This window comes from Denticeps clupeoides, chromosome 14 (genome assembly GCF_900700375.1).
Source record: "Denticeps clupeoides chromosome 14, fDenClu1.1, whole genome shotgun sequence".
Classification (NCBI taxonomy): Eukaryota; Metazoa; Chordata; class Actinopteri; order Clupeiformes; family Denticipitidae; genus Denticeps; species Denticeps clupeoides.
Window position 1 is genome coordinate 17110790 of NC_041720.1, and position 144179 is coordinate 17254968.

Consider the following 144179-nt stretch of genomic DNA (forward strand, 5'->3'; position numbering starts at 1 on the left):
TCTGATAAATGCCGTAAATGTAAATGTAACATTGGTATGACATTGTGAATCTTTCAGAATAAACAACTCAATATGGTGCAAACACAATGGAGATAAAGCTGAAAGTAAACAGCAGAGATATAGATTAAAGGGTTCTGTACACAAAACAAGCAACAATGGAGGATTAAATGATATAGTACGTTAGAATAATTAGGTACACATGGGGACGATAAAAAGGGCCAACAAAACACAAGCACATATGGCGCCACCGATTGGGCCAGGGGCATCAGTATGTTACAGTTGACAAGTCTGATTGGTGATTAATTGAAAATGCAGAGTGAGCAAAATTACTTTTTCTAAATGGAATTATTATTATCTTCTCACACTGCTATGTGAGTATTTGTATATGGTTTTGCTAAATGAACAGGAGGAAGTTGTCCGTTAACAGTCTATAACAGGAGTTTGTGTGCTATACCTCTCAAGTATTCTTATAAAATAGCTGGTCAGCCACACTAGCTGTAAATGTATCTGCAGGGTATCAGTTCTGTGGGTGTTTTTCTAAGCTGCGCTCTAACCCGAGAGCCAGAGCTGTAATTTTCATGAACCAGTCACTGGGGATGTTATGCAGGAAACATTTACTGCTCGCTGTCTCCTGTGATCGTATGTCAGAGTAAAAAAAGAGTTTAGCCACCAAAATAATGCACTCCACATTCCATGGTTCAGCATGATTAAATCCACAAATAGTTACAAAATAATAGCATTATTTCATTTACATTAACCATAATAATACAAACCATTTTCCCACAAGCTAATGTGGCTGATTACAGACATGAATGTACAAATGTTCACCACAAAACGTGCTTCACTATGGCACAAATACAGAGGATAACTTATTACACGGAATATAATCTTTCAAATCTCATAATTAAACTAATCAACAGGTTTAGTAATAAACAGGCAGCCTTTTAAAACCTTTCAAGTACCTCTTAATAAACAAGCCAGTGTGCAGTTCTCTCTCTCTTCTCTTCTTGTAGTGAGGAGTGCTGGTGCGTGCGTTGTCTATGCTCCTTTGTTCTTCCCGTGTCCCTTTCAATCCCGGGTCCCTTAATGTCATCGCTCTCTAAGAGTTAGGGGAGAGAGATCGAGAGAGAGAGAGAGAGAGAGAGAGAGAGAGTGGTGGGTAGAAATGCACAAATTATCAGGTCAGGCAGCTGGTGTGTTGTGCTGGATGCCACAACCCTCCCCGTTTACCAAACCAGAACGGTTATTCCGCTGAGGCGACCCATAAGACATCTGCTGTTAGTACATTGCATGCGGTCAAAGTGTGTGCTTGTCTGTATTAATTAAATGTAATGAAATTTAATGTAATGGCTATAAGTTTGTCACTTACATCTTATCTTGCACAATTTTTTTTTCTCCTTCACAAATAAAGCGGCTGTTGAATATTTGCTAATTCCCTGGGGATCTGGGTGCTACAGATTCAAAACTGTGATAATAGCAGTGGTGGGGGCAGAAGTAGCCTAGCCGGTAAGGAAGGCTCCGTAATCAGAAGGTTGCCGGTTCGAATCCCGATTTGCCGAGGTGCCACTGAGCAACGTTCCGTCCCCACACACTGCTCCCCGGGCGCATGTCATGGCTGGTCCACTGAGGTTGATGGGTTAAATGCAGAGGACACATTTCGTTGTGTGTTTCACATTGATAATCACTTCACTTTCAGTGATGCAACAATGATGCGAAAAACTGAACAATGATAGAGGATGACGCAGAGATCTACTCAATGGTTATTATGTTTTCAGGCTGTTTTTTGGCTGGACTTGTACCAGGCGAACAATATTGCTGCCACACAATGAATGTGAACACTGGCTTGTCGTGCATAATGCCAAGCCTATCTGGCCACATTAGCAAACAATGCTTCAAAAAGTGCTTTCAAATGCACAAAGTGAGTGTTACAAGAGCAACTGAAATACAATCTCAGATCTGACAGCAACAAAACTTGTAGCCAGCCGGGTGCCAGAAGCATCATTATTTCTAGTTTGCCACTGACAGGAACGTGGTTGTTAGCACGCGGCTGACATTAAAGGCTGAGAAGATAATGATTACATTGCAGCCATATTCCATATTCTTTGTGTTGGCAGTAATGTGATTAGGAGAGCGGTGAGACCAAAATAGTCTCCCATTTTAATGGGCGCACAGAGCAAGGACGGGGATGGCTGAATGGGTTCTTTGTCTCAGCGAGAGGCTGATGCAGCACACACACATGCCCACGCACACACACACACACACCATAACTCTCATACTAGCATTTAAACACTGTCACCCTTTTTTTTCTTACACATTCCAAATTCCTTCGGTAAAAAAAAAGTCGAGAAATATTAAATGTTTTAGATTTTTCCAGTGTAATAGCAGGAAAAGGAGAAAAATGTTTGAGATAATCATTAGTTATGTAGAAGTTATGTAGTATTTTCTTCCTCTTTCATTTTGACAAGCATGTGAATGACCCCTGGGCTTACGCTCACTTAGGTCTATCTGTTTTGTGACTGTTAGCTGTCAAGGGTAAATGCCTGAGCCCCTGCCATTGCAGCCAGAATCGACTTCCCATGCTGTCAGATGTTATCAGGTTCAACGTCCCACTTAGGTTTAATGTACACATCTGCTTCACTGCAGCAGAACAACTGCAGCAGAAAAAATATTTCAATTCAATTCCAAAATAGGGTGTGATCCAGAGAGCTGTAAGTGGTGTATCTATATATATGATGATGGTTTTATATATATATATATATATATATATATATACACACACATACACACACACACACACACACACACAGTACAGGCCAAAGGTTTGGACACACATTCTCATTCAATGTGTTTTTTTTATTTTCATGACCATTTACATTGGTAGATTCTCACTGAAGTCATCAAAACTATGTGGAGTTATGTACTTAACAAAAAATGGTGAAATAACTGAAAACATTCTATATTAATTAACATTAATATTCTAGTTTCTTTGCACTGATTTCTGCTTTGCACACTCTTGCCATTCTCTCGATGAGCTTCAAGAGGTCGTCACATGAAATGATTCTTACTTTACAGGGTTAATTAGTGGAATTTCTTGCTGTATTAATGGGGTTTGAACCATCAGTTGTGTTGTGCAGTTAAATGTTAAAATTCATATATGGCAAGAACCGTTCAGCTAACTAAAGAAAAACAAGTGGCCATCATTACTTTAAGAAATGAAGGTCAGTCAGTCCGGAAACTTGCAAAAACTGTAATTGTGTCCGTAAGTCGAGTAAAAAAATAACCAACAAGCACTACAATGAAACTGGCACACGTGAGGACTGACCCAGGAAAGGAAGACCAAGAGTAACCTCTGCGTCTGAAGACAAGTTCATCCGAGTCACCAGCCTCAGAAATCACAAGTTATCAGCAGCTCAGATCATAGACCAGATAAATGCCACACAGTTCTAGCAGCAGGCCCATCTCTAGAACAACTGTTAAGAGGAGACTGAACCAGCATGGCTACCACAGCATCCTGCAGAGACATGCCATCCCATCCAGTTTGTGTTTAGTTGGACAATCATTTATTTTTCAACAGGACAATGACCCCTCCAGGCTGTGTAAGGGCTATTTGACCAAGAAGGAGAGTGATTGAGTGCTGCGGTAGATGACCTGGCCTCCACAGTCAGCAGACCTGAACCCAATCGAGATGGTTTGGGGTGAGCTGGAGCTAAACACCTCTGGGAACTCCTTCAAGACTGTTGGAAAAGTATTTCAGGTTGAAGCCTCTTGAAGCTCATCGAGAGAATGCCAAGAGTGCACAAAGCAGTAACCAGAGCAAAGGGCGGCTTTTTTGAAGAAACTAGAATATAAAACATGTTCTCAGTTATTTCACCTTTTTTTGTTAAATACATAACTCTACATAGTTTTGATGCCTTCAGTGAGAATGTACCAATGTAAATGGTCATGAAAATAAAGAAAACACATTGAATGAGAAGGTGTACAAACTTTTGGCCTCTACTGTATATATATTTTTCTCACCCAACACACCACTTACAGCCCCTCTGGCTCACTCCCTATTTTGGAATTTACTTGAAATTGTACCATTCGTGCCACCTCTGCCACGCCCCCAGCGGTCGACCTCTCCCGTGTATTAGTGTGTGTTCTTCCGGGGCGCACTAGCACCCTGATTATTCCCACCTGTTCTTCATCACAGGTAAGTGGTGGTAATCACGGGTGCTTAGCGGGATAATGACTTCTGATCGGTGATTGGTTAGTTTAGTGGTAATGGGTCTGTCCACTCCTCTTTATAACCAGCCGGTCCCGCTAGTCCTGCGTTTGGTCTCCCTCACACAACCTGAGTTCATTGCTGCACCACATGCTGTCCTTAATGGCAATGACTGTGAACCCCCACAGAAGGACTGGAACTCAACTCTCCCCTCTAGTCTCACTACAGCTCCGCCATGCCGGTTCGAGGCCTGTGAAAGACAACGGCGACCTTTCGGCTCTCGCTGAAGATCCTGCAACACGACCTCTAGAGGAGAGGCGTGGCACTTCAAGCAAGGACATTTCTGTTATTTCAGTTTTTCCCTGAGTTAAAATAAAATACGCGTTTCTCATTTTTCAACCTGCGTCCTCCATTTATCACCTGAGCTAGAGGGGAACGTGACTGTTTTGTGTAAGGTTTTTTTTTTTTTTTTTTTTGTTTTTTTTGTTTTTTGTGTGTGTATATAGAATAACATTTATCCTGTGAATGTAAAATATATCAGTTTTAATTTAGAAGGATGAAAACCTGAGGGGGTATTTTAAATGCCATTTTGGGTCAAGTATTATTGAATTGAAAAGCATACACATTCTACAGTATATATAAAATATTATGTATGCTAATTAAAATATAATCTGATTTCATATTATACTTTCAGTCATGTGCTGAATTTTCCCTTCTGCTTGCCATCCTTTGATTTGCACTCTTTAATATTTGTTCAGGAATAATAAGGAAATAGCACACCCACATCAACATAAGCATACTTATTTTGAGATTGTTAACCTTCCTTTGTGGAATATCCTCAAAATATGCTAAACCTTTCCCAAAGTCAGATACATTTACTTTGTAAGGTGGCATTCAGGGGTATTTAAAAAGAGTCATGACTTGTAAATAAATCAGTGTATTTCTGATGAGGCTCTAAGCTTCTTTTGTGATTTTTTTTTTTTTCCTCGCTGTGTGTGGGCTCCCTCGATGACTCACGACAGCAATGAAAAGCTCAGCTACCAGGTCTAGGCACCTTTCAGAAGCAAGCTGCCATTTTCAATTAGCAGTGTGTCAACAATACCCAATGGGGAAAGCAAAATGAAACTGATATCAGGAGCCGGGTCCTTCAGCTTGTCTCAGCATTTGTCCTCATTAAGCTAATCACAAGAATTAGAGCCACAATTACATGGCCCAATGTCTCCATTTATCAATTAGAATCCTATTGGCTCATCTCTCATCTCAGCTGCTGCAGGGTAATTGTGTTTCTCCATTCTGGCCCCATTTGCTTTGCTAAAAAGTAGTGTACTGTCATCGCCAGCATTTCCTCTGATTAAACCTGTTTTTCTGCTTGAAAATCTCTTTTACCTTGCAATATGTTGCAAACATAATTAGACTGACTTTGTAATAGGGAGAAAAGTGGCTGTTTTGGACTGCCGCTATATACTTAGATTGACCGACATTTCATTTTTAGTTTGCAGTACACTGTTTGCAGATATGTTGGCATTCTCTTTCAGAACATTTGCATTTGATTGAGCAGTACCAGCAGTCACAAGTCAAATAAAAATAAAACAGACACTTTAAGGTTCCGGATTTGACCTAAATCAGGTTATCAGGTACAAATTTAAGGAGCAGGCTATACAGCTTGTCAGTTTCAGACTTATGAAAATGACTGTGTTCTCTGTCTGAAGGATGATTACACAGCATGGAAAAATTCCTACGTTGTCAATGGTCGCTAAGGTTCACTCTTCTTGATCAGTTGTGCTCTCACATCTCAGGATGGCGTTGTGGCTGACCGAAGTCTTCTGAAGTCTGAAAGATGTTCAACCAAGTGAAATTAGTCCAGCTGTTTAAGGATGTTTTGGTCTGACCTCTGCCCCAGTCCCCTGGTTAAAGAGGTGTCTTGGATTTCATAGCTCGATTGTCCTCGTCTTATATCAACAGAAAGGGCGCACTAAGTTTTGATTAGTCTCCGTTTTTTGGTCATTTGCCCTAGTCTAATGTGACATTATCTTTGGAGGGTTGTTAATGGACCGTGGAATATGGAATCTCCATCTGTTTCCCTACAGTCAATATTAAACATAAAATGGACATGAAGAAAGATTGACATTATCTTTTGAGTAGTGAAGGTGTTCTGTGTCACACACCTTCTTATGAACCAGTCAATTACCTAATTAAACCCCACTTATTACCATTGTGACCCTGAGCAAGACAATTAACCCTGAGGTGTTCCAGGGGGGCTGTCCCTGTAACTACTGATTGTAAGTTGCTCTGGATAATTGCTATATATGTAAATGAGTTTATTATACTCACTGGACAATTTCTAAATCACTTTAATTTTACGAAAATATCAAACAGCTACACTCATTAAAAGTCAACCCCTTTGGTCAGCCATGACAATAACATTCATTTACCCACAAAAATGACTACTGAAGACACTACTGCTTCATTTTCACTGGAACATGCCACATTTGATTTTTAATGAACAAATCCAAAATAAACCCCCAGAAAGCTTGTGAAATCCTGAGGATCTGATTAGCATGACGTTAGCTACCATCTTGGAGAACAACATAAAATACTAAATTTGGCATCATGAAACCACAAGGTGTGGTTGGCGTTTCTTAGGATTTTTCCTTTATCAGATAAGAGAACATTAAACTGCACTTTGTAAATTATTTATTGTCGTAGAACAATTAATGTCCATGCCATTCCTGCCGCTTTCGACTACATGAGGACTGTCATTTGACAGGGACATGATGACATAAACACAGTCCCTGCATTTAACACTATGTAGAGGACTATGTAGAGCTACATGAATCTACACAGGAATAAACTGGGACATTAGTGCTATATGTTTTTTGAAAGCGATGCACCCATATGCCACTGTTTATCACTTTTTTTTAGGCCAAAAAATAAATTCTTTCTTGCTATCAACACTGTGGAACTCTATGGAACCAATTATCTCCAATTTCTTCCCTTGGTAGAAGTTTCACATGTTTAAAGGCCTCTGAACGACGCGGCGTAGCAGAGCACGGCAGACAGCAGGCTGTCTAACTCTGGGGTGCTGAGAAGCCATTAGAAGCACAGGCTGATGACACACTAGCAGCCCCCAGCTTCACTTCGATTTCAGATTAACATTAGCTAAGACGCTTACGAAGTTCCTATACCATGTCAGTAAATCAGCTCATTAAGTCCTCGACGAGGCAGCACCAGAGCAAAATAAACACGATTAGCCTGCCTTATTAAGATTGTTCAGCAAACTCCCACTGTGTGATGAGTGAACTTGATGTCTTGTAGTCACGTAATTGGGGATTAACTGGATATAGCAACCTAGGTATGGCTTTGCTGAAACTATTTAATTATGCAATCACACATTAAGTTTTCTTGCTGAGGCCTGATATGTTGATATGCTAATATTAAATGATAATTGAAATGCTAATACTAAACCCCATTTTATATATATATATATATATATATATATATATATATATATATATATATATATATATATGTGTGTGTGTGTGTGTGTGTGTGTGTGTGTGTGTGTGTGTGTGTATATATATATACACAGTATCTACACAATGAAATGTGGCCAGTGTCCATCGCAATTATGGTTTGTGGGTGTGTGTGTGTTACATATACAACCTTTATTTCTGGTATTCATTGCTTATACAAAATGGGTTAGGGTTAGTCCAGCATTCGCTGTATTACACATGTTCATGTAAAGGTATAAAACTGTGTGTGTGTGTGTGTGTGTGTGTGTGTGTGTATGTGTGTAGCGCATTAAGTACTCTAGTCATTATCGCTGGTCTGACACTAGTGATGAAAGACTGTGTGAGAGCAACTGTGTCGGTGGGCAATATTAAGTGTTTTCTTGGACATTCACTGTTTCTTGTAATTGGGTTACTCAACGGCCTGGCAACCTTTTCTGCACTCTCACTTTCCACTGCTGAGGCAGAAAAGGCTGAGAGAAATTGAGAAACGGCAAGGGAGGGAGGGGGGAGAAACATGAACCTACGCCCTGTTATGTAGTGATTATTACCTCGGAAATGAGATTCTGACTGCACTTTTTTACATTTTCTGACAGCCTTCAGTGCAGAAGCTCATGAAGTCTTTTTCTCCCAATTTCTCCCCAGAGAATATGAAAGAGCTTCTCCTCCACACAAAGCTGGATCTCACACACAGATGGCCTCTTCCTCAGGAAAAAAGGTAAGTTCTAGGTGGTTCAATCCGATCAAAACTCGCTCGTAATCAGCTCAAAAAAAAAGGAAGCTTGCTGGGGCCATGGATGTGCGAGTGGAACCTACTGGGATTAGGTGTCCAGGGAGACGGAGATGCTTTTACCACCACTGCCAAAAACGAAGCCGGGCTGTGGGCGTCCTCGTCTTGCTACTCAGGCAAGACTGAAAGGTCAGCGCTGAGGAGTTGTGTAAATCTGTCTTCACTCTGCCTCCAGGCTGAGCACAGAGGAGCAAGCGCTCACCTCTAGCACTCTCCTCCATCTCTCTTGCTTTTTCTCTGTCTCTTCCTGACAGGCACGTGCTGCTATCGCACCACACAGATGAATGCATTTACTAGCCAAACAGGATAACAACAAATGTCAAGTATATTCCCTTTTATTTTATACAAAATAGTTATAGTTTAAGAACCAACTGGGGATGCACATAACAGTGTATTTCTTGGTGCCAGTTACAAACCCAGGTTGTATCAGGAAGGGTATCTCCTCATTTAAGTGGAGTACCAGACCAGTTGATGCGCTCTTGTGACCCCTTAAGGGAGCAGTCGAAGAAAGAAGGATTATAGATAGGAAATGATGTCTTTGAGATTATACAGGTTTCGGTCATGTTCTTCCAGTAGTCAGGGTTGCATTTGTAAAATGTTCCTCTACTTTGACAAAGAACAGGCAGCTGAAAATGATTATTTTTATGCTTGAGCTGGTTAAACTGAATATGTTATTGACTTCTTAGTCAGGATCAAAAACAGAGGCGTGCCAGTGCAGTGAACGTAAAACCCCAGCTACCCATCACATTTAGGGTTGACTACAAAATCCTACTCATGACCTATAAAGCGCATAATGGTCTCGCCCCGCAGTACCTCAGTGAACTTTTAGTTATTTACTATCCGCCACGCCCCCTGCGTTCGAAGGGAATGGGCTCCCTGCTTGTACCCAATGTACAGAAGGTCACAGCTGGAAGCAGATCCTTCTCACATAGAGCTCCTCAGTTGTGGGACGGCTTGCCACTCAGTGTTTCGAGATTCAGACACAGCCTCAGTGTTTAAATCAAAACTGAAAACACATCTGTTCTAGGGTTGTTGAAATTAATCATATAACCAATGCAGTGCAGTACATTATATCATCCATTATATCGTAAGGATGTTGCTTGGATATTTTCTCCTGGCGGAATAAAAATCCATGTTAAAAAGTAGTGCCGGTAGTGACTGTGGCTGCCTGATCTAAATGAGATGTATTTTTCTGCCACTTTGAAACACACACATGATGTGGGAATTGAGGAAAAGATGATCTTAACAGTCTGTCCAGAGATCTACAACACAACATTATCGTCTTACCGCAAGTTTAGAAATCCATGCACATCTTTTGCGCTACTGCGTTCAGTCTGACAGCGGCTGACAGGATTTTCTCCAGTGAGCAGAGAAACAGTCTGTGTTCAGTCCGGGTTCACCTGAGGCCACAGACATTTGAACCAGGCACACCTGGTTGGTATTTGTGGCTTCAGGTTGTAGCAGGTTTGGGTTGGTGTGTAGTGGAGGAAACTCTGGAGGAAGCATGTAGAGAAAGGAGGCCTGCCGGGAAGAAAGAGAATCTCGCGCCGCTGCTGGGGTTTCCATTACGCTTACAGCACGGACTTAACGCAGACAGTTTTTCCACACAAACGTCCACACAGGCTCTTAACTCTTGGATTTGAAAACATCATTTTACCATGTAGAAGATTTATATGCATCAGGATGCATTTATAATAATAATCGAATAGAATTGTGAGACGTGTGAAGGTTCACACCTCTAATCTGTTCACCCTGGCCTTCTGTTAAAATCCCAGACACGGTGTCAATTATTAAGTCCACTTTAATACAGTCATCACAGTCATAAAGCGTGGACAGTTTTCAATTCATCTTAGTCAGGCTGTCCTAGTTAGGGTTCCGGACCACTATTACACTAGTGTGTCATCGTAACCACGTATTTCTGTACCAGTTTTCTTTTCTGTACAATGCTACTGTCTGCAGCTGTTTCTGTTTGTTTTCTCTGAGGCACTAAATCAGGTCCAATGATATGACCACCAGAGGGATCCTGGTTCGTGGCAATGAGCTTCTGACAAGACGGCCCAGCATGAAATGTACCAGAGGGTCACCAGAGCCACCACCACCGTAACAACTAAAGCTTCAGGGATCTTCAAATAGACCAGTAGCATTTTAATGGGCATGCAGTGTAGACCATGACACTGGACTAAAACCTACTCTGCACTGTCCAGTACCTCCAAAACATGGACAGATGCTCTATACTACACTTTGGACTTTTCCAACATTACACCTGTTTGTCACATCCATGCGGGCATGACGCGACGGGTGCACAGAGAGGAGGACGAAGAGTGACGAGGAATGAAGGACGCTTTCACCTGACATCACGGAACAGGGGTTTTAATGGTGAATCACAGGACAGGGGAGACATCCGAGACGTAGACACTGGTGAACATGGAACATAACTTTAAAGACCTGACAGCGAACAGAAACGAACAGGGCAGCTTTATACAATTAACACAGGTGAAAACGATTAGGGAACATTACACAGGACAACAATGAAACTCCGGTCCGGTAATGAATGAATGAATGAATGAATGAATGAATGGTCCGGTATTCACGATGGACGAGCGGCGGTTCTCCAGCGCAGACGGCTTCGGGCCAGTTTGGTACCAGCACCTCGTCCGCCGTCCGCATGCGTCCGCCGCTCCCTGTCAGTCTCCGGCTCGCCCCGCTGAATGGCCGCTCCTCACCTTCAACGCCGCCAGACACGGGACTGAGAGGCAGGGGTCGGGACCCTGCTGAACATGAAGCCATGGAAGGGCTGACCGCGAACAGAAATTAACAGGGCAGCTTTATACAATTAACACAGGTGAAAACGATTAGGGAACATTACACAGGACAACAATTAAAACCCCTTTTCGGACCGGATCCTGACACTGTTGGCCTATTATTTTTCTTGGACAAATCATCACCAACCCTGCAATTACACCAATTGCAAGCTCAATCGACCCTGGAATTGCATCCCTCTCTGTATCACACTTTACTAGGATTTCTTCAATTCTTTTTTTCTGCAGTTTGAGTTTCGAGTCCTTTCAAGTCTTTTCAACCGCACAATAATAATAAATTTTCACCGATCGTGTATGCTTTTAAAATCTATTGTTTTATTAAAACAAGTGCAATTGAAACTGCAGAAATAAATAGTGCTGACATTGCACTATTAACTTCATTTTTAACATTTAACTCATATTTTTTAAGAATATTCTTCATTTTAAACCACTGCTTTACAGAATAAACGCATTTGAAAAAACAAGTGCAACTGTAATTATTTGAACAAAAAGTGCTAACATTGTATTTCCATGACATATTGCATTTCAATTAGTTCCACAGCAGTTTGTCCTGTACTGTAATAAATACATGAACATAACAGAGTTAACCGTGGGAAGTGGAAAATAAGATGTACTTGTGTTTACCAACTGTTTATTCAGTTAAATAGCTGCATCCATGTTACACGTCACGTTTGATGTGGTAATTTCACAGTTCGAAGACTCGCTCTCGCCCCCTACAGTGCAATTCGGCTAGGTATACATCCACGCTAAAATATCAAGGTGAAAGTCATCATAGTGTAGCGGTTCTTCTTCTGCGTTGTGTAACGTTTCGATTTCGTTTCTTGAACCACAAATGATGAGCTGACACCCAAGAGATGTGCAAAGTGTATTCTGTACAAAAAGCAAGGTTGCGTCAGAACATCGCGTCACATCGCGTCTTTCTGCACTTCTCTCTCTCACAACTAACGCTATGTGTCCAAGAGAACTGAACATTAACATAAAGCATTCACAATTTACAATACTGCATTCCTGTACAAAAAGCAAGGTTGCGTCAGAACATCGCGTCTTTCTGCACCTCTCTCTACAATATACAGTATTAAAAGAACATAAAAAAAAATTCACAAAATAACACACATGCAAAATATTCCTAATATGTACATAAGTTAAAATGAAAGAAATAACTTTTTGCACACAAACCCGATAAGAGTCTCACGTTAACGCAGCACGTTTTTATCGCCTGATAAAGAGTCTCACGTTAACGCAGCACGTTTTTATCTCACACAGCATGTTAACGCCGATAACGGCCCACCACTAATATGTATATATTGTATGTCTTTGTAGGTGGCTAAAATACACGTTGCTGCTGACCGCCGTCTACTGTGTGCGATACTGTACATTGACTAATGTTATGTATAAGTACCTCATCCTACCAGGTTTAAAAAAATCACATTAATAAGTGTACGAATTAAGGGAGTGAATTCGCAGTGGACAGATTACCAGTTTGCGACGTTAACAGCGAGTTTACAGCCTCACTGATTTAACTACACAGCAAAGAAAAGTTAACAAATAAGCGTTAGCATTCACTCAGAACTTACCGTTCTTTGTGCAACTTCAAATGTCGAACGTAGTTAGAAGTTGTTGCATCTCCATCTGTAATCTTCGACCCGCATGTTTTGCATACTGCTATTCATTTTTTGTTGACCACCTCGTAGTTTTTATATCCGAACTAAACTATCTTTGGTATCATTTTGTCTAACTGGCGCGTTATTTGAGAGTTCCACTGCATTGGTTGTCCTGTAATTTGATTGGACGGATGCTGTTGGCTCAAAACAACGTGGATCTAATTTGATTGGATGTCTTGCCGACAGCAAGAGACGCACATATACACAGACATTGAAAGATACAGAGCGTTCGGTAATAACGTTTTAATATTTGGGTTTTCTGGGAAACAGCAAGTCTTGTCAAGTCAAAAGGCTCAAGTCCAAGTGAAGTCACGAGTCAATGATGTTAAAGTCCAAGTCGAGTTGCAAGTCTCTTTACATTTTGTCAAGTTGAGTCTAAAGTCATCAAATTAATGACTCGAGTCTGACTCGAGTCCAAGTCATGTAACTCCTCTGGTGTCAACTGTAGGTCAAAGCCCATTGAAACATATTGTATGTGAGCAGAGGAATAACTGCCAAAAGACGCATACTTACTATATTTATTACATTTAAATTGAAATAGTGTTTGATATTTATGCTGATATTAGTGAAATATTTGCTGTGATCACTCAAAGAACAACTGATGGTAATTTATGCAGTCAATACTTGGTGGGGGCTTAAGAAGCAGCAGTCAACATACTAGCTGCAAACTCTTCACATTAAACAGTCTGCAGGGTCTTTAACTCAGAAAAATGACCAGATCAACTCCCACCAACTCTGTTGTAGCTTTGATGCTCAATAAATTAAGCCCACAAGCAAATCCTAGCTAAAAGAAAAAAAAAATTCCGGAGAGCAACCAGAGCTGATAACTGATTCAGTGTTATGCACAAAGAGTGTGAAAATATATACAGATACATAGAAAATTCTGAGAAAAATATGCTAGTGGAAAAAAAGGCTCTGCTCAAAGGAAGCATCTGAATTCATTTCACACACATTCAATTAAACCGAAGCAATTTACAGTGCAGTGAATGAAGTTCACTGCAACGGATGTCAGGTACAGGTCTTGAGGAACATCTTTGTATGATTCTGACATCCGCCTACACTGTACTCAGGAGTGTTCAGGCGTTCATGATGCACTTAGTTGCATAAAGGCGAGTTGAGTCAAACTACCTAAATGAAAGAGTTGGTATTAAAAGGAACTCAAGAAGAAGAAAAAAATGAATAAAGAGAAAGTAAAAGGTTGGGGGGCATCAGTTGTGATAATGAGGGAGGATAGTGCGCTGCAAATTCTGCTGTCAGGTCACTACAGAAAGCACAGAGCGTGATGTTCTGGAACCTTCTCAGCCTACACAGCCCTGAGTCATCCCTCTGGCCATGCCAGCCTGACCTGACCTCAGCACATATGGGCCACGGTCATCTGCAGCTCCAGGAGATAAACAGGTGCATGGCCAGTTCGGCTGCACTCAGGTTCAGAGGAGACGCACAGGAGGGCTCACTTGTATTCTTCTTCAGGATAAATCAGTTCACGCAGGATCTCTTGATATCACGATTGCAACAATTTACTGAATTCCAGCGAGCCCCGTGAATGCTGCGAGGCCTTGCAGTTTTATCCAATCAACACATCTTTTCTGCAAATTGAGTTTCACCAGTCACATCCACACAAAATACCTGCTTCATATCAAATGGCCACGGTTTCTGAAATCGCTGACCAAGTGAGTTCAACTGATTAAAAAACATCTGATGGTTTGTTGCACTGTGAAATGGATAAGTGTTAACATGTGTTGGACGGAACCTCAGATCGATTTTTTTTATTGACTCTGTGTGACACCCAGGGGCTGGCCTCACGCGGCTGCCGCTCATACGGTGGAGGCTCACTGGCAGGGCGATTAGGACCTGTTAAATACATAGAGCAGCCGCATGACGACGTGGCTGCATTGACGTGCTCACCTTGTGTTCATTTCTTTCCTGACAGTTGTCACACGCATTTTCTGTTCCCTTTTTCTGGCCTTCGTGCCTGGTTTGTTAATCTATTAATCTTTTTTTCCCATGATGTCCGGATCCTGCACTCATTTCCCCATTCAGTCCGTTGACGTGACATGCGACACAAGTTGGATTTCCTTTGAAATAATTATTTAAAAAATACATTCCAACCTCCTCTTTTCCAATTTCTTGAAATTCTGCAGAGTTTTATGCCCCTGTAAGAATGGACATCACGGGAGCCTGCTTTTGCCTTGCATAACAGATGTCTGCAGGGGGAGGTGTGACATTCCTGTGTCGACGGTTGTGGGTGAAGATTCGGCACCCCTGTTTTACATGCCTTTTGTCGTCGACGGTTGTGGGTGAAGATTCGGCACCCCTGTTTTACATGCCTTTTGTCTGACGGCAATGTGTGAAGTGTCAGCCGTCAGGACCGCCCACCCTCTTTGTCTTCCCCAAATGGGAGGCACCGGGGGCGTGACATCAGAAACATCAGGTTCTAATTGGTCAGTGACAACTTCCTGTAGGCCAGTGACAACTTCCTGTAATCCAGGGGTATAAAGGTCTGCTCACATGTGGAAAAGGGACTCTGAGCTTTCTTGTTCAGGGGTTTTTCCATCGGAAGCCAGAAGGCTTCTGAGTCTTTCTCTCCCCCTGTTTTTCTCTTCTCCCTCTTTACTCTTTCTTCTCATTTTTATTTTCTCTGTAACCTTGGTACCTTTTTACATTCAATATTCACATGTAACTACAATAGTGATTTACCGGTGTTCATTTTTAACCTCTATTGTGCCATGCCTCTTTCTGCCAGGTAACATCAAATTGGTGTGGTTGAATACAGTGCTTTGTGTGGAGGGAGAAAGAGTTTTTCTACACACTCTGTTCTTTCTCACACCACATGGTCTGTTTTACACCCCAAATTCCTCGGTAGACTGATCTTGTTCATTATCTTCTACAAGATGGTATGGTGCAGAAATGACAGCCTTTGGTTTCCAGGGGACCTGAATGTTGGGTAACATTGGCATAACTGCACTCTCCCTTTGATACAAATGCTATCAGAATGTTGAGGGACCCCAAAGATGTTTTAAAGACTGGTGAATTGAAGAGCTAGGTCTTGTGAGAAGTATTGGAGTGGGATATGTGAGTGTCAGGAACATGAAGCGGCTCACAAACATGTGGTTTTACTGTGAATTGAACAACTCACTAAGACAAAAAATGGATAAAAGACAAATGACAGAACAAGGACAGGACATGGCAAGGACACATTTATCCTAATGATAACAGCTGAAAACAATCAAGGTTCTCAGCCAATCGCGAGATAAGGCCAACATGAAATCCCAGTTCAGAGTACCATGAAAGGTCCAGATCGTGACACGGGAACCCAATAGTCCCTTGGCCCCTTATTGGAATAGACATACCCAAAATTAAACCGAGAATATTTCTGCAACTCCAATTTTGGAATAATGTCTCCACAACTGCATGGTAAGTTTAGTATAATTTTGGAACTCCTGAAATTACTCCATAGTGTAGTAATATGTCAACTGGGTCAGAGAAGGGCCAAGGGTCCACTGAGGTGCCACCGAGCAAAGAACCGTCCCCACACACTGCTCCCCGGGCGCTTGTCATGGCTGCTCACAGCATAGCACATGGTGACAGAACACATTTCGTTGTGTCACCATGTGCATTGCTGTGTATCACAATGAAAATTACTTCACTTTCACTGTGATGGGATAAATACTAATACACATTTCACTGTGTGCACTGCGTGCTGGGCTGTTGTGTCGTGTCATGTGTGACAACTAATCACTTCCACTTCACTTTCACAAGTGACTTGCAACAACCCTTTTTCAGTCATGAAGGAATACATTTAAAAGGCAGAGGAATTATATGGTCCAAGCTGACCATATAACCCAACAGGTAGAAGGGCAGTTAAGAATGTCACAGGCTATTGAGCTTGGGTCACAGGAGGCCTGGATGAAGTAGGATTTGCCAAAAGGGTGGTAGTAGCCTAGTGGGTAGCACACTCGCCTGTGAACCGGAAGACCCGTGTTCGAATCCCGCTAACTACCATTGTGTCCCTGAGCAAGACACTTAACCCTGAGTTGCTCCAGGGGGACTGTCCCTGTAACTTCTGATTGTAAGTCGCTCTGGATAAGGGCGGCTGATAAATGCTGTAAATGTAAATGTAAAAGGTAAGATCACCAGAACTGGCCAGAACTTGAGCACTTCCATATCTCGTTCCTGCTCCATTCAGTGTATGACACCCTTCCAACACTAATAAACCAAACACAAGTGAGGGTTAAGGGAGGACCAACTGTGCAAGATATGTGAAGAATGAGGAACAACAGTGCACATATTGGCCAGGTGTAAGACTGTTCTTAGCCAAGGAAAATACAGATGCCACCATGACATTGGCTGACATTGTGGTGCAGGAGAGGTGGAAGAAGTACCAAACCATCACGAGACGAGTACCATCTATTCAAGTGCAGGGGAGAGACCACAATCCTCCAAAAAATGGAATAGATGAACTATATCTACATTATTGTATCATGCTATTGCTAGAATCATTTTTTTTTTTTGAAGTACAGCACAGTGACACCTGGCACTTTCTGCAGTGTATGGATGTTTTTCACCCTATGGATGCCAGCATCCTGCAGTTCAAGATCATGAGCTATAGCTTTAAATGTAATCATAACTTCCGTACTAACATCCATACTAACTTTCGTACTAACTACTAGTAAAATCCCATAGACCAGGTTTTGAGGCCGGGATGGCTTTGCAATGTTTCTTTCTAATCAGCCTCACTACTAAAGCTGGTAGAAACCAGTCTTTTTATTTAAAAAATATGTTTCTTTAAAAATATGACCCTAACAAAAAAGAAGGATTCAGAGGACTGAGATTGGACTCACATGATTTGTTCTCTTCTGGCCAACTGTGGAGCTGTCCGTGGTGCTGAAAATACTGCTTTTTGGGGGGCTCATTTGTCCATTGATATTTTCTAAAACTAAAACTTTTCTGAAACCACAGACTTTAAAATTGACACTTTCAATCTCTAGCATGTCACCTCTTCCCTTGACTAGCCTTGCATTTTTGTTATCTCACAAAACTTTTCAACTAGCACATGCAGTACTTGATTTATTTAACTACTGAAGCTTGACTGTTGGTTTTGTTCCAAGATGTATTATATTTTAAGGGTTCTCTTTTTTCTCTTCAGCTGCCATGCTTAGAAGTCTTCACTATTAAATATGTAAGAAATAAGATGATCTGAACTGTATACCTGTGTTATCACTGAACGTTTACATTTACATTTATGGCATTTATCAGATGCCCTTATCCAGAGCGACTTACAATCATTAGTTACAGGGACAGTCCCACTGGAGCAACTTAGGGTTAAGTGTCTTGCTCAGGGACACAATGGTAGTAAGCGGGATTTGAACCTGGCTCTTCTGGTTCATAGGCGAGTGTGTTACCCACTAGACTATTAACACCCTTACTACTACCACCAAGTTTAGACAAAACCTCGAAAAACAAAAGTATAATATTTGAACTTCAAGAAGGACTAGTGATCTTTGACTACTCACTCAGTTTCACCATCTTTTAATCATTCTAGGAAGCTCTGACATGCAGATGCAGTACAGATGGTGACTGTCCTCACTTGATGGCCGAAGAATGCCAAGAAACACATGAGCACTTCTATGAATTTTGTTTGCAGAATTGCTGTGTTGAAGGGGTTCTTTTGCTAAAGCCTGTACACAACAATTACATTAATTATTCAGAGGGATTACGTGCAGTAATCCATTAAATTAAAGCATGACTCAAAAGGCAACTCAGAGATTAAAACCAATGAGCTCAATAAAAAATGTTTAAAATGAAATTAATTTATTCCACTTCCTGATTATTATTAAGTCTGTTATTTGTCTGTGTCTTTCTGGCATCTTTAATGGATTTATGTTTTGTATTTTCTTTGCAGACAGAGTTTCTGCATTAACTTTTAGCAAGACGATCCCAGCCAAAGCCACAACTGGAGCTGCTCTAATAAAACCTGTGCCAGCAACCCTTTTATCACATTACAACACACACCCTCACACATAAACACACACACACACAGCCATCAAGCAAAAAGTTGGCTGGTCCTCTTTTTCCTTATTTTTTTTCTGCATTAATTTTTTTTTTTGGTGACACATTCTTCTTCAACGACACTTAATTTGCAATCTTACCTTCAATAAGACATATATTTCCACTGCCACTCTGTTGCATTTAGGCAAGAGAACAACAGAGTGCCAACACTGATAACAGATGACATAGAAATGGATAATGAGTAGAATTAAAATGGAATAAACTGTAATATGTGAACCTTGCCTCTCTAAACGTGAGATGCTGAAAACAAGATTTAGCTGCACAGGAAGCCCATATGCCATTGGGAAAACAATATTCTGCAGGTGCCAAACTATTTAACCATATTTTTCAGTCAATTATACTTGTCAATTAGGATGCTGTCAACACTGGAGTTCGTGTACACACTTGCAGACATGGTGGAAGCGGGATTATAAAGTACAGGCCGAATGTTTGGACACACCTTCTCATTCAATGTGTTTCTTTATTTTCACCGAAGGCATCCAAACTATGAATGAATACATTCACCTTTTTTTGTTAAGTACATAACTCCACATGTGTTCATTCATAGTTTTGATGCCTTCAGTGAGAATCTACCAATGTAAATGGCCATGAAAATAAAGAAAACTTTTGGCCTGTACCGTACATGAAGGCTTAGGGGGAGATGGGGACGTGGACTGGAGCGAAGGCGCTTGGCACGCTGGAGCAACACAGCAGGTGAGTGAGACTGGGGGCTGGAGGTGAGACATGCCTGGAGTCGTGGGCAGTGAGGAAGCACAGGGAGGAAGGTTTGGGATTACCGTGGTAGGGGAAAACAGGAATACGGCTGGCACAACAGGACACACAGCGACGGCAGCAACAGGCGCTCCTTCAGGTCAGCTCCACCATCTCCGAGCTCACGGCCCAGGTCCAGTCACTGTGCTCTCACCCTGTTAGCCCTGCAGTCGCTCCTGTTCAAGCCCATTGAGACATACTGTATGTGATTTTGGGCTATATAAGAAATAAATGTTGTTGTTGTTGTTGTTCTCGCTCGATCCGGAGCCGAGCCCCGCCCCCACTCTCTCCAGCCTAGCGCTGCCCACCCCGTATGACAGGAACACCTCTGGTTGCCGCAATGCCACCTCTTGCTCCACCTCCAAGAGACAGGGCGTGCTTTAGAATAGGTCACCCCCCCTTGTGGAACAACGCGACCCTGTTTGTCCGTCAGCACCTTCCTGGACCGCCTCCAGACTGTTTTCCAAGGAGAGGCGTCACTGCGACACATGTCGTTGTGTCTGGGGAATTGGGCGTAGCTGACTACGCCATTAAATTCCGTACCCAGGCGAATGACAGCAAGTGGCCTGCGGGAGGCGGTAAAGGATGAAATGGTTAACTGGAATTGGGAAGCAATGCTGGACAGTATCGCAACCTCCATAGACCGGCGTCTCACTGAATGCAGCCAGGAACAGCACAACCCTCTCCATCGAACCCCCCCCATGGTTCCCATGTTGTGTTTTTGTTGCGGCTGCCACAACCACGTCAGCATCGGCTGCCTTAATTGTCGACCTTAATTGGTGCCGGCGGAAAAAAAACACCCACTCACCTTGGTCCTGGTGAGCGCTGAACAACTGGTGGGTGCCACAATATTCTCCAAGCTTGACCTCAGGAATGCCTTGTTCGCATACGGAGTGGAAAACCGGCTTTATAACCCTGTCAGGACACGTATAGTCATAGTCATATGACTTTTCTTCTTAAAAAAAAGTTTTTTCTTTTTTTGTACTGGTACCATTGACTTTTCTCATCTATAAAGCAGGAATATGCACCGAAACTTTACCTTTTTAGTCATTTTGTTTATTGCTCCCTTTGATTCTGTTAGCTTGGAAGAGCCATCTGTAGGACTGTAGGTGTCGGCAGGACTCGCGTCTACAGCACTGTGCGTAATGACTTAGCTTTGGCTCTCCATTTCAATAAGCGCTCCACAAAACACCCACAGTCCTTTGATGATGTGCAGAGGGCTAGTTAGAGCAAAGTGCCAGTGAAGTGGAACTAAAGCTTTCGCCCTGATACTGACGGATGGTCAAGAGGGGACGCAGCTGCCAAAGAGGGACTTCAGGGCCACAGATGTCTGAGGATCGCCTTGAACAGGACCAGAGGGAAGCCATTTTGAGGTCAAAAGCATGCAAATTTTAGCAGCTATAATCACACGGCAGGAGGAGAATTCCGTTGTCCTGATTGTTTTTTGAGTTAGAATTGAGCATTAATGTAGTGCAAAGGATTTATGTGAAGCAGGATGTCCAGAACCTGAACAATTCCTCATTCAGATGATTCTGACTAACACTTCTCCGTCCAAGCTGTAACCTCTCACTTGACGCAAAGACTAGATTACAACTAAAATGAACACAAATTTCGTTTCGCACAAATTGCAGTAGTTTGTAGATGGTACCTTCTTTGTTAAGAGCTAGGGGGTTTTCTGTCTTAATCATTTTGTAAATGAATGGATATGATGCAGTCTAATGTATAAAGTGACCCGTTCTCCAGAGGCCGAGGCTGTTTTCTGCTTTGCCTGCTCGGTTACATATTTAACATGTTCGTAGTGCAATACAAGGAAAATTTTATTGTGTGTCATATGTTGTGTCTATTGTAATAAGTGTTATACATGAGCTGCTCCACTGTGCCCTCTAAATTGCCCCTCAGGGACGAATAAAGTTCCTTGAAATTGAAATCATGACACAAACATTACAGCGCCTGCTGTATTGCTGTGTTTTATAACATCTCCAAGGCTCATCTTCCTGCCTAGCGGCATCCTGCTTCCTCCATGATACTGACCTGTATTTGTGGGTTTAGCAAAGTGATTGATGGGTTACGCGTGGAAGCTCATACCCGTATGACATCTGCTGAAGGATACCCACATTGCCCAACTGCTGAGTTCCCCAGCACTTCTTACATAAGAAGGCTTACATGTGTCGAAATATTTATCATAGAAAAACACAAAAAGTGTTTTCTATGGGGGGGGCATTGGCCTACAAAAAAAATCCCTCCCCATCCCCCCGAAATAGAAATGAAGCAGAGATGCTGCAGTGGCGACCAATGGGAATAGCCTTAATATTTAAAACTATTTTAAAATTCCCTTTGCCTGAACAAGGTGACCTGAACGAACACGGCTCGTATTGATTGGCTGGCAGAATTGTGCTGCGGTGTAAAGGGTCAAAACTGTGAATGAAAACCAAATGAACAGCACGTGTGCATAAAGGCACAGGAACATTTAATATATGCCCTTTATGCCCAACTCACATGGCATACACTGGTATCATTTATCTTAAATTTAATGTAATCCTAAAACTGAAGAAAAAATTGTATTAAATGTAACTGTAACCATAATGCAAATATTTTATTTCAACTAACTGTTTTCTTTTTTTAGTGGGCAGTATTTGGTTCAAAAGAAAAAGAAAGAGTGAAAATGTCTTTTTTTTTTTTTTTTTTTTTACTTCGTGAGTTCTGCTGGTCGCTGAAACAGAAAACCAAAAAAAAAAAGTGCAACCTGAGCACCTGATAGTATACTGTTAACGTGCATAATTCGACAGGGAGGGAGAGAGAGACAGAGAGAGAGAGCGAGAGAGAGAGGGGGAGGAAATAGGAACGAGGGGAGCAATTAGACGGATAGAACCGGGCCGCCGCGTGAAGCTGCTGCACCGTTATTCCTCTCCGGACGATCGGCTGAAGCTTCGGCTTCTAAACCAGCCCAGCCGGGTTTTTACCTCTTTTTTTTTTAATCCCCGTCAGAATTCACGTCGAGGGACCCGAACTTGTGCAGTTTTTTTTTTTTTTTTTTTTGATCCCGCCTCGCTGTCCAGAGATCCTGCACCGCATCCGGTGGATTAATTCAGCGCAGCATCAGCACCACCACCACCAGCAGCAGCAGCAGCAGCCCTTCCAGGGATCTGCCGGATCAGGAGGTAGGAGAGCCGGAAGGTTTTCTCCAGAAGCGCGCCGCTGTCTTACTTCATGAAAAGTGTCGGTTTTAACGCGCCTGCAGAGTTGGAGGAATTCAGGAAGCTCTGATCTTCGTTCTAATGATACCTCAAAATCGTCGGTGCACATTACAAACGCACGATCCGTATTCGTATCTGGAGTTTATACATCTAATATTTGATGACGTTGTGTGGTTTATTATACGGCAGCCGCACTTTTAGCCTATTAAAATGGGATTAGTGCCACGTGTTTTCTTTCTTCCTGAATTTCGACATTTTTTGACACGCATCCGGGACATGGTGGGTTGCACGCAGCAGCCGCGTATTACGCTTTCTTGAAATGTTCGTTTGTCGGTAACGCCACCCGAGGGCATGTCGCCGCGACACCTGTAATGAGGGCCGGCGAAGTCGCCTGTTGGCGACGCCGAAAGCCGTGTTGCCACGTCCGCTTTTATTACGAGCTGTGAATGTCCGATCTGCCGTGCCTGCCCGGCCGGCTTGCGCATGCGCGGCGTCCAGTGTCGCTGCCAAACGATGCGAATAATGTGCACCTATTGTAGATCCCTATCAAACCCGTGACCATAGGGGTTTATTTGAATTAATTTGAACAAAGATCGAACATAATATCGTTTTTCATAATTATGTACCTTTACTTAACTTTTTATACCTGGCAACCTGGCAAGCTGCATTTCCTATGTTTCCACTATATAGTTAAACATCATGTCATCCTGGAAGTATGCTTTAATATGTTTTATAATGTATGTGGCAATGTACATTGGTAGTGGCAGGACGCACATATCACGCCCTCAGAAACTACTACTGCAACACAGTCAAAAATGTCCCTTTGTCATCCAACGCCACTTGATGAATGTAGATTTTAGTCACTGGTGAGGTTTCAGCTCTCGTACATGTAAGGCCCTGAATCCTTTAAAGCACCGGGGTATTCCATATATTCACCCTGGTCTTCTTCTTTTCAAACGGCCCTTTTCACTTGTGTCCCTCACGTTTCTGGCTACCGTGCACATGGGCTAAAGTGAACCCCGCCTTCCCCTCCACGCACAGCAGGTTTGGCAGGGTGCTCCCGCTCCCGTGCCCGGCGAGAGAAATGCGCCTCCGCTCGTCAATTTAAGCCGCCATTTATTCTGAGTAAGCAACGCGTGTCCACTCAGCAGAGGCCTTCCCACCCCCACCCCACCACGCTGGCGCACGTTCCGAGCGAGACATCACTTTTTTTTGCCGGCACGGGTTCCCCCACAAAAAAATTTGCGTTGTTTATTTATTTATTTACCAAGGACCTGGCAAAATGTACCGACCTCGCATGGCCTGACCTTTCCTATAAAATATATAAAGTGGCACCGACTGAAAATACCAGCGAAAGCAAAACCATCCAGATATTTGTTGGCACTACAGTGGCCAAAGCAAGGGAGTTTTCTATTTAATATCCTTACTGGGTAAAAAAAATAAACTGTCTATTATATTCAAATCCCTCAAAGTGGGATTTTTGTCCCGTTTTCCCAAGACTCGCTTTCTGAGCAGTTTTCTGAGCCCTTCCCCTCACAGGTCGCCTGCATCTCACGTGGGCTGCCAGTTGCCTTTTTTAAATTCTGAAAGGCCTTCTGCAATTCATTGTTCCTTCTGTCAGGTTTCACACACATGAAATATTTTGCGTCTTCAACGTGTAATTAAAATTGGCCGGTGATGATGCCACTTCTCTGCATCTTCCCAGTAGTGAGATGTGTGAGTGATCCTCAGGAAAGAAGACTCACCATGATGAAAGATCTCGCATCACAGCTTTAAATGAAGTCAATGCAACAGTCTGTTTTCCATTCCCCTGCTGGAGCCTTTTGGACACGTGCAACGTTCCCCCTTTACCCTGTTTGAATCGAGGCCAAATGTGAATTTTTCTTTTTCACGGTCAATTGACAGTGTGGTAAAAAGGGTTTGGGTGAAAATGTGTGTACGTGGTCCCCCAACAGTGGAAACTGTGGCATGACTTGAAAATGAAATCTATCCAACAGAAGGGACCTGGAGTGGGCGGAAGTGTACGAGTGAATGCATTAGCGTAAGAGGGGATTGTTTTCACTCTGTCCACAGCCATTCAACACAGTATTTGTAGGTAAGGAGCCATGTGGTAGTGATGGGATGTAACAAAACACAAAATCATATACACACACTACAATAGACACAGATTTCCCAGCTTGTCTATGAGTCCAGTTTGATTGGGTGAGTTGCATGGCCTCCTTTGAAAGATCACTGGTTGGATGTCTGTTTTCTGAAGACTGTGTAATGCAGTGGAAATTATTTTAAAATTAGATTTTAAAATCCTGAAAAAATTGCAAATTCGAAAAAACTGGGGGCATGTTTGAGAAGAAGCTGAAACCACGTCAGTTACAGATACGGGCTGAAAAAAAGGATCGTCCATCTTGGAGGCTTGCTTTTCTTGTAAAGCATCTTATACGGTATGTTTGAATCACCAAACAACAAAATGTGGTCCTGGACCCTTTCGGAATGCTAACTTGCAAAAATGACACAATGGTCAATATTTTACATTTACATTTACAGCATTTATCAGACGTCATTATCCAGAGCGTCTTACAATCAGTAGTTACAGAGACAGTCCCCTGCTGGGGATACTCAGGGTTAAGTGTCTTGCTCAGGGACACGATGGTAGTAAGTGGGGTTTGAACTTGGGTCTTCTGGTTCATAGGCGAGTGTGTCACCCACTAGGCTACTACCACCCGTTTTCTTCCATTTCCCAAGCTAGCATTATGTATTACTGACCAGCCAAAAATGAGGCTATCAATAATTAACTAAACATATTTGATCCTTTGACCAGATAATTTAATTTCTTGGTATAGCCACAGATTACAGTGGCAGCCTGGTGCACACTGTACCAAAACTTTGTTTATTGGGGAAGGAAAAATCCAACTGCATGACAGAGGCATAGCTAGCTGGCAAAATGTCATGATTCATACACCAAAAAGTCCAAATTCGGGCAATGAAACGAGCACATTCTCTCATCTACTTACATTTCATCAATATTCTAGACATTCATTGGCCCGATAGTCAATTGTGATTAACCCATCGTTGGCAAAAAGCGCTGTATGCCAAATATAAATGTATGTGGAAGCAGGTGCCAGGAAGGTCACCATGTCACCGCCTCGCCACCACTTTACATTAGCGTCAGGACTGGAGTGACCTTTAACAGGTTTCAACGTGGCTGAATTTAGTACATGATAGGCACTAGAGCACACACTACACACACACAACCACGGATTCAGACGCAGCAAGGTGGGGGGTGGGCACAGAAAGGTGCAAATGTGCAGCGTTCAGGAAAAGGTCAGCCACTGAGCAGTAGGAGGGTGTCACAAACCCAATTTGCCCGCTGGTTAGGTGCTTTTTCCCCCCCATCACTTTGCCTTTTTTTAAAGACAGTAATTGCGCTTTTATAGTGCAGATACATCATTTGTGCTCTGTTTGAAACGTGCACAGCAGGGTAACCGGCCTGTCTCCCCGCAGTTTCATTCCCTCACATTTATTGGCTCTGCGGAAATAGTTAAGCGGCGGTAAACTGGGGATGATGTGGTTTCAGTGTTCGCTTTTGGATGAGATTAATTTCTTACGCAGTGTTTCTTTTCTTCAATTTTGTCTGGTCTTCAATTGTTTTTTTGCAGTGAGCTGACAAAACTGCAGCCTTGGAGGATTCAGTGCTGGATTTTCCTCTGTTCATCAAATCGGAATTCTTTTGGGAGTGGCAAACAGAAAGCCTTGGTTTTTGAGACTAGCTTACAAAATGCCATTAAATAATAATAAAACAAAAATGTCCCGGTTAGTTTAAAGAAATACGGTAGAACTGATGGCAGCAAGAACCATGTCTCTTGTGCTATTCCAGTTTGCATAGAGACAAGAACACGAGAAAAGCATGGATGCATGAGTGGAGAAATGAATTTGCAAATCAATGCAAAATGATGGTGAGTGATCAGTTTACACAGTGTCTCCACTAGTATCAGCAAAACATCCATCTCAGCAGCAGTAGTTATCAGTAGTTTCTGAGGGCCTAATCATTTATACTGGAAAAAGGATATTTTCTACATAACAGCAGAATGTTAGATTCAGTCGTTCACCAGTTACAATTCTTTATTAAAAGTTCTTAGAAATCTACCAATCTATGTAATATAATCTGGTCCTGGAGTTAGGATGACATAGATCACATTTGTGATGTCTGCTGATGTTGCCATGAACAAGTGGCATTTAAGATAAGAAATTGAAAGCAAATGCGTAAGCCAACATGCCTCGTGCGCTGCTTGTATTATGTACTTTTTAAAAAAATATATTTTTAATTTTTACAGATTTAGATGATGCTAGTCACTTATATTCACTAATCGCAGGTTCAGCCTCCGCTTGAGCAACTGAGAGTAATGGGTCTTGCTCATGGACACTAGTGGGACTTGATGGGTCAGCCGGTTGACAACTGCTAACACCACCCCGTGTGAACCACTCCAGCGGCGACCATCCATCCGTTCATCCATTTTTCAAAAATCCTTGTTTGGTTTAGGATTGCCAGGGGGTTTGGAGCCTGTCCCAGCATGCTAGAGGCACAGACAGAAACAACCCGTGGGCTGAGCTCCAGTCCATGGCAGGAGGAGCAGCGTTAACCAGCGGTAATGAGCTTCCAAAAGTTACCTAATTAAAATTATTATCGGTACTACTGAAATCATTTGCTTCTCTGAAATTGAACGCAAATTGTGTATTTGTTTTGCCAAAGTAGGCATGACGATAACAAAATGAAAGGATGATTAAATTGCCCAGAATCCATTTCAAGGCTGCAGAATAACCTGAACTGAGTTACTTTACCCTCCACTCAGTTCCCAGCAACTGTTCTCTGCAGTCAAAAGCACAATTAACTTAACTGCATCTATAACTGCTGTGCTTCACTTTCCTTAATGGTTTAAATGATAAAAAAAACAACACAATCATTATGTTGTCACGTGGGATTTACTCGCGTTCAGGCCGAGGCCTGCACTCTGAAAATGGCAACGCAACTGTCTGCATTCATTTAAAACCTTCTGCTGGGATCATTTATGTGCCTGGCTTTTATTATTAACTCCACATATCGCTACTTAAGTCATCTTATATGTTCACACGTTTCCCACGATGCCTTTTTCCACTTTGCATATCCAATTTGCATGCTTTACTGCCTTTTCTCTTGCTCTTATCCGTCCATCTCCCGTTCTCTCAAAATAGCGTGCGTCTCAGCACCGGATCCCAACCCCTGACATAATGGCCTCCGTTTCAATCAATAGCCAACCAGCATGTGTAATCAATATGGCCTGCAATGTATAACAATGTGGCTGAGGTTTGGAGGGAAAGTGTAGGAAATCGGGAAAAACGGGAAGAAGGTCACTTTTCATCTCTTTTTTTTTTTTTGCTTCCTGTGCGGCGTAAGGTCACATTTGAATATGAATCAGGCGTTGCGCTGCGTATTTCCTCATGCGGTGCAGATTTCCTCTGCTGAAAACAGTCTCAGACAAAGAGCCGTTGCCACGGGGATGAGCGAAATAATGGAGACGCTAAGCGATTTACACTTTATTGGGCCCATACAGCTTGCTGATACACTCTACTTGTGTTCAGTTGCAGGCTATACACACTTTATCAGTCATATAACTCATACAATTTCCCATTCATATCATATCACAGACTAATAGTACTATTTTACTGTGCCAATTCATGATTCATTTATTCACATTTTTTCTTTTATTTCTTTTTCTGAATTCTTTTGCACTGTTAAGTCCTCTGGAAATGAATAGCTCTGTATTGATTAAGAATTAGTTTCCCTCAGTAGCAAGAGCTCATTAAGAGCTTTCATTTGATATCTACATCTCCATTTCACCCACACCTTTGGCTCTCACCACTCAATATTACTGATGTGAGGGACCAATCCAGTAGTAAGTGTCTGTGCCTGAGCAAAATGTCAAGTGGTTTTTATATTCTATATACATTATGAATGTCTGAGTCACCTTGTACATAGAATTACCTTTTAGGAGGAAACAATACTTCTGTCCCTCTTCACCATCAGAGAAGCCTCAACTTTAAAGGAATTAAGATGGAGGACCACTATAAATGTTTCTCTTAATTTCCACCGGGCTATTGGATCATTATTCTGAGAGGGAAATCCTTCAGAGCTTAGACAGATGAGGGAGAAGGAATTGAAATCTGCTTTCTACCGTGAAGAACTTCCCCGGCTGATTGATGATGTGCAGGGTGTTTGACTGTATGCATAGTTTTCACGATCTGAGTGTTAAATCTGTGTGTGTAAGTGTGTGCTGAGCTTTCAGACTATAGGGAAGGCCCCAAGAAAGCAATATCTGAAGCACAAGGTTGAATCTGGACAGATCGTTTGGTCTTTTATTTATTGCGTACTGTGATGGAAAGTAATAAACTGGCCGGTTGCCTCTGCCCACTGCTGATCCACCTCCATCTTTAATATTTGGGATCTGGCAGCAGGGTTTGAAAGGTTCCTGCTGCTTTCTCCAAAAATAACAGCTCAAATTTGGACTCATCATTCAATATTACACTTCACCTCCTGCACAAATCACTGTGAAACAATTAATTCATTTAATCCTAGGACTGAACAATATATCTAAAACCACCATTTCTCATATAAAAATAGGTCTCAGTACATGAATTATTACTCCACTCTTTACACGGTTACTTTGCTTACATCCTTCTTTATAGAAAATGATATTCTATTGTATGACTAGCAGACTCCTGTCATACACCCAAGATGTACCAAGCAAGAAAAATTGAGGAATGCCGAGACCTTAATCTTGTATAATCAACTTAAATGACTCAGAGATTGTCATGATCCGGTCCGGAAGGGGTTGCTCCAGTCTGGGATACGGACGGGAGTTTCACGTTTGTCATGTGTAATGTTCCCTAATCGTTTTCTCCTGTGTCTAATGTATAAAGCTGCCCTGTTCGTTTCTGTTCGCCGTTGGGTCTTTGTTATGTTACATGTTCACCAGTTGCCGGCTGTCTCCCCTGTCCTGTTTATCACATGTTAAACCCCTTCTTCATAATCTCTTCTCGTCATCTCCGTTCACCCGGCTCGCCATGTCAGATGGTTGTCACAAGTACGCAATTTTCTCAGTTATCCATCACAATCCCAGTATTAATGCCATTAGATGCACCTTCAGGACTTATAAACAATGGACCACAAAACTATCAAATGTATTTAATTCTTGTAGGTTTTTGGCTTTAAATTCTTTACCTTGGACTATAATATTATACTAACATGAGTGTTTGGTACTGTTATAGCCCTAATTTAATTTGCCAATTTAATGTGTGTTAGCGTGAATGTTGTTGAAGTCCTGAATTGTCTGAACTGCCATGTGAAGGTTACTACGGAAGTCTTTGTATGAAAAATAGTGTCACAATTAATTGTCAAATCACCACAGGTCCAGCTCCCCTGTTGGCCAGCTGCAGTACAGTTTTGAGCATTTACATTTACAGCATTTACCAGACGCCCTTATCCTGAGTGACTTAAAGTCAGTAGTTACAGGGACAGTCCCCCCCTGGAGACACTTAGGGATTGCTCAGGGACACAATGGTAGTAAGTGGGATTTGAACCTGGGTCTTCTGGTTCATAGGCAAGTGTGTTACCCACTAGGCTACTACCACCCTGTCCGTATCTGGTTTTACTGGGAGGGGCCAGCTGGGTCCAGTATGATTATTGCATTGGCAAAACTAGTAACAATCTTCCACTTGAATTTTGCTGCCACTTCTTATAAAAAGACGGGCAAGGCATTGTGTCTGGCAATAAAACACACATTAGTCTCCTAACTGCAGTGTAGGTGCATACACCCTGGGTGTTTGCCAAAATGACAATGTAGAATGCAAACATGGGTTGGAAGTCTTTATTTTTCGCAACATAAGCACTTTTGTGTTCTCATTTTTAGTCAAATTTGGTCCCCATTTAAGCGCACACGGGAAAAGAGCCCCAAAGGTATTGTCACGGGCATCATTTTCCTGCCATGATGGCACACTGAATACTCGTAATAGCCGGGGCAGCGGCGGCAGTGAAATATTGGAGACCTTGCAGCCCTCCAGGCATGTGGTTATCAGAGAAAGTCCACTGAAGGGAAATCAATCAGATCAAGTGGTGTGCAGGCTCAGTATAGCGTCCTCTTGTAGCGGAGCTTCCCTTACTCTTGCTCTCCTCTCTCCCTCTGCCCGTCTCTCCATCTTGGAAGTTATCCTTGTGTGGTCGTCTGAAAACAGCAGTCCATGTCAGACTGGAATCAACGGGACGTCCAGCCCAGAGTTGCTTCCTATCGACTCACCGCCATTGATTCTCTTTAGCAAAGAGTTATGAGTCAGATATGATCATTTCAGGTCAATTTAGTTCAGCATGCTCAGATCAATTTGGCTTTTCGCTCTTTCATTTAATTAATAAGGTGTAATATCTCTAAAGGCCAGTGACCTTTAAAATAGCATGAAAACCCGGTGCAGGCATTTGACCCACGTTTTATGGGCTGTGTGTTTAAATATAACTGCATCTACACATTTGTACATGTAGTTTGGCACAGGTCTGGCTACAGGGCATGTTATTACATCACACATTTACATAAAGTAAAGCGCAGAGGTCTATTAATACCCGACCAGAATTATCACCACTGATGTGGGGTCACTATGCTACACAAAGTACAGAAGGTCACAGCTGGGAGCAGATCCTTCTCATATAGAGCTCTGCAGTTGTGGAACAGCTTGCCGGTCAGTGTTCGGGACTCAGACACAGTCTCAGTGTTTAAATCCAAACTGAAAACGCATCTGTTTTCTCTGGCCTTCTGTTAAAGTCCCAGACACAGTTTGAATTATGAAGTCCTCTTAATTACACACTCACCTAGTCAAACACAGACAGTGTTAAATTCACCTTAGTTAGGGTACCAGGCCTCTGTTGCACAAATATACCACTATATTGGTATATAACCACATATTTCAGTGCCAGTCGTACGATGCCTCCGTCTGCCGCTGCTTCTGTTTGTTCTCTCTGAGACACTGAATCAAGCTCACAGACCACTGGCAGACTCCAGTGAAGAGACCAGCAGATAAATCCTGGTTCCTGGCAACTGCTAACTGACAACGTTGCATGAAACGAAGCAGAGGGTCCACACAGCCACCACCACCTTAACAGCATAAGCTTCAGGGATCTTCAAATGGACCAGTAGCATTATAATGGACACGTAATGTAGACCATGACACTGGACTAAAACCTACTCTGCACTGTCCAGTACCTCCAAACATGGACAGATGCTCTATACTACACTTTGGACTTCTCCACCTGTACAACTGTAGGGCTTTTTCTCTTATTGGACAAATTATCACCAGCCCTGCACTGACACCATTTGCAGGCTCACTCTACCCTGGAAGGGGGTCCCTCTCTGTATCAATCCTTCCCAAGGTTTCTTCCTTTCTTCTTTTCTCTTTCCTTTTTTTTTTTTTTTTTTTTGTGTGGAGTGTCAAGTGTGGGGGTGTCAGCTGTAGGGTCTGTCAAAGCCCATTGAGACATGTGATATGTGATTTTGGGCTGTATAAGAAATAAATGTTGTTGTTTAAAAAAAAAAAGCATTTTCAGGACGGTGGATTTCATCAGAAAATCACACACCGTTAGATAAAAGAGCCCAGAGTGTTACCCTTGAGGATGCACTATTTCTCTTTCTCCATTATGGATGGGTGTGGCAGCCTAGTGATCGGGTGGGCTGTTTTTATTGTTTTGTGCATTGTGTATACGGTGCGGTGTGAAAGTTTGCGATTAGTGTGTGTATGTGTGTGCATGCTTTTTGATATTGGATGAGGGTTTGAGCTGTTTGGGAGATGGGTTTTGTGATTTTGGAGTCCCACGAGCCAAACCAGTAGCAAATTTTTAGGGTTATATTTGGCTCAGATAAGTCAAGTGTTCTTGAACATTTTTTTATAAAATTTTTATTAAGTGAAGTGAAGTTAAAAAAAACTCATGGAATTCGTTAATCAACCTAAATGTATTCTAAACTGTGTAATCTGTAGGGTGGTAGTAGTTTAGTGCGTAACAAACTCACCTATGAACCAGAACATCACAGGTTAAGTGAAAGTGAAGTGATTGTCACATGTGATAAACAGCAGCACAGCACACGGTGCACACAGTGAAATTTGTCCTCTACATTTAACCCAGTGGGCAGCCATGACAGGCGCCCGGGGAGCAGTGTGTGGGGACGGTGCTTTGCTCAGTGGCACCTCAGAGGAACCTTGGCGGATCAGGATTCGAACCGGCAACCTTCTGATTACAGGGCCGCTTCCTTAACCGCTTCCCCCCGCTACCCCCCATGTTCAAACCCCACTTAAAACCAGTGTGTCCCTGAGCAAGACACTTGATCCTAAGTTGCTCCAGGGGTAACTACTGATTGTAAGTGGCTCTGGATAAGGGTGTCTTACAAATGCCATACATATAAATGTACACGTGAATCATCAAAGCAGTCTGTAGACTTTTTTTCATGAGGTAGCTCTGGTGTAGCTTGGACTTGTGTTTTGGGTCATTATCTTGCTGCAGGATGAACCCCTCACCACCTAGTTGCATACCAGATGGCGCTGCATGGCGCTGCATGAATGCTGTGGTAGTGTCTCTCACTCTGTATGCGTCACCGACCCTGGATCCAGCAAAACATACTCAGACCATCACACTTCCTCCTCAGTGTTTGACATCTGATGTCACACTGAAGAATCATCTTTTAGCCTACTCAACACCATACAAAAATCCTGCATGCCATAAGACCTTCTTCCAGTCTTCTGTAGTCCATTGGAACCAGGCAATTATTGTAACATCTTTCTGCCAAACCTGCAACTCCAAGTCTTCTTTTTAGAGTTAAAACTGAGACTTGCTCACTATGGCCACTGCTGCTCTGTGCTTGAAGCTGTGGTCCTGTGAAGATGTAGACTCTCAGAAACTTTTGGTCTGCCAGCAATTTCTCTGTAGGAAAGACCTACACTTTTCAGTGTAATCATGGCCTGTCTCTCTTCCATTGTTAATTGCCCTTTTCTCAACACTTTTATCCCAACAGACTTCTTTCTGCAGAATAATAATTAATAACAAAACATGCTCACAAGGGTGTGGAGGACAGAGGGGCATGGAAATACTGTAGGAATGTGTAGAACCAACTTGCAAGGCTTAATCAACGTCCACTGCTGCAGATTTTAACCCATTTTTTTCTCCCTGAAAAATTCTAAATGTACATTATCTTTTTATTTATGGACTTTTTAAAAAGCTTTGTCAGCTTACATTTGAACCATTTCAAGTTGTTCTTTGGACTTCTAATAAAAAATCTGGAAAGTTTGGGTTTTCCATGACCTCTGACTTGTAGTACACTTATTTTCATAGATAATTATTATTAACTGTCATCCACTGTCAAAACCGCAAACACATGGCAACTGTTTGAGCTGCTTAAAGCTGAAATTTCAGTCAACACCAATATTTCAAATAATAAACAGAACTCACACATTTTGCTTTTGGCGATGGTGGGCAGACACAAACTGGCCTTAAAAGAAAGATATATGCACAAAAACTTGTATAAGCAGGAAAGTCTCTGTTCTGGAGTGCGTTTGCAGTGTGTATTTGTATCCGAATTTCTGGATGATGAACAAAAAACTGTTTCGAATTTGCATATACAGCCCACATCCATCTGAAATTCGGATGTCAAGAGGTCTTCATTTTTACACGCATTTCTGCAGCCACTCTCCAGTTAAGCCCGGACAGCCCCGTCACCCCGCAGAGATAATAGATGTTGTGCTTCTGCTTGTCATCCATGTTTTCCCGGCTGTTCTGTAATAGCCTGGTGTCGTTTGCCTGGCGGCAGCGAACGCAGTGAAGCGCTTGCGTGTTACAGCTGTCTGAGATCTGATCGGAATGCGCAGCTACCTGCTTACAATCAGCTCGAAATCAACACTTTCATGCTCTGATTGCAACGCGCTGATTGACTCCTGCGCATGCTGTGCGCATTTACACATTGCATTAAGATCCAGATCCAAAATATCATTCCACGACAAATTTTCACTTCTGCACGTAGATTCTTGCATATTTCATTATCTGATACATTATACATGTACATATGAAGTGATGTAGTTCAAAAAAGTATGTGTATGACTGGTAATTCCCAGAAACATATGCATAATGAAGGACTGTGTGGGTGAGTGCATGAAAGAAGGAGGGTTTGCAGCTTTCTTCATGCTCTCACAGCTCTAATGAACAGTGATGTAGCTCCACACACACAAGGTCACACTGCTAGGCGTTGTAAATATATATAGATATGAGAGAGAGAGAGAAAGAGAGAGAGAGAGAGCGCGCTGAACACGTTGAATTGTGCTTATTGAGGGGCGCCGAACGCTGTGCACTCGTCTCTGTAGTCGGGTGAGAGTTCCCCTGGAGGGCTGCTTGTATCCGGTCGGTTCTGTGACAGGGGCGACATGCTTCAGCTCTCTGATCTTGTGCAGGTTTGCGAGGTAGGGAGTGCCTGTGGTGGCTCCCTAAACCCCATTTTTTACCAGATACACACATGAATGCACACACACTCACACACACACACACAAATACAGATAAAGTAACACGGTTTAAGATAGAAATGTAGACATTTTTATGCATTTACATTGTACTGTGTTGCTTGATATTTATTCGGTAATAACATTTAAAGCAGAAACACTATAAATGAAGGACAAGGCACACGCAGCATCATATACGTTCAATGCAGGACATGAAAATATAAAGGGTCCCTGCATACCGGTGAACAGATGGCACCTGACTAGTCCAGGGCCACCTAGCCGTCACAAATCCAGAAAAGTGTTATGTCCTCACACATACACACACACACACATACACAAACATGCTACGTACAAGCATTCAGCCCTCTGCTCCCCAGTGTCCAACGCAGTGTCTAGTTGTTAGGCACCAGCAGAACACCCATCGGCCTCCCCAGGCCGCTGCTCGACTGCTCCGTTTGTCCAGCGTGATCACCACTGGGCCACTGGAGCTGACAAGCCTGCCGTGGTCAAATGTCAGTGTGTGAATGTGTGTGTGTGTGTGTGTGTGTGTGTGTGTGTAAGCGAGAGAAAGAGAGCGGGAGAGGCAGTCAGTATGCGATGTGAATCAGCAATGAGTCGGGAAAACATCATGAATCAGTAAGTAAAAGTTTCATCAGGCCTAGTGTGTGGCGAGAGTAAAAATGCTTGTAGACTGCTTTGTTCCCTCTGGAGTGTGATGACTGTGGTGATATTCTATGCCAGGGATTTTAACCCTCACTGAGAGGAAATGACTGTGTCTGAGACTGAGAGCAAAGGTGCTATAAAGGTGCTATAAAATTCATAAAATATTTGTAGAAAAAATGCCTCGGCAGGCATGTGTCTCCATTTGAAAATAATGTAATTGCGCATGCAAAAGGCCCTAAACTCCTTCATTGTCCTTCTCCATTTTTATGTGGAGTTTAGGGCTTAGATACCCTGCACAGGATGTAAAGAAAATGCAGCTGCCTTCACTGCAGATATATGTCAGCTATGTCATGTGGTGATGGGGGACTGAGTAAGTCCACTGGATGAAGACATGAAGGACTCCAGAACCGAAACAACATTCTAGAATAACACACTGCCGTGTGTGTACTTTCGGTTACACTGCGGTCTATAACGCTGTTTCTACTGTAAATGTTGCTTTGTCGAATTGGTAGAACATTATCTCTTGACAGTCACCACATCATGTTCAACAAGTGAAGTCACATCGGCCAAGGTTGTGCAGAAAAAAGAACCGTGTTAATATCTCTGTGGATCCTATCGCAGAAAATTCTGTGCAATCATCCTCCCTTGTTACAGCAGATATTTCTCATGATCTCATCTGGCTTTTGAAAACTACATGATGTTTTTTTTTTTTGCTGTGTGAGGAACAGCTCATCTGTGCTTTTTCAGACTGATCCACAATCTTGGGAAAGTCTTAATGGTTTACAGGGCAATAAACCCCCATTCACATGAAGGTTCTGTTTTACTTGAACCTTGTGTGTAAGGAGTTTGCATGCTCTTCCTGTGTTTCTGGGCCAGGCTCTCCAGTTTCCTCCCACCTTCTAAAGATATGTTCCTACATGGATTGTTGCAGGTGGAGTGTTTGAGTGAATGGTGTGTTTGTGTGTGTGTGTGTGTGTGTGTGTGTTTATGCACCCTCCAGTGGGCGGACATCCTACCCTGGGTCAGTCCCCACCCTACGCCCTGACTAACAGGACTAAGCGGGTATAATAGAGAGGGCCATGAAAAGACTGAAAGACAGGCTAACTCGTACATTTATTAATATATATGGAAACTACTCTTTTTTTTTCTTTAGTAATCCTTTGTGTTTATACCTCACATGGTGTCATAGTTCTTGAACAAGGCAACGCGCATTAGATTTGTGTAACTGCGTGACTGAAGCGATTTCGGGATTAGGGATTGCATTCTGTTCAGCCGACAGAAATGAAACCCTGTCTCCCTGCACCTTGTTACGGACAGAGAACTATTAATTTCCCAAACCCAGCCCAGAGGCGGGCCATGTAGAGAACTGTCTACTTTCGTCTGGCTGTTAATGCAACTCAATATTCCGTTCATGTTGTCCTTTCGAGACAGGAGACAGCCCTGGAGACTGAATTGTATTTTTGCAGTAAAACATCAAAAACCTCTGTTGACCGCATTGTTTTGCCAGTTGAAAGGACGAAACACATACGCCTTAATAAAATATTTCCAAAGTGAACTACTCAATTGTAAAAAACCCAAAGAAGCTGTAGTACACAAAATACAATGTTCCTTAACCGCTTAATCCTGTTACTCAGGGTCGTGGCTGCTGGAGTCCATCCCGGGACACAGGGCTCTGAGCCAGGCCCACCTGGGGTGGGGCGCAATCTCACCCCGCCACTCACTCACAGACAACTCAGTGTGGCCAATACGCCTGTTGAACAGGCCTCTGAACAGTGGGGGGGATAAAAACCTGAGACAAACATGCAAACTCAAGGGCCGACGGGAAGAAAACCACTCACGCTTCCAGTGATTCTGAGTCACTGTGCAAATGAGCATTTTGCTCATTGTCTGCAAACCTTTCGAAATGTCATCTCTTTCATTTCTGACATTTCAGAAATTAAAGACAGAAAGACAACATAAACAACAATACAATTAAAACGAGATTGCACAAGTGCGGGTTGAGTTATTGACTAGATTAAATGGCAAAAATAATGCACATTTAAATGAGAAGGTGCGTGTGTGTGTGTGTTTATTATTGCGATAACAAGCTGCTTCTGACGTTGTGCACCGGTGAGAGCCCCGGGCTGCTCGCCGTTCATTCACTCTTTGAGCGCGGTTAGTTGCTAAAAGGCATTCTGACGAGCTGAGACATAATTACCTTCAAATTATGGGTGGAAAAAGCAATAAACATCAGTACATCAACAACTCCCATCTACACCTCAGCAATTTGGCGGTCTTCATTTTCATCTTCTCGTCGAGGCACCACACAGATGTAGCCTGTGTAATGTGAGAGAGGCATTAAAACGCATTATGGCCCTGGCACGCCTCCAGAATTTTGGTTTTTTAATTTGCTCAAAAGGAAAACTGCAGACCTCCAGAAGCAATGTAATGTGTAAATATTCACAGTTATTTAAATGCACTTAAAATGTATAGAAATCAAGATAAAGTGGCATTTGCATGGACTACCCATAGTAGAATTAAAAACTAAAAAAAGTTTTTTGAAAACCTTGTCTGAGTCTACACTTATTCTTGAAATGTGTTCAAAACCTCAAATAAACCAGCTTCAGCACTAGCTTCTGGAAAAACGCTGACACGGCTTCCTCTCTGTGCTAAACATCGTGGTTGGTGAACGGTTCTGATTACGTCATTTCCACGAATGCCCCCTCAACTTCTATAGGCCGCTCTCCTCCTCATTAGCATTTAAAGCTACAGACACAGGAACGGTGCATCCTGGGAAATCTCATTGTGGGACTGTTGCTGTAAGTGGTTTGTACACAGTTGATGTCAACATGTGATTGTAATTACGATTTGGTGCAAAAAGCATCATCCAAGAAAGGTCTTGTCGTTTAGGAGCGAAGATGGGCCAAGGATTGCCAGTTTGTCAACAGTTCTTGAGGAAACGTTCAAAAACAATGTTCTTAAAAGAAAGATAAGAAGAGATTTGGATATTTCACCTTCAACAGTGCATAATTAAGGTAAAAGATTAAATTAATCTGGAAAGTGTGCAAAGGACGAGGGCACAAGCCTAAACTGAGCAACCATGATCTCCTATTCCTCAGGCAGCACAGCATCAAGAATCATCATTCATCTATGAGCGATATCACCACATGAGCTCAGGACTACTGTGCTGGGCAAACCTTTGTCAAGTACCACAATATGTAGTTACCTCCACAAATGGCAGTTAAAACTACTGAGCCACTTCTAAAGTGTCCATCACACAGTGGAAACGTGTACTGTGGTCATATGAACCAGTATTTAAGGTATTTTGGGGGAGAAATGGATGCCGTGTGCTCTGGACAAAAGAAGAAAAGGATCGTCCAGTCTGTTACCAGCAACCAGTCCAAAAAGCGAGTCTGTCATGGTGTGAGGCAAAGGTAACTTGCACTTCTGCGACTCCATCATCAATGCTGAAAAGTACACAGAGGCCACAATATGCTGTCTCCAAGACAACCTTTCCAAGTACGCCCATGCATATTTCAACAAGACAATGCAAAACCCCACTCTGCACACATTACAAGGTCCCGGCTGTGGAGGAAGAGGGGACGGGTTCGCCGACTTGTCTCCAATTGAGAATGTGCGGCACATTTTGGAGCACAAACTGCGACAAAGAAAGCCGTGTACTGTTGCTCACCTAAAGACTTGTTTCCAGAATGGGACAAAATTTCAATTGAAACACTTCAGTCCCCAACCATCTTGCGTTACAAAGTGGTGAATGCTTTAACGTTCCAACTGTTCCAAGAACCAAAATTAGAATATGTGTTTATTTGTACAACTCATGGTACTGTTTTCAGTTTGATTTTAATTTAACATTCTGTCCCAACTTTTCCTGATTTGGGGTTGTACAATGCTTGTTCATTTAATAGGGTGTGGGTTTCTACATCACTACATGGTCTGTAACACTTTCAGGCTCTAGATCCTGGCCTTTAAGCTAGCGCAGATGACAACATTTAATGCTGTTCTGAGATGACTGAGAATAAAAGGAAGAAAAGGTTATGTCTCTCTTGGTGCTATCTGGAACATTTGAATGGATTATAAACCTTGACTATTTCCGATTTGACTAAATCACATGTCACATTTTAAAATGTGCTTTCCATCCTTCGCATCATCGTCAGTGTTCAGGGGTTCCCTCCCCGAGCATGCTGTAGCCACGATGGCTATCAAGAAAAATCTTTAGCTGTAAGCTGGTGTCTTTGGCCGTAGGGCAATAGTTAATGCAATTAAAGACAGCTTTAGGACTGCAGAAAGAGTCAATGAGTCCTCCTATTGGATGGTTTTAAACCCCTGTCCATGTGCAGACATCATTAAACATTGTGTTTCTTCCTTGTTTTATTAATCTTTTTCTTGTATAGCGCAGAAACCTACACACACAGTTGAAGCAGCAATTTAGCAATATTGTCACGACACTGAAGGGGAGGAGATCCAGGCACAGAATAGTTCCACCAATTTTTAGAAACAGACTAAAACGAAACGTACTCACATCATTCAGAGTCAGAGGTTCGTGGGAAAGCCGCAATTTTGTGCCAGGTGTCACTCGGACACGGTCAAACATAAACGCGAGTTCACAACTCAGACTATGAAACACTGGGGCAGGAATACTTGTATGGTGAAGGAATCAGGTGTGTCTGGTCACCCTGCGCTTTCCACCAGAGGTTTTGCAAATTGAGGAGACGTCTGTCCTGACTCTGTTTTACCACGCTGAGGACAGGGATGCCATCAGCGGTTTGGTGGTGTGTGTCCGTTCCTGCCTCACAGGGACAGTTTTGGCAGCGTTGATAACCGGAGGCTGGTGCGGTTTCAAAATGAATAAAATCAATAACAGGACACTAGGCCAGGTTCATATAGAGAATATTAATAATAACGCCTTTTTCAACCTCACTTTACGCTTTCTGCCAGTGCTTAATCTAAATTCTGGAGGCACCGGCATCAACAAAATAAATGATTTGGCATGTGTTTTGCGCCGGTAGAATAGTGAAATAAGGCATGCCGTCACAGGAGTCCATGGTGCATGCATAGTGACTGAGAGAAAGAGAGAGACATAGATTCTGCTACCTTGTTGCCTTAACTGCATAGTTATAGCAAACTGTGCCCCTGCAAATTAAATTTGAGGTGATGTGCCATTCTGGTTTATTTCATGTTACAGACAAAACACAGAGCAGAATAATTAAGGGGGTTCAGACAACCAATTCCCACTTGGCACTGTCGTAAAGGTAAATGGATGAGGACACGCTGACGAATGCTTTTTGCACTTTCTGCTATGCATCAGAGCAGTAAAATAGAGCACTACGTTCAACGGGTCAAGTATGGGGATGTTACGAACCACCCGTCAGCCCAATGAAGGAATCCGGTCGGCAGCAAAGGACAGTCAGGTGCCGGATGTAGAGACAGAAATGTGTGAATGACACAGAGAAATTACAGAGATAAATAGAAGGTTTCTTTTAGAGGAAGACTGACATGACTGACATGCCTTGACTACCTATTGTTTCAAATTAGGTTTATTCATAGGTTTATGTCTGTGTAAATATTCTGAACTACTGATCACATCCAAAAGGTTTAGTTCCTGAAGAAAATGTAAGTAAAAACAATAAGAATCCAAATTGACAGTGATTTGTGAAGTGAAGTGATTGTCACTTGTGATACACAGCTGCACAGCACACGATGCACACAGTGAAATGTGTCCTCTGCACTTAACCAATCACCATTTGTGAGCAGTGGGCAGCCATGACAGGCGCCCGGGGAGCAGTGTGTGGGGACGGTGCTTCGCTCAGTGGCACCTCGGTTCCTTAACCGCTAGGCCACCAATGCCCCCTTATCTGTACTTGGTGTATAAAACATTTCTGGGTCAACCGTAAAACAATCAACACGTGATCCCATGCGCATAGGGGTCAGGAGAGGTTCTTATAGGGACAGTGGTGGCAGAATCAATTAGTGGATCGTTCTCTCGCTGCAGTTTGGACCAGATCCTCCAAACCGCCATAGAGTTCCAGACACGCATCATTAGAAGCCCATTCAAGACTAAGACGTGATGTAGTTGTTCCTGACTAATTTCAATTTAATTTTTCATTTCATAAGCAGCTTCAAAGACACCTGCTCAGACATGGCTTTGCTCGCGCCATAATACCTTTAAGTGGAACACACTGGAGCTCTGCTGAGCAGATGAGCTTTGCAAGACTGTGACGCCTCTCATTCGCATCCAGCAAGAACCTCTGCATGTGACAAACCGTTTCAACGAAATGTTACCACTTTTGTCAGTTAAAAGCACATTAATGGCATCGGTATTACTTTTCGACTGTCACTTTCAATGCGCCCTTTCACACCAAATTATACGCATATGAAGTGGAGTGGATACAAAAAGCAGCAAAAAGCCTTCAGCCTTCATTCAGCTGCCACCCATGACCCCGCCACTATGCAAAACGAATGGCAGCCATCGCCGGATGGTGTACCATTAAAAGCACATCACTGAAATGTATTAGATGACAGACCTGAAATTAATCAACTGAAAGAGATCATTTAAAAAAAAGTGTTGTGTTGGCTGAATTTTTTTACATTTATTATACAGGAGCAGTCTGTTGTATTTAAACTGTTGCGTGCGACCATTTTGTTTGTTCACACTAATCCAGCTACATTGGACTTATATATGGACTTAAATATATATAATTCAAGATGTCCAGGGTAAATTTTTATTCCTAACCCTTGAGCAAAAAATGTCCCCAGACTTAACAATGACCTGCAGTGAGGTGTCAGGTGTAGAGACAGAATGGCAACTGATACAGCGAAAAGAAAAGAAAAACAAGGATTTATTTCTCATGTTTCGTCAAGAAACAGACAGATATGGCTCAGTCTTAAAGCTTTATATAGCCTTGGCAACAGTGTAATTAATACCAAACAATTTCAGTTTCAGCCAATTAACAGGATGGGCATTTCTGCATCTGAAAGTAAAATATCCAGACCAGGATTTTGAGTAGGAAATTCGGATTTGGATTTAGCTACAATATTATTGCAGGAGTAAATGGGCTCAAATAATATGTGAATTGTAAATTTTCTCTAAATTGTACAACTTGGAAACGTCCAATATACACATTATCTGATTAGTCGACTAATTGCAAATATAGAGCGAGTGAGAGTGAGAGATAGAGAAATCTATGAAAAACAGAAATATAGGGTCCCAACATTGGCACATACCTTGAGGTTGTTTCGCAGAAAATGTCACAATTGGTGCATGGGACATGGTGCATTTAATTGGCATGATATGGGCAAGAAAGGCAACTGTAGGGATATTATGGATGTGTTTTTATGTTTATTTGTTAATGAACCAAAACCATTTGTATTTGTGTCTATATTTGGAAAAAAACCTTTGAATAAATAGAATTTTTTGGCATATATGTTCATCTCTATATGCTTATTTTATTACATTTATAGGCTATACATATTCAATAATCCATTATCTGTTATATGTTATAGTATTTAAAGTTTAATTTAATACACTCATCAAGACTATAACTATAAGCATAATTTACATAAATACAGATTTAGGAGAAACTGATATAAAGGAACCCATTTGTCATTAAACACAATTCAAATTCAGTTAAATTTTTAGTTTGCATCCAAATGGCATATCGCTTCACAAGTGGTACATCCCAGCTGCACTAAATACATTAAGTATTTAAAATACAGTGAAGTCATTGTCACTTGTGATAAACAGCAGCACAGCACACGGTGCACACAGTGAAATTTGTTCTCTGCCTTTAACCCATCACCCTGAGTGAGCAGTGGGCAGCCATGACAGGCGCCCAGGCAGCAGTGTTTGGGGACGGTGCTTTGCTCAGTGGCACCTCGGCGGATCGGGATTCGAACCGGCAACCTTCTGATTACGGGGCTGCTTCCTTAACCGCTAGGCCAACACTGCCCCAACATTTTAAAATGAATAGAAAGAATACTAGCATTAAAATTTGTCCAATAAAATAAAAAGCTCTACATGTCTCTCTTAGTCCATTATCTCTGTCCTGGGGGTAACAGAGATTTGTATTTGTATTGCCATTTGTTCAGTTCCTCTGTTGTAGATGCAATTGAGGGGGTTCCTGCTTCAGTCCCATCTTACTGCTCAGTCTTATGGTTTTATTTCAGTAGGTTACAGTGGATGTTTGCTAATTACCCGAACAAGGATGTGATCATTTTCGGTGATTATGGATTCAATGAAAGCTGTCAGAGCTGATTGATGGGCCTGTACATGCCGTAAATGTAAATGTAAATGTAGTCTGTTACTAACCCTTCAGCTAAAAGAAGCCTCGCGGACACTTGTAGAAAAATGCTCTCAACATGAGCCTGTGATCTCTTCATGTCCCAAGATATCTGAACAAATCAACCCGGAATATCTGTTATTGACTGAAATACCAGCATGGGGACCCTGGTATTTATTCTCTGGAAATTAGTGACCGTTTCCTTTTATGGGTCGATGTTGTGATCGAGACACTGCTGCCTACATGATTCTGAAAGATGTTCATCTTCATTTGAAGCTGTTCCTGTGAGTTGCTGGTACATTTACATTTATGGCATTCATCGGGCGCCCTTATCCAGAGCTACTTAACAATCAGTAGTCCGAGGGACAGTCCCTCCAGGAGACAGGATTAAGGACTCAATGGTAATTAGTGGGGTTTACCTTGGTGGTCATCTGGTTCATAGGGAGGTGTGTGTTATTACCATTATCTCAGTGTCATCGGGGTACTGAGCAGTGAATGTTGTTCCGCTGGTCAAAGAGAAAATGTAAGAAGGCTGACAGGTTAACCACTTCATCAAGCTGGAAGAAAAACGGTGGCATTTCAGTACGCTGTGTATTCAGCTTCAGCTTCACCACCACATGATACAGTGCATACCCTAGAACATCAGTGAAAATTCCAATCTGTTGTTCTGCCCCTGATCTTCTTATTATTATGAAAGAGGGGAGACATTTACACGCCGATTCAGCCACTTACCCACTCAAGGCCATTTCCGTAACTGTTGTGGGCTGAATGCTGCCCAGCACACACGTGCACCCTCATGGCTTGAGTTTTTTTTTTTTCAGAATTGTGCCTACTTTTAAAAGGTGGCACTGCTGGTAGCACGGCAAGAAAGCTAATGGCAGCACTGGTAAAAGGTTCACGGCGAGATGCTGGTGTCGTGCCCTGCCTGCTGAGAAGTGCGGCTCAGCACAGCAGGAAAAAAAAACATCTGTTTTGGACAATATCCTCTTTTAAAATCAAGTAGTGCCTTCCGGAGAGCCACCCATGAGCGACGTGCGTTTACGACGTCAGAATGGCCGAGCGAAACGTTGACACGGTGTGTTTGCTGCAGTTGGGATATTGGAAATAAGCGCTGCTATCTCAGCAGAGTGGCACAAAAATGGCAATAAATGATTTAAGGGCCGCTGCTGTGTTGCTGCCGCCACCGCTGCCGCTGGTTAGAACACTTGGTTCATCATCTCTGTATTCTCAATTCACAGCAGAAACAGATCGACGGGAGAAAACAACCACCCAAATAACATGAGGGGTGGTTTTTTTTTTCTTTTTTCAAGCACAGTGTTATATATGGATCAAAAACAATGAAAATAGTAAGGAAAGGCTTTTGAAAGTGCGATGGTGAATGTCGAATTCTGAATGACAGAGGAAAAGTCACGGAGCGCGCACAATAAAACATGCATTCTACAAGACACCCGCCTCAGATCAAACAGAATCCACAGGGTTTATTTGCTTCTGCACGCTGCACCTGTCCTTCAACGTCCGTGAACAGAAGTCGTCTCTGACCTCCAGCAGAGGGGGAAGATGAGGGCAGGGACCCTCCTGAGCTCAGGTGGCAAAATGTGACGTGTGCACATGTACGGAAGCGAGCAAGAGGGACCAGCTCTCTAAATTCTTCTGCAGCATCATGTTCAGCATTAAAAAGCACCAAAAGCAACCAACTCAGGTAAGGCACGTGTCCACATTAAAGGGTCCCCCAAAGGACGCCGCCCCGGTGGGCTGCATGGTTCCTGCATGGTGGGCATTGCTGGTCCTCCCTGGCACCGGAGGACCTGGGCCCTCTGGTTTGGCCCCTCTGGTGACCTGCACAGACAAAGCAGGTCGAAGCCGTCTGGGCCATCCAGCCCCTGATACTGCTTCCTGCATCTCAGTCGCCATATCACAGGGAGTGACCGTTGGGACGCATCCTGCCGTCCCCCCAGAACGCCCCGGGGACCTAACCGCAGGGAGGTCTGCAGGCCCTCCCCCATTTACAGGGATGTGGAAAAAAATGCTCTCTGATTTCTTAGTTTTTTTACGTATTAGTCACATTTAAATGTTTCAGATCATCAAATAATATTAAATATTAGTCAAAGACAATTGAAGTACTGTGGGCAGACAAAGGCAAACGGAAAAAGGAGCGCTCAATAACTTGGAGGAAGCAGTCTGTCGAATTTGTGGAAGAAGGATGTCAGTAGAAACACAAAAAAAACCTACAAAATCACCTGCCGATCCATTACCCCGCCCATTGCACTGAATCTGGAAAGACAATTACAGCTGCAGCTCCATCCCGGCGACTGGCTGCTGCCGAAGCTTTTAGCCGAGCGACTAAATATATGGAGCATAATTGGCAGTGGTTACACAGACACCCCAACTTTCCAGGAAGTCCAAGGAGTCTCGTTCATTGTGATAGCAGCTCCCCGATGCACACAAATTATTGACAATATCCCAGATATTAATGTTTATTTGCTGTGCATGAGAGCAAAGTAATGAAACAAATGTTATGAAGTAAAGATCTCGAACATTTTTTGTACAACCAAACTAAAATCTAAAAACGTATACTTATTTTATTGCCATTTTTAACAGGGTCAATGCAAATTACGTGTTTCAAGTGTATCTGTGGGCTATTTATTTTATGCTAAAACAATGAGTTAATCATTCATTGCAATTATTTGAAAGACAAAATGACATGATTGCGACAACCCTACTCATGAAAGATTTACAATAAGATATCAGAAACAACATGTCCATAGGCAGAGGTGCACACATTGTAAATTTTTATAGGGAAAGGTTGTCATACTCACCATTTTTGGCTGCCACCATTATTTTGGACGTCACCATCACCTTGAAACCTTCATAAGTCTCTGCATTGCAGCCTCATTTTTCAATGATTGTATATGCGACAGACTGTTGAGGATCTGTTTCTCAGCCCCTGGCTTCTCCCTGGGGTTACTTGTAGTAGAACTGAAATATTCAATTTCTTTTTCTTCTAATGTGGACTCAGGTCTCCTTGAGGCAAGGAAGAAGGTTCAAACCCTGCACCCCCATCCCACTCAGAGTGGAATCCAGTTGCAAACACAAATTTTCATGCCATTTTAGCTGTGATGTTACAGCCTTGTTTCATCATACAGGCAGTGAGCATTTGTCCATCACTTATTGTGAACGTGACAGTACATCTTAAAATGAGCTGATGTAACAAAGACTTGTTCAAGGTTGCTCCATTAGCCATCCTTGATCCACATTTCCACACTTCAGGACATATTTTCCCAGAGCTAAGTAAGATATTGCAACTGGGCCCTGAACCAAGAATGTAGCAATAAACAGGAATTTGCAGGAATAAACAGACACAAACAAGAAAAGACCGCTTGCTTTTTTATCTGTAAGTTGAGCAGGAAGAACAAACTACCCACCAACACTTTCATGTTTCTCCTCTGTCTCCCTCCATTTCATGCTCTGGTACTACTGCTTGTTCTCAATGCAAACACTGTCTACACTGTAGCCATCTAGAAGCCATGGCCCACACAAAGTAAAAAATGCCAATTATTAAAGCATTGAGATATTATAAACCATGCTGTGGTGTGCATGTTAATAGGTAAGCATATCCTGATGCTCTATTTGAGACACAGAGAGACCAACCAGTTGAGATTCTGTTGAATCAGCTTACTCAAACCATTCTCAGAACAACGTTCTGGACTTAAACTAGTTCAGAGAAACTACATGCTGCTCGGTCATCAGTTCTAATGTTCCTGGACATTTCAGCTGCATTTGACACAGTCAACCACAAGACTCTCCTAACCATCTTTAGGAGTTTTGGAGTCAGTGGTCTGGCATTTGAGGAGATGTCACCAATCTTATCAGGTGACATGGAAAGGGACAGCATCTGCTTCATGTAAGCTCTCTACTGGTGTGCCTCAGGGCACAGTACTTGGCCCCCTCCTGTTCTCCCTTTACACCAAATCCCTCATATCCTCATCACTGCTTTTGCAGATGACACCCAACTCTTCTTCTTTTTCTTGTCCAGCTGATCCATTTCCTCCACTTGCATTCACTGGTACCACCATTTCCTAGGTGGTGGAACGAACTTTCACTAGATGTGAGAACAGCTGAGCCTTCCAGAACTTCAAACACAACCTAAAAACTTTCCTTTTTTGGAAAAACATGATTTTTTAAATAATGCAATTACACTGACAAAAGATTTCACAAGTGTTTAAAGAACCCTTGGTGGTCCTGCAGCTATAGCCCATCACCTGCACAGATGGCCAAATAAAGCCCATCGGCATACCCCGACTGTGTTTCAGCCTGGTCAAGCACTTAAGCACAGCTGTGTGTCCAGGTTCCTGACGTGGCGTAGCGCAAGGAACCATCTGCGAAGGTCCACCAAGGTTGGAACAAAGCACTCCCTGGCGGGCATTCTGTGTTATGCTGCAGCTATAATGGCGGTGTTATACTTTACGATATTGTGCTTAATACCACTCCAGAGGATCCACAGCAGCGAACATTGCCGACCTCACCTCTAATGCACCTTATTCATGTCTAAAACATTATTCATGTCTGTGAACTGGTTGAAAATTGATGTTTTTTTTTATTTTGAGAGTCACTGGGGGTAATGCAATACTATCCAAATGTGCATAAATGTGTTAGAGCAGAAAAGCAGGTACAAGAGTTTTAGAGCTGTAACACAGTTGTGACTGACAAGAGCTAGAAACTAGTAAACAAGTTCAACAGGGGCACTACACAAAGTCAAAATCAATCTGAGGGCAAACCATTTCCTACCAAAAAATCCTGTGGAACAAGAGCAAGGTGAGAAATGAATAAAAACGACAGGGACGTAGTGAACACATAATGCAACAGTCAAGAGACTGTGCAGGTGTGCATCTGTATGGTTCCACTTGTGTTTGTGTTCATAGGATTCTGGTTCCTTAAAAGGACACCAAGGACACATAGTGACATCCTTGAATGTGTATCTGATATTTCTGACAAACTAGATTTTTTTTTCAGGTCAGAAATATTGGAACAGTCCTATGGATTACTTGTCCCGAGTCACTGTATGTTATTTATGGAAGAATGAACGTGAAGATTTATTTAATCAATCATAGAAGAAGTATAGATCTATTTATAAAAGAAGTACAATGGAAGCCTCGTTCAGTTAACTGCACAAGCAACATAGATCTATAACTGAACAGACAAATCACATGACATCTACAACAAAAAAAAAACAGAAAAAATGTCATAATTTAGTTAGCCCACTTACTAGTCTGATTCAAGTGTGCTGTACTTCTGGTATGTGAAGCTCCTGTGATGTTATTGACTCAGTCAAGTCAAAAAGGTTGAGACCGGCATGGACAAGGGTGAATCTCTGGAATCTGTGGCAAGACCCATCAAATAGGATTTAAAAACACTGCTGTCACAAAAGTGAAATACAGCACAGCACACGGTGACACAACCAAATGTGCCCTCTGCTTTTGAATATCAGTGGGCAGCCATGACAGGTGCCTGGGGAGCAGTGTGTGGGGACAGTGCTTTGGCACCTCAGTGGGACCTTGGAGGTTCGGGGATTCGAATCGGCTACCTTCTGAATATGGGTCCGCTTCCTTACCCACTAGGCCACTTCTGCCCCACTGTACTTCCTGTGGACTTCCTGTGGAAAAATAATTTTAATTTCTTTTAGCATGGCTGCCTATTTGGAGCCTGGGGATTAAAGGAATATATGCTTTTTTATCAGATACTTTTTAAAGTATCTATTTTATAATCTAATTTGTTAAATTGAATGATCAAAATGGCCTTTTATCTCCTATAATGGCAATAAGCAGCATGCTTTATTGGCTGAAATTGAGTAGCAGAACCAGTAGGAACTCAAACTTGATTGATTTAAAGAAAATAAAACTTACCTCTATCAGAGGTAATCATCACCGCAATTTACTCTGATCAGCTATGGTCACGCATGGCCTTGAACTGGAAATATAGCGAGAATGACTGACATAGCCCCAAGACATTCTGGAAGTCAGGACGAAACAGGAGAATATTGTACCATTGCAACCGTGATGCATGCACTGTGCAATTTTGGCCTTGATTGAACCCACTGACCGTGACATCTAAATGACATCTGACTAACAGGTCCAAAGAAGTGGTGGCAATGTCTACAACTGTCTGTATAGGATTATCTTGTCATGAGTATAATTTTACTGTCTAAAATTCTTCTTTATATTTTTTAAATTGTCACACCTTCGCTGGTAAGAGAGACAGAGGACAAACCAAAGACAAGAGAGGCCTATAAAAAAAGGGGCATAAGGCTGATAGAAATCATGGGGATCAGCAGTCATGTTTCCATTAATCCTCAAACTGGGCAAACTGAAACAGCAAATATACAATATGGCAGATGGAAACAATTTCCCATGTGGTTCGAAAATAGCATTTTAAACTTCAGTTTAATAAAAAAAAAAGGCAGATTTTGCTTTTACAGATCATGGCATGGGAGCAGAAAGTGGCACAATGGCAACATGGTTGTGAGTTTAAATCCTGGCTCGGTTCTTGTGTTTGCAGAGTTTGCATGCTTTCTCCGTGTTGGAACAGGTTCTCCTACTTAGGCGCACTAAGCGAGTGAGCGATCTAAGTGGTTTTGGTTTGTTTTCGGAACAGTGCATGGGTTATTTTATTGTGTTTTGTCTGAAGCGGCATGGTAGGTCTGTTCAAATACAATTTTACTACGGTTTGTAACAGATGTTCAAGCAGCATTATATGGTGGGGTGGTGCTATCAGCCTGTACTTATATGCCACCCTGGGATTGGTCATCTTGTCGTGAGCTCAGCTTTTATTTTACTTTTGAACAGAACAGTAACAGAAAGGAACACGTGACCTCCATATTCTTTCATGTCTGAACATATATTTTTCTTCATAGTTTGTGTCCTTCTCTCTGCGTCACGTCCAGCTCAGCTCCAGTCACAACAGTATAAGAGCTGCGAGTCGGTGGAGGCCACTTGCTCGGAGGACGGTGACGTTCCGGGGCCACAGAAGAAGGTGCAAACAGCGAGTACCAGAGCCTGTTAAACTGTAAGCGCTAACGAATGAAAGCCACTGGACATTTATGGACCAATTTCAAAATGAATTGCAAAACTGAAATTATGATGTATTTGACCATGCATCAGTTCGGTACCATTTTACCCCTAAACTAGGTCGAATATTTCCACCTCCATATTTGCACCGTCTACCAAATTTCTGATTATTTCTCACCACATGAAAGTGAAGTGATTGTGTCACCGTGTGCTGTGTTTCACGATGACAATGAAATGTGAGCAGTGGGCAGCCATGATAGTTCAGGATTCGAACCGCTTCCATCACCGCTAGGCCACCACTGCCCCGTGCCTGCGTCCATGCGCCTGCATCCTCAAAATAACCTGATTTTGCATGTTTTTGCAGTATGTGTTAGACCAGGTAAATCATAACAGCAATCCACCATAGATCTTGTGCCTGTAGTCGTTTTTGGAGGCCTGTCTAGTTTTTTTAGTCTAGACAAGCTGTCATTTTAGTTATTATCAATCTTGGTCACGTCTAAAAGTCTGACGACATTCTATCAGCACCGTGTCACGTCTGCGAGCTGAGGGGGGGAAGGAAGCGCAGAGGCGGGACGTGCTGGTAACAGTGAGACAGCGCGAGGGCCAAAAACAGGGGAAACAAAAGGAAGGAACAGAAACAGGCGTGTGGCGATTGCCAGAACCGAAAAACTATACCCATACGGAAATCGGTCCACAAAGAACGTCGCAGCTGCTGATGGGCGGCTCAGTAGCGCCTTATAACACCAGTCCGGATTGGGGCCAGGTGCGTCCCCAGGTGCCCCCAATCCTGGCACATTTTATTACTGGATCCTCTTCTCTTTGCGTGGATGCCTCTTCATGGGGGTGGGGCCCCTCGCACTACATCTGCTCAATAGGTAAAGTATACTTATGGAATCTTCTGCTGTTTTTATATTTTAATTCTACCAACCCTAGTGCTGCACCATGATGTTTGATGATGTTTTTTCTAGACAGAGTATAAATTGGGCACAATGTTTGACAGCTCTGGTGCTTGCTGCTGTCTTCGTTCCGGATGATTTAAACCCATCAATGCATCACATGCGCAAACGCCATTAAAGATTTTTTCTTTCTTGTTTTATCGGTTTATTCATGTAAATCCTGCTCAGTGCAATAATTGTAAAAAATTTCAACTGCTGCCCACAAGCAAAACCAGGCCGCTCTCTCGCTCACCACATTTATTTATTGCCACCTCTTTAATATTTATTTATTGCCCCCTCTTTAATATTGCCTTCGCAGCCGAAACGATTAGCAGGCTGCGTGACACGGTGTGACCAGATTTGGAAGAGTTGGCGCACATGAACCGTACAGCCCCGGCTGTCGAACAACAACGCGCCACGCTCCCTGCTCTCAACCCGCTCTCCATCAAGCTCACCCACCACAATAATTACCCTATGTTTCATTGCTGCGCCCCTCTGGCACAAATTATCGCTATAAATACGCAAGGAGCCATTTTAACAGCCACTGTCAAAAATGTAATGGTTTTCAATTAGTCAATTCGGTGAACGGCACGGGTGATTCATTACGGGTGGATGTACCGTTTTAATTTCAGTTCGGCCCCTCGACTAAAGGTCTGAAAATTGTGGCACGCTGCACTCTTCACTGGGGGTTACAGTTAACTAACATTAAGTGGCCTTTAATTATCTTGGTTGTAAATTATCGTTGTAATCTATGGATTTTTCTTTTTTTTTTTTTGGAATATTTCTGAACCAGTGAGTGAAGGACAGTGGTGGTGGACCTTTTCTGTACTGCCAGAAGAGCAGTGTGCAGTGATAGCAGTAAAACCCCATGAATTGTGTGTGTGGGGCAGGGGGTGGGTGTAAGAACATGTACGGCGACACCAGCTTATATCTGCCAGGGACAATAAGGATCAGCGTGCGGCGATTGAAAACCGTAGGTTGGAGCTCTGGACCTCTCGTCCTTAAAGAGAGCGAGACCGAACGCTGCCAGGTTTCAGGCTTTAGCTAAGGAGGAGGGATGGAGGGGGTGAGCCCCGGAGCCTCTTGAAGTCAGACAGGCGGTCAGGCACACAGTCATGCCACGCTGGGATCAGTCAGCAGCCGGACGTGGCTGAACTCCTGAAATCCTCATCCAAGGGCTTCAGTTGCTTTGTGCGCTACAGCAACCTGTCACGGGGGAATTTGACAGCAGAGCAACAGTGAGTGCTTATAATTCAGTTTGAGTAGCAGAATTGCGACAACAAAAACACACACACATTGTTGTACTTGCATTATTTATTCACTTATATTATTAAGCGTGGCCAGAATAATTAAAGCAATGACAAATGAATTTAATATCCAGTGTGTTCAAAAAAATTACTTTGTACTTTTTAATGGTAATGTGATGTATTATTGCACAGTTGTATTATAATTTGTCAAATTTTTACTGTTTTGAATATGTAATAATGAAGAACTCACACTACATGTCATTGAGGAATGTAATTAATATTACAGGCTCCTGTAACATATTAGGCACCAAGTGATCATTAAGATCTTTAAAGTGATGTGTTGTAAGCAGGAAAAATCGAGAAAGGACAAAGGACTTGAGTGATTTTGACAAAAACCCACCAGGAAATTGAGCAAAGGAAACAATGGGAAACATGGGAGGAAGGGAGAAGAGGAGATCGCACACTCAGTGTTGCCAGATTGGCCGGTTTCAGGAATAGGTAGGTAGCTCCAGCAGTTAAATACTTATGATACTGAAACAGTCAATATCTGGCAACAATTCTTGCACTGTAGTTTTGTGTGTAACATTCTGACAGGGTTATAGTGTGTGAGAGCAGTCAGTCAGTCATCCATGTGTATTTTAAACTTTGTCCATAAAAACAGTTCTGGGTACATTTTCTGGGTTTCAGAAATTACTCACACACAAAAATGGTAGATGAGTGGTTAGCAAGTAATGCATTATCATACATTTTTGAATACATGTTTAAAGTGAAAAACTGATCCCTTAATGCTGCTAAAAAAAACATTTTTTCATTTCAATTTTTGGCAAATTGGGCTTTGTTGCTACAGACCAGAGAAAAGTGCCCACATTGACGTTTTTCCATGACAAATGCCATGTGAGTGTGAATTTGGCATTGACTTCACCAGATCCTGATCCAATCAGCCATCTGTGGAATTTGCTAGAAATTTATGGTTCATAGAGACCCAACTTTGCAAATAAGAAATGTGCTGCTAGACACTGCTAGACGGTGCAAGATAACACAGAACACCTTCAAAGGTTTTAGATATGATTAAATGATGATTCTTCAATTGGTCAGAGCTGTTTTGGCAGCACAACAACAGACTGTTGTGCTGCCAAATGTTGTTGTGCTGCCAATGTTGTGCCTGGTCTGTGTTCTTGCATTAATGGACAGAATGACTGCAGTGAATTGTGCATGAAGAAACAAAACTCTTATGCAAAGGTGTTTGCCCCCCTTTGCCCCGCTCTGTCTGCATTTTTTGGTATTTTGCTATACAGAAGGGATCCTGAAAGGAAAATTCCAAAAAAGAAAGAGGAGCATGTTGCAGAAATTGATCAGATCCGTATCACTGTGTAATGTTCGCTCAAACACCAACACTAAATGTGAGTGCAGACTAGTATACACTCGGCTCGTTGTCACGCCACTCACGACCAAGGTTAATTATGCAGCAGGGAGTCTGGGCTGATGGAGGCAGAGAAAGAATGAGAGTGAATCCGTGTGTTTGTGTGTGTGTGTGTGTGTGTGTCAGGGCTGTGCCTTTCTCCCCGATTCTTTATCCTCTTTAAAGATGAAATTATGGAACCCTAATGATAGAACTCCGTCTGCATGGCAATTCCTCCCATTGATTTTGACCAGGAGCCCAGACAGTTGGGAAGGGCTCTGTCTTTCTGGCCCTGTCCCCACCCCCTCGCTTTTCATTCCTCTGTTCCCTTGGCCAAGGAAGCCTTTTGGGAGATGCTGACAATAAGGAGAGTCTGAGTTGATGAACGATGAGCTGGTAATTAACAATCCTTCCAGGTTGGGGGGGTCACCGCACGGTAGAGATCCTCAGTTCACGGTGGGTCGATCTGGGCCGGTACGCCCTCCGCAGTGGAATTTTCGTGTGCTCACGGCGGGTGTTAATATTATCCGTCCCCCGAGGTGCAGACGTCTTGCTTCACGTTCGCATTTCATCATCCGTCGAGGATGTTCCGTCACAGCATATGCAAATTAGTAATGTTTCCGCTGTTTAAAATTCTGCTCTGGACTAGATTGCGTATGTCACTTGAAATATTACAGTCATTTTACAGCGTTTTTACAGTCTGGTAAAAATGTCACGTCAGGCAGAAGATCACTTTCTGCCAGGAAGATCACCATTGTTTTCCACTTCAACCATGCACTGTGAAATTGCTGTTCTACCACTACAAAGCAAATAATAATTTCTATGACTTATATTCACATGCTATTGGTAGTTTGGTCATATCTGTTGTTATTAGGGTTGGGAAGATACAGTTTATCTGCATAGAGCACCACTATTTCCAGATTTTGTCATGTTATATTTCTTGTTGTTTTTCCCATATTAATTAAAATTATTTTTTACCCCATAACGTAATAAAAAAAGTTTACTTGATGGTTTTGGCAAATTTATTAAAAATAAAAAAACTGAGAAAGCACATACGAATTTACAGCCTTTGCCATGAAGTTCAAAATTGATCTCAAGTGCATCCTATTAATTGACCACCAAACAGTTGATTTTACATGATCTGGAAAGCGTTACATTTGGTGCAAACCAGGCATCCTCCTGACTCATCACCAGGCCAATTTCATCTCTACAATGAAGCACGGTGATGTTTTTTAGCTGCAGAGACGTCCTGGATGAAAACCTGCTCCAGAGCGCTCTGGAACTGTGGTGATCTAGCGGGTAAGGAAGCAGCCCCGCAATCAGAAGGTTGCCGATCTGCCAATGTGCCACTGAGCAAAGTACCGTCCCCACACACTGCTCCCTGGGTGTCTGTCATGGCTGCCCACTGCTCACCAAGGGTGATGGTTAAAGGTAGAGGACACATTTCATTGTGTCACCATGTACTGTGCTGCAGTGTATCACAATCACTTAACTCTCACTTGTATGCATATCTTTTTCGTTGACCATATCTTGTATTTAAAATGAAAATTATTTTATTTATAGGCTGTGATAAAGTTTATTATTTTTATCATCATTTAAATGTAAATTTAAGATAAATTTACATTTACCTCATTTTAATTAAGTAGCATGATAAGTGATAAGTACTCTATACATTTATTTAAAATGATACTTGAAGTCTCATTGCACAATCCCAGAGCATTAGGTGGAGAACCACTCTGTAGAGCATTGAGAATTTTTCAATCACTCACTTACCTACTCACATTCCATAACCATTTGTGGTCATCCTGGGACTCACCCAGGGGTGCACTAACACCAGTCACTTTCACACTCACACCGGGTTTCTTTCATAAATGTCACGGCCGTTTGGCATGGCGAAGCAGACTTGACGATGAAGAAGGACGCATTCGAACAACGTTACGAAACAGGGGTTTAATCTGTGATGAACAGGACAGGGGAGACATCCGGTAACAGGTGAACAGGTGGGGCAGTGGTGGCCTAGCGGTTAAGGAAGCGGCCCCGTAATCAGAAGGTTGCCGGTTCGAATCCCGATCCGCCAAGGTGCCACTGAGGTGCCACTGAGCAAAGCACCGTCCCCCCACACTGCTCCCCGGGCGCCTGTCATGGCTGCCCACTGCTCACTCAGGGTGATGGGTTAAATGCAGAGGACAAATTTCACTGTGTGCACCGTGTGCTGTGCTGCTGTGTATCACATGTGACAATCACTTCACTTGAAAAACATGTAACAATGACCCGATGGTGAACAGACACGAACAGGGCAGCTTTACACAATCAGACACAGGTGAACACGATCAGGAAACATTACACAGGACTAACATGAAACACCCTTCTGGACCGGATCATGACAATAAATGACTTTTCCAGAATCCCAAGGGCATGTCTGATGATGCATTCCACTCCTTATCAGAAGAGTCTAATTATCAGCCAAGTCTTAATTATGATCAGTGGACCAGACCTGACTGAATTGAATCTGGTGAGGCCGGACATGCACAGATTTTGGAAGGAAGCAAGTGTGTTATGTGGTCTCATTCTTGTGACAACAAGATCACTGTGAGGGAATTTCTCCAAATTAATCTCAAAGACGAACAAAGATTCATCAAGGCCAAATGCATAAGCTGTGATCCCTAGACTTGTTCTTAGCCCAGATACCATCAAATACTAGATGCACTGATCTGTGTGGATTTTGAAACTGGTACTGGCAGCCGGTCCTGAAGGTGCGTGTCAGTTCCCAATCCATTCCATCTGTTGAATCGGTTTCGAAAGGGTAGAGCAAATCCAAACGCACTGTGTTCTTGTGTACATTTCACTGTGATAAAACACATAGGGGCCATGATGGCCTAGCAGGTACAGTTGCGGACTGCATCTGGAGGGTTGCCAGTTCAAACCCGAGGTCCCCTTGATCGTGGGACCATCCCCACACACTTAGGATTTGCTTTGTTCAATACTCCCTCTGAGTGTAGCACGTAAGATGAAATATGCAGGCACACCACGGACTTTGGCTTCTCTTCTCTGCCATGGCTGCTATTGTCAGTTTCGCGAGTGGGCACAGAAGCATTTCTGCAGCCCCGATCAGTGCAATCAGAGCACTTCAAAAGGAGTCAGTTTCCCCAGCAACAAAGGCATTGGCCCGCACATCGCGAGTTTTCAAAAGAGAGCGGCCTGATTGCCTGGCTTTCGATCGCAAGGCCTGGCTACTTGGCCCATGTGGGAGCTGGAGTTATTTGTTGAGAGCGCGTGAACCAGACAAGTGAGGGCCTTCACTTTCGGGCCTCTTTGCGCCATTCAGAATAGGCAGATAACTGAGGACCAGCCCGCCAGACTCCGGCAATGAAGTAATGGAAGCCACAGAGGGAAGGAGCAAAATGTACAAGCGCAGATGTGAGTGTCTGTTTACATGCGTGCAGTGCATTGATTCCAATCATAGTCGATTTTAGGGGGTTTTCCTGTACCTCGGAACCCTCTTTTCTTCGCCCTAGCTGAGAGCGTGCGTCCGGAATAACAGCAAGCAGAGGGAGGGGCACACAGTGATAACACAAAGCTCAGCTGACAATGACACATATAGCTGTTACCTGCAGACAGCAGAAAGAAGAGAGAACGCCTCCTAACACTAACCGGCCAGGACAGTTTTCCGGTCCGCCTTGGTTAAAGGAATATATTGCTATAACACCCATTGTCTGTATGATGCAGAGTTTGTGCAGATATGCCCTGACAATGCTAAGCCCAGCACTAATGCGAATATACCGTGCTGTTTGCCCTTTAAGTGCGAGAAGCCATATATTTGATTGTATGGGTCTCTCAGGAATTCTGTTTGCTACATTTGTCACCCCCTTTTTCAACATGAAAGGGTCTACTGAGGGTGTGATTTGTCCTGATTTGCGATAATGTCTAAGGTTATAAATTTGACATTGTTTGGTTTATCAGCTGTTGGTCTGCGCCTTATGAGCAATTCTTTGCAATTGAATTCCTTCTCCTTTGCAGGAAGAGGGGGGTCTTTTATTCCCTTCCTTCAGAGAAAGACTGATTGGTAAATTAAAGATTTAGGCAATCGGCATGCAGTGGGATGAATCAGAGGAAAATGGAAAGGGGGGCGGGGGAGAGCACTGCACTGCGTTTTATTTCGCACAAAAGAGAGATGAGCGATATACGAATTCTCTAACCAAAACTAATGACTGCATTGTGGATTGCTAAGAACATTAATAGGCTGTTTGTGTGCGCCTGTGTCCCAATGAAAAGGAACAGGGAATCATTTGTAGGTTGCAATTATTGCAAACAAAGGAAAAGGAAAAACTAGACACGCCATAGAGGAGGCAGTTAAATGGCTTCTACGTCTTTTAGGAAAGGTCGAACATTAGTAAGCATGCCCCCAAGTAACGTTATTTGACTTGCCCTTTGCAGAAAATGACAGGCCTCCATTATTGCATAGTGCTAGTTGGATTCAAACAGCTTAGTAAAAAAAAAACGTTAGTGCCTCTCCCCTTAAACACATTTTGCAGAGACTTTGACGCTTCTGTATTTGTCATCCGAGTTGTTCTCAGCGTAAGTGAACAAGTGTGTCCTATTTTGACGATGGAAAGAAAAATGTCATTTATCCCAGCACATAGCGGGAAGAGGTTATCCTAACTCCCCAAATTGTGTCACTCTGAATGGCATGTGTCCTGAACCTGATCAGGTTAAGGACAATAAAAACTATGAAAATAGGAGGGAAGAAAAGGAGTAAAAGGAGTACTAGGGGCAGTGGGGGCCTAGTGTGTAAGGAAATGGATCTGTAATCGGAAGGTGGCCTGAACCCCCACCCTTTGAGCCACTGAGCAAAGAACCGTCTCCACACGCTGCTCCCCGTGCGTCTGTCATGGCTGCCTGCTGCTCACCAAAGGTGATGGATAAAAGCAGAGGACACATTTTGTTGTGTCGCAGTGTGCTGTGCATCACAATGGCAATCAATTTGTACATTGTATGTAATTAATGAATGGAAATAAATTCCTTCTACCAGTAAAATTGATCAAAGTCAAACATGAGCTGTGTGCTTATTTCTAAGTGGCAGTGGTGGCCTAGTGGTTAAGGAAGCGGCCCCGTAAACAGAAGGTTGCTGGTTCGAATCCCGATCTGCCAAGGTGCCACTGAGGTGCCACTGAGCAAAGCACCGTCCCCACACACTGCTCCCTGGGCGTCTGTCATGGCTGCCCACTGCTCACAAAGGGTGATGGGTTAAATGCAGAGGACACATTTCACTGTGTGCACCGTGTGCTGTGCTGCTGTGTATCACATGTGACAATCACTTCACTTTAGTTATTAAAATGCATCGCTTAATAATGCATTGCCGATTTTAGACATGGTTTTTGATGGTTAACGGTGCAGAGACATTTTGCTGCGTGGTGCTCGGTGGCAGCATCCAGTGGCCAGTCTCAACGCTGCGTCACGGAGAGGAGTTGTAAACCCTTATGACCTGTGGGATGAAAGGCTTTCCCAGTCTGTCTTTAGAGCAGAACTGAGGCAGCAGTCTGCCAGGAACACAATAAAAGTGATCGCTGCCTGCTGTGCAGAGGATGCAGGGCATTTAATCACAGGGGACTGAAAGGGATTTAATTACAGTATCTCTGATATTCAGCTTCCCTGTGGTGGAATCAAGACAAACACGCAGTTGTCAAAGTTGTCCTGGATGGATTAAACGATGGCTGCTGCGCTCTGCTCGCAAAATTAACAAGAGGCTGTGTCCTCTGTTGAGAGCTTGCTACTGTAAAAAAAAAAAAAAAAAAAAAAAAGAACAGCATGGCCACTTTAAACAGCAAGTCTGACCAGCTGTGTATGGCCAGTAAGAACCAGCTACTACCATTTTGCTGTGATTTCATCAGCAGGATGCACTATTTCGAGTGTTTTGATATGTACTTACATACTTTGGGATGCACTGGGATGTATGAAATTTGTATGCACCGCAATTTTTTTTGGTTGATTTAGTCAAGATTGACTTATCGCAGCACTTCCTATATTTTGCTAAAATTTTAAAATAAAATTTTTATGCTGTTCACATTAGCCTTTACTGGCAAATTGCATGGTGCAGAACACCCGGCGACTCCTCACATCCACTCAGTGTTGCTAGATCCTTAATGTGGAAGTATGGTACCGGCAGCTAAAATGTATCATATTTTGAGAAAAATTATAGTACACCTAATATCCATTGTGAAAATCTGCTTCAGTAACACATATTATCATAGCCTGTGCATATTATATTTCATAATGCAACTTCTACCTACAGAATGGATTGCCTTCGAAAAGGCAACTGAAGCACTGCCTTATGGGATCTGTAATTTGTGTATTATCAGTGCTTCATATTGCTGGGCCATTATAACAGATCTATATTAAATGATCTCCAAATCTAGTTGTACGCTGGTCCGGATGTGGCCCGTGGGTCGTGTGTTTGACAAGAATGTGTTACATTGTGCATTGATTACATGATACAACTGCACATAAACAAGCCAAGCATGTCTGTGCAGCCAGATGACAACAGAGATCGGTACGCTGTTGTGCCAATAAAATAACTACAAATACGATAATTATCATATGTCTGGTAACGCTGCATCCACTTCTCAGGAACTATATAGAGCCACTGCGTGCCAATTGGATGACATCAACCTGGCATGCTACACTATTTTGTACCACATGCAACACTGTGGTGAAACACAAACGAATGTAGTCACTAAATTGAAAAACCTTTTTTATCCGCAAAGCATGGTTGCAGACATGCGTGACCAGCCGAGGCAAATCAACCTGACAGAGTCTCATTTGTTTCAGCAGAAAACCCAGAAAAAAAACACAGGAACTTTTGTCGCAACTTTTGACTAAAGTTCAGGACTTCAAATTCAGGCATTTTTTTGATCGTAACAATCACAAAAAAATGTATCACAAAATCCTGCCATCAAGTGTCACCCAGATGGCATAAAAAGCAGTGTTCTGGCTGCATTCTGGGGCACCACCTAAAATCTTGCCTAGGGCTCCAGATTTGTTATGGCCATGCCTGTGACCAGCCAATAAACAAGAAATGGCATTTATAACATGTTCAGAGCGACTTACATAAGTGCTTTAAAATAATTGCATAATTATAATTTCTCATTTGATTCACTAAGACCCAAAGATTCAGAACCCAGACCAACTCAGAACTCAAACATTTATTTTTATAGATATATATATATATAGAGAGAGAGAGAAATATTTTCTAAACAGGATGATTTTTAACTTGCGTTTGAAGATATTTAATGGTGGTGGTACCAGTCAAGCAGTGCTGGAGGATCAGAGAGATCTGAGCTAGGAAGGTTTTGACCTTTCCGTGGCTTTGTAGGCAAGCATAAGTATTTGAAATTTAATGCAGGCTACAGGAAGCCAGTGGAGGGAACGTAGCAGGGGAGTGGGAGAATTTGGCAAGGCTGAAAACAAGTCGATTAGGTGTAATGGGAGAACTGGAGAATGCCAAGTACTGAGCCTTGAGGGACACCAGAAGAATGTGATGTAGCCTATAATTCAGTACATGTATCCACCAGTCTACATAACTGTGTTCAGTGTGATTTTGAAAACTTCAGACCTGGCATTCATTTTGGATGAGCTAATCACAAATGGTCAGTTTTGAGTCCAGGTGTGAACACAGTTTTATTAGTGTGTCATTATTTCTTGTCACATTGGCTGGACATGGCGAGGAAGAAGGAAGCATACGCACGACATCATGAGACAGGAGTTTAATACATGGCAGACAAGACAAGGGAAACATCACCAAACAATGACCCGACAGCAAACAGACACAAACAGGAAGCCTTATACACTCATTCACAGGTGAACACAATTGGGAAACATTAAACGTGACGAACACGAAACTCCGGTCCGAACTCTGGACCCGGAGCAACCCCTGCCGGACCGGATCATGACAATTGTGTTCCACGTAACAGAAATGTATTTATCTATGTAAAACCTGAAGACACGTTTCACCTTACACCAGCGAAGCCCCGCTCTATGCTTAGAAGCGTGTGTAGACACATTCTGATGCCCGGTGTGACTGCATCAACCAAGGCACACCCAAGCCACTAAGTGCACTTAACCAAATGACGAAAGATGGGCCCTTATGGTTCGTTTTTGCTCAGGCTTTTTGGATGTGAAATGGGATCTTGTCATATTTCCGGCCAGTTGTCCCTTCGGTGTCAAGTGGCAAAGCTGTTGCGTCATATCTTAGCCCCTATAAACCAGGGTGAAATAGAGATTTGTTTGTGTAGATGACAGGAAGCCTGGTCTCTTGTCACAGGACCCCACTGGTGGACGCTGGGCCTTCAGCAGGTGGTTGATTGGTCTCTTTGGCTTTTAATTCTGAACAAACGCTGGGTCTTAACAATCCACGTTTCCCCCCGAGATGGCAGAGAAGCAGCTCAATCTTTCTGCCTCTTCCCGCAGAATCACTCCTCTCATCCCACCGGTAGGCAAGTAATCGTTTTAAAGGGGCCCAGACTCGGCCCCGTGGTTCCCTTTTGTCTTTGTCATTTCATTTGTATTTCCTTGGCATCCCCACTTCCGAGTGGCCATCTGTGAGGTCTGCCTGATGGAGGCTTTGTCTTTGCTTTAACCCAGTTTGGCATATTGTGTCAAAATTTGCCTGAGTGGAAGGCAGGTCCTTTTAAGGAATTTTAATGGGTTTCGATTCACTTTAAGAAACAAAGGCTGTCTTCCTAATGTTATTTCTCTGTCCACTTTGGAATTGTGTGCTTTGTCCTTGGCCTGAAAGTCCATATTATAATTGCAAAGTGTTCAACGGTGACACAAATCTGACAGTGTTGTGCCAGTTCCGACGTTCAGTGTTCCTTTTTTAATGAAAAGGACGATATCCTACACTTGTTTGTTCAGATGATCTGCACAGAACCCGGCGCACACACAGAATCCATCACCAAAGCGCATTCACCGCTACTGCCATCGGGGAGACGGTTCGGATCGGCGCGGAGATGTCGTGTCGCGTGCCGCGAAAACTCAGATAACGTGAGCGGCGCTTGCTCCCATGAGTTCATGTTTGCCAGCGATGGGAACCTTCTGGAATGTTCTCGGCGATCCAGGTTGCTGCCAACGTCAGGAGTGTAAGGTGCGTAATCCGAAACGCTGTGTTCTCGTTCATTATCACAGTGAGCAGGTGTTTCCTCCGGGGGGGGGGTTGTCCCACAAAGCAGTCACTCATCTCCTGTTTTGCTGTTCTGCAAAACGCCATCAAAAGAACATTAGTGTCGCATAATGTCGAAGTGTGCGTGGCATATCTAACAGCGGCCTACGCCGACAAATGAATTCGCCACATTAATTCCATGCCACACTCCTTGAAGAATGGGACGCCTCTGAATCCACAATGTCTTCTTATCGCTCTTAATTCACTCAGGTTTATAAATGCATGGAATCCACAGATTGCTGTGGCACTCGTGCATTCCCACTGTACTTTATCACCTCATCACGTTATCTTTATTGTTAGTCTCTCTTCGAGTAAATGCCCCCTTCCGCGTGCCCTTCCCGTTTTTTTGATCTCGTCAGTACTTCTCTCCTCCAGAAGTCCTGCCCGTGTCGCTCTCTCCCGCTCGCGTGGTGCCGTCGTGGCCTTCTCAGTGTCCCAACAGCCGCAGGGGGAGCATGTCAAGTCCCATGAGCACTCAGAGTGCGCTTGCATCTGAGCCACAGCCATTCACAAATCACTGAAGGGGAAAGCCTGGCGGATGTTTACGAAAAGCAGCGTCGCGAGTCCTCTCAGCGCCACATTTAGAGCACGCCTGTCCTATGCTGACCTTCGGCAGCCCGAGCCTTTTACCCAAAAATCATTCATCATTCATTCATTCCGCCGTCTGAGAGGAATTTCGATGAAAGAACTGCTTGCGTTTGTGTGCATAATAAAACTTTCAGACTAAAAAGGCATTACCTTTTTCAAAAGAAAAACGTAATTAGCCATTATGGACTGCACATTTTATTGCCCATTGATTTAGCCTCCAGAGAAGTTTATTAGGGGAAAAAAAAATGTTTGTTTCTGGAGATTAAAAAAAAATATATATATATATGTTAATTTATTGATTGTTTAATTAATCTCTGTTAATTCTTAAGACTAATTGTTTGATTTCCAATGATTGCCATTACAAAAAAAACTATACACCAAAAGAAAAAAAAAAAAAAGTACACAAATGAGACTTCCAATAACCAAATTTAAATCCACTATTCTAATTAGACAATTGGCCATTCAACCTGCCTTAATCATGCTTCCTCCCTTCATCTTATTCTTTATTCATGTGTTGTACTTGTCACACTTTCCATCACAATGTATTTAGCGATAGTAATGTTTTTTTAGAAAGGTTCTGCTTCTGGCAGTTCTACTTACCTTGCTTGTAGCAATGGTGAAATTTTAGTGAAATTGCTTTTTTACTCTTCTTAAGTCCTTGGTTCAAAATATAAATAATGTACTATGTAATTGCAAGCTTTGGGTGGTTTGCTTTTTTATTTATTGCACAATGATATTTATAATGAACTGTACTGAGATTGAGATCTTGAACGCCTGTTGGGGCAGAATATTCTTATTTAATACCATTAAGTTGAACGTATTCTTCTATTTTATTATTCAGAAGACTAGGAAGACACTAAATGACACTAATGAGATGGCATTAATCATCACCCCATTAGACCCACCAATCCCCACCCACTGGATTACAATCTACATGTTCTTATTCCACTCACTCACTTTCCATAGCCGCTTAGTCCTACTCAGGGTCAAGTCTGCTGGATCCCATCCCGGGACAATGGCCACAGGGTAGGGAGACCACAAGGCGGACATATACACACACACACACACACACACACACACACACACACTCAACTACAGGCAATTCAGTCACCAATCAACCTAGTGTACATGCCTTTGTACGGCAGGAGGCTAAATCCATACACACAAGGTCCGAACTCACCACTTTGTAGGCATGAGGCCACGTCTTTATTTTTGGTTGTTGGTGGTATTAAATTCAATAGCTACCTTAAACATTATGTGTAAAGTTTCTGTGTACATTACATTTACATTTACGGCATTTATCAGACGGCCTTATTCCGAGCGACTTACAATCAGTAGTTACAGGGACAGTCCCCCTGGAGCAATTTAGGGTTAAGTGTCTTGCTCAGGGACACAAGGGTAGTAAGTGGGATTTGAACCCACTAGGCTCCTACCACCCAGTGTATGGACAAATCACTTACATGAAAAAAAGGACTAAGAACAAACTGCTCGTTTAAAATTTGAGCTTGTGAGGGTTATATATGCACACGTCATTGTAATGCCAACATTTATCAGACATCCTTTTCCAGAGCGCTTTACATCAGTAATTACAATGACAGTCCCCCTGAAGACACTCAGGGTGTCTTACTCAGGGACATAATGGTATAAATGTGGTTTGAACCTGTGACTTTGTGCTCTTCTGGTTCACAGGTTTTTTTTTTTTTACTTCATGTGTTTACTGGTAACGGAGATCTGCACAGACTGATTCATGCTCTCCATCCTCTGGTCTCGTCTAAACTACAACCAGCCCGTTTCAATTTTGACCTAGAAAATGAAGTTTGCAGTTGGCTCATGTGTCTAAGGTTTTATGCAATTAAAAACATCAATAAAATGGTGTGACATTGCAATATGGAGGATGTGACAAAGAGTAGAAATGCTGTGCAGGACACCTGGTCGGCCTGTTTGCGTCATTTTTTTGTCAACTGTCAGACTCCCTCTGTTGACCTGAAACCAGCATCTGGGTCAGGAATGGAAGAAAAATGGTTTTGTGCAGCAAAAGAATATTCCTATTGACATTCATAAGATTAAATGCACTTCTCCGGATAAGCAATGAATAAAACTCTGGGAGTTATAAGAAGGCCAAAATGGTCATTAGAGACGAGGGGGATATTTGGTCTGGGGAAAAATTTATATATTTTTTCAAGTTTAGACAAAGTACTCAAGTCCAAAAATCAAGCAATTTCTTTTTCTTTTTTGGGCCGTGTATCATTTTGCACCACAGACCCACCCAAGGATTAAAAAAACGAGACAATATTGTGCTCTTTCAAAATGTTATAACAAGAAAATGTAAGTCACTAAATGCATCATTAAATTTGATTAATTGCTTGTGAAAGTTTATCAGGTTTCATCAAGTTAACTGGCTTTTCCACAGCTAGTTTCCCAGCACCTTTTAAAGCCTGCAGCATGAATATCAACGTACTAAACATGCCCGAGACAGACCTGGTTCAACAGCCGATAGAAAGGCGTATGAGCCTTTATTGCTAAATAATGTATTACTACAGACTATAAAATACTGAAAAACAGTCAGTTACATAGTTAAGTATTTATTATGTTTTCTTGGAATAAAACTTTGAAAGAAGCACCATATTTTATTTCCTAATCCAAGCGTGAGCTCAAACCTCTAGATCGTAAGACAGTAGCAATCCCAAAAGGCATCCATTCCTTAAAATCCCCGGTTACTGGGAGTTGGGTTTTGTCTCTACTCTGAACCCACTTAAAGAAGCTGGGCATGGTGCCTAAGTTCTCCATCAGGCATGAAGAACACTCCAGACGGACATGTCCCACCTCGCTCACATTCGAAAACAAGCTGCAACACTACTATAATGTTTCCCACCCATTCTCCGAGGGGGTCGAACGCTGGTCACGGCCAGGGCAGCAGCTTCGCAGTGCTCTTTTACCGTAGGCGGTAGAGAGGTTTAACGTTGCAGTGCCCTCACTTTCTTACCTCTGCTACAAAAGACTAGTACGAATGATCAGATGCTAAATTACTGCACTTCTGAGGGTAATTCAAATCAATTAGGTTTATGAATATGCAACGCTTTGTAAATTGACTTTTTTTTTTTTTTGCAGCATCTTATAAAGGTATTCCTTAAGGGTCCAGAGCTATAGTCCTGTTAATTTAACCTAACGGAAAAAACGAGGCAGAAATGGAAACATGGGGCATGGGGAAGAAACATACACCAATCAGCCATAACCTTATGACCACTGACAGGTGAAGAGAATGTTATTGATTATATTGTTAGTCATACATAAGCTTAAAACGCCATAGTTTGTACTTTACATTTTTGTACATTTGGAATTAGAACCTCTACTCTTACAGTGCACCCAGAATGTATTCACATTTTCCTCAGAATTCCACAAACACCTCATAATGTCAATTTGAAAAAAATTACTTGAGGTAAACACAGCAAATTTCTAAAAAAAAAAAAAAAAAAAAACAGGAAAGTACGTAAGTATTCACAGCCTAGCAGGTAAGGAGGTGGACGGCTCACTAAGGTGATTGTCATCTTGATCATCTTTGAGATGTTTCTGCAGCTTTGATTGGACATAATTTGTGACTCTTCCTAGAGCAAAGATTGAACTTACATTACATTCCCTACAGTGAAGCATGGTTGTGGCAGCATTATACTGTGCATTATATTTTTCAGCTGCAGGAACTGGGGGACCAGTCAGTATAGGGATAAAGATGACTGCAGCAATGTTACAACATAGATGAAGAACTCGGGAGACGGTTCATCTTTCAGCAGGAGAATGACCCTAAGCACACAGCCAAGATATCAAAGGAGTTGCTTCAGGACAACTCTGAATGTCCTTGAGTGGCCCAGCCAGAGTCCAGACTTGAATCGATTGAACATCTCTAGAGATCTTAAAATGTCTGTACACAGACACTTCCCAACCAACCTGATGCCATTTGAGTGGTTCTATAAAGAGGAATGGGTCAATCTGGCCAATGATAGGTGCGGGAAGTTTGTGGCATCATTTTCAAAAAGACTTGAGACTGTAGATGCTGCCAAAGGTGCATCGACAAAGTTTTGAGCAAAGGCTGTGAATACTTACATACATGTGATTTCTCAGTTTCTTAACAAATTGGCCAAAATATTTTCTTCACATTGTCATTATGGGGTGTTCTGGGTATAATTCTGAGGGAAAAAAAGAATTTAATCCATTTTGGAAAAACGGATTGTGCGATTAAAAAAGCATGGAAAAAAAATCTGAGTCTATAAGGTAACGATAATATAGGTTAAGGAAATAACCTTGTTTTAACTGTGGAATGGGTTTGGCTAAAAGAAAAATTTTGATGTCTGTTCTACTATCTACTATATTGACTGGTTTAAAAAAAAAAAAAAAAAAAGACTTAAATGGATCATTCCGACAAAAATCTGACTTAAATGCTCAGATTTTTAGTCAACTGAAACTTGACTAGACTACACTGAGTCTGGACATGACTAAGATTAATAAAATGAAAGCTTGATGACTAGATTAAAAGTATAAGGCAGGTTGCAAAAAACAATTATACAACTATTTTACCATCCCGACATGGCAACATAAATCACCTAAAATCGTTTCACCATGTATCACTACATATTTTTATACTCTTATTAGAGTACATTTTTGGATGACAATTTTTTTACACATACTTGAGTATATTTTGCTTTACTCCAAGTATTCCTAATGTTACGAGCCAGTCTAGGCCCATAACAAAAGAAATTACAAAAACGAAAAACTACTAAGACGAAACGGAGAAACGAAAAAGGAGACTGAGCCCCCTTTTATTCTGGGCTGAATTTGTAATCACCACGCACATGCAAACACAACACGCACAAAGAACTGAAACACACCAAAAATACCACACCAAAAGTAACACTAAGTAAAGCTACTCATTTTTGGCTACTCTACCCAACTCTGCCTATGAACCAGAAGACCACAAAGTCACAGATTCAAACCCCACTTGTGTCTCTGAGCAAGACACTTCACCCTGAATGTCTCCAGGTTGACTGTTCCTGTAACTTATAATTCTAAGTCACTCTGGATAAGGGTGTCTGATAAATGCCATAAATTTAAATGTTACAAAAGTTGAAAAGGATTTAAGTGACTTGGACAGGCTGGAGAGCAGGGTTATGACATTTGCAGATTTGCTGCTCTTATGGGATATTATTGGTTTGCAGTGGTCAGGACTGGAATCAGCAAAATGGCAATCGGATCAGCAGCAGCCAAAGCAAGCACCGTTGTGGCTGTGTTGTCAGATCCAGAGCTACTGTAGCTCTAATTGGTGAAAAAGTTAATGTTGACACAGTTAGAAAGGTGACAGAATGCACAAGGCATGACAGCTCGTTGTGTATGGGGCTGTATAAACTGCAGAACGTCCACCAGGCCCATGTTGCGGCAAAAAGCTTCTACAATGGGCACATGAGTATAATAACAGTATCATAGCGCAATAGAAGAAGGTCTCCTGGTCTAATGAATCACATTCTTTTACACTGTGTTCTGCATTCAACCACCTACCTTAATAATGTTACTAACCACTGATCTTCTCTGTCCACTGTACGTAGGACTGCGCACCCTGCCACAAATGGTCCTAGAATTCTCCACATTCTCCAGATCTCAATCAAAAGTGTGTGGGACGTTCCGGACAAACTAATGCACCACCTCACAACTTATGATGTGCTGATGGCACAGCAAATCTTCTGAAGTCTTGTGGAGTCTATGCTTCAACAGAACAGAGTTCGATATTCGATATAATGCGGGTGGTCATAATGTAATGGCTGATCTGTGTATAAAAATAACTCAAGAGTTATTTTTTAAAAAAAAAGTTTCCATTAGGCAATTTCATCTTTTCAGTGGGGAAAAAAAAAAGTCAAACCAAATCATACGATAACAATTAGCCAAAACGTTTTATTATTGCAATGACTAACGCTTTCATATGTTAAAAAGCTGAAAATAATAAAAAGTCCAATTACTGCCATAGACATTTCCGAATTGCATCCACCCCCCCAAAACATTCTCTTTCCCGCTCGATGATTTAATTTAATTGCCAGAATTATATTTTTGCTTTTCAAAAGCAAATGTGGGCAGCGAAATTTTCCTTGAACGATTATTGCAGAGTGAATTAGAGAGCGGCAGAGGAAGCAATTTCAGAAGAGTCCTGAAGCCATTCAATTAGGCTTTGTACGAAGTGATCTGGCCATAGGAGCGAGAAAACAAAGAGCCCGTAGGTGTGACATCCCTGCGGGAGGATTTATATACGAGCCCAGCTTTTAACCTGCGGGAAGGAGCCACTCGTCTGAGGCGTTTTTTACACGTCCACAGCCAGGGTTCTTCAGAAGCACGAGTTCCATTACGTCTCAAATGCTGCAGTTATTTCTGAGAGCAAGCAGCACTGTGGAGAAGTCCTGTGATTAGCAGGGATTGCGTATGTGATGATGCAGAAAGCGCCCCTGTTGTACATGTAGGCCGCGCTGAAAAGGCTGCAGTGCTTTTATTGGTGCGCTGGGCTGGCTGGGATCATTACTCCCTCAAGCGCATTAGCACATTGACACCGGGCCTGGCGGCTTTGAAAGACATTTTTTATTAGGGGATAAAAATAAACCGGAAGCCACAACAGCTGCTATTCACAATCTCTCATGAGTATAAATATGAGTATAAATGTTCAAATAATTACAGATATCATGACCAGTTCCCCTCAAAATGGGAGCTGCAATGTTTTATCTGAACGATTATTGCCTAGTGAATTTCAAAACCTTCATGAAGAGATGAAGAGGGAGAAAACAAAGGCAATGCAGGTAAGACGTTCCTGCAGAAAAAAAATATATGAATTTACTTGTGCGAAGGACCCACTCATCTGAGCCATTTGCAAAGATAATAACAATAATAATATCAGGAAGCCAAAACTGCGCACACACACATAATCTATATATATTATATAGTATATATAATAAAACATATCGTGAATTTTGAAACTAAACACTCACACTATATTTCTTGATCCAGCAACAAATGTAACATGATTCACTAATATAATCTATGAATTACAAATAAATATAATACCATTCACAAATGCATTTTTCGACTCAAAAAATGTATATGACGGACAAATGTCAGTGCAGTTACATTTATATTATTTAAGGAAAAAAAGTTTGGGCATAAGCCAGGTCGATATCTTGCTAACCGTGCTAGAAGGGGGGCAGATTCTAAAATATTTCTTCTATCACTAATTCAGATGGAGTCAAATCATATGACATAAAGACTATTAATCAAGAATTTGCATTATTCTGCTCTGTCGGAACAGACAGATATAGTCTTAGCTCTAACGGAAGCCTCTTTTTCTCATTTAAAATTATCCAAGGTCACTGAGGCCCAAAACCTGCTACTGAATGCCCAAATTACAAAAGAGGAAGCACTGATGCACTGCAGGCCATGCCCTCAGGCAGGACCCCGGGGCAGGATGGATTTGGGTGCGAGTTTTATAAAAGAGTTTCATACTGTCCTCCTGGAACCCCTATTGGCATTGGCCATGCTGAATTAATCAAACCAATAAAGCTACATTTACAAACCACTGTATGTATTTGTGAATACCCTTACATTTATTTGTGGATTTTTTAAACTTCCCTGATTGCACTCAATTCACAATTTTTTTTTTTTCCAAAGGTAGCCAATCAAATGAGTTAACACGGGCGTGTCCCGATACACAATAACCAGTATGTGAACGTGCAGCAGGAATCACCCACATCACGCCGACTCTCTTGATTCCTTTTAAGCAAGTCTGTGACACAGTGCTGCTGCATTTTAGAACATATCTTGAATCCAGAGTGGAATATTTTTTCTTTTATATTCCCCCAACATTTAGAGCCAATCAGGAACAAGAAACAGCGTTAATAAAGACCAGATGCAAACAATTGGTTTGTTTCATTTTATTTGATGATTATTCTGCGCTTTGTGTCTCAACCAGCCTTGGTCTCTCCTTAGTGTGTCTCGGCCTTGACTACAAAACGTGGGGCTTCAGGGAATGAAGGTTGGGAACCACTGATCTAGGCCTTGAGGTATTGCCACTGGGTCTGTAGATCAGCACACCAATATCACACAAACCTCAAGAATATTTCTCCTTAAATCCACTAGAAATTGTGAAACTGTTAACACAGAAAATGCCAGTTCTAAAAATGAAACGGTGCCTCATCCCTGGACTGGTGTTTTTTTTTTTTTTTTTTACCAGTGTTGTGCCGAGGTTCAACCAACATAAACTTCAATATGAGACGTACACTGACTGCTCCTTTGATTTTAAATGTATTCAGAATTTTGAGTCCTCCAGGTACACACAGTGCTTTCAGTGATGAGGAAAAGCAAGATGATTCTGACTGAGATATCCTCCTCGTCGTATTAGACTGTGTTCAGACCTACATATCGTAACACCAACTCCAGGAAGGAACACCTGCTAGACCTGAACCGACGGCAGGATGCCAGCTCAGCATATGGACACCGTTTTTGAACTGACAAAGACAGCATGGCAGCCAGCTTCGGACAAAACGGGCATGTCTCCGGGGACAGCTTTATCCTTCCGATGAACAGTCAATTCCAGTCAAACTGTCTCCAAGTAATTGTCTGGAAGAAATAAAAAAAATAAAAAATAAAAAACTTTCATTTAACTCATTTACACACACGATTAAAGATGCGTGTGAGTGTGCATTTACCAGATGCAGTGCAGAATCTAAATTAAAAGTGACTTTATTGTCATTGTGAAACACTGCATCACAGCACATGGTGACATAGTGAAATTTGACAATTGCTCAGTGGAAACTCAATGGCACCGTGGCAGTTTGGTATTTGAACCTTCAACCTTCCGATTACAGATATTCAGTATTCAATATAATTCATTACAGCTCAAATAGTCAATTTTGAGTGATAATTATTAAACACAAAACATATATCTATAATAGACCAAAATGACTACTTGTTGGCCAACCCAGTTATTTTCTGTTACACCCCCTCCCCCACATTTGTCTAGTTATCTCAGTCTCTCTCCACCTCTGCCGGTTTGTTCACTGCATTTGATATATCCTGTGGGCTCCTGTCAGTGCAAAAAAAAAATAATAATAATTTCCCCACCCCCCATTTGGGGGGGTGGGGAAAACTACCATCACAGGGTGGTAGTAGCCTAGTGGGTAACACACTCGCCTATGAACCAGAAGACCCGGGTTCGAATCCCACTTACTACCATTGTGTCCCTGAGCAAGACACTTAACCCTAAATTGCTCCAGGGAGACTGTCCCTGTCCCTTACTGATTGTAAGTCGCTCTGGATAAGGGCGTCTGATAAATGCTGTAAATGTAAATGTAAATGTATTTGAGAAGGACCAGTCGAACCTGTTGGATAACTAATGCTTAGTTTTTACAAGTATGTACTTTAAATAAGTATTTAGAACACAATCAACCCATATTCTGGCATCAACATGGCAGTATTTTTTGTTTTGTCCCGTTTTTTATTAGTCATGTTAGTTTCAGGAAATACTCCTACAAAGTTTGCTCCCGTTTGCTTGGTTTTGTAATTGTGTTTTGTCCCTTTCAACAAGACTCCGCCCATTACGTGGCTATGTGACATGTATAGATTTGTACATGTGCTGCCATGATATCAGGGCCCAAAAGGTTTGTAAGACCAAAAAAAGAAGTGCCGTAGTGTTGCCAGAAACCTGACTGATCCAGCCAAAAAACAGTGCTGAGAACTATGAAAACTACCATGACTACTTACTGTAGCGTACCTAAAAGGGGGATTCCTAGAAACCTAGCCTCTTCAAGCAGGTCTCACCAAACTATAGAATGCAGAACCACACAATCTGGCAACACAGAGTATGTAACCTGAAAGTGTTGGTGTTCATACAGAAACATTTATTAAACACTGTACACACAATTATTATATATATTTAAATGCAATAGGAACTCTTTTCTATATCTTGCAGACTTTCCCACAGATGTAGGTATAGAGGTCTCAATCTATCTAGGTCCACTTGCCTTTCCTCCCTGACCATTCAGGGGAAGACCCTATCAATACCTGCACCTTTAGAGCATCACCCCATCATGGGTAATTGATGAACCCAGTGACATTTCCTTGACAATTTGAACACCACCTCCACTCATGACTGCCATTGCCAAGTCTCCCACTGCCCATGTTGTTTAAATTGGACACATTTAACAGTTATGTATTTGAAAGGAACTTCAGAAATCAGATCTAAATTCCTACTGGATCCCACCTCATCTCCCCACTGAACTACCCCATGCTGCTCAACCACAGGACACTGCAGCCATATTACTGCAGTTTAATATCATTCCTATGCAGATCAGTGCAGCTCGGAGGTTTCACACTGGCTTGGTAGTCCTGGGGGGATTACACCACTTATCCATCTTTGTCAAAGTCCTGCCTGCTTATAATTCATACCACACTACAACGCTCTGCAATGAAGATGACATGTTTCAATTTGAGTCACAAAGACTAAGTCATCATTTCACTCAAGCTCAGCTCTGTTAGAGGTTATATTAATAGCCAGACCCCCAAAGACTCTAATATTTCTTAATATCTCTTCATTTAGAAATGTGCTCTTAATCATAATTATACCAGCCTAATTATGATCTGATGTGTGGCAGGGCCATTGTTAGCATGCTAATGATCCTAAGCTTCCTCCTAATCAGTCAATTAATCACAATTTTATGATTTTAATCATCTTCCTCTCACACACATAACCTGTGTTTTGGAATTAAGGAAAGTGAAGTAAAATGGATTATAAAAATATAGCCTTGCCTGCCGATACAAATAACTTAAGGTTGTATGTTCAATGTATTATGCTCTTGCATTAAGTTTCCTTTTTTAATACACAGACAAGTCTCCCTTCTCGAACAAAGACAATAATATACCAGATCTAACAATAAGTGATAATTGTAAATTAATGCAATTCTGCTCTTCAGCGTAAAATTGCCTTCAAATTATAATGATTGTGGAAAACACCCTTGAGATGATCCAGTTTCTACGAAACAGTCCCATGTCATAAAATTCGACTTCCAAATGACAAACATCCAATGCACACAAATGTTTGCCTTTAGGGAAGGGTGACTTCGTAATTGCTGATGCAAATGAATGTAATCTTTCTACTGAAATTTTTTTTTTTTTTTTTCATCATTGGCCTTGCCACCAGCTTCTGGGCAAAAATTTTTCACTTTTTTCATGAAGATGCACTGTGTTTGTAGATAACACGGTCCTCTCATGACCTAAGAAATTACTGTTTGGGTAAAAATATATATTTGTACATTGTTCTGAATTATGTGAAGGTCATCTGAAGGGATCTTTAATCTCATGTTCATATCGGAATAATCTGCTCTAATTTGATCAACAAACTAATTGAACTTTACTGTTTGTAATAATAAGAAATAAAAGTTTAGAATCTGACACGACACCTTGAACTTGCTCAAGTTATTTCTGCTCCGTTTGCTGGCATAATTGTGCCATTTTGGTCGTCACTCAGCAATTACTCAGCCATGTTCATGAGTCCTACTGGCAGACTGAGCGGGATGCATTACTTCTGATGAAGTGAGGCATAGTTAAGTCAGAGTTGCATGTTGCCAATGAGTTGCCACTTACGGTTATAGGGTAAATGTTGGAAGCACTGTACTCTGGTTATTAAACAGTGTGTTGATGAGGACTCACATTAACATTATCAAGCTGAGAAGCTGTTAAAGTTACTATATGAGCTGAATACACTATGAGAAGCCTCTCTAACTCTCTAGCAACATAAATGCACCAAATTATTTTGTTGAAATCATGACAGGCTCGGTAATAATGTTTAATAGTCATTTACAGAGGGTAGGAAACCTGCATTTTACCTCACATCTGAAAGCTGTCAGCTACCGAAGTAGGTCACCCAGCTTGGCTGCCTGACCATGGCTCACCGGTACAGAACATTTCCTAGCCAGTTGTTGGTGCTAATTGCATTGCGTGTTCTTGACCTTTTGGCAACAGCCACTTTCTCAGTTTGCGCTGACAGTTGGTGTTTCTCTTTCTCGTTTTGTCTTTTCCAGGCAGGGGCCTACGCTACAGAGGAGAGGGAAGATGCGCCTGAAGCCCATCAAGAGAGCCTCCCCCTGGGGGAGCCTTTGCCGGACACGGCGCCCCTCGAGCCACTGACCTGGAGTATCTGTGATTAATGGCTGCAGAGTCCAGCCTCTGCAGATTCCCCATCCTGTCCACTGCAGCACAATATCCCAGAGTACCATTCATTCCCCCCATTCCTTTCTCCACTTTTCCTTGTTTCCGTCACTCCCTCGTAACCCAAAAACTTCCCAGCCTCATTTGTACGTCGTGTACAGGCTCTGAAGCTCAGCACGCTCCCATCCCACTCAGACCTACACACACACACGCAAATACACACACTTGCTGATGCCAAGATCCTGACAGTCCCCCTAAATCCTCCACGCACTCACTGTCACTATTATCAAACGAAGGCAGAATCATAGCATATCAGCCCGAGAGGCTCCGGCACAGCGGCCTCATAGCTCCAGGGCTCCAGCAGGATCAATGGAACTCAGGTTGAGTAATGAGATAAGGTTCCTTCAAATCATTAAATCCAGAGAAAGATCACCTGCCAGCAGCCGAGTCTGAACATGTCCTCATTCCTCTGCGTCCCCTAGATGGATTTCTGCTGCCGCTGAATTGCAGAGTAGGGAAGCACAGGATCCTAACCTAAACAGGAAAAACAGCAACTTTTGCCTGGGGACACAGTCGAAACCAACAAGGAGTTTCAGTGAACTTCGACATGGAGGACACCACCACATACATTTAAAACCAACACAAGGACACTATCTACTGCCGTGAAGTGGAAGGTTTAGTTGCAGGTTTAGTGTGGGTGGTCCTCGCCATGGTTTTACCACCTCCAGACAAGCGTCACGTGTGTCTCACCACCATTGTAGTCATGACCAGCATGGCCTTCATGGACGCCTACCTGGTGGAGCAGAACCAGGGGCCCAGGAAGATCGGAGTTTGCATCATTGTGCTGGTGGGGGACATCTGCTTCCTCATTGTTCTTCGATATGTGGCTGTGTGGGTTGGCGCCGAGGTACGAACGGCTCGGCGTGGCTATGCCATGATCCTCTGGTTCCTCTACATCTTCGTCCTGGAGATCAAGCTGTACTTCGTCTTTCAGAACTGCAAGGCTGACCGCAAGAGCTTGGAAACAGTGGCCCGAAAGGCCCTCACACTGCTCCTGTCTGTCTGCGTCCCTGGACTTTACCTGGTCCTGGTGGCCTTGGACAGCATGGAGTACGTCCGAACCTTCCGCAAAAAGGAGGACATGCGAGGCCGGATGTTTTGGGTGGCCCTGGACCTCCTGGACCTGTTAGACATCCAGGCCAACTTGTGGGAGCCTCAGCGGACAGGGCTGCCCATTTGGGCCGAAGGTCTGATGTTCTTCTACTGCTACATCCTGCTGTTGATCCTGCCCTGTGTTTCCTTAAGCGAGATCAGCGTACAAGGTGAGCACGTCTCTCCGCAAAAGATGCTCCTATACCCAGTGCTCAGCTTGGTCACCATCAACGTGGTGACCATTCTCATCCGAGGGGTCAACATGGTGCTCTTCCAGGACAGCCGGGTCTCCACCATCTTTGTGGGCAAGAATGTGGTGGCCATTGCCACCAAGGCCTGCACCTTCCTGGAATACCGCAGACAGGTAAAGGAGTTTCCGCCCCATGGGGCCGCTGGAATGGCCTTGGAGCTACAGCAGAACTCTGTGCCACATGGCCAGGCATTGCCCAATGCCACCAGCCTGCCACATGAACCGACGCCTGCCCAGGAGATCATTGACACATGACCACAGACAAATCTCTTCCTTGCTCTGGTCTCGGACCAGACTGGTCCTGCTTCACGGCATCGGAACTGAATCATAGTAGACCCTCAAGAAGACTCTTATCAACATGTTCCAGTCAAGGGACAAGAAGGATGAAAAAGCAAGTAAAAAAATGAACTGGTGGTTTACAAGGGGCCATTGAAAGGGAGAGGTTTAGCAATATCTGTATGTGAGAATGTTCTCGAAATGTCTCAAAACATCAATAATCCTGAGCCAGATGGTCCCTTACTGGCCATGACGTTATAAGAAATGTGGGTGTTTTTATTGTGTGGTTTTTAATTAAGTTTCATACTGAGAAAATGTTAGATTTTTTTGTTTTTTCCTGCACCAGACAGCTATTACTTGGTTGATATTTTTGGTTTATTTTACTTCCCTTCTGAGCTCAGCAGGACCATTTCGGTGGCACTTCTCATTAAACAAAGGAATATCATCCCCCCGGCTCAAATCTCTCCGTTTGCGCAAGAGTCAAGATTAAAAATTACAGGGTAGAGGTGGGATGTGGAGTCACGGATCTTATCAAGCAGGCGTGAAAGAACGGAGGAGGGCATTTACAAACTGCCGTTACAGTAAAAAGTTTGCCGAAAGGACTGCTTTCAACATCGGGACAAAACCGAGGACATCAGAGGCAGACGATGTCCAGGACCCAAAAAGTGGTTGTTTTTTGTCTGGTTTCTTTTCCCTCTTTGGAACCTTGGAAAATGTTGCTGGGTGGAGTTACCACAATGTAGCTTACTGTACATTCCACTGAAAAGCCTTTAAGACTGAGAAAAACAACAACAAAAAAAAGCTATTTGCTCTTATGTAATGTTTTAAAATAATACAAGTTTACAAAATTTAAATCATGAAAAAAAAAAAAATCACAGGATGATGATGGTGATGATGGAGATTACGATGACAATGCTAAGGTGATGTCATGATGATTATTAGAATTGCTTACTTTTTTACATTTTGAGTTGACATTTTAATAAAATATGAAAAGACAAAACAAAACCCAAAATAAAATTGAGTGTGAAATTTGCGAGGGGTGAAAATGATCGGCCGATGAAGGATCTTTGTGTGTTCTGGGTTTTAAAAGAGTCACATCAGCGCTTCCCAGGCAACTGAGTGAAGCAGAGAACAAATTGCCTAAATCTCCTCACCACAAGCAAGAGAGAAGACACCAGTGGGGCAGTGGTGGCCTAGCGGTTAAGAAAGCGGCCCCGTAAATCAGAAGGTCGCCGGTTCGAATCCCGGTCCGCCAAGGTGGCACTGAGCAAAGCACCGTCCCCACATGCTGTCCCCGGCGCCTTTCATGGCTGCCCACTGCTCACCAAGGGTGATGGTTAAAAGCAGAGGACACATTATTATTATTATTTAGTCAGAATTCAAAGTTCATTTTCCCAGTTAAGACTGGCTATTAATCCAGTACAGGGAGCAGAATACAGGGGAGGTCGATCAGAAGCTTGTCGGCTACACTGTGCTGATTTGACTGTTTCTCCTCCAGCCGGCTGCTCGGTGCCGTCACGCGGCCCAAACACTCCGTTATCTCCACTCCTACCTGGATCAAGGTTTTGAGCCGCTTGCCTATCTATATGTAAATAATTTTGCCCCCCCCCCCTTCCCCATTCAATTTGTCCGGCTGGAACACTGTCTGCTTGTGGTCTGGAATGGGAATTCCGCTGGACTTCAGCCCTATAAAACTGGACATGGCAGGGTTTTACCTTCACTTTTTTTTTTAGGTGCTCAACGTTGTAGTTTTGACTCAAGAGTAACGAGCGGGTTAAGTTCAGTCTTCAACATGCATATGGGACAGCAACCACGCCCTATCTGAGGAGCCCTGCGTCAAACTGAATCTCACCACTTGCTGATGAATATCGACTGGCTTTTTTTTTTTCTTTTACAGCTGCTATTAGCATGTGTCTGTGTGACATCCATCACGTTTATAGAAGCTTGTTAAGTTGCTAATGCTGACTAACCAGTTAGCCTGGTGTCACACATGGCTTGTAAAGCCCACTGATGCCCTTGGCGGAGTTTAAAATATGGCAGATAACCTAGACCAGTTGAAGTATGGACCCCATCTTTTCCAGAAATTGTCTACAAGTTTTGAAGGCTTTTCCATGCAGCACTCCTGCTATTTGTGTAAGAATAAGAGTTGCTCATTAGTTGACAGTGGTGGAGGGGAGTTTGTTAAAAACGAGGACGTGCCGTGTGTTCCCCACGTGCAAGGTTGGAAACTACTGCCATAGAGTACTGTATACTGTATAGATCGCCTGCAAAAATGGGCCTTGGACACTCTCCAGCCCTAATGCGCCAATTCCACTGATGGCATGATTAACGGCTTTAACCTCACTGACATAAGAGCACAGCAAACTGCATACCCAGTCAGCTTCTAACGCTGTGGGCTCTGCAGAGACATCTCACTTTGGAAATGAATAGGTTCAAGTCATCTCAGGCCCTACAAAAACACGTGGCTTCGATGCAGTTGCAGTCCTGGAACTAAACTGAACGACGCCTGACTAGTGTGAAGGACCACTAATCTTTAATCATTGTACAAGAATACAGCAATTTGTCTTTTTTTATTGTGTTGTGTCCAAATAATTTTACATTGTTGAGAATAATCAGTCCTGTGATGCACATCTCTGACTGGTTAATTCTACTTATCATTACAAATAGTCATTACAAAAAAAAAAAGAGCAATACTATTTTTCATTGTTTCTTCCACTGATTCACACCACTTCACATTCTGGAAAGTAAAATGACTTTCTTCTGCATTACTTCTGCAGAAACAAGAAGAAAACAAAGCTCTCCCCTCTGTTACCATGGTTATGACTGCATCACGAGCCGCATGCTGTCATTCCTCACTGATGCCTGAACACTGGCCAGAGCAGGTTGCTATTAAATACCGACTTTGCAGATCCATTCCGAATCCTGTGTGAATGTCAGCTAAGATTGAATGTTATGGATCACGAACGGGAATTTAACCAAATAAACTATGAACCACAAAAGACAATCGGCGGCAGCATAGCCTGTTTGTGCCAGGGGGTGTGGCTTGATCGTATATCCCAGTAATAGTCATGCACTGTGAGTGTGTATATATTATCAACCCCGCCTTCAAACTTATGGCAAGGGAAGCCAGGTGCATTAATATCTGTTCATCTACTGGTTATATTACTTTAAATGCCCACACTGACATAACTGTTACAAGTCCACTTTTTTTAAAAATGTTTTGTGGAGGAAGTCAACAATCACACCTCATAACCACAAACAGCCAGGATTAAAAAATTATTAATCTATAAAATTAAAGTACTGTCAGCGCCAGCGCTTTTTAGTGTCACATTGCTGAATCTTGAATAAATTTGAATTACTTTGTTTTTTTGTTTTTTTTCTTACAATGACACTGCTCTTGGTGACAATACTTGCTGTTTTTGAAAGTGTTCCTCTGTCTTTATAGGTAGTACTGATCTGATGTCAACTTCAAAATATATAAAATAGTAACATAAAACCACATTTGTTGAGTGGCAAAGCAGTACTTTACTGGATCATTTTCATCAGCTCTTTTATAAAATTCTGAAAATGTCAGCCAAGACATCACTTTTTCCTCTGATAACTGGATCTGTTAATGTCATCAATATGATGGTGGAATTACAGTAAAATAAAAGTAGAGCCCAAACAGACCTGCTGGCAAGGCAAGTTCTGTGGTTTATAATAAAGTGTTCTGCACTCTTTAACCAGATAATAGAAACACATTCTCCGCCGTATGCACTCTGTTTATCACTGTAAGAAACTGTATCCTTTTCACTTATTTTTCATTTTATTTTAAATGACAAATTATATTACCTTTCTAAAATGATTGATAACTAAATTAATGAAGTCTTCTAAAATACCTCACAATTACTACATTTTATTACCATTAAAAATTAAATAAATAAAAGTCTCACTGCATTCCCTCTGATTTTGTACATGTACATGTATGGAAGCATTGGTCACATTGTGGAGATATTTCTTTAGAATTTCAGACTTGAGGAGATTCCAAATAACTCAACGGAGTTCAAACATACACATGCCTGGAACGACTCTGTGGCAAATCTTATTGCAAATAATTAATAGGGAAGGCGACGTAATCAGAATCAAGCTGGACACAACACAGATAAGCAGTAATTTCATACACAGCTAATCAAGCTTGGTGAGATTGCCACTGGCCTGCCTTTCCTTCACAGGCAGGCCCAGCTCTGCGCCAGCCCAGCTTCATCCTGCCCGCCTACATTTTCAGTAAATTGGGTGACTTGGTGCCATATTAACCAGCCAAGAGATGTCCACAGGAGACAAGGTCAATTTGCTGAAGTTGAGGATTTTTTTTTTTTTTTTTTTTTTTTCTGGATGTCAAAAGCTTTGTGTTCTTAATTGCGTTACACTGAAAGGCAGCCTTGGGATTTGGGAACAACGTTGGTGTTAATTGGATGCCTCCAATGTAGAAAGCTTGAGAGGAATATGCAAAAGGTGTGAAAAGAAAGAAGCCTTTTAGGTACATTAAAAAAAATTTTTATCTGAAATGATGATTGCCAGTTGATGTTCAATTAACTTCTGCACATAATAGGTTTAACATTTTTTTCTTTGAGCAAAAAGATGATAGACTTGTTAAAATTATCTTAAGCATAGTACAAAAAAAATTGCACAACCAATCAAATGCACAAATTTTATGGCTGCCACTGGTTAAACATGAAAATGCTCAAGAGTGTCATTTTCCTACCCATTTTATTCACTAAAATGTCCTCTCATCTAAAAATTGATTGGTTTTGTCTGAGGACGGAAGTGTCACCCCAGCAGAATAGTGCAATTCCACCCAGTCACCAACTCAAGAGAAGCCCTGGTAGCTCAGGGCAATAATACAGAGTTTGCGTTATCATCCATCATCTCAGCAAAGCAATTTAGAGAACCAGTGGAACTGTGACAAAAATACATGAACAAAAAAGGGACGCAGAGTCTTGAAAATAATGAATAAATAAATAAAGAAAGGCTGGAATGAGTGGAAATGAGACTGACCAGAAGTGGAACGGACAAGATCAGGAAGGAGGATCCTCCTCGGTGTGTTGTTCCAATCACCTGCATTGTGTAAATGAATCCAATTATTCAAACCAGACTGTGGAACTGAACTAATTAGCGAGATCTGTGGGTATTTTGCATGAGCACATATCACAGAACGTTGCTTTCCTGAACTTTTTACCTCTTGGAAATGAATAGGCTGAGTCCTTCTCAAGCGAAAGTGAAGTGATTGTCATTGTGAAACTCTGCCACACAGCACAGGGCGACTAAATGAGTCCTCTGCATTTAACAATCACCCTTGGTGAGCAGTGAGCGGCTGTGAAAGGCGCCTGTTTTGGGCTCAGTGGTAACCTTAGCGGAACGGGATTCGAACCGGCAACCTTCCGGATACGGGTCCCTGTTCCTCAAGCCTGTTGCTGGAGGTTTCTAGTCCTCCAGACTTTCTGCTCAGCTGGACTTTCATCATTTTAGCTTGATGGTACGCAAAAGATTTTCATAAAAATGGAATAAGGCGACCAACAAGGTACCAGACTGAGAAACATCACTTTGGCCTAGAAATCTGTGAGACTGGGAGGTTGCAAGGCTCTGTTCTGATCCCCAGACATCTGCCTTCTAAAATCAAAGATTTTCCACAACATTTCTTTTTGCTTAAAGCAGGGGTCTCAAATTGGAGCACCTAAGTAGGGCGCAAGAATTCCTGGGTCTTTGCTGGCTGTTTCACCTCATGGTGTCAGCAGACATTACGAATGTTCCTTTAGTTCTAGGTTGGTAGCAGAACAGTTTTCTTAGCAATTTACACTGAATGTTGAGGATCACATTTTCTCACATACTCATCCAATGACCATGCTTAATGATTGCTTAATGACAATTGGCATCTTCACAGGTTCACAAAAAATAAAAAGTCATTATTTGGTACACTATCTTTAATTTGGTGAATAAATGCTTCAACTATTATAATGCCTTTAGTGTTAAGTTAATTGAATTTTGATAAGTACTTTAATAATAATTTCATTGTATACAGTACAGGGCAAAAGTTGACACCTTCTTATTCAATGTGTTTTCTTTATTTTCATGACTATTTACGTTGGGAGATTCTCACTGAAGGCATCAAAACTATGAATGAACACATGTGGAGTTATGTACTTAACAAAAAGTGGAGACCTGGCCTCCACAGTCACCGGACCTGAACTCAATTGAGATGGTTTGGGGTGAACTTGACCGCAGCTTGAAGGCAAAGGGGCCAACAAGTGCTAAACACCTCTGGGAACTCCTTCAAGACTGTTGGAGAACCATTTCAGGTAACAACCTCTTGTGACTAGCTCATCGAGAGAATGCCAAGAGTGTGCAAAGCAGTAATCAAAGTAAAGGGCTAGAATATAAAACGTGTTTTCAGTTATTTCACATTAGTACATAACTAAAAAAAAAAAAATTAAATATTGATTTACCTAAACTGTGTATTATAGAATTTCCTTATTTTCATAAAACAATGACATGACATGTGCAGAGAACGAGACTCTCGTATTGTCCTCCATGTGTAGACAGTTTTTCCTCAAACCAAATGAAACTACTGCCACTTTGACATTTTAAATATTTATTATTTAGAGGTCAATCCTGGATCTGCTGGAAAGACAAGTTCTCAGCTAGCTAGATAATTTAAGGCAAATGTCAAACACCCTCCATTGAGACTGTGGACAGGTTTTCATTTGAACCACTTAATTTCATTCATAAGTAACAGGTTTGATTGGCTTCAGAGTCTCTAAGGATCCACCAATCCTGTTTAGAACATTGTAATTAATGCACTGAAATTAGCTTCCCTGAAATCTTTGGGTTTATTCTACGTCAACACACCAACTCAAATTGAGGAAATCAACTCCAAACGTTACACAAAAATAGCTTTAGTGTGGTTAGACCAACGGTTAATTGATTTAAACTACTGACTGTTGGGATGAAAGTCAGCTCCCTGCAACCCTGGACTGGCGATATATGGGATGTGGTTCGAGGGGTGAATGTTTGTATGGGTTTGCAGGGCCATCTGCTGGTCAGGCGAGTTTTAAGACAAACATTTCTGCAATTTGGTTGCATTTATTGTTCAAGACTGTAAAGACCAAAACAATTAAATTGACTCATTAATTCAAAAGTGTGCACTCTCTACACTACAAACATTAAATGTTATGTTTAAAATGTATATTTACAATGTGATTAGAATTTGTAAAAATTATTCACAAATAACTATAACTGCTCCAGAAAATGCAAAAGTTCTGTCAGGTTAATATGTTAGAATATATCTCAGATATTAGATTTGATAGAATTCTACTTGATTGACAACCCTTTCCATGCTCTCTCACACACAGTCACACACTCCCAAAGATGAAAAAAAAGTAAACTGTGAAACATGTATAAATGGGATAATTTAATTTTTTTTTCTTTTAACATCCCATGTTCAAGAACTTCTATCACTAATGTACAGGAATTCTTTTGCCATTTTTTTCCTCCATGTTATTGCTCAACAGTAAAATGCATTGGTTGGATATGTCCATTATAGCAAGACAATACATTCATATAAGGTATACATATGTTTTTAGTTATATTTATTGTAACTAACTTAACATTAAATAGATTTTTTTTTCTTTATTTTTTTTTCCCCACATCACTTGTTGACAGGACACCCACGACATTGAGCTCACAGTGCATTGGGTCGCATTCATTCAGTAGAATTACATATTGTTCTCAGTGTTTCCTAAAATACTTCATATTTAAATGTGTGCACTTATTTGTATTATTTACATTTGTTATATTCATTTTTTTTATTTCTTCACACACTATGAATATACAACATTTATGGCATCTGAATTCGTACTTTTCCTTTTTTCTTTTAATAAAGTGACCGATAATAAACGGATAGGTACCCAGTGGAACATTGTCCATCAATCAAAACCATAACCAAAAAAAAAAAAAAAAAAAAAAAACTGGACATTAGCGCCCAGCCACTGAGCTCCACATATAGGAGTGAAGTCTGCAGTAGAGGAAGTGACCACACTGTTAAAAAAAAAAAAAAAAAAAAAAAAAAAAAAAAAAACGAAATAAAATATTCCCCAACGCCTACCCTCAGGAACAATGAATCTGAACAAAAAGGAATGGCATTGATGGCCAAAATGAGTTGGTTGGGGGTGGGGTCTTCCAGTGTAGTCACTTCCTCCACATAGATCATCACACGGTAATAAGCAAATACTTGACAGGGCAGGCGTCCCAGTAAAGCAACGGGGGAAGATGGGACACCAGTCGGCCCAACAGGTAGATAGTAATGCCCGCTTGGAAGAAAGTCTTAGCTCTCCCCTGCATAGTGACAGATTTTCTGGAACATTCTGCAGTCCTCTTGTGGTGTATGACACTTTAAATCGAACCTCTTTCAAGCATCCTCTTGGCGAGAAAAAAAAAAAAAAAAAGCAAAGCCACACCTTGGAAACACCTTCAATCCTGTTGAAACAATGTTTTGACCTACATCCATGCTCATATTGTGATTGCATATACCGTACCAGCACCGGCTCTGATGAGCGGCCCAGTAGTTATAAGAACAGACAGTTTCTTTTTAAATAACAATTTAAAAAAAAAAAAAAAGCCAAGAGGTTTGAGCTGCTCCTTGGCGCCCTCTGTGGCAATCCGATGCATCATCTCATACACACACCAAAAAAAAAAAAAAAAAAAAAAAAAAAAAAACACACACACACACACACACACAAACATACAGCTTCTCCACGGGTGTTTTTGCATCTCAACATTGAAAAAAATTATTTCCCGCTGCAGTGTAGCTGCCAGTTTTGTAAAAAGTGGGCCGAGTTGGTGTTTGTGGTGGTAGGGTGTTGCAGAACGTTGAACGTCACCCCTCTACCAAAAAACAAAAAGTCCTTCAGCCTGAGAGGAATTGTGCGAGGTTCCCCATCATGCACTGCGACGCAAACAGGTGTGCTCTTTCTTGGTGGCTGTGCTCAAGGGGTGGAGCTTAGACAAGGTCCTGCACACTTTCTCCACACACCTATGCCCCACTCACAGAGGAGGAAGCACTGGTTTCAAATATGAGCGAGGAGTAATCTTTGTTTCATAAAGTGCAAATATCTACAAGTAAATTTCACAAAAGAACGTAACCTACAGTCTTCCCTCATTTCCAAAGATTTTTTTTTCCCCCTGATATCCAAAAAGAAGAAAAACTGAACTGTGGTTCAGGACCACACCGCCCCCTAGTGGCTGGGAGGAGGTAAAGCAGCTCAAATCTGGACATGAGAACCAGCTCTGTGGCAACTGCAATCAATGAAATTATATCAATTATCATAAATAATACAAATAAATAAACACAGAATGTTCTCATGCATCCAATATATATGAAACATCACGGGGTAGAGCCAAGGAACCATTGTGTTCAGAAAGAAAGAGAGGGAGAGACCAAAAGGAGAAAAAAGTTCACTCTGAAAGGGGCTGAGTGCTGCAGTTATCATGCAAGATTAAAGAATTTCATGTGAAACTCACTTCAGATCTTTCCAAATCAATCCGATTCGAACCTTAAGTTCAAAATAAATGATATGAGACAAGTTCAATTCAACAAAAAGAACATGTTTACAGACATACAGTGCTGCTGTATGTGCGACTGCCCAATGAGAGGGGTAGGTCCGAGACCGTGGTTCATGTGCCCATGCCAGATCAAGCGGTGGACGTCAGAACTGCACTGCATTGTTGGCAGATGATCGAAGTGTGACATTCCTTTTCATTCCCTCAGCGAGAGCCGCTTACAGGACGCAGGCGGTGGCACTGAAGAATCTCGGTGTGCGTTGAACAGTCAGGAGGTAAAAGGTGAGCACAGGAGGGCTGACTGGATCGTAGACATGTTTTTGACTTGTAACTGCTTCGGTTTCAGGTGGTGGACTATTGTGGAGCAGCAGAAAACCGCCACCATTCTACAGGTCCTCCTGGCACATGGGCAGGTTGACGAAGGTGAAGACGTTGTACTCTATCATGATCGAGAAGCAGAGGAAGATGGCATAGAGCACCAGCACGTAAATGCCCAGCTTCAGATCCAGCTTCCAATTGTTAACGTGGATGCCCAGTACCTGTGTGGAGAGCATGTGCCACGATCAAAAAAAATCACCTTCCAAATCCAGTTAAACTTCACCAGATATGAAAAAAACAAAAAAAAAAAAAAAAAAAAAAAAAAAAAAAAAAAAACTCAATTTTCCATCCATGGTTTAAAAAGTTCTAAATCACAACAATGATTTATGTGGCATATTTAAAACTTCCTTCACTCACGCTCAAAAAAATAGGAGTGGAGGGGAAACCGAATTAGAGAGCACAAATTTTGGATTTTTTATTTTGTATGTATTTTTATATGAGAACTGATTTCTTTGAGTTCGTCCTGAATTATTAAAATTCAAAGTGCAACATGGTTGCATTAATGGACAAACTTGAAAAAGTAAACCTACGATAAGAAAATATTCCATATGAAATCAGATAAGACAAACTGTTACTTAAAAATGTTAATTTTATTTATATAAACCGAGTCAAATATGATTGTCAAAACGGCACTCTGCCATGAGCGAGATCATGCTACCCTGAAAATTTCAAATTTCTATGCTTTTAAACTAATTCCTACCACTTGCCTTGATGACTTCATAATGGAACGCAAAGTCACAGCATCTTCATGTTAATATTTTGAATATGCTATATATTATTAATGTTTTAATAATATATAGCATGGTAGTGGCCTAGTGGGTAACACACTCGCCTCTGAACCAGGAGACCCAGGTTCAAATCCCACTTACTACCATTGTGTCCCTGAGCAAGACACTTTACCCTAAATTGCCCCAGGGAGACTGTCCCTGTAACTACTGACTGTAAGTCGCTGTGGATGAGGGCGTCTGATAAATGCCATAAATGTAATGTAAATGTTTTACTATTCCGGCCTCTTCCTGGGCATGTAGATAATTTAAATGACCTAATGTTTAACATTGATAAGTCACATTCAAATTTGCGACACTAAGCCTCATTTTAACGAGAGCCAATGAGGAATACTCTTATAAAAAAGTTAAATGTTCCACCAATCACCTCATCCACGGCATGATTTCCTCATCAGCGAGGATCCACAAAAGGAACATTCTAGACAATGCCAACATTGATATTGTACATTTTTTTCAGAATATAGAGTGTGCGCTCTATGTTTGAGGGTTAAAAGGCTGGACACTTACTGTTAATGCCACTGAACCCAAAAGGAGCACCACCGAATACAGAAGCCCTCGACTGTTGATCCTGACCTGTCAGAAACACACACAATTCATCAGTATTTAAAGGAAAGGCGCTCCAGGATTTCATTGGCTATTTTGGGGGGGGATCTGTTGCACCCTATAATACTTGATTTCACAAAGTTCTTGAAAGTAAATTCGGGGAAGAAATGTATATGCATGTATAATTATAGACATTGGTGGGTTCAACATTTTCATGAACTGTGAACATAATAAGTGTATATTAATATCTGGCCACAGATCCTTGAAGACAATCATGGAAATTGACAGTCCACACAGAAAATAGAAATTAAATAAATAACACATGCGGTCCGTCACAAATAGTTGAACGATTTCAGGTCCGGTCATCCAGAAGCCAGTCAGTCATTGATCACTCACCACTGATCCGTAGCTCACCGCCATCGTCTGTAGCGCCCAGGGTAGGCCAAGCCCAACTAAGATGTCAAATACATTACTGCCAATGGTATTGGAAACAGCCATGTCCCCCAATCCTGAGGACAGAGAACATGTCTGGAGAATATTTCAGACCAACTTAGTGCGCTCTTTATGACTGAATACGAACACGCCTTGCAGTGCGCAGTTTTTTCAAAATGTTCAAAGAAAATATTACAAACACAGACTGGCAAATGACTGTAGTAACACATATTAGGTTCAAACTTTTAGTTCTTGTACAAGACATGTCAGGAATATCCTCTGAAGTCACATGTAGTGTGGTGATAATGGCAAGGGTGGTTTATTTTATATTAAACTTCAAAAGCCACTCATGTGTTTAAAGTGTTTGTAATAAATCTTAAAACACTATCATTTGTGCAGATTTATTCCTTATGACTGTAATTTGTGTAGTATTATTCCCTGAACATGCAGCAGGACTCACATAAGGCTCAGATATGTGCAACTACACAGCCACTAGGTGTCGCTCAGGTACAACAATGACAAAATTTACATTAGTGATTGGAAGAAAAAAAAAAAAAAAGAAAAAAAAAAAAAAAAAAAAAAAACACATTACATTAGTCATATCTGGGTAGAGTACAAATACAAACTGCATTCAAATGGACAGGATAGAAGGACTGGTTACCTTGACGAGCCACAATGAGACTGGCAATGCAGTCTGGGACGCTGGTACCCGCAGCCAGAAAAGTGATGCCCATGATGACATCAGGAATGCCCAGTGTGTACCCAATGATGGTTACCTGAAAGCATATTAAAACACTGGTCTTCTGCATTGGTTGAAATCCATAATTGTTTATTCAAAAAAAAAAAAAAGAAATTACCCATTTATTTCTCATGCCTCTTAATCTGTGCCATTTCATGTGACGTCACACTCCATTTTTATGTTGCATAATTTTTTTTTCTCTTTTATATGTCAAAGTGATTACCCTCTGGGATCAACAAAGAATAAACTTCTCTCCTTTATCACAGACATTTTAAAAAGTGAACGTCATCCTCAGGCAAACCATATCACTTCATTTTAATTGTCTGTCATATACACACACACTTTAAATTAAGTGATACAGAGCTGCTGATGAACACTCACCATCCACACCATCAGATACGAGAAGACGGCGATCCACACTGTGGAGAGCAGGAACGAGAGCATGAAGTATTTCTCCCAGCGTGGCTTGGCACAGTTGGGGATGGTGAAGAAGAGGATCAGCAGCAGGGGCCAGGAGATGAGCCACTTTGTCTTGTTCATGATACCTCCTGTATGAGAACATAAAGGAGGCTTACAAGAGAACCCCCTGCACCACCTACCTAGTGGTGGAAAAAAAACCTTGATCTCTGTACAATAGTCTGAAGTAATGCCAGAAATCTCCTCTTCCTGTGAACACACACACCACTGGCTTTGTTGAAATTCAAGTGAATTAACTTGAAATAGTAAAAATTTGCAAGATAGAAAAGAATTATAAAAAAACGAGAACTCCGTTAACAACTGATCTGCAGCAATGCAGGTTGCTCAAAGTTCCTACAGGTATCCCAATTTTTTTTACTTCTGTCTGTAATAGTGTTGGAACACACAACCCATTATTTGAATGGTATTGTACATTTTTTATGCTATAAAAAAATAAAAAAAATAATGAAAGGGCAACATGAAAAAGTTGAGTAGACCCGAGTGTCTGAGAGTCAACACCTACTGTGATAGCCAGCTCACAGGACCACAAGCACAGCTCAATAGTGGGCATAGAAAGCCTCAGTTCAAGTTGCAGGTTTGATAAGTGGACTGATAAGTCAAACACAATCTCTGGGAAATGCTGCTGTAAATCTTTTTTATACAGCTTTGAGCAGGTGACAAACTGCACGTGCATATGTACAACAATTAACAGTAAAGCTATATCTGCCAATATACATTACTCACAATCAGTTATGGATATTGTTATTTACATAAGTGCTTCCAGAATTGTAATGAAGTAAGTAAAGGTTCCCTTGGATATTACTAATAATGTAGGATAAGAAACACCATTTTCATTAGTTTAATAACAAAATGTAGACAATAACAGGGATAACCCAAAATAACAAAAATTGACAATGTCAGTAGCGGCTGTTTCCACCATTTGCTGCAATGACAGCTTGACAGCGACGTCTCGTGCTCCTCACTAGCCTCATGAACTTGTTTGAGGCAATGCGTTCCACTCTTCCACAAGTGCTACACGCTGTTCTGCCAGGTCACGTGGGGGTGGGGTACGATCATTCAGTCGCTGCTTCAACTGGTCCCAGACCTGCTCTATGGGGTTCAGGTCAGGGGACAATGATGGCCCCTCATACCATATGAGGCACCTCCACTTCCTGAAGTCAAGCTTTGACAATTCTGCCACGATGTGATTGAGCATTATCATCCATGAACAGAAAGTCAGGGGTGGGCTGGTGGAATTGGGGGATGATGATGGTTCTATGATGTCTCTGAGGTAAGAACGTGCAGTGACTGAGCCATGTACAATAACCAAATCTGTTTTGCGCTGACTGGTGATGCCTGTCCAGACAGTGGCACCTCCTCCAACAAAGCAAACCCTGGGGACCATGGTGACCTCAGTGTATTGTTCACCTCATCTTCTCCAGCAACGGTGACAACAATAGTCAATCAACAGGACAGTAGACCACTGCTGCATTGTCTGGCATTTGAGCCAAAACGGTGCAGTCGGTTGCGAATGGTTTGTCTGGAAACCCTAGTACCCTCGCATCTCGTAAACGGGCCTTTGGCTGTGTGGCAGTTATATAACTATGTCTGAGGTCCTTAGGTCCTGGTCATCATTGTGCTCGGTCACTCATGGGGCTCCACTCCTGGGTCTGTCATGAACTCTGCCAGTAGTTCTGTGTCTTGATGCAAGTCTGCTGATGACACTTTGAGACACACCAAGTTCACGAGCAACATCTGACTCCCTGCCACCGACCTGAAGGCGTGCCATGGCCGGGTGACACTGCTCGTCCATTAAATGACGCCGTGTGTTGCTGGCTGTTTGAATGATGAACTTGGAATGACTTACTGACAATACCAGCTTTTTATACCCACAGAAGGTTGAAATTGATGCCACATTGATAATGTGTCTCTTGGTATTGGCCCCAATATAAAGTGCACCTGTACACAATGAGACCATTACATGGAAAACACAGAATGAGGTGTGTCATTCACCCCAATACAATTTTCTCCCTATCACAAAAACGTCTGAAGAGCACATCGGGCAAATACAGTCTTTTACGCAACTAGCTAATCAGGTTTTCTATCCTACAGCAACATAATGACCCAAAAATACAAGTCCAAGCTATATCAGAACTATCTTATGGAAAAGAAAAAAAAAAAAAAAAAAAAAAGAACAAGATGGTAAGCTTGACAACATGGGGTTTAAGTCTGGAGACTGGGCTCTACACTCCACCAAGCTGGTTTGGGATGAACTGGACAGAAAAGCAAAACTGCAAGTGCCACACATTTATGGCAACCCGTTTGGGAAGAACTTTCTGAAGAATATTGAATTTCCATGGTAGAAAAAAAAAAAAAAAAAAAGCCACGAGAATATCTGCCAAAAGTGGCTACTTCGAAGAATGCCAACAGTTTACATTTTGCTTAATAAATAGATTCCACAATTTCTTTTAAACGTTAATTTATTTGTTTTATGATTTTCAGAGAACAATGAGAAATTAAACTGCTTGAATAACTTAACCAGAAGTGTACTCAATTACAGTATTAAAAAAAAAAACTGCTTAAAAAGGTAAAGCTAATATTTTACAGCATAGTGCTTATTATAATTATCAGTATAGATTTTTTTTTTCTTCTTACGTGGCAGAGCGAACGGGGAGGTGATTTCATTATCCTCCTCGCTGGGCTTGTCCTCAGGCACGTTCCCATTCTCAATGTCTGTTTTCCCATCAACCACTACGGATTCCACACCATTGGAAGCCTGAACAAGCTTCTGACGCTGCAGGCCAAATTACATCACAAGAGAAAAAGCACACACACACACACACACACACACACAGAGAAAACACAAGGAGGAAAAAAACTATAATAATAATCTCCAGTTCCATAATAGTAATACTATTAAGAATAACACCAATAATCATCCATGCCCATTTTCATCATACCTCTGTAATGATGAGGCGACTGGCCATTCGAAGACGGGTCTTGGGACCAAAATGGCTGGTGACCATGACACGTAGACCAGCCTCTGGGAAACGGTACTTCGGTGGGCTGGAACTGATTATCTCATCAACCATCACCACAGAGCCTCGACTGTACGCCTTACTGGGCTTCACTGTGGTGTGAAATACAGGCAGTTATATATATATATAAAAAATACACAGCAACAACCTGCAAATCAACAAGACATAAAAATGATATGCATCATGACAGCACCACAAGACACCAGTACAAAAAGAGCATGCAAATCAGATATGCAAATGCACAAAGCATACAAGGCACCAGCTGTGCCAACATAATATTCGCTGTCATGCTTATGCATGCTTCCAAGGTCCGATAAGGTTTTGGCGGTCACTGTATGGTTCCATCTGCATTGTTTTCATGTCTACTTCAAGGTGCATCGGTTTCATCCGTTCAGTTGACACCTATCATTTTTCAAGCTCAATATTATTCCAGCACCCCTTGCACACACAGGTGCAACTTTGAACATTTTCATGCACACAAAAGCAAAAGGTTTTAAAAATTGTGGTATAAGCCGAAGAATTAGGCCTGGATTTGGAATCAGCAGGAACTGAGGTTTGACCTGAGGAACCGCTATATTATAAAACCAAGGCACTGTCCACACAAGCAGGTATTTAAGAAAAACCTAGCTCGTTTAATGTGTTCTGGCATCCACAAACTTCAAGGGTGAAGCCTTTCAAAAACAGTTAATATGTTTAAGTGTCTTATGTGGCATACAGCTGCATATTGCTGTTGGGGTAAATTTCTGCAATGGCGGAAGTTCGACAAAATACTGTTGCTTTAATGTCATTGGTCATTTACATGCATTGCATTATGTGATTAAGCAGAGAAAGATGAAAGAAAAAGCACCTGGAATGGGCATGCAGACAAAAATTCGAAGATTTTCCACCCCGCTCTAAGGTCTCTAAAAGGTTAAGGCTATATCGCCACCTGCTGGTCAAGGACCAACTACACTGCTACAAGAGTTCAAAATAAGAAATGACATAATTACAGTCCATTAAGCTCAAGTTACGGATGAGTAGTGCGCACACACACACACACACACACACACAGATAAACACAATACACATGTGTGACAAGCAGTGGGCACAAACAGTGGCTTAAGTAAGACTAAACAGACAGGCATGTAGAGGTTAGCAGAAAACTGAGGAAAACAGGAGAGCTGAAGCACGATTAACTTCAGGATGTATGAGAGTCCAAATTACACTCATAAGAAAGAGGGAGATGCAAGACAAGAGCAAGAGAAAATTGAAACCTGTAAGAACCAGAAACAGAACAGGTAGAAGGCGGTGGGATTTAAAACAATTTTAATAAAAAATTAAGTTCACTTTTAAGACAGGAAAAAAAAAAAAATCACAAAAAAAAGGCAAGATGGTAACGGTCTTGTTTTGGTCAACAGAGATTACAGACCATGACCACAACTGAAGCTTCCCTTTGGTACCAGTTTGCATAAATTAGCATTAGTTGGAATAGGATCTCAAATCCTTTATAGATTTAATAAATCACTAGAAAGCAGTAAACAAAGTTTAAAAGATATCTAAAGATATAATATATTACACCACTAAACTTGCATTTCCACAAACTAAATTTAGTGTCAAAATTCAGAGATAAAATTCAATACGTAAAACGGTTAAACTCAGTTGGGGTACCGGGACAAAAACGATATTGATATAATTGTGACACAAACCTGAGCGATTACAATCAGTAGTTACAGGGAAAGTCCCCTTGGAGACACTCAGGGTTAATTTTATAGAGGCCTTTGTGGTCCCTAATCTGAAGTGTCTTTCCGAAATTCAGCCTTGGCGCAGAATTACAGGGGGCATTCGCGCAAATGACAAAAAATGAGAAATGGGAGGTAGCCTTTACCATTATGACTACATAAAGGGACAAATTCCAGATCCCACCGTCTGAGCTGCCGCTCTCTGAACGGCGAAGGAGAATGACCAAAGCACTCTTTACACCTATCGCCATTTTTACCACTACAGGACTATAGACAGGCTAGAGGATAATATCACAGTCACATTTTCATAATAGGGGACCTTTAAGTGTCTTGCTCAGAAACAGTACGTGGGGATTGAACCTGTGACTTTGTGCTCCTCTGGTTCATGGATGTAAATATTTTCACAGGGCCTATGTTATATCGGCCAATTTTTGTCAGTTACTCAATTATGACTATTTTACAGTCAAGTCTAACTGATTGAATTTGAAGTATAAACGCAGGGTAATTTTAATGAATCTAAATGAATAATAAAACAAAATATTCTCCTGATTAATAAAATCAATGTGTTTTTTTAAATGACATGCCCAGGCTCATGCATTTTACCAGTAGGCTGGGGAAAACTACAGAAGTCTCTTATGCGAGATGAGGCACGACTGGCAAGAAAGCGTTTCAATAAAACTTTCATTTTTCATTTAATGTTTAATAAAGATCCAGAGGGATGTTAACTTGTGCCGCCATAATCTTCCACCGTCACTGTTCCTAGTCTGGCAGTGACTCATGTGAGGATTCTAAAAATGCGAAGAAGGTAAAGAAACTAAGCTAATGCTGGTTTCACTTTGTGCATTGTGATGTATTGACAGGAGGGGTTTTGAAAGTAGTATGGTACTTTGCTCATAAACAATATCTACTTTGGGTTCGTCCTCTCCAAGACAGACCTTTCTTGCATCCAATCCAGATGACACACTAAATGTGGCATTAACGAATGCTCCACATGCACTACATATGTTACAAACATTTTGAAAATACGGCCCTGTGTGGTCCAACGAAAAATACAATTAGTTTCTAGTTGTATTAAAGCATTTTTATTATTGGTCAATTCCTAGCAGTAATACCCCATTAAAGCATTTTAGGAAACTAACAGCCTCTGGAAGCCCCCGCCATTTCAAACTGTGGCTAAACCTTTTTTTTTTTTTTTTCAGCCCGTCTGTTTAGTCTTACCTGGCCCTAGCAAAGGCAAGGAGGGGTCATCCCAAACATTGTCATAACAAGCATTACCGTCCTCCAGCTCACTGCCGGCCGCTGCATTGCCGTTGGCAACGTTCTTGTTTCCTTTACCTGAAAAGGCTGCCTGCATACTTGAGTTAAATCTGAAATTTGGAAAAAGTGAGAAGTGAGTGAGAAAAACACTGGATGATAGAGCAGATGATCCATTTTTAAAATACTATTCCTGATTATATTAACCAGTGCAAGATTTCATAATGTATTACAATGCCACAGTTTAAATTTTAAGAGTCATAAACAGCTGTTGCGACATTAAATGACTTGAATAGAGCTTCCATCTCTGATCCACTTGCTCAGACACACTACCAGACAAAAGTACTCTGTGGCAGTAATGAAGACTAAGATGGAGGCCATTTTGAAGGATCTAATGCAAGAAACATTAAATATTTTTTCATAGCAGTGAAGTATGTTTGAATCAGATTTTTCAAAACCCATAACTGAGTTGATGGGTCAAATCACTTGGCAGGTAGTATATTCTTTTCCTATATAGTTTTTGTGCCAAAGCAAGAAAATTTTATTAGATTTTTCATGGACTTACAGCCATAAATAAAAACAGATTAATACTTTATGGTTAATACTAGAAAAATCTAGCACGCAGTATTAAGCATTATACTTTTTAAAGATTTGTATACTAGGTGACTTCAGCAACGGTGACCCAAAAGAGGAATGCGTGGCTGGAACAAGAAGTTGTCATGTCCACAACAGTGTTCTGACAGATTGAAAATGTTAACTGTTCCTAGACAAAAATGTATTTTATGTAAATAATGGCTTTGGTTCATGTTGCTAAATTGACCGTAATTGAAGAATTACCCCTACACAGTACCCCTATAGTGCTGCCACCCACAAAAAAAAAAAAAAGTCCTACAGCTACTTCAAAAAAAAGCACAATCACAGATGCCCACGTATAGAACATGTAGGCATAGATTTATAAAAAGAATGAACAACCCAGGTGCACTGGGGGATTTCACTCAAAAGGCACGCCAGTGCACATGCACCTGCATTCCATTTATCCCCGCGTTTCCACTCACATGGCAGGATGCCTGGGACCTACGAAGCCTGAACGGAGCTAAAATTAATATGCATCAGTTCCCTCAGACCGCCTTCATATATACCCTCCATGCTATATTAATACTGATTAGGCCCTACTAAGCAGGGGCCAAGCAGCCCACCCCTTCACTCTCCACTCGTTCGCAGTGAAATTAAAGAGGGAGCGCTAAATAAGCTTAAGCCTCCCCATCTAAGCACGCTATGCGGAGGGCAGCTGGCCCAGATTAAAAGCTCATACGGCAGTGAATGAACGCCACATCCCACATACCGGCATCCAGAGTACAGAGATTACCCGCTGCTGTGGCCAGGAAAGCGGGAGGGTGGGGTTGTGGCTTGTCCCTAGTGTTCTCGCAGTGCTTTTTACTCCTTATTTTGGTGATGGGCTATGCAGCATTTTTTTTTTTATGAACAAGCAAACATCATTGAAGCACATGTGTTGCTTTAATTGTTCACAGACTCTCTCACACACACACACACACACACACACACACACACACACACACACACACACACACACACACACACACACACACACACACACACACACACACAGGCAGACATTTCTCATTGAAACATGGCACTTATACTCACTTCATGATCAGAATGTATCCAGCGTACATCACAACTAGAACCAGACTCTCCCACCTGTGCCAGAGCACATAACCCAGCAGATTAACCTTCATGCATAATCCTACCATTATACCAAAACATGGGTGCTTAATGCGGAACAAGAGCTAAAACACTCACCAAACGATCATTTCATCATAGATGAACTACAGAAAAAGGAAAAAAAAAATTAATGCCATTTTTTTTTAACAGGGGGTTATGTTGAAAGTGAACAGATCCCGACAACAGGAACATTCCAATCTGACCCCTCAGTTTCCAATCGCATACGTGAGGCAAAGGTGACAAAAATATGAACCATGAAACTGAACATAGAACTGCTGGTTGCTCAAATCACAAACTGTTGTGTTGACTGCTTACACATTTGCCATTATGAACTTTTAGAGGACTAGAACTGAGACAACTGCAGTAAAAAACAAGAGAATGGGAATGAGAACTACTGTTCAAGTAATTATTTCATTGTATTTAAGGTGCTTCTTAATGTATTCTTTTTACACATTTACACAACATATTTAAAATTACGTGGGTTTAAATTGTGCACAAGAGCATTTGTATTAATGTCTACTGATCTTTGACTCACTGGTTTCTTCTTGTGCTGTGAATTATAATGCAGAGTTCAACAGTCACATGAATATTAGTTAAAATCTGTAGTTTACATTAAAAGGGGAATAATTAGCAGGGGTATTGTTCATTTTACATGTTACTACCAGGGTTGGTATTAAACAGAATAAAACCAATATTATAAAAGCTGTGTTCAGAAGCCAGCTACTTTTTTGAAAGAACAAAAAAATGGCTGCTTTGCCGGTTCAAATGGAGATGTGAATGACAGTCAGGGTTAGTTAATGTAATGCATTAACCAGGACGTTATGTATTTTGTGTAGGTCCACAGCCTTGTCCCGGACATCCTTGGAAAAGTTTGTTCTTGGCCATGGTGCAAAGTTTGGAAACTGGATAGATTGATTGCTTCTATGGTCTTTTATACACGTAAGCTTGTCAGCCATTACTGGTATAAAATACAACTGGGAGCCAGAAATCTTGCTGATTGATAGGGGATCAAATACTTATATAATTCTGGAAAATGCAATTTATACGTTTTTTTTAAAATGTATTATTTTGGATATTTTTGAAACCTACAAATTAGAAACTGAAATTCTTTTTTAGTGGTAAAACTTCCGCATTGGGATCAAATAATTATTTCCTCCACTGTACATAGCCTGCGATTCTACAGTCCCAATTGGTCAATTAGACCAATTGGTCAATTAGACCAATGTGTTCATGCTTATGTGCAAAAGAAAAGTAGTCATGCTGTGTTTTACACATGCATTTTACATGTATTCTAAAAGGATTCTGACTACAAAATTTGTACTGTAGCAGAATAGATTGCTGTGCACAATGTTTTCCCACCAATGTATTACACAGTTGAGACGAGCAAGCACATTTTGAGTGCTATAACTGATGCATAATCTGGTAGTTGCAGAAAAAGTGAAAGTGTGTTTTTTTTCCCCTGAGACGTTAGCATAGTGGGGCACTGGTGGCCTAGCGGTTAAGGAAGCGGCCCCGTAATCAGAAGGTTGCCGGCTCGAATCCCGATCCGCCAAGGTGCCACTGAGCAAAGCACTGTCCCCACACACTGCTCCCCGGGCGCCTGTCATGGCTGCCCACTGTTCACTCAGGGTGATGGGTTAAATGCAGAGGACAAATTTCACTGTGTGCACCGTGTGCTGTGCATCACATGTGACAATCACTTCACTTTGCATAGAGGACAGAGCTGAATCTATTTACTCAGGCAGATCTAGGCAATTACAAGCTGAATCCATGCAAGATCACAAGGGTCTAAAGATTAGTTTAGCCTTCAACATAACCCCAATTATGATATGGTAGACTAAACTCTTCCACATTGCAAAGACAGCAGACACATTATCAATATAATAAACAATTTAAGTAGGGTGGCACACATAATCAATATGAAAGATTTGACATTCGATTTTACCTACACCAATAAAATTGTTTCGGGTTAAATCTGAATTGTAGTTCTATTTTGTAATCATACACTGGTATCTGTGTCATTTTTAGTCACAAAGGAATGTGACTCAAGACTCATACCACTATTAAAGCCACCACAGATATGATGTAGTAGAAGGAGTCTCGGAACACTGCCCACTTGGTCAGAAGCACCACCTAGGCAGAGCAGGATGAGATGATGTTAAAACAGGACAGAATAGTTACAGAGGACCACAACAACCCCCAACCTCACACATTTTTACACACACCCACCTGTCCGGCAAAGATGCCACACACCCCTATAATGCAGAGGATGTTGAAAACCGCAGAGCCCACAATGGTCCCCACCCCCACATCACCGTGAGTAATGAAGACCCCTGTACAAGGAAAAACCTCAGGTCACACGGGATCAGAACATTGTTTTGGAGACATAATGGACCAGTTGGGGTGAAATAACCCCCTCACGACCCTACAGTGATCTGCAGGCCTGAAGACAGAACTTACCTTAAGTTTTCCAACAAATGACTCTCCCGTTCATTTATTCAGGTCTTTGTTGCATAATATTTTTATAGGGCAACATTAAATATTAAAAGAGACACGTCACCTATTACAGCAACTCTCAGCTGTATGAACAGATGCGTACATAAAACTGTTTGTACTGTGCAATGCCCCAGATTAATTTTTTCTTTCGGCATTTTGAGTGTAACCCCATTCTTCACATTTATTGTATTTGAAAAATAAAATCAGGTTTTGACAGGTGTCTGCTGTTATATTTCAATCCACTTATTCTTGTAACAGAGAAAGAGAACCTTTAGGAAAAAGCACATTACCTATAACAGAAGCAAAGAGCTCAGGGGCGGAGCTTCCAGCTGCCATAAAAGTAGCACCAGCCACATCTTCACTAAGGTCCAGTTTCTGAAAAATGCAGAACAGATTTTTTTTTTTTTTTTGGTAAATGGTTTTAAAAACACACTTTATAGCAATTAAAAGAAAATAAATAATTAACATTTCATGGTCTATTCCATCTCACATTCATATAATAAGGGCAACAAAGTGTAAAGTTTTCCTGATTCCAACTCCCTGCTGATTCACACATTACCATGATCAGCCCGGGATGGAAGTGACCTCACATAGAACTGAGATTCCGAGTGATTACCTCACATATCTTCTCCAGGGATGTCACAAAGAAGTCATCACACACAATAGCCAGGGCCAGGAACATGTACAGTGCCTATCAGCACGATAAGAAAGGTTAGTCTCTAAAAAGTAGGTTCAATTCTTCACAATCAAAAAAATTGAATGAAATAAAATCCCACCCATACATGTGCTGCCATGACACTGCACTCCAGCTCAACACTCATCCAATGCTGCTTCAAAGGTGCTGAAGCTAATTAAACTGAATGGAAGTTGTTCTAGATAAGATCAGACGCTTTATTTTAACTAAAAAAAATAAACTTCTGGGAATCTGGGATTAAAGCACCAGACTTCAATCAAGATGAACACCTCAAATCATATATTTTAACATATAACATCAGTATGTTATGCTGAAACTTTGATTTTACTTTAAATGGGGGCCCTCACACAGACATGAGACAAGATGAATGACAGAACGAGAACAGGACGCAACAGGGATTCATTTATACAAAAATCACAGTAAATTAGGGAGCACAGGACAAATGTGGAACCCCGGGCCGGGGTATCGGGAAAGGTCCGGATGCTGACAGCGATGAGGAAATTGTAGTGTCCACTCATTTAATTACAAGTCATTGTTTGCTACACGCGATTTACACGTACGCCACTCGCCAACACACGGATAATGTACATCAGGACCAGTTCCAGCGACACCTTCAATAAGCCAGCATGAACTAGACCTGATCCGAAGCAACGGAACGTAGTTAGAATCGAAGCTATGCTATCACTTTTCCTTCAGGTGCTGCGTTTCAAAGTAGTTTAGAACCTTGCTAAGCGTCTTCAGATACGTGGAAATGGCTGACACTTGTTGATGCTTTATTTTGTTCAGGTTTTGCGGGAAGAACTAGTTAGAATATTTTAATCTGGCTCTAACTTCAGTGCCCTGGAGTCTGAAAGTCACCCTTTACATACATACTGTCTGGGGTTACGGGGCCGTAATCTTCTGGGATTAATGAGTTTTAAATGTCATCCTAATTTCCTACAAGTGAACAGAGTCCAGAAGCACTCAAAATCGAAATCTGGACACTGGAAAATATCTGAATGGATTAAAGAACTGTCAGTCCGCACTGAACAAGCTTAATTAGTGGGTGCATTCATACAAAATTTTATTTACTGAAGGCCTAGAGTGTCGTTGGCACGGCTGTATAAGTATTGACTTGTGGATTGAATAGTTATGCCAAGCAGATCTGTATAATGATGTCCTGACCTTTAGAGCAATGCTGTAATTCTTTTAAATGTGAAGGCAAGTCTTAAATCCTTGTCAGGGCCTAAATATAAAAATGGTAATTTGTCGTAAATGCGATCCTAAAAACAGAATAAAAAAAAAAAAAAAAAAAAAAAATTCTGCACTGCAGCAGTATTATACAGCAAATCAACCCTCCCTACAATTTCAGATATTAATGGGCGTTTGTCTGTAAAAAAAAAAAACATACGTATACAGATATTTAAACTATATTTTCAGATATCTATTTGAATAAAATAACGGTTTATTTAAAAAAAAAAAAAAAAAAAAAAAGGTTTTTGATTTGAACCCGCAACCCTCGCCCTTACCTGCTAGGTCACCACTAGCCCACAAGAACATCTGCGGCACATTATAACTCCATGCGCACCCCACACATGCTCGTGTTAAGTGTCGGGGCAGACAGGGCAATATGCAGTTTAGTTCTTCAAAAAGACCGTAGAGGTTTATGGATTAAAACGACTACGCTTACAGGAAAGAACTTCGCAACGTATTCTGCAAAAAGACCGCAGTAATATTTTATTTAGTGTGTTGAAGTAACATGTAAAAAAAAAAAAAAAAAAAAAAAAAAGGTAGAAAAGTCTTTAAAAATCATAAAAGATTTATAGTGCGACATGGACCCCCCCCCCCCACATCAACACAGAGGTCACTGCATACTGGAGCACATTCCTGCCCACATACACCCCAGGGGTGAGGATGGGAGGGTGGCCCGTGGGCCTCAATTTTAAAAGGGCATTCACTGTAATAACTAGTGAATGCTAAAGACCCACATCTCCGTGTAAACGGATCATCTTTTGATATACTCTCGCGCGAGGGTGTGGTGCTACAATAAATAAACCATTTGGGGTGTGTGACGAGATCTAGTCAGGCCTAGAGTTTCCTGAGAAGCAGCGTCCAGCAACAGTCACCGTGACTTCTGAAACGGAAAAAATAAATAAATAAAAATCCCCCAAATAGGGAAGAGTCAGTCATTGGATAACTCCTGCATGGATTTTTATATCTCAGATGGCAGGTTATTTAACTAACTGATGCAGTGAGTAGCTTCTCCTTTTTTAAACTACCATGGAAGACATCGTGTAGTCATGGAAAAGGACGTTGATCTGTTTCAGAAAAGGTCAAATTAAAGAAAACGTCTAAGGAGATGGGAACAGGGAACAGGAGATTTAAGAAAACCACTGATCAGCGAGGCTTATTGGGGACCAAAAAAAAAAATTCATTATGCTGAATAAGCATAAAGTTTGGACTCTGCAGCATTGGAAAAATCGTCACGTGGTCTGATGAGTCCAGAGTGATGGTGCATCAGGGGGAGACGAGAGCCGCGTGAAGTGATGCAGCCATCATGTCTACCGTAAAGTTCCGGCCCCCCCCCCCACCACACACGCCTTGCTTTCACAATGATGCAGTTAGTTTATGGATTTTTTACAGGATTTTTACTAGCTTCCTGACACCAACACATTTAACCTCGTCATATCAGACCAATGAAATTAACAAACTGGTCAGAGTGGACAAATGAAACTGTTCCAGCAAAGTCACTCATACTTAATTCTTCACACTTCGCGCACAGACACTCAACGTGGAAACGACGAAGAAATGCCTATGATGCAACTGTCGAGTTCAGAGCGATCTGAAGGAAATTGAGCTGCTGGACGTAAGTTCGAGTACACAGGAGGACGATGGCTTCAGCTTTTCCTGTATTTTCGATGTGTGTGTGACGAAGTAACGGCATACCTTCAAGGCTGTTCAATTCAGACATTAATTTAAGTAAAAATAAACTTTCCTGTAAGATCTTGCACTTGTTTGAATGTGAACACATGAATTTCTTCTTTCTTTTAAAAATGTGTAGGTACGGCCTATATGTAGGTGCAGTCTGTACTGTATGGAGTTTACAGTAGTTCCTATCGCAAAAGCCTGTGTGTGGGTGCTGCTATGATCGGGGGTCGCTGCGGTTAATGAGGTCAAGGTTCAGCAATGAGGTCAGCTGACTACCCGAATGTATGAAATGACCAGGTAATTCAATAATTTTGTACATTCAAGTTCCAAAAAGAGTCCCAAACCCCATTGAGAACCTTTGGAACATGCTGGAGATGAACTCGTGCAGCAGTAAGACTTTCCCCCAAAAAATCATTGCAACTCGGGATGGGAGATAAATGTTGAGACATTGCAGCAGCTCAGTAAAACAATGGCATGGCAAACAAGGTCCAACAATCAAGGTTAAAGGAAATGGAGTTGTCTACTTTAAAAAGGTGTGCCACTAGTTACAATATTTTTTGTGAATTATGTAACAAAACGTTGGTGAAAATAACAATATATTTCTATTAAATAGAATCTCAGTGGTCAACTCCAAAAAAAGGCAGAAGGTGCATTTTAAATAACTGTACCACAGCAGCATTATTACTGTATCACACACACGAGCAGGAGGTCTCATACCGCTACTATGTGCGCCAAGACCGCCCCTCTCTTGCGCTCAGAGTTGGTGAAGAGGTCACCAGGAAATTCGTGGATTGCTGCAAAAAAAGAGAGAGAGAGGGGACACAGAGGACAGGTTGTTCAGACACAACTTCACCTGCTGAGAAAAAGGGTCATGCAATATCGTAAAAGCACACTCACACGACACCACAGGTTGAGTCACATCATGTTTCTTTTTGCACAGGAACCACCACTGGCCACAGCGGGGTTATTTGCACCAATCATGTCCAATGAAAGCACAGAAACCGGCTGATCGCATGTAGAAATAGCTGCCAGAAATGTAATCATTTGATCATAAATATTCACAAAACCTTTGCCGCACAAACGCATATTTGCCAAGTTGCGGTTCCCAGGAACACGTGCCTAGCGGGACCCGGGAGTAAATACGTGGACTGCATCCATCTGGACGATGACCTTCTCTGTGCCCTTGGGCTTGTAGGGGAGGGGTCATACTCTGTCCCAGCAATACATCAGCTGGCATCTGGCTATGTCCAACATGTAGTCAGCTTGTTTGTCATGTACAACAATCTGGCCTTCTGGCCTTAAATGGTTCACTAACAATAGATTAGAGGGCAAATACACCGTGTAGGATTTCTGCATTAATTAAATAGAAATCTAGGTAATTTAGGGCCATATGTGCATTGGATATATACCACAAATCTGATTCATCTCCCAGTATGACTGACATTACAATGCCATTACACAGGCACATTTAACTACATAAATAGTTTATTCCTAATCTGAATATATATAATTGTACATGACATTTCATCTGCTAGTGAGATGAATAAAAATTAAATAATAATACATCTTTTTTTGATCCAGTCCAAATGATTAGTCCAGAGTGACACTTTTCCATAGATATTAGTACATCATACATCATTTGCTACCAATTGAAGTTACCTGGACATACTGAAGGACCCTGATTTTCAAATCAACTGTAATTTTTATTTTCCTGGATGCCTATAGTAAAAGAACGGTTCTGGGAGAATCTCAGTGTGAGTAGGTTCCATTCTCTAATAGACAACAAAGTCTCTGTATTTTTTTTTTTAAAACTCTGACACCCTAAATATACTTTTTAAAAACAATGCCATGGTGAATGCAAGCTGTAATTAATGCAAAAAGGCAAGCAGACCAATTTTTGGCAGTATATGAATCTACTGTATTCCCCAAAGAAAAGGATGCATGCACAAAACCTTTATTATTATATATGGCCACATTTGGCTACAGTTCATCACAAATCATATTTTTTTTTTTTACTTTTATAGACAACTACAGATATGTAGACCTATACAACATTATATATGGTTATATACTTCTGGCACTATGCCATGCTACTATAGTGTGCATATAGTATAGTAGTACATATTTTTCTAGATTTGTGCATAAACTAAATTGATGTTGACAATGATTAAGTATTGATGCAATCACAAAAAAAATGGTTGTGATTGCAACAGGAAAAAACAAGGAAAGACGTATAAGGATAGAATAGGCCCATAGCATTACATTTACAGTACATCTGCTGGTGAGGGATGCAGTCACTACCGGTTATTTTCCTTTCTCTGTAATGAATGACCTCCGACGGACTGAAGCAAGAGCCACAAAAAGAATGAACAAATATTAAAGTTTGAAAAATCTAAATGTGCGAAAAAAAAGCCTGCACAAGACAGAATGAGAGTTTTAATCTTGATAACCCCTAGCAACAAAGCAGAAGGTTGCCGCTTCGAATCCCCATCTGCCAAGGTGGCACTGAGGTGCCACAGTCCCCCCACGCGCTGCTCCCCGGGAGCCTGTCATGGCTGCCCACTGCTCACCGAGGGTGATGGTTAAAAGCAGAGGACACGTTTTGTTGTGTCACCGTGATTGTCATTGTCCAACACTGAAGCACAGAAATCATTTCACTTTCAATAAATACATAAAAAAAAAAAAATCATTTATCATGTTATAGTGCACCGCAGCCGCCATGTATGGCTTCTCCACCCTCCACAACTCAAGCCTGTGGTCAAATCAATAATTTAAAAGATCCGTCATGCCACCATCATCCTTGCACTTTTTTGGGGGGGCGGGGGGAGGGTCGAGATTGCTCTCTGGATTGCTACAGTTTTTTCCGTTCAGAGTAGTGAGTAGGTGTGCCCCACCCCCACCCACAAGATCATGCGAAGGGAGGCGCGGCACAGCAGAGGCGGGCAGAACCGGCTCCTCGCAGCATGATTAAATGACGCTGCCCCCCCCCCCGGCCCAAGATCGGCATCGTATAGATTAATGCCCAGCGGCTGCTCAAGGTGACTCTGCCACTTTGGTCCAGACTGCGTCTCGCCGTTAATGGCAGCTCATTGAACATGCACGCCCATGCCCAGGCCTCAGGGAGATGCGTGCATGGCTCATGTGCCTCAGAATGTGGAAGAAAACCGGCCCCTCCAGCAGGCGCAAATTATGCATAGAGTCGTTGCCAAAAGTTTTGAGAATGAAACAAAAACACTGGTTTTCACAAAGTTTTTGTCAGTCGTTTGTGGTGTATTGAACTATAATTACAATTGCATCAAGTTTTTGGCCCTCCCTGACATGCTGCCAATCAACTTCTGGTCCAAATCCCGACTGATGGTACCCCATTCCTTCATAATCAGTGCTGGGAGTTTGAGAATTTGTGGGTTTTTGTCTGTCCAGAAGAAGAACGATGATTTCAACCATCACCTCCTTTTAAAGCATCCAGCCTGCTGTTCTAACTCAATCAGCAGGACAGAATGATCTCCAGCCTTGTGCTCCACAACACGCTCACTTGTGATCACTGAAATGATCTCCGCAGGTCCTTTTGTGGCAGGGCTGAAGTGCACAGAATATGTTTTTTGGAGATTAAGTTAATTTTCATGGTAAAGAGGGACTTTCCAATTCATCTCATCACTTTTCATAAGATTCTGGCGGCAAGCAGCAAACTTTGTGAAACGAATACTGATAGTCAGTCAAACAAGTTTAACTTGCCATGCAAACTAACTTTTAGATAAAGGCACTCAAAAAGAAAAAAAGGCCCTTGTTCTAGGAATAAAACACCACATTCTATTGTACACTGTTATTGTACACTCACTATACTTCCATAGAGAACAAAAAGAAAGCTGTTCATATTTTTTTTTTTTTTTTTTTTTTAAGAAGCAGATGGATTTTATAGGATTTATATTGTTTTATTAATATCTTAATGAAATCCAAAAACAGAAAAATCTAGGAGGTCTTCCAAAGGAAAATTTCTATTAATCTAAAATCAATGTGGTTCTCAGTGAGTACCACATCGAAACATGTGCCCCTCCAATTGCTCCTATTATGACAGCGACTGAACTACAGTATAGTGGGCCTATGTAGCTACTTTACAAAGGAGGCAAGTTTACGCTGCATTACAAATCATTTGGCAAGAGGTGGAAACAGAGGACAGGTTGTTCTTTTATCCAAAAGTGACTTAGTCAGTTGTTTCAGGGACAGACCCCTTATTGTCTTACTACGGGACACAATGCTAGTAAACTAGGATCAATTTTTACTATTTTTTTTATTGTACTCCTAATACGAGTAGCACTTTAATAGAATAAGAGCCAGTGAATAGTGGTGGGGATACTAGCTGCATTGATGATTAATAACTACACTGCAGCTGTGAATATTAAAAATCATAAGAAACTCAGTCTGAGTACAACAGTTTGAGAACCACTGGTCTACATTATCAGGTTCTGGTGTATAGTTAAGGCTTATGCTTGTTGCATAGAGGTAGTCTCACATATACACATATGATAGCCTTATTTCTCACAAAATAAAAAATCTTTAATTATTGTACAAGTTTTGGTCTAATTAGCCTGGTTTGATGTGGTGCTTTAAAAGACACAGCTATTGCACAACACACACACACAGAATCAGCAGAGGATGGGCTGAAAGTGTAAAAATAAATACCGGCTTGTCTATCTGGACACCTGACGGTTCTGCGAAGGCAAGAAATTACTGGCCACACATTTGTTCACCGGTCAGTCATCGCCCTCCTTCTGCAAGCTCATTCGCCCGCCCTCCAGCCCCGCACACCCCGACTGCGTTCACCTCCCCCTTCTCCGCCCACAGAGCAGTGTGTAATCAGCCTCGAGTCCCACGACTGGAACGGATTCAAGCCTCCGTCCCAAACTTCATTCATCCAGGCATCACTCACGGTTTTTACCATAACCAGAAACCATGTTAAAAGGAAAAAAATGGTATTTAAATGCCTTTTGTATAGTCTACACATGATATAAACTTTTAGGAATAAGGTGAACCATTTATTTATTATATAAAAACACTAGAAAGCTTATAATTAAGGTTTCCAGATTAACGGCAAGCGTCAAGACTTTCACCTTGAGACCACTTCAATTCTTATCTATGAATTTTCCCAGAAAGGCCTGCAAGCACACACAGTGGATCAAGCCTGCTGAAAAGATCAGTAGCGACTTGCAGAAATGATTTTTTTTAATAATATAAAAATAAATAAATAAAACCACCACACATTTAACTCGCCTGTCTCTGTGCCAACTTTGACAAATCAAAGTATCGCCTGTGCCATAATTTTATGTAATTAATCTATAATCTCTTAATCTGCCAAATGCATGCCGACGTGTTATGTAAAACGGCTCAACATTGGGTGCCGTCTGTTTCTAAAACCCACGTGTGCAATTCACAAAGCAAAGGCGGACGCGGGCCAAGTAGGGCTCGGCACCTATTTACAAAAGAAACCAGAGTTACGGTGTGAGTTCAAGTGTATGCTTACGCGTAGAAATGTCTTGTTGCACACGCACAGGTGATTACTACACTACTTACTGTACTATACTACAGTGATTTCAGAATTTACCACTGTAGGCTCTTCCTTACAATGTATTTTTGGGATTGGTCAGGCAGAAGGAACTATCAAAAGCATTTCATTCTAATTGAATGTGTGTCATTATGCTTTTATTCCATTAATCGTACCGCCTGAATGTATACGTTTCTGGCTTCAGTTATGGTTTTGTCTAGCATGACTTGTAAATTAGGTATCAGGAGGGAACTGTATATCTGGCATTTTGGGTTGTTTCAAGTTTAACTGAAATCAGTTAAGTCTTTAAGGCTATTTTAAAAGGCTGTGTGACATATATATTTTTATATATATATATATATATATATATGACATAATATAGTTCTGCTCAAATATTCAGATGCCGCCACACCAAACACCTGCCTCACTCTGAGCCACATGCGGCAGTTTGTTGCAGCGGCGGCTGCCCAAAAGGCGTGTCAGCGGCCCAAATCCCATTCCTGGCATGTGCCCTACTGATGCCAAGACGTTCACTCTCCCCAAAAACCGCCATCCACTTATAAAACCGGACAACCTGCCAGGCCTGGAAAATGGCAGGCATTCTGTCAGAGTTGCCGGAGTGATCATGGCCTGTTGGTTTGATGTAGGTCCAACATCATTTTGAAGACAGGAGTGTTATTTGAGTCAAAAAAAAAAAAAAAAAAGGCCATAAGTGTACATTTTTATACATACAGGAGAAAGTCCAAGGACTTTGCAGATTTGTCATATTAAGAAACACTTTTATTGACTTGTTAAATATCCTCCATCCATATGAGAGGTTTCTGATGAGGCTAATGAGCACCCGGTAGAGGGCTTTCGCTGTGTAATCTCCCACCACAAGTCCCACTTTAATTACCAAGTTGTGTATTCGAGTGTATTGAACTTGAACACACGTTTTTTTTTTTTATATACTGAGGACGGTATGGTGAAATACAGTAATTTTAGGACAAGCATGTAATACAACAGTGAAAAGAAAATAATAAAATGTGGTGTGAAGTATGAACCAAAGGAGGAGGATATAGGTTTGTCTTTTTTTCTTTTTCTTTTTTTTTCCCCCCGAACGCTTCAAAACAGCCCAAAAATTACCATTGGGTGAGAAAAAAAAAAAAAAAAAAAAAAAAAAAAGAAGTACTTAAACAAACAGCATGTACAACATGGCCATAGCGCATGTTGGCGTTCATTGGCGGTGTTGGCAACACGAGCAGAAAACAAGATGAATCTGACCTTCACGGCACACAGAGCGAAAGTCGCTGCAGGGCACTAACCCGCCGCCGTCCCTGTTCAATCTGCTTTAAAAACAAATAAAATAAAAAGCTTCCTTTGCCGCAGTTTCCCCTCCTGTTGCCTTTTTTCGCCACGCCAGCCAAAGATCAACTCATCACACCAAAATGTCCATCAGCCTCTGGGTGAGACCCCAAGGCACACAGACTGGCCCTAAAAGCTGTAGCCCGTGTGTAAATGTCCACACTTGTTTTCGCGCAAATAATTAAAATTTAATTAATACCCAATATCTACGTTTAAATTGCGAATTTAGTATTCATTCTGATTTTGATTACCTTCGATCAGGTCCAATACAATACATGGAAGGCATTCGACATATGACAGACATGTCAATTGAGACCTAGGCGTGGCATAATCTGAATTTTTCCATTGATAGTGATAATTTGAGTTTATCTGGCAAGGTAGGACAATTATTTGGTAGTGTCAAGTCAGAGAACACAAATTTCAGAAAAATTGACAAACTTATATTCAGATAGGGGATTGAAATAAATCAGATTTTAAATGAGAGGCCAAATTAAAAATGATTTATCTTGATAAAAGAGCCGCAAAGGTTACACATCTAATATTTCAGTGACATAACGTCTCTTTTATGCTGAAGAAATAATGCCCTTATCAATGTGTCAGATTCTATACCTGAAGGCAATAAACAGAGCAGCCATTTGACCCTGTGAAAAAAAACTATATGATTATAATCACATATATACATATTATATACACACACACGCATGTTAATTAGTTTCAAGATGAACATTAAAAAGGGCCTGAAATACACTTTAAAGAATTTCACAGTGGACTTATTGAATTTGAAAAATCGATAAAAGCAGCCCATATTTGCCCACCAATGGCTTTAAAAAAAGGCCACTGGATTATAAATTAGTACAATTAACTGCGCTAATTAATCCCTGTTTTTACTGAAGATACTGTGCGCGACGTCATTTCATTTCTTATTAAAGAGATACCAGTAGTTCCTGCAAAAGTCCAGATCATTTGAAAGGATTGACACATAGCTGGCCTGATGCTTCTCTTTTAAGAAAGGACTTTCTGAACTTCAGTGATGCTCATTTCACACAAAAAGAAAAAAAACTTTTGTCTTATTAAAACCACAAAACTACAGCAAACCAACTCAATACTTGAAGAGCTGTTCCAGGGGAAGAAAATGATCACCGCTGCCAGCAATTAGACAAGGAAATAAAATTCCCTGAAAGAACTGGTTCACTATTTTATAGAACCACCACCACAAAGGCCGAAGCACACGTGGCATTCAAACATATGTGCAACTGATCAATAAGATTAATTGGGCGCCATCTTGTACAGCCTGCAAGCAACAAACTAGTTTTTCTTTCCAGATCAGTTCAAAAAACAAAACTTCCAAGATTATAATACAGGGTGGGCCATTTATATGGATAAACCTTAATAAAATGGGAATGGTTGGTGACATTGAACACATTTTATAAGAGGTCAGAAACTCATGAAAGAATAAAGTTACGTTAAAAACAAGCACACCATTGTTTTTCTTGTGAAATTACCAATAAATGTGATGTGTCACGTGACCCTCTTCCTATTGAATAAACAAAAGTTGGATCCAAGAAGGCCGACTTCAAAATGGCCACTATGGTCACCACCAATCTTGAAAAGTTTGCCCCCTCACATATGTGCCACAAACAGGACGTTAATATAACCAACCATTCCAATTTTATTAAGGTGTATCCATATAAATGGCCCACCCTGTATAATGGATTTAAGGATATTAAATTATAATTTTTTCTTCATCCACCCAAAGCTATCTTTGGGGGGCAGTGACGGCCTAGCAGTTAAGGAAGCGGCCTGGTAATTGGCAGGTTGCAGGTTCGAGTCTAGGTCCCATCCCCACACACTGCACACATTTCGTTGTGTCACCGTGTGCTGTGCTGCAGCGTTTTACCAGTTGGAAACCCACACTTTCATTTCATTTCTTTCACATTTATCCCAATCTGTTGGTATTTTAGTTGAACTGTAAAATTTATCTGTCAGCGAGGAGCCACGTTTCTAACTGTTAATGATCTTCTACGGACCGTGTTCACTTAAACCGAGATCTTAGAAACCACCCCGAAAACTGAAGATCGCGCAAAAAGAAGCACTGCAGCAGCAGCACGGAGAACCGAACTGGAGTTCTGGCCTGCGAGCGAACATCCGAGGCCAACGTTCCCCTAATTTATTTTCATTATGGACACACCAAGTCAGCACAAAGCCCAGAAAGGTCCGGGGTAATAAGCTCCGTAAAGCCCTGATTGCAGAGGAGGTAAAAATGCTGGAAGCTGCAGTGAGCAGGAGGGCTCGTTCCCATCTCTCATGAACAGAAACAAAATCATCTTTATTTCTAGAGAGGAATTTAAAAAGGAACGGCAGGAAATAACTACTCGCAACTACCCATCCAGCCATCATTTGTCAAAAACATGTAGCCGATGGGGAGGTTATGAATTCTTACATTCAACTACGCCACTTTTTATTGTTCGTGGTTAAGAGATATGAATTAGTCCAATCGAGGTGTGAAAATCTCAGCTAGATTATTCAATTAAATGAATGGGTAGAGGCCAGCAAAACACTATTTTAAGTAAAAAGACTAGGCCTCTGCAGATACATGACAACATGGCACATCGTACACATTACTGATACATGGACGGAACTGTATAGTCAACCACTTGCTAATAAAAAGAACTTTAAAAAAATTATAATAACAACATACCTTAAAGCAGAAGGTACGAAATGTTTACCTTTATTACAAAGACAGCACGTACGATGGCATGTAAAGCAGTCACGCGATCACAGCGCTGCAAACCAGAATTCCCACAATTCCCACAGTGCAGCGAACAATCCGAACGACTTTGTTCTGCCGACAGCGGAAGTGACGCTCGTTCGGCGTGCTACAGACGGCCGTCAACCAATCCGACCATCCAGAATGTTTTTTGAAGAAGAAAATAAATAAATAAATGGGAGGAGCCTATAGGGAAGATTGACAGCTCTCTACTTCATTGCGGACGATTTACATCCTATTCTCTAGAATCCTAAAGCCCCCCCCCCCATGTCCTGAAGGACCATGACCTTCAACAGGCCAAAAAAAAAAAAAAAAAGCACTAATGTGAACATGGAAACATGGCTCTCCACATAAACCCGGATTATAAACCACACAGCGTTTCAGTTGTTAGAAAATAAAAACACGTTAAGATCAAAGACCTGAAGCTACCGGCTGGGCTACGGGCAATTAAAACAGACACCCACCACGGAGCGTCCTGTGGGTCTTCACCATCCTCGCCGCGAATCTCGTATACAAGACTAACATGCATCAAAGCAATTCCAACGGTTTCAGGACCGTCAGCCACAAGGCCAGACAGCTGTCATAGAGTGACGCGGTGACGAAGGAACAAAGTCGTGCACTTTGATCGCCTTCCTAATGACACGCCGTTGACGTGTTCACACACACTCCAGCAACTTTGTTTGGTAGGCTGGTGGAAGAGCACAAAGTCTCAGGTTCAAACCCCACTCGTTACCATCGCGTCCCTCAGAAACAACCCAGGGTGTCTCCAGGAGGACCGTCCCGGTAACTACTGACCAAGTCGCTGGTGTCTAGGGCCGATTCACGCGATTTGAATATATTTAAAATCAGATTTTAAAGGTAAGTTTGGTCTAGGGTCCCACCTTGTTTCTGGGTCGTGCTTGGTGCCTCCTTCCATCAAGCACCGGACATTCATAATGCAAGCAACGTGCTAATTTTTTTTTTTTGCATCGTGTGGATTGGCCCTTAACCCGTTATAAATTAAAGATACATGAGGCATTTTACCAATTCCACCGTAAAGGTGACTTCGCTTTCTTGAATAAGACTGAGACGTTTTGTAAGAGTTACAATAATTCAAATGAACCGTGGAGAATTTCATTTTCAGCCAACCCTACCTGGCTCGGTGCAGTTCTTCTCCTCCTCGGTCTCATTGTCGAGCGTCGACGCCATGAGTCTCCTGCCCCAGTGACTGTGGTGCACCTCATGACCGCCTGGAACCAGCATCCCATGCCCTGTGGGGAAACGGAACATTCCAGAAAAAAAAACACTTAGCAACACATCGTCTACACCTTTTTACGCATCACGGTCTACTCAACGAAAAAGGCCTTTTTGTCCAATGACTGTTCCTTGTATTTCATCCTCTCACTGAATTCTGGGAACAACCGTTGTCTAAACAAAGTCATTCCAAATATGTAGTTCACAGTCCCATTCCTGGACCACTGCATTCCGAGAGAGAGCGAGAGAGAGAGATGGCCTTATTACTAATGGCATGGAAAGGCAGAGTCAGCAAGCGCTTCATATAGAACTGGCGTGGGCTCGAACCGCCGCGATCAGGTTTGATCAGTTTGACCGCACATTTCCAGTGGCCAGAGAGGCGGCAAGCGAGTAATTTAACCGGATTTGGTGTGAACGGACTATAGGTTGCCGGGTACGATTGCAGCAACAGACGGCGCCGCGAACAAAATATTAATCAAACGCACAACCTTCAGCAAGGAGTCTGAGCAACGTACACATTCCGTTGGGACAATTTCGCTTCACTTTCAAATCAAAGCGTTGTACAGCAGACAAAATTTTTTTATAAAAATTCAAAATCACCCTAAAATCAAAACTATCACAGCACCATCTTCTACCACGACCCCGCAAGTTTAACTCTCGCTTCAAAGTGCAGAAAAGCACGTTGTAATGGAACAGAAGTAGACCCGGTGCAGGGGCTAGTTTATGAATTATGTATGTATGGTGGTTATCATGCAAACATAATACAGAAATCTTTCATATACACATACACCAATACATCACTTTCAAGACCATTTACCATAAAGTGAAGCCGTTTCTACCCTTGGACCGCATCATTCCAGACATGCCAAGATGGTAGTCGCAACAAAAGTTAAGAATTAGAAAAGATTCATTATAATATCTCATACTTGACTGTATACTAGAAGTGTATTATTTTATTTACTAATTAGCCTGCATATTGCATATGGCTCAGCCCTACTGAATAACGTCCTTACATTAGCTCTGGGTCATATTGTCCCCCTAAAGAGAGACCAGACAGCAAAAACACAGAATGACGTATCAGGTTTTAAAACCTCATCAAAACACGAGTCAAAAGGAACACGCCGAGAACGTGCTGAATGAGCCATCAAACACTGGCAGGTCCAGCTGATGGTGGCGTCACGGCCAATCACAGCCGCGGGGGAAGACGAGCCAAGGACACCCCAATCGAATCAGCGCCACTGTCCACCTCCGTCCCAGAGAGACGCAGAACGCAGTAGAACGCAGGCGTGCTACTCGGAGACGGTCTTGAAATATTTCCCGAACTCGGCTGAAGGTTAGGATACAAGCAGGTGAAACTGGTCCTGGTCGGTAAATTAAACCGGGACCATTTAAACCACGAGGTCGTCAATATTCACGTTCACCCTCAAATGGGTCAAAAAGAGAAACATTCCTAATAGTCCATTTCAGGGAAACGAAGTAAAGCACACACACACACACACACACACACACAATATCTCTCAAAGTGAGTACACCAGTCACATTTTTGTAAATATTTTAGATATTTTTTCCACGGGGCAACACTGACTATATGACATATATACAAAGCAGTCAGTGTACAGCTTGAGTCAAATTTACAATCCCTTCATAATAAAAAAAAAAAAGAATAAAATTATGTCATTAATGTCTAAACCGCCGGTAACAAAACTAAGTACACCCCAGTCCAAATCAGACCGCCACTTGCAGGCCTTCTGGTGCATCATCTTTAGAAGAAGCTTCCTTCTGGGACGACAGCCATGCAGACCAGCCTGATGCGGTGCGTGGCGTACGGTCGGAATACCGACAGGTTGACCCCTGACCCGGTCGACCCGCAATGCTGGCAGGACTCGTGCGTCAGCTTCCGGATACGATGCTGAGGCACGTGCGCTCAGCTTCTTTGGTGGACCGTGACGAGGCCTGTTCTGAGTGGGACCGGTCCTGTTAAACCACATCATACCAGCGTTGTTGCGGCGTTTTATGAGATGCTGCACATATGGTTGTGCGCCCAGCGTGAAACAGAAGAGAACATAGTCACGTAGCATAACTGAACGTAAACGCAGGTCAGTCAATTGAAAATATCGCTTGGCTTACTGCACAAGTCTGAAACGGAAATGCAGCGGGGTGTTACCAAATACTGTCCAATATTTCACACAGAGCCAGGCCACACAATCACGACCAGAAGAATTTTCCTGACCAATTACATCAGCTTCCTATACATCGCAATAAATATCTTGGAAATCAAAATGTTCAAAATGAAAATCCTTGCACAAGCCTAGAACCACAGCAGTGATTTTTTTTTTTTTTTTTTTCTATGATGCTGGATATTGGGCACCCCATTACCAACGATATTAAATTATAATGCAGTTAAAAGACAATAAGCACGTCCTTTGCGCGCAAGATCTCAAGCCTGGTCCTGGTCCTCACTCTACTCAACGGTGAACCCGAAGCTGCATGAGGAGAGGGACTTCCTTCCTTCCTCCTGCCCTCCTCTCACGTTTCATAAATGATAAGAGACATGAAAAGGGCTTCTTGAAAATTCACACGACGCAGTTTATTTTTACGGCCCCTACAACATGGGCCGCGCAATAAAACCTCGCCGTTCTGCCGGGTTTCCCCCCCCTGGGTTGCTCTTTGTAGATAAGTGATTTAGTACTTGCACTACTCTATCACTCCAGAATAATCTTTTAAGCTTCTAGATTGCTTTTTAATGTAATTAGTTGATCGTAGATGGCCCACGCTAGCGTGGTCCGTAAATGTGTTCGGAGAGAAGGATCAGGAACAAACGCGCGGTAATGGAGGAGGGTTCAGAAGGCGTAGAACTTGAGAGAAGGCCTGGTGGACCACGCCCCAGGGCCGGGAGTGACCAACGCGGGCAGGTTAAACGCTACAGATTAAAGATTACCACCGCTCATTCGCTCCTGGATTAACGCACGGGGAACAAACGGCTTAATGCCATACTAATTCCCTTCCTCGTGGGAATACAGTACGTACAGTGAAAGAGACACATTCATGAATGAACGGGGTTAAAATGTGCCTCTTTTCTACTGTTTATCTGTAGTCTGTTCTGCAGCCACTGGGACCATGAGGAACCTTCAGCCTTTTCGCCACCCATTCTATACATATGGGGTATGTAACCATATAAGGTGCTAGAAGCCTAGTGGGTAAGACACTCGCCTAAGGCACAGGTTCAAACCCCACCTACTGCCATTGCGTATCTGTGCAAGACACTTCATCCGGAGTGTCTCCGGGGGGGGACTGTCCTTGTAACCTAGTGATTTACTTCTTGAGACCGGCCGTGGCCTCGAGACCAATAATTTTTGTGGAACCACCTTGACAGACAGCTGGGACAACGTCTACGTTCACGCGGCATCTGGAGAGGAAGCACCATGAAAAGGAAGACAGCGAACTACAAGACCGTTGATTAGCTCTGCGTTTCTGAATGTCGTGTCTGCACGCAGTCCAGTCGTCTGTTCAAGGGAAGATAATTTGGGTTTTTTTGCAAGCTGCTAGATCACTACTACAAAGCCCCTTAACTAACATGGAATACAAAAAAATTATGCTGGGAGCATAAGTTAGTGAAAGTGAAGTGATTGACATGACAGGCTCCAGGGGAGCAGTGTGTGGGGACGGTACCTGGATTACATTTACAGCATTGACCAGACGCACTTATCCAGAGCGACTTACAATCAGTAGTTACAGGGACAGTCCCCCCCTGGAGCAATTTAGGGTTAAGTGTCTTGCTCAGGGACACAATGGCAGTAAGTGAGGTTTGAACCTGGGTCTTCTGGTTCGTAGGCAAAGTGTGTTGCCCACTAGGCTACTACCACCTTGGCGGTGCCACTGACAATTTTCTGTACCATGGTCTGTGGGTGCAAGTTTGGGACCGTTAATTAATATTTCTAAATCAGTCCCCTCAGAATGCAACTCTGCTAATATGTTTCTAACATAGTCTCATTTTCTCTGCACTTCGTGAACATCCATCTACAGTCCCTGACAAAAGTCTTGTCGCTTGTGTATAAATTAACCTCAAGTGCCGCTGAAATACATTTCTAAATCAAGATTTTTTACAAGAAATGGCTCAATTTATTCCCAACAGCTTTTGTAATAATGTTTCAGTGCAAAACAAAACTGTCAAACAGTATTCTAATATTCAAAGCTCGGTAAAGCCCATTGAGTCAATTTTTGCAAAGACATATGTGTTGTCACTTTGTCATATGAGTATCAACTGTGACTAATAATGGATCAATTAGGTCTCGGGTGTGTATAAAAAGAAGCCCAGAACACTAGATCTTCACATCAACTACAACTAGACCTCTGCAAACATGCCTAACATTCACCCTGAGACTAAAGTGTTGATTATCAAGTGGCTGAAGACCAGATCCACTGCTGATGTGGCAGACACCTTCAAAGCGTCTCAGCGTCAAGTACAGAGAATATAAAAAAAGATGGACGCTGGAAACGTGGCAGAAGGTGGATTTTTCAGATGAATCTTCTGTTGAATTACACCACAGTCGCCACAAATATTGCAGGAGACCTACTGGAGACCGCATGGATCCGAGATTCACACAGAAAACAGTGAAGTTTGGTGGCGGAAAGATCATCGTCTGGGGTTACATCCAGTATGGGGGTGTGTCAGAAATCTGCAGGGTGGAAGGCAACATCACATACTTCCATCTCCACATCAAAGTTCCTCAAAGCAAAGATGATCGAGATGCTCCAGGATTGCCCAGCACAGTCACCAGACATGAACATCATTGAGCATGTGTGGGGTAGGATGAAAGAGGAACCATGGGAGACGAAACCAAAGAATTCTGATGAACTCTTGGAGGCATGCAAGACTGCTTTCTTTGCTATTCTTGATGACCACATCCTTCGAATCCTTGCCAAACTGCATGGATTGAGTCCTTCAAGCTCATGGAAGTCATACAAGATATTAGATTTGGATCTCACATGGCTGACATTTGTATTTGCAGTAAATTTGTTCAATTTCTGTACAGGCGACATGTTTCTATTGCCAAAATTTGACCTTTCTGTCTTTGTTAAATGATACATCTTTTTTCAGTGGAACTAATTCATTTCAATACATTAAACATCATTTGGTAGGGTTTTAGTTTTTCATATGAGCTATTTCTAACCCCAATTGATTAAATAAAAGTCAGGTAATAGCAGGTATTTCTACAAAATAGATAAGCGACATTGCATTTTCGTTGGACCGTGTGATACTGAACTGAACAGGAACTATGCACAGAAAATGAGCCCGGCTGGTTAGAATCCTGTGCAAGAGCAGCAATAATTTCATTGTATGACATTCCAAAATGAAAATAAAGCTTGATCAGCTGAGTCCTCTCACTCCATCTATTTTAGAGATGTAAATGAATTTAGAGCAAATTTTTTAAATCATTTGTTCATGGTACTTTAGGGGCTCAGTACAATACCCTTTGTTAAGTCTGTGGTGAACCAGCAGTCTTAATTTTAATTTGACAAATTTGCTAGAAGAAAATGTATTTAAGAGGGTCAGTGAACATTTGGACAATGTAATTGAGATAACATGAATTTGAATTTTAATGAGTAAGGACACTTTACTGCAACGCCTTTTTTCTCAACAGTTTATCCGAGTAATGATGTCAACCCTAGCCCTACTCTGTTTCCAGTCTTGGTTTGCATCTCGACCTTGGTCTTGCCATAGGTTGGACAAGGGCGCCTGATAAATGCTGTAAATGCAAGTTTCAGGTACTGTAGGGCAGCGTTTACCAATTCTGGTCCTGGAGGAACTTCTGCCACTCCGACCTCAATGGTCTAATAATGGAGGAGAAAAAAAAAAAAAAACCTTCCTGACAGATGTTCCTCCAGGACCAGGGTTGGGAAACGCTGCTGTAGGGAATGGCAGTGGGCGTGGCCACTTCCTACATTGTGACACGGAACGCCTGTAACAGGGTGGGTCGAGTTTGTTAGACTGCTTGAAGGACGTAGCGGCAGGACGTGCGGCGTGTCCATTGCCGCTGTTATACTGACTGCGGAGGAAGATAGTTTGCGGAGAGTAAGTGTTTTAATGAGTTTAGGGACTGTTGGGTCGAGCTGGCAATGAGGACCAGTGGTGTTACCTCAGTGGAGGTGCCGGGTGCTGTCCTCTTCAGGGAAGGAACCGCTTTTCATGTGTGTATGTGCGGGACTCATGAATTTAGCTATGGACTATGGGTTTGAGTATGGTTTAGGGGAAGGAATTCTGGGAACGTTTTAGATTTGATCATGATTGCACATTTGCTATGACTACAAGGTAGTTGTTTCCGGCATTGTTTTTATTAAAGCTTGCTGTGCTTTGCACTATTATGATCTTGGGTGAAGTTGGAGGGTAAAACTTCCTGTATTTTATATATGTTCCCCTTTTTATCTGTCTTATTAAGCACACTTTCAGGTTGACACTTTAGAGGGCCAAAAACTTTAAATGATTATGCACCCGAAACGTACAATACTTCATCTTCAGCGCTGTCCACTAACATTCAAAATATGTTAGTCAAATGCCTTAAAATATTAGTTTTGGAAAAAAAATTGAATTAAGTTCACAGTTACAGGTCTGCCTGGATCTGTTTTTACAAAATAACCAATTTTTCCCGTCCACACAGATTTTGTGCTCGGAACATTGACAGTTTAATTCCTGTATTGGCGAGCTGAGAAGATAAACTCAAGACAGGGTAGAAGTAGTGCGGACGCTAACTTGAGCTAGCTTTTGTAGCGAAGGGGAGGAGTCACGCCGAGGCGTGGCCCCAGTACGTCATCATGCCCCGCCCAAAACAATCTGAACACAACCACCTACCAGTACAGGGCTACAATTCGGCTTTTCACCAAACGTAGGCAGCGTTCGGAATTTTATTTTATTTTATTTTTTTACTTTTACACAGTGTTCACGTTTAAATATTCATGCGGACGTCGCCTTTAACACGCGCCTGCTGCTGCTCAGGCTACACGTGTCGCGATGAAGAGCAGGTCACCCGCGAGGGGGAAATGACAATCAACGGCGTTGCGACGCAGGTCCTCCTGAAGGCGGAAAGGCAACTTTATGAACCAAATATTCAAAGAACTTGGCCCCAGATTGAGCCATTTAAAAGGCGCAGATATAACAGTTGTCACATTAGACACAGCAGGTGACACCGACAAATTTCCGTGTAAAAAAAATAATTAAAAATAAAACGCGAGAGCGATTTTTATTTTGGTGGAGCGACCAGATAAATGAACCCCCCCGCGGCACTGCGGCACATCCGTGCGGCGCTGACAGGGAGCCCGGTCCGGGGCTGAGCGTACCCGGCGGTTGCCAGGTCTCGCCGGATTCCTGTGCAAGGTCAAAGACGACGCGGCGGCGACCGATGACGTACGTGTGCGCAGTTTCCGAGATGCTGGCGAACCGAAGCCGTTTCGCGGAGCGGATCGGCCGCACGGCCGCGGGACACCGTACAGAATCGTAAAACCGATCACATCAGGGGTCTGAGTTAAAACGACACGGGTTTATGAACGGGAAACTGTCGGGCCACGTTGGCGTGAAAAACGCCACCGTGGCAACCCCCCACCCCCCCACCCCCCAGAGTCAAGGCCGTCGTTACTGACCAGGTACACGAGTTCGCAACCAGCATGCTGAGGCTGCTGTCGTAGGCAGACGGGAGCTGCATGTTATTTATATGTATGCACACACACACGCACTAGATTCTAAAGGCGGGCCAAAGGAATCCTCGCAAAAATTAAATATCAAATAAAAATAAAGAAATAAAACGCATATTATGCACAAAATGAATTTAAAACTCGTGGTTGGTTTTTTTTTTTTGACGTCGGCTCGTTAATCAGTCGTGGCGACATAAATAAATGAATAATGGTAGAATCTTTTTACCCTCGTCCTTGACACACGCTGCAATAAATGTCATGCATTTCTCGTGTTTTTTTTTTTTCTTCTCCACCTCCACACTGCAGAATTCTGCAAGCCCCCCTCGGTCCCTCGCTTTGCAAAGGCAACTTGCCCCGGCTACTCACCTGCTTTAGTCAGGAGTGCTGACATGCACCAAGCCATGAAGAGGACACTGCAGATGAAGCACACTTGCACGAAAAGCATCTCCCGCCGCTTGCGAACTTTAAAGAGCTTGGCGATGACGGATCTTTTCGACGCCTTCACGCTCTTCTCGTCCTGATCCATGATGCCACAGGGCGACCGGCGGCGGTTGTTCGGAGTAGTAAAAAATATATAATAATAATGGTAGTAAAAAGAAAATTAAAAAAAAAAAAAAAAAAAAAAAGATCTGATGTGAATGGTTCTCTCCTCGGTTCACCTCGTGCCCGCGTACACTGCGCACGGAGGAGGAGCGGAGCCGCCGATCACGCTCGGGATGCGCTCCTCATCTCAGCTCGGCTCGGCCGGGACGCAGATGCCGCCGCACGAAACGAGAGGAATTCTCTCCCCGCCACGAGGCGACGTTTTCTGCCCCCCACGACCCGGAATCAGCCCTGCGATTCCGCCGCGAATCCCCAATTCTGCGGTTCGGGGTGGCGCGCGCGCGGACCCATGGCTTCCACGCGCGAAACGCGTCAAGTCTCGTCCAGACGACACGAGATCGGATTATGAGGAGGGGAGAAATAATAATAATAATAATAATGATGATGATAAAAAAAAAAAACTCTTAAAAGATGTTGCCGGTAGAGACAAGGGTCGCACGTGCGGCCGCGGGGTTAATTGTGCGCCGCGGGTTGTTATGTCACGTCCGCGGCGTGGGAAATGATAGCTGGCCCCGCCCCTCCGACTCCCGGGTCCGGAAAACAATCAGCTGCGGGCGGCGGGAACTGCTGCTGCTACTGATGAGGATGATGATGAAAATGACGATGATGAGCGCCTATCTTCCACCGACCGCAACTTTTGCCATGCGCGGACACGTGACGTCCTGCAGCAGTAGAACCCCCCCCAGGCTTTTATTATCTTACCAAAGCCTAATCAATCAATCAATATCAATCAAAGTGACCACGTGACTCTTAGTCAGTTAGTCATCATGTTTACATGAACAGCATTTATCAGGGGGACAGTCCCCCAGGGGACACTCGGGGTTAAGCGTCTTGCTCAGGGACACAGTGGTAGTAAGTGGGGCTCGAACCTGAACCGCTGGATATTGTGCTCTGCGTTTCATGGGAAGGTCAGCGTATGGTGACGTGGTGAGCCTGTGACACCCTAAAACCCGCTTCCCCACTTCACTTTATACCATGCGCTCGAGCGCCATGGCACCTTATCTGGTGGCAAGTAATGACAAACCGATTTGTTCAGTTGATGAAATCTGTGCTTCAACGGGTCAAGGGTCAGTCGTGGGGGGTACACCCTCTTCAGGGCTTTCAGGACCGGAAATCTGTGGAATCTGATGGAATCTGTTTCACCTGATCTAATTATTGACGGTCATCCATCAAGGACTAAAAGGCAGTTGTTGCATTAGCGCATTTTTAGAAAAAAAAATGTAGGAATTTTACAGCTTTACTACTGTATACAGTTATGGAATCGCAGGGACATAACACAATACAATTCTGCAGAGATTGTTTCATGCAAATCCAGATACTGAGGCATTTCAAACCCCTTTTTATTCCGGGCCTAGATGGCGTGTGTCTGTATGTTTTACTCCAGAACCCTTGCCCTGTAAACGACCTTGGTCAGGACAAGGGACACATTCTGCCAGCGTGCAAGTGTGTGGTGGCACGTGGGGCGGTGTCATGCCAGAGGCGCGCGTGGCCACGCGGGCATGCAGGGTGTCCGTGGTGTTCGGTTGCAGGAGCTCCTGTGGCCTGTCAGCTTCTGGACGCGGCGTGTCAGGCTAGCGTTGGCTTTATTTTTTATGTTGTTTGGACTACAGCTGTGAGTAAAGTGTGAAGGCAGAATGGAGAAGTTAGAAAAAATGGCACATTTCCTAATAAAAAAAAAAAAAAGATCACTATTTCACATCTACAGGGATACCGAGTGGATGCTTAGACGTAACCCTGCTTGGATGTTCTCCTGAGTTCCTCGTGGAGTTTAACACTGACGGAGGCATCGTTATTGCTGACCATTCACAGGAAGAGGAGCAACAGTCTCGGATTCCTTCCATTCGACCATAGATATCAAAAAACACATTTTGAGACAGCTTTGTAGTTGTTTCCAGCAAACCTGTGCCTTATCACCAGTCTAAACTCAGCTTCAGATTAAAGGCTAATGAGGACCTTATAATATTTTTCGCATTTGTTTTTACTGGGTTCTCGACACTGATGTTGAAATCGGTGCTTTCAAAGAACAAAAAAATCTTCACCTACAGACAGATACGGGAATAAAGGCGAGTCCAGTGACTGTGTGTCTGAATGTCAGGATCTGGGTCTGATTTGGGTCTGAAGGGTCACTCCAGGTTGATATTCTGAGCTATCTGTCCCAATGGGAGTGCTGTCTTTCAGGACCAAAATGTCCCCAGTTAAAAGGCCATGATGGTGACTGAATAGTTAATCAGTATGAAAATCATGATGTAAATGGTCTTCGGTTACCAGATCCCAACCCATCTGAACATGCACACAAGGTGTACATTTACAGCATTTATCAGACGCCCTTATCCAGAGCGACTTAAAGTCAGTAGTTACAGGGACAGTCCCCCCCTGGAGACAATCAGGGTTAAGTTTCTTGCTCAGGGACACAATGGTAGTAAGTGGGATTTGAACCTGGTTGGCAGGACATGCTTCAGGTTCATAGGCGAGCGTGTTACCCACTAGGTTGTATAGTGACATCAGTATCATCAAAACAGCAAACAAGGAAATGGTACAGAACGTTTCTCAGAGCGACCCATTGCTTCATTGTCCAATAGCAAATGTTTTGCTCAGATCTTGAGCGTTAACAGTCATTAGAAACCTGAAGAAACCTGAACCTAACTGTGACACTCATGTTCACAGTGATGCTGCCAGCACAGGCTCAGCACGTGCACAGACAGGAAATAAACACATTTGTTCTGAACTGGCAAGTCGCCTTCATGGTGCATGGCTGCAGATCAGATCTAGGATCACATAGCACTCAAAATCCAGTTTGAAATGTCCACACACCACTGAAAACATCGAATTTGTATCACATTGGGGTTACTTTCATTTGTCACAATAGCAGTTTTCTTTCATGTAAAAAATGAATGACTGTTGTCATGTATGGGAATACAATTGTGCTGGTTTCTTTTATCGCAATCAAATCAAAATCTGTAATTTACAGAAAATGAAAGTGCAGTTCTCTATGGGAACGATCCTACATTGGAATTCCAACTTGCTCTCCAGGTTTAATAAGCAATGTATTGTCATTCTTCAAAATGGCAACAATTAAAAAGTGACAGCTCACAGAGACACAGAGTTTCGCCAGATGATTAAAATAATAAATATCACAAATATCATATCACTTTTGCTTCATGGTAGTTCTGTGTCTGAATTTTTTCCATGTAAAAAGTACAAAACTTTTCAAATAAGTATGTGGCTAAAATGTGAATATATGTGCACAGACTGAAAAAAAACCAACACGTTTCGAGTTCTGAGGTCTGTTCACGGAGCTTAATCGCATTTTCAGGTATCACTGGACAAGTACAAGCCTTGGTTCGGGCTTACGGGGTTTCTTGGTGGCCCCTATGGCCGCCCACACTGGCCACCTCTATTAAACAGAGGTATAAATAGACTCCTTCAGCCATAATGAACTCAATTCCCTTTGTTGAACTTTTAATAGGCTGCCATTTTTTTCAATTAAAAGCCGAATGACACCGTGCTAATGAAAAAGCATGCTGCCGGGCACCGTGGGCTTTAGCTCACAATTACAAGCTGCGCACATTCGCCAAGGCTGGCCATGGGAAGGCTTGACCCTGTCAGCAGGGCGGCACACGGCGGCCTTTGGACCGCACCATTAGCGGCGATGAACTGCCCAGGAGACACAGGAACACGCGGCGGAATTTGTAAAGCGTCCGCTGAGATCAAAGGCCCATTCTCCTGCTTTGTTTGCTTCATTTTCCATCTATTTGGGGATTATTAGCATGCTGGACCCGTCATGCCTTTATTGGGTGCATTCCGCATTTTTTTTTTTTTTTTTTTTTTTTATTCGGTATGGACCATGTGACCCTGGAGTTTACACGCCGGTTTGCATAGCAGGAACAACATTTAAGAAGGTTAAGAAGTGTCCACTTGGATGTCCCTGTAAAACCTCAGTGAGGAACCACTGTGTGGCATGTTGGCTAGCATGGGACCTTGTCCCTTCAATGCTGTAAAAGAAAAACTCAGTTCATTTGCGGCTTCTGCCGTTATCTGAAATTAATGAGAAAGAATATCAAGCACATCATGAGTTGCAACTCCTCAATGCAACGTTCATCAGATATTTAGAGTGGTAGTAACCTAGTGGGTAACACACTCACCTGTGAACCAGAAGAACCAGGTTCAAATCCCACTCACTACCATTGTGTCCCTGAGCAAGACACTTAACCCTAAGTTGCTCCAGGGGGGACTGTCCCTGTAACTACTGATTGTAAGACGCTCTGGATAAGGGGGGGTCTGGTAAATGCTGTATCTGAAAATGTAATTTACAATCTTTTGCGCAGTCAAGGTCATTACGTCTGCTAGAGAAGAAGAGAAAAAGTCTTGGACATTTGGATTCCTTTTTATACACATTATAACACAGAGAACACTTGGGTTTATGAGACGTATGAAAGTGAAGTGATTGTCATTGTGAAACACTGCAGCACAGCATACAGTCCACATAACGAAACGTGTCCTCTACATATAACCCATCAACCCATAGCGAGCAGTTGGCAGCCAAGAATAGGGTTGGGTGGAAAAAAATGGACGCACTTACATTTACATTTACATTTACGGCATTTGGCAGACGCCCTTATCCAGAGCGACTTACAACGTGCTTTCAAGTTACCATCGGTGAAGAGATCAATTCCGGTTCACTAGGACCCCCAACTATGAATACATCTATTTTATTCACTCTGTTGTAGATTCTGTACACAAAGTTCGACAACAAGAAAATTACAATTTAATCTAAATATTCTTTAAAGAGGAAGGTCTTGAGCTGTCGTTTGGTGGCCAATACATGTGTGAAAATGTTTCCTGAACCATTCTTTCACAGCCAGGTCTATGCTGATGTTATCATCTTAAAATATGCCCTTACCATCAGATAATTATTCATGGAGAGGTGCAATCGCTCAGTATATTCAGGTGGTCAGCTGACCTTGTTTTATGGTTAAAATGCATCAAAGGATCATCGAGTGAATCTCTTCTTCATGCACTTCCTTTCTTACCCTGAGGTCTGGAACAGGGTCAGTCTGGACTCATGACCTTTACATGACCTCTTCAAAGCAAATTGAAGCTTTATTTTTTTAACGATTTGCCTCTCTAGAGTTGAAGTGATCTGACCACACAATTTCCTCTATCATTCCAGATTTAAATATTGTTCTGGCCAGTGTTGGTCATGATATCTTAGCTGTTTTAATTGATGATGCAATTAGGATTCTTTTGGGGTGGGTGGGTGGAGCTTGTTTCTCCAGCTGAGTGGCATCTGAAGAAGATCTTACTGATCACCTGCCTGCAGCTTTCAAAAACCCAGTTTCTCCAGCCTGTTCTTTGCTGGTCCATCAGCATGTACCATGAGGACTTTCTGTTATCTGGTGTGCAGCTCCGTCAAGCTCTCACCATCTGATCACCTGGCTGTTATTTGATTTTATTACACTTTCACATTATACATAAATCCTTTGTTTAAAAATAAATAAATAAATAAAAACTTTCATGCTCCAGAGCATTCAAAAATCCACAGGTAATTCCACAGGTATTCACTTTCCAAAACAGACTTTGCCATGATGAAATTTCATATTCAAAAATGTGAATAAATCACTTATCACAATATACACACTTATCACATTTTAATGAATGCACCACCCATTTCTGCCATGAAACCAACATCTGATCCATCCTTCTGTTTTTGTTCTGTGGCTGAATCTGCTCCTTTTTTGTGGTCAATTTTTTCAGGGTAAGGATTACGCCTTCTGCCACAGTGGCTTGAGGTCCCCAAATTGCCCCAACGAGTTTGCCACTCCTTGCCAGGGAGGCCAAGGGATTAGAGTCCCTGTGCCCCAGCTCAGCATCACGGGCCGGCCCATCTCGAGGCTCGGTGCCAGTGGGGACTTACACGGCTTTATCCCACCGCCATCCACATGCTGTTCACAGCAGCTAGCGAGGGTGTACAAATGTCCTGCCAACCTCCTGTACGAACCAGTTTAACACTCCTGACCTTTCTATGAGTCCTAAGCCACGCCAGTCTAAGAACCTGTAGATGGAGTAAACAGACAGATACAATGAAGCCCAAAAACTCGACGTGTCCATGTGATCTTTCAAACTGTGACATTGTCATGTACCTTAGATATTATACTTGTCATGGTGTGTGCTCATCTAGGCCTCAGAACCCAGATCACCATGTACTAGAAACTGACTAGAATTTACAATCAGTAGATACAGGGACTGTCCCCCCTGTTAAGGGACTCAGGGATACAATGGCAGTAAGTTGGGTTTAAACCTGGGACCTTGTGCTCTTCTGGTTCATAAGTTTTACCCACTAGGTTACTACACATAAGCCAGTGCTTAGTGGGTCGGGGGAGTGTGTGGTTAACCTGAGTGGTTAAAATAAAAAACCTAGAAATCTCCACTTTCACAAAGTCACTTACGTGTGTGAACTTTTTTCAATTGCTGCAGCTGATAAACTGTGAAAAATCCTAAATAATACAGCCGCTCTTCCACTTTGACGATATGCAACCTTTCAAAATATAAGTTCCCACTGGAAAGAAGGGGAATAATTTAATGTACATTAAAGTTTAGGGTTAGAGTTTTAGTCTCAAACATTGCACATCATCTAAATCACAGTGAGTGGAAAATGCATGAGACATTTCCCTCTTCCTAGGGAAGCACTGACCAAAGCCAATCCTTCTTTAAGCAGAGTGAAACATTGGTCATAAAAGTGTTAGAAAATACACACGTGTGATATAGGACTGCAATATAGAACATGAACATCCAGCTGTGCCACCATGATAGTAGTACTGTCTCCAGCACATGGGGAGTATTGGCTAATGTCAGAAGGCTTGAATGGGTTCCAGTCATCCAGAATTTTAAATTTACATTTACAGCATTTATCAGACGCCCTTATCCAGAGTGACAATCAGTAGTTACAGGGATAGTCCCCCTGGAGCAATTTAGGGTTAAGTGTCTTGCTCAGGGACACAATGGTAGTAAGTGGGATTTGAACCTGGGTCTTCAGATTCATAGGCAAGTGTGTTAACCACTAGGCTGAGGAACCACCCTATGAGGAAGTGTGGTATATACTTCCTGTTAGTTTCTGTAGTGTAGTGATTAACACGTGAAAGGTCCCCTGACCCCTTTCTGGGGCAGTGGTGACCTTGGGGGACTGGAAGGTGCCACTGAGCAAAGCACCGTCCCCACACACTGCTCCATGGATGCCCACTGCTCACCACAGGTGGTGGGTGAATGCAGAGGACACGTTTTGTTGAGTCACCGTGTGCTGTGCTTCACAACAACCACTTTCACTCTATGTGAGCTGACAAAATTTAATACAGGCTCCCCCCTTTTAAACTTTGTTAAAGTTCCGGAATAATGACACTCAAAGTGCTGGGCATTTCTTTCTTCTGTGTATGAGGTCATTAGTGAACATGCCCCACATGCCAATTCTTATTTACAGTATTGCTACTGTTTTAAGTTTAGCCCATCAAATTACGCCTTTACTCCGCTATACAATAACAGTTCTGAGTAGTAATTTGCGGCACTGGGGTCTACACGTTACCCAACAGCAAACAATAATAGACGGTGGTGCACCACGTTATGTTTCAGGCATGGTATGGGCAGTCTTACATTCCTTTTGTGTAGTGCTCATGGTGACATGCGTGAAATGTAGAGTTTAAGTTGCCGTGTTTTGACAGTGGTTCGGTGTGTGCAGTGACACCTTTAGCACCGTGAGTGTGTTGCCGACACCAGGCTAAAGCGGGGCCGGGAACCCCCATCACAGACAGTAGGTGGAGCGTATCGACCGGTGTGTGTGCAAGGGAGGGGGACCGAGCAGGAGGACGTCTGACACCTCTGAACATTCCTGTTTTAAGTTATTTCACCTTTTTTTGTTAAGTACATAACTCCACGTGTTCATTCATAGTTTTGATGCTGGCAATGCGCCTTATATTTCAGTAATCGTTTTCCAGCTGGGAGGAAGGTATGGGAGGGTGTGTTTGTGTGTGTGCGCGATCACAACTTTATTAATAGCACAGAACTGTGTCCTTTCATGCGCCAGTCCATTGACTATCCTGGTCAGGCACATGTTTTTATTTTCTTCAAAATTATGAATGAGCACATGTGGAGTTATGTACTTAACAAAAAGTGGAGACCTGGACTCCACAGTCACCGGACCTGAACCCAATCAAGATGGTTTGGGGTGAGCTGGACCGCAGAGTGAAGGCAAAGGGACCAACAAGTGCTGAACACCTCTGGGAACTCCTTCAAGACTGTTGGAGAACCATTTCAGGTGACGACCTCTTGAAGCTCATCGAGAGAATGTCAAGAGTGTGTAAAGCAGTAATCAGAGCAAAGAAACTAGAATATAAAACATGTTTTCAGTTATTTCACCTTTTTTTGTTAAGTACATAACTCCACGTGTTCATTCATAGTTTTGATGCCTTCAGTGAGAATCTACCAACGTAAATGGTCATGAAAATAAAGAAAACACATGGAATGAGAAGGTGTGTCCAAACTTTCGGCCTGTACTGTATTTGCACCAAGAGTCATCCACGTTTGTCACCGCTGTGACATTAAAATGTCAGCCAAACATCAGCATTACTCACCGTTACCTTACGCAAGCAAGCTAGTCTTTCTGAAAAATCTTCAAACGAACTTGTTCCTTTATCTGACAGCTGAAAGAATGAAGAAGATATTTTTATTAGATGAGAACCAGGAAAAGCAATGGATCAGCCAGCGGTGCCAAAAAGTGCAACTAGTGGATCAGGTTCTATATGGTATTAAAGAATAAGAGATGAAGTCTGGAATATATATTTTTCTTGGCTAGGACATGACCATTTATCACAGTTGGGGTCGACATTTAGAGAAATACAGGATAATTATTACTCTTTGCTGATATATATAGTTTGTTTGGAGTAAATATTGTCACATGATTCCATCCATGTGACTGGGAGCAACACCAAAACGAGGTAACGTGAGTCCTTTAAAGTGGCAAGATGGCCACTGCCAGCCGCTCAGTCACTGATTGACACGCGTCAACTCGACTCGGCTCATATCTGCCGACTAAAAGCAAGACCGCTCCTATTCTTCTCCTCTCATCTTCTCTCTACTCCTTCCTCTCATCACCTTGTTCAGATGTACTTATTCCAGAAGCTTCTGCAGGAAAAGTATTTGCCAGGAGTGTGTGCTGCACCACGAGAAGACCAGATGGGAAAATGAGTGAATAAATGCTTCAAACCCTAATATAGACATGCAGACGACCTTCTTTAAAGAAGTAACATGGGGTGACCAATACTGTTTGGAGCCGTAATGGGGTAACTAAAATCAGGACCACTTTTTAGTCAGAGTGTAATATGAAGTCAGTTAAACGTTTGGGAATATTGATGTGGTCAGTTAATTAGCAGAGGGCGGGGTTAACCAGGGTCTTTTTGGGGTTTTTTTTTTTACTGCTTTTCAGTGACTCGGGTCAGTGTCACAGTTGGTAGCCAGAGGCAATACTTGAACCCTACAGAGAATCCCACAGGAAGTAACTCCACCAGGCTGGCATATGAATACATGCCATTGCCAGAAGGTTTTCTTTATCTCCATGCTCAGTTTCAAAAGCATGGAGAAGATTCCAGGACACAGACAGTTACTCTAGGAGAGCTGAACAGGGTCATGAAAGGTCCTTAACCAGTGACTTCCAGCAGACCAATGGCGTGAATGTCTCTGACCAAACCTGTAGAATCAGACTTTATGAGGGTGGCCTGAGGGCCTGATGGCCTTTAATGGGCCCAGTGCTCACTTCCCGTCACCATGGAGCCCGAATGGCATTTGCCAGAGAACCCCAGAATTGGCAGGTCCGGCACTGGCGCCTTGTGTTTTTCACAGATGAGAGCCGGTTAACTTCATGCTGCCTGCAATAATGTTCAGCATGAAAAGTAAAAAGAAAGTGAAGGGATTGTCATTGTGAAACACTGCAGCACAACACACAATGACACAACGAAACATGTCCTCAGTTTTTAATCAATCACTAACTCACTCAGAATAACAATATGGGAAACCGGAACACCGGTTCAGGCGTAGGGAATCTGGAAGGGGCGGGGCCTGCACTCACGCTCACGCTGGACGACGGGGAGGATAAATACACATAGTCCTGTGTATTCAGTTTTATTCTATAATGTAAAAAATGCAAGACCCAGAAAAGAGAAGGAGCGTCCAGTCTTTTGACTGGTAGTGCATGCACTTGGAAGAAGGGAGTAACTGGCTCTTGTACCAAAAGAGTGTCAGACAAAAGCTTAAGCGAGTTTAAACTGGGCCTGGCAGCCGATGAGATCAATGCTACGGAGAAAAAAAAGAGTGAACACAAACTCAACATTGATCCTGCTGGTGTGATGTATGTGAGAAAATAGCCTCCATAACCCCCTTCGCTCTGTAGTTCGAAACCTTGCAGACACCGACCAAGAACATTCAGCCCCATACATTTAAACACCACCAGGGCAACAAATCTCGGCGTGGCCTTTTATTTTCTATAAAAAATTGTTACAGACAGTCTTACAGGTGATCCCACAGGAACGTTTCATGGCATGAACATTGCTCATTCAAAGCTCAAGAGACCAAATTCACTTTCTTTCATTCATTCTTTCATTTAGTGAGACTGCAGATGTACCTTCTTCACTAGTTCATTATGAAAGCAAATAAATCTGGTTCCTCTTTTAGATGAAATTCACTGTCTTCCGATATTTTTATGAATAGACTTGAAATGTACTCACTGACAGTGCACTTTATGGACTAACACCTTCATACAAGACTTTATAAGAGCTTTACCCATCCCAGTCTGCGATGCAGATTCACTTTATAGATGTTCATTGTCTGTGTTTTTTTTCATACATCTCTCGTGTTATACATATTTTAGTCCTTTTACTTATATATATCTATATATATATAATGAAATATGTATAAATTAACTAATCACCCTGACACTTTCTTGTATCGCTCCATGGTCCAGTCCTGATTGGTGGTGGAGGGAGGTCAGCACGGGCTGACTGACACTACAAGCGAGATAATATACCAGTCATCACTCTTCCAGTTGAAAGTCTTGAAAGTGACGTACAAGGGAAACGTGTACCATCACTAGTCTGAAGGATCATGCACAGGGTGAAATGAAAGCGTCAAGATTTTAATGCGTGACTGCAATGACTGATCCTGCTCATTGATCAATAAGTAAAATCTATTGTTTGCTGTCCTGTGGACTATTAATCTGTCATACAACACTGTTGCATAGAAAGTTACTGCAGAAAACATCTATTCACTGTTCAAGTGTGTTTATTTCTTCACTCTTTTTTTCTGTGGCAAGAGATGGAGGTATCAGTGTGCAAAGTACCTTCATGTGTTCCTTCTTCATTATGCTTGCATTTTGTTTTATATTCAGGAACAAAAGTTCCTCTGTGAAGTGGCACAGTGAACAGTGTGCTGCATGTTGTTCAACTGCTTGACGCCCACTGCATCGTGGGCCGTATGCTAACGGCTCTTTATGTAATGCATCCATGGAAAGCTGAAACTTGTCTTCTCTGCTGCATTGATAGCTGGTTAAGTGCTACAAGTGCTTTATAGACAAGCTTGGCTTTCTGAGTTCTGAGTTGATACATTTGGTCAGTATATGCAGGATTGTCTACTGAGATACAGGACTTCATCTTAATAAGAAGTATAGTTACTCTTTATCAGGCTTTCCCACCAAGCTTTAAGTACATTTAACAAACTAAAGTGGTGATCATTATATGACTTTAATACATTGAAAGTATGTAACAATGTATCTTTTCAAAATTAAATGTTTTATCTTATTTATATAACATATATTTAAATATTTTATTGTTAAATACATAGCAAGAATGCCTGTAAAGTATACTATAAATGGGATTGGTGTGTTAATAGTTAATAGGGGTTGTGAACATATTGGAAATAGAAGAAGGAAACAACTGATGATTATTAAGGAAACAAATGGTACCTATTCGTCTTTGTACTTGTAGTATCATGTAGTATCATGTACTTGTACTTGTAGTATCATGGCGCTGGAGATGTTAGGCAAATAAATAGCGACACTGCATTGTGCCAAATGGGAAGGGACAAGGTCTTTGCCCATCATAATCCATCATGGGTGCTTTGACCACCACAGATGCAGGTGGTCAGGCCTTTTTGTAACTGTAGAAGTAATGTTCTAGAACTGACAGTTCTGAGAATTGTATGTGTTTCTTTAAAACACAATATGAACTACACTCCGCTACGGTCATGTGTTGTTGCCCTGCGGTTTCAGTTCTACTCTACATGGCCTATGATGGTACGACTGTGACTGATAAGAAGGGATGATGAGTCGGCGTACAGAGAGGAGGTGGAACGGCTGTCTACATGGTGCCACAACAACAATCTATCTCTAAATGTCGATAAGATGAAGGAGATCATTGTGGACTACAGAAAATCACATCCTGTCAACAGCCCACTCATCATACATGGTTCAGCAGTGGAGATTGGAAAGAGAACCAAGTTCTTGGGTGTACTGAGGAACCTACATGGACAGTCAACACCACCTCACTGATCAAGAAAGCTGCATTTCCTGCGGAGGCTGAAACGGGCGAGACTCCCCCCACCTATCCTCACCACATTCTACAGTGGAACCATTGAGAGCATCCTGACCAGCTACATCACTGTCTGGTACAGCAACTGCAACACTTCTGACCACCAGAGCCTACAGAGGATAATGATGATAGCTGAGAACATCATTGTGATGCTTCTCCACCCACTACAGTACACATACGCAGCATCCACGAGGCCTGCAGCATAATCCAGAAGATGGTACTGCAGAATTAGAGCCAGATCTGCCAGGTTGAGGAACAGATTTTACCCCTCAGGCTGTCCGGCCCCTCAATATGTAGCCCCCAGGATCCACATCCACATCACCTCAACCACATCTGAAGCCTTAAAACATCTGCAGAACTCACACACAGCCATATCTCTTGCAATACTGCACATAAACTGAACAACAAGAACTACACTATGCACTTTTAATTGAAGTATTGCTCTGTGAACTTTACTCTCTCACTACCTCACATTGTGATGCTGTGCAATTATTAAAATTATTACTATACTATCATATGGTGTCATATCACTTCTGCTACTACTACCATTGTTATTATCATGTATATCATATACAACATACATTATATATACACTAAATATATATATTGTCATATTGCTACTACTCTGCCTGGTTTGTCTAGTCTGGACCAGCACTATATTATGTCCTTTGCCATGTTTTGTGTTTTGTCTTGTGCTATGTCTTTTTGCACACTGTGAATACCTGATGCAGGTATTTGCAATCTTGTCTCTCTGTGTACTTTTATGTTGTGAGATGACTCTGACTTTGACTTTTTCTTGGGAGGCAAGTGTTCAAACATTCTTATTTTTTAAATGCAGTGTATGGTTTATGTTAATAAGGTTGTCATACCACCCGCACCATTTCAAAGCCAATCAGATTAGGTTTCTGCTTCAGTAATAAAGAACAACTAAATACATATATTTTTTTAAATGTGGCTCATACGGCATAGATGAACACAAAATATTCCTCCTCAACTTGACTGGCTACTTCTCTCTTGCTTTTTTCATTATGTAAGGGTGCGGAGATAAACCATGACCCCATTCCCTCACATTCTCAATTACCATGCTGCAGAAGGGTCGTGAAAGAGCTTCTTTATCGCCAGACCACAATCCTGCCCTCATGGCTCATTTCAAGGTTAGAACATAGTGACAGTAACACAGCCAACATCAAACCTCCGTGTTCAGCATCAGCCAGGAAGCGAGGGCGGGCTCTCCATACAGCCCTGGGTTTGCTGTAATAAATCACAGTAGAGAATAATTGTCTCCATTAAATAATCATTATGGTTTTTGCATTCATACTCTAGTAATCATTTCAGTTCATTTGGCAAAGTGTGCCTTCCAAGCAGGTGAGGGGCAGAATTATATTTGCGATGTGGTTACCAAAATTATTAGTAAACGATAACTGTATAAAATCCTAATCACACAACCGAATTCTGAATAATCCTGTATGGTATATAGACAAGAGCTGTAAATCTTGGCCCAAGTTGTTTTGGAAACGTACTCAATTTCTATCATTTTAGTCGGGCTCAGGCTTGGTCAGCAAACACAAACTTCTATGTTCGTCTATAGATCCTATCCTTTCCGTATGATTCGCTGATTGTAAATTTGTTTTATTTTTACATTTTAAAACGTGTTTTAATGACGTTTTTTGATTTGCGATTCTCAGCCACCGTTGTCAGATGATGTGTTTTAATTGTCCTGAGAAAGATGCTGAGGTGAAATGGAGGCAAGCATCTGCCGATTATATTTTAAAGCTGCACATTTACTTTCCCTCTTTTCTTAGTCTAGCGCCCGTAGCCAGTGTCCTAAAAGATCAGCATACAGGTAGAGCAAACTGACAGCCCTAAGCCTAACCCTACCCACATGTACACTGACATAATGTACAATTTCTTACATTTATTTGGTGGTATGATGGAATGATAGACGTGAACGAAACACAACCGTGATCGTATAATGCCTGCGCATAACCCAATGATTACCCCAAAACTGACTGTCATTTATTTAAATGCACCACACTGCATAACAGTTGAGTCGGGTCGGACTCTGGACGGTTCGGGTCTAACTATTTAGGGACAATTACCACTCTATAGACTCTATAAAACCTGCAGTCTAAAACACAGAGAACAAGAACAAAACCTATTACAACAAATTGTAATATTCATTGTGTATTGGGGCTGGGGGCCCTGGCTTGTCTAGTACACAGGTAGAGGGGCTTCAGGGAAAAAAGGTTGGAAACCACTGCTTTAGACCACAGATGTGGCAGCACACAAGAGGGAAACAGCCTTGTGAGGATTTTACCATTCCATGTGTGGTAAGTTTAATATATACGGGGAAAACACTTTATTACTTTCCAACACATACTGCAATAAGGGAGATTCAGAAGTGTCTTTCAGAAATCCCATTAATAGTGTAGTTCCCCATGAGTCGTATTGTAAAGTGTTCTTCATACACACACACATACATACATACATACATTTATGTGAAGAGAAAGTGAAGTGATTGCTATTGTGAAACACTGGGGCAGTGGTGGCCTAGCGGGGGCAGTGGGGGCAGTATCCAGAGCAACTTACATGAGTGCATTAAATATCAAACCCTTGTTTGGTTCACTAGGACCCGATCTGTAGACACTGTTTGTTTAACTCAGATCCCTGTTTTTTTATAAATAGATATTGAATATAGAAAGTGTCTGTAAGAGCTCTTTTAGTCCAAATATTCTCTAAACAGGAAGGTTTTCAATTTGGGTTTGAAGATTTTTAATGACCCAGCTGTACAGACATCTAGTGAAATTTTGTTCCACCACCTAGGAGCCAAGACAGAGAAGAGTCTAGATGATAGCTTTCCTTGTACCTTGAGAAAAGGTGGTACCAGTCGAGCAGTGCTGGAGAATCAGAGAGACTGAGGTGCAGAGCAAGGAGTGATGAGAGATCTGAGGTAGGAGGGTCCTGACCCTTCCTTGGCTTTGTAGGAAAGCATCAGTAATTTGATGTTGTGAAGGGAACGCAGCAGTGGACTGGAGAATTTGGGAAGGTTGAAAACAAGTCGTTCTGCAGCGTTCTGGATAAACTGTTGAAGAGGTTGAGTAGCACTAAGAGGAAAACCAAGAATGAGTTACAGTAGTCCAGTTTGGAGATGACCAGAGATTGGATAAGTATCTGAGTAGCCTGAGTTGATAAAAATTGACAAATCCTCCTAATGTTGTAAAAAAGGAAGTGACATGAGCGAGAGACATTGGAAATCTGAGAAGAGTAGGAGAGGGACTTGTCCATGGTTACTCCAAGGTTGAAAGAGAGATGAAATAATTGTCCAGGGAGATTTTAAGGTCCTGTTGTGGGGAGGAACCAGCAGGGATGAATAGCAGTTCAGTTTAGCCGGGGTTGAGTTTCCGGTTATGTGCTGCCATCCAGGATGAGATATCAGACAGACAAGCATAGATGTTGGTGGACACATTGGCGGTAAAGAAAAGAAGAGTTTGGTGTCATCTGCATAGCAGTGATGGGATAACCTATCGGAAGATATGACCTCACCACCTCACCAGTGGTTGGGTTGTATGAAGTGATTAGTTGTAGGATCTCATCTGATGTCAGGGTAGAGAAATGATCCAATGACGAAGATGGGTCTGACTGGCAAAGTTGTAAAATCTTTTGTTCCTCTGCAATTATTGAGGATTGAGCTGGAGTGTTGGTAGTTTTACTAGAGGAATAGATGTGTAATTTACTGCGATTCTTGATGCAAGAGTTCAATTTATTTTTGTAAAAGTTTGTTGCAGAACAGATAAGATCTGTAATCTGGGGCTGATTCAAGTGGTAGGGAGGAGACCAATTCGGTATTGGGAAGAAGTGAAAGGGCATGCGGTGAAACAATGAAATGTGTTCATTTAACCCGCCACCTTAGTGAGCAGTGGTAAGCCATGAAAATTGGCTGGGGAGCAGTGTGTGGTGACGGTACTTTGCTTAGTGGCACCTTGATGATTCAGGATTCGAACTGGCAACCTTCCAATTACGGGTCTGTTTCCTTACGCGCTAGATATACAGTAGAGGCCAAAAGTTTGGACACACCTTCTCATTCAATGTGTTTTCTTTATTCTCATGACCATTTACATTGGTAGATTCTCACTGAAGGCATCAAAACTATGAATGAACACAAGTAGTAATAATTATATACTTTATGTCAAAAATGATTGATGGCATATCTGTATGAGGAAAAAGCGCGTGATTTATGACCATCTACCCTTCTACATTCTCCCCTTCTCCACTGGACAGTGGACACAGTGCGCGTAATTTATGGCCTTCTCCCTTTCTGCCTTCTCCATCGGACCCTGCGCGTAATTTATGACCTCCTTCCATCCTTCCCCCTTCGGACATCTGTTATGTAAGACAAGTATGTTCCCGCGATGTCCATTCTTACATAAACACTTAGACAGGTTTTAAAAACAGATGTCTTACCACTCGTTTACAAACTATGGCTGTTGTGGGGTGTTATAAGCCAGCATACCATTACCTCTTTCTCGCAAACACTGAATCAACGTGTGACATACAAATCTCACACACACCTTAGAACGTTCTTTTAAAACAGAAACCTTATTTTTAAGTTTATGGTTTTACTCAACTACTGTTTCAGTGTTTAACACGTTTAAACACAATACTTACATAGACTTATTTTAAAAATACAAACGGATACTCTATTCATATACTGACTGAAATATGGTAGAACCCCCATTTTGTATGTAGGAAGTATCATAGCATCTTTCAGGACATACTCTATCGCTCTATCCCATGTGATGCATTACAGATGTCATATACACTTAGACTAACTTTAAAACATGTTTCCTTATCACTTGTTTACAACTACTGCTATTGCTGATGGCTTATGCCCCATTTCTCCCAATGACATCCCTTTCCCCACGCACATCCCTCCCCGGGTTCATCACACATTCTTCCCCGACACCTAGCAGGGTCTCATATTGACACACACACACACACACACACACACACACACACACACACACACACACACACACACACACACACACACACACACAGACCAGAACAGAAACCTTATTTAAATGATATATGTTTTAAAAAACTGTTTCTAGTTAAAGAAAAACTATTTTGGCTTCAAACAATGTTAATTTCATACCCCTACTGTTAAAATAAATGAAACCGTTTTATGATTTCCCTCACACACACACACACACACACACACACACACACACACACACACATACCCCTAGCACATCCTCCAAATCTTTTTAACACCTAACGCACCATATGTTTTTACAACGTGAGTCATCTGTTTCCACCATTCTCGCAAACGCCGAATCAACGTGTGACCTTTTACAAATATCACACACCCCTTTAGAACTTTCTTTTAAAACAGAAACCTTATTTTTAAGTGTATGGTTTTACTCAACTACTGTTTCAGTGTTTAACACGTTTAAACACAATACTTACACAGACCTATTTTAAAAATACAAACGCATACTCTATTCATATACTGACTGAAATATGGTAGAACCCCCATTTTGTATGTAGGAAGTATCACAGCACCTTCAGGACATACTCTATCGCTCTACCCCATGTGATGCATTACAGATGTCATATACACTTAGACTAGCTTTTAAAACAGATTTTCTTATCACTTATTTACAACTACTGCTATTGCTGATGGCTTATGCCCCATTTCTCCCAATGACACCCCTTTCCCCACGCACATCCCTCCCCGGGTTCATCACACATTCTTCCCCGACACCTAGCAGAGTCTCATATTGACACACACACACACACACACACACACACACACACACACACACACACAGACCAAAACAGAAACCTTATTTAAATGATATATGTTTTAAAAACTGTTTCTAGTTAAAGAAAAACTATTTTGGCTTCAAACAATGTTAATTTCATACCCCTACTGTTAAAATAAATGAAACCGTTTATGATTTCCCTCACCCACACACACACACACACACACACACACACACACACACACACACACACACACACAGACCCCTAGCACATCCTCCAACAAAGCTTTTTAACACCTAACGCAACATATGTTTTTACAACGTGAGTCATCTGGTTTCACCATTCTCGCAAACACCGAATCACGTGGGACTTACAAATCTCACGTGCGCACACACACACACAGAGGCCTATTTAACAAGAGAGGCCCACGAGGTCTTCATTCAAACGGTTCGACATCGCAAGGATCATCACCGACTATGGACTCTCAGTAAGTTTTTCATAACACATAAACTATAAGTCTTGTTACAACGTATGTGTGTGTTTTATTTATTTATTTGTTAATAGGTGTAACTTTTCTGTAGAACCACTCGAAGGACCATCAAACCTGGCGTGTTTTGAAACACCGGGGTTCGAAAGTCTATGGACCGAGGGTTTTGGTGAACCACAAATTTCATACCAAGGTAATTGTAAAAACCACAGATCCTACTAATAATAATACCACTACATAGTTGTGAGTGTGTGTTTTTGACCGTGTATGCATTCTAATAGCAGAACATTATCCAAATTACAACGTTGTAACCGAGGATGTTGGATGCTCAGCCGACAGTTTAGGTAATATATTTATGACTATCTAATACGGTTTTTATGAAATTTTCATCATATGGTTGTGATTGTAATATCTCTCGTTCTGTACAGCAACCATCAGACAACTAGTGGGCACCATTCCTAAGCCACGCGTTGATGATACAGGGGTCGACAAGCCGTCAGGTCGGAAGGCTACACGCAAACGCAAGCACCTAGCTCCCGTGGTGGATCTGTGC

General features: G+C 42.0%; 2 protein-coding genes across 5 annotated transcripts; one reads left to right on the forward strand and one right to left on the reverse strand.

The window, feature by feature from the left end:
• The first annotated feature begins 22829 nt into the window (after positions 1 to 22829).
• On the forward strand, positions 22830 to 79662 carry tmem121ab (transmembrane protein 121Ab). Of its 4 annotated transcripts, XM_028953176.1 has the most exons (4): positions 22898 to 22960; positions 72298 to 72406; positions 72918 to 72991; positions 77006 to 79662. In XM_028953176.1, exon 4 carries the CDS (start codon positions 77842 to 77844, stop codon positions 78787 to 78789), a length of 948 nt encoding a protein of 315 aa, XP_028809009.1. In that variant the 5' UTR covers positions 22898 to 22960; positions 72298 to 72406; positions 72918 to 72991; positions 77006 to 77841; the 3' UTR covers positions 78790 to 79662. The 4 variants fall into 4 exon arrangements, with proteins under 4 accessions (XP_028809007.1, XP_028809009.1, XP_028809008.1 ...); XM_028953174.1 differs by lacking the exons at positions 72298 to 72406; positions 72918 to 72991 and having other exon boundaries at positions 22830 to 22960; XM_028953175.1 differs by lacking the exons at positions 22898 to 22960; positions 72298 to 72406; positions 72918 to 72991 and adding an exon at positions 51491 to 51531.
• Positions 79663 to 87566: 7904 nt separating this feature from the next.
• On the reverse strand, positions 87567 to 124695 carry slc24a4b (solute carrier family 24 member 4b). Its single transcript, XM_028953554.1, has 17 exons — positions 124514 to 124695; positions 116365 to 116481; positions 106302 to 106378; positions 102600 to 102674; positions 102274 to 102358; positions 101717 to 101820; positions 101546 to 101620; positions 99566 to 99591; positions 99410 to 99463; positions 97766 to 97857; positions 94695 to 94864; positions 94390 to 94528; positions 91660 to 91826; positions 91201 to 91315; positions 90504 to 90616; positions 90072 to 90137; positions 87567 to 88940 (listed from the first exon to the last, which is right to left on the reverse strand). Exons 1-17 carry the CDS (start codon positions 124671 to 124673, stop codon positions 88788 to 88790), a joined length of 1788 nt encoding a protein of 595 aa, XP_028809387.1. The 5' UTR covers positions 124674 to 124695; the 3' UTR covers positions 87567 to 88787.
• Between the last annotated feature and the right edge of the window lie 19484 nt (positions 124696 to 144179).

What these genes read in the sequence shown, in the direction of transcription:
- slc24a4b (XM_028953554.1), bottom strand. Translation starts at nt 124,673, where the DNA reads ATGGATCAGGACGAGAAGAGCGTGAAGGCGTCGAAAAGATCCGTCATC. An exon ending in AGCACTCCTGACTAAAGCAG is followed by an intron (nt 116,482 to 124,513) that starts GTGAGTAGCCGG and finishes GTTTCCCCACAG; the next exon opens with GGCATGGGATGCTGGTTCCA. An exon ending in GTCGCCTCATCATTACAGAG is followed by an intron (nt 94,529 to 94,694) that starts GTATGATGAAAA and finishes TTTGGCCTGCAG; the next exon opens with CGTCAGAAGCTTGTTCAGGC.
- tmem121ab (XM_028953174.1), top strand. Translation starts at nt 77,842, where the DNA reads ATGGTTTTACCACCTCCAGACAAGCGTCACGTGTGTCTCACCACCATT.